Below are 144,179 nucleotides of genomic sequence, written 5' to 3'. Positions count from 1 at the left end.
CGAAAGGAGTAGATATTTTGTGTTTTACGCATTGCTTCTGCGATTTACGTTTTACTTCTAAGTTTTGCGTTTTGATTAATGAAATGTTGGGGGTGAAAATAAAAGTGTTGGGTTGTAAAAAAATGGGCGAAACGGCTGATGGACCGAAGTTTGGTAAATATTTTGGGCCTCTTTGTGCTTATTGCTATATACACGCCCCTCCATAAAAATAAAATTCGGCCCCCTACGGGAACGAGAACTAGGCCGCCGCACCCCTTGCCTATGCCTTGGGTCTGTCCAGGCTAGGAAAAACGACTTATCATAACAATAATTATTGTCGTTGAAAATAATACAACTTTTTAATATCCATGTAAAAAAGAAAAATTTTGCTAGAAATAACAATTTTTTGCCAACAACTCTTCATGATAAGGTGGAAACCGGCAGCAACAAATAATTTTTTTTTTCTTTCACAATTTTTTTGTTAGAAAAAATAACTTTTTATTGTGAATAGAATATAAATTATAATTTTTTTATGGCACAATATAAATTATTATTAGAATATAAATTATAATTTTTTTATGGCACAATATAAATTATTATTAATTAGCATTACAAAATTCAACCGCTCCACATTTTTAGCAATTGACTGTTCATGTCTCCACTATTGAAATAAATAATCCACTGTGTTTTTTTTTTTTTAAGGAACATGTGATTTTTTTATTGCCACATATTTAGAGATACTTCTCAAAATATTAAATAAATAATTTAAAAGTGAATTAGAAAATTAAAATGGATCACGTATTGAAAACTTCCTCCATCCTAGATAACATTAGTCCCACGCACACATTTTGTTCAATGCTCAATACTCATTTGGTCCTTCAAGAATATAGCCGCTCCAACTCCTTGTGTCTCCTCCGCCGTATACATAATAATCTCTTTTAACACTACGTTCCTCTCAACGTAGCCAGGGGCGGTTCTAAGGCCCGGCGAGCCCAGGCACTCGCCCGGGCTCCGATCCAAATTTTTTGCAATTTCTTATGTAAATCCCATTGAATTTCTTATATAAACCCTTATAAATTGGGCAATTTCTTTAAATTTTTTATTATTTGTTTGCAATTTCTTATGTAAACCTCTATAAATGTATTGCAAATTTTTTTTCGCCCGGGCTTTATAAAAATCCTGGCTCCGCCACTGAACGTAACCTTCAACGTTCTAATATTACCCCAACTTTTCTCTACCATAATCATGGTATCATCAACAAATTGGAGGTAAAAATATGAAGAGAAGAATGAGAACCCACATCATAGCCCATAAAACTATCAGCCTCTACGGAAGTGTGATAGTAAATGAGTTTGAAAACTATATCAATGAAGAGAGAAAATGAAAAAAAAACAAACAAAGAAAGGATCCTAACTCTAAAATTTGTTCGCTTCTACAACTTAAAAAATATAAGTAAAGTGTAAACAAATATAATGGTGAGAATCAAAATCACCAACACAAACTGGATTGGTCTGATGATGTTGACTTAAGACCATAAAATATGTTTCTCATAAGGTTTCATGTTTGATTCTTCTTGATGCTAATTTCGGCAGGTTAATTTGATTTCTTAAAAATCAAAAAACCTCGAATATTAAATTTACTTAGGAGAGGATCTAAATTCCAAATTTATTTGTATAATACACAATGAAAGCCCAATAGGCGTAAGCCTTGTCTACCGTTGTAAGTTTAACAAGCATTTTTTATTGGGTTAAATGGTAATTGCCGCACGTGATTTGAAAGAGTTTTGGTTTATCCCCAGTAAAAAAAAATAGATTTCATTCTTGTCATTATTCTTTATATTTCAACTTTAATCTCATCTAATTGCGCAAATAAGCTCAAGTGGCGTGGTTAGTATAATTAAACTTCATTTTCATTTTTTTCGCTCAATGTGGATAAATTGCAACAATTCATATTAAAAATAATTAAGAAGACATAATTAAAAGAAAACAATTTCCCATTTGTTTTTCCCCTATGAACCCAAATTAAGAATACAAGAGCAATGATTTCAAAAAACCTTCATCAACACTAAAACATCAACAAAACTAAAAAAAAAACATCAATGAAAAAGTAATGAATGAACTTCCAATTATTTAATTTTATATTTATTTCCCTACCTTGTTTTCTAACATAAACCCTAATTTATCCTTGAAGTTATAGAATCAACCATCGCTGGGGCTTTCATTCCAATGCTCAATGCCTCTAAAATCAACAAATCACACCACTAAAGACCTAGATGATGCCATTTCGGCCAGCAATTAGCAGTCGAGTGAAGTTATCAACAAAATCAACCAATGCATGATTGAACAGTTGAGGCTTATGAACACCAAACATGAGAGCTTCAACGCATACATGGTTGATAAGCATGAATCTCTTAAATCATTCATCAATGAAACACTGCAGTTTGTAGGAGTTTTTGCACACCATAACACAACTTTGTTGTCGAATATATCACACTCAACCTCTTCCTTAATACTTCCTAGGTATGAATTAATTATTACCACTACACCTTAAAAACATTGTTCATGTTTCCCTAACCTTAACTTATGTAACGCTTGAGGCTGATGAGGACGCGAAGCGACCACCGGTGCACAAGACATGGCAATGAGCGAATCTTGGTAGCTTTTGGGCAAACTGAATTCACATCAGAATGAGAGGGTTCTTAAGGCCATGCATGTATAAGACTACATGGTTAAGAGAAGACTTATAAGAATTGTTTGGTACTACTTAAACCAATAAGATACATCTTATTTCTGGTAGCACATTCTATAAGAACTCCACAATTAAGCGTGCTTGACTTGAAACAATTTTAGGAGGGACGACCGTATGGGAAGTTTCCTGGAAAACGTGTGAGTGAAGACAAAACACGTTGAAAATACCTGCGTTAGTTTGTGGGGTCAGTCAGCAATACTTAAAGTCGTTTGAGATGTTACAACTTCCTCCACCCAACCTATACCTACGATTTCTTTTCCTCTTACCTTTCCCACCAATATTGTAATTGGATCTTGATTTGTACCCTTTGCCCACTCTCCGGTAAGCCAACATTCGATCTGTGCCATCAAGTTATCCTCCACTACCACATAACCACACAACAGGCGGAACACACAATACTCTCGCCACAAATTATTCCCCTAGCCCTCCGCAACACCCTATCTACCCCAAATGTATGCATAACACTATAATTTTCCCAACACAACCGACAACCAGTTTTTTGAAACCCTAAATTCGAAAGGAGTATTTTTTACGGCACAAATCCTCTAGAGTGGTTGTTTAAGGATGAGCAGTTTTTCACATTTTATAACATCGCTCATGAAAATCCTTTATGTGTGGTATCCTTTTATATGAAAGGAGGTGCCTTTAGAGCATCTCCAATGGGAGGGTCTTAAACATTTAAAACTCGATACCTATTAGATATCCCTATTGGGGAGAAACTTTTCCGGGGTCTCATAAGACCCCAATCGTAAGCGGAACTCACGCTCTTTTAATATTAAAAAATTAAAATATAATGATATAAAATTATTGATAGTTGAAAAGTGGATCATGTTTAAGAAATAATTTGTGTGAGATGCTGTGTTAGAGAGATTAAATGTTTATTAGCTGCTACAAGTGAGGTGTACACGTGAGATCCATTTAAATACTCAAAAATGAATATCTTCACTGTAGATGCTCTTAATCGATAGAAATGGATGTCTCAAAAACCAGTAATCCGGCAACATCATCAACATAATTCTGAATAATAATTTAGATATTTGTTTCACGCACAAGAGTCAAGAGGATCCAAGTCCCTAATGTATAAGACAAAGTAAGAATTGGATTCAAAATTTAGGTTTGGGTCAATTTATGGAAACAGAAAAGGACATGGCATAAGCATAGTTGATCACTTGAATGTGTGATGATGGCTAGCTAGCTACTACAGCGTGATTCTCACGCGAACTTTTATTTATTTATTTAATCTTAGGAATAAATATACATTGACTTTACACTTTTGCATACGCAGACACATTAATTAAAAAAACAATAAAAACACGAAAACGACAATTTAATCAAACTCACGATCGAATCACAACCGTACATTTAATTTTATCATCATTTCTTAGAAATAATAAAGCACCTTCGTTCATTTCATTTCCCCACAAGGAAAAAGAGAACAAAGAAAGAAAAAACGAAAACACAACGAAACTGTTTCGTTTGTTTCGTTTTCGTCGAATTCTTCTTAATCACTGAGTAGTGAAATTCGAAACACAACAACCATGTCTGGTATTGCTCGTGGTCGGCTCACTGAGGAACGGAAATCGTGGCGGAAGAATCATCCTCATGTGAGTACAATCACTGTTTCTACTACTTTGTTGTTTTTTTTTTTTGTTTTGTTGATTTTTTGTTTGTTGTGATTTAGGGTTTTGTTGCGAAACCAGAGACAGCAGCTGATGGTTCTGTGAATTTGATGATTTGGCATTGTACTATTCCTGGAAAAGCTGGGGTTTGTTTTCTTCTTTCATTTTTTGTTGTTGTTGTTGATTTTGAATGAAAATTTTAGTTTTTTTTTTTTTGTGAAATTGATTTTTGTTTGTGCGAAAATTTGGGTATTTCTATGTGTGTTTTAGATTTTTTTACTTGTGTCTGGGGTAGGGTTGGGGGGACACCTATGAAATACTGCCGAAGACGACACTGACACTGATAATAATTTGAGAAAATGTAAGTGGTTGAATGTAACCATATGTGTGTGGTGTCAGACACCTGATACGCCTTCGATCTGAAGTGTCTGTGCTATTTAGGGATATGGATACCTCTTTTTGTTTCATGTGTGTTTGCACAAGTACATGTACTTGTGCAAAAGTATTACTTGCAGTAATTTGCTTTATAAGTTAGTTGGCTGTACATAATGTATTGTATGCATCCATGGGGGTAGCACTTTGGTGCCATTAATGGCACCGTGCCATTAAATCTGGGCCACACAAACACATTGCCATTGCATCTGGGCCACACAACACATCTATCTTGCCATTGCATCTGGGCCACACAACACATCTATCTTGGTGCCATTAATGGCCCAGATTTAATGGCACGGTGCCATTAAGGTCATGTTTGGATAAACAACTTATTTTACAGCTTATAGTATAAGCGCTTATCATATAAGCTATTTCCATAACTCAAGATAAAATAAAGTTAAGCGGTTGTTGTATAATCTATATGTTGTTTTCTTAAATAAGTTGAAAATGGCTTATGAGTATGTCATAAGTGGTTTTCATAAGTTCTCCCAAACAGTGTCAAAAGTGTTTATGTCAGTAGATATGCTTAAATAGGTCAATCCAAACAAGCTCTAAATAATGTTCGTGAGCATTTTGAAACTCCTAAATTTCATAACAAAGGTTTTATACAACAATGATATTTGATATTGTGGAGAATTGTTTTCAAATTTAGGTCGCATTTGCCACCGTTTAGTTACCCCCTGTTCACTATTAATCACCATCATCAGGATATCTTTGTGGGGCCGTTATTCAATATGAATACTTAAAGAGTTTAATTTGCTTACACTTTTAGTGTATAAAGTTTTACACTGTCATCAAATCATAACCAATCAAATGAATGGAAGTAGTTATAAGTTAAACATTTTTAATGATCTGGTGGTTATGATTGATTGATGGTGTAAAACATTTTTACACTTAGAAGAACTTGCTTAAAAATCAAATTCTCTTTTATGATTTCACTACACTAGTTTCTCGCTAAAAAAAATTCTCGTATTTTGCAACTTGCCGACTTATTTTTCATACTTATCACAAATTCTTCACATGTGTTAGTATTAATTGCAAGATGTGAATTTGTTAATAAAATATGAAAATATATATTGGCAATTTTGGTTAAACTCAAGACTTATTGACTCTGACTGTAATAGAAGCAGTTTTTCCTTCTCATTCTTGTACTGGTTGTATTACTATTATGCGTTACTGTCTCTCCTTCGATGTCCTTTTGCCTCTTTACTTATATTAATTATGTTGAAAATTAGACAATACAAGAGACAGTGTGTCAATTGGTTCTAAGGTGTTTTAATGTCTTGAGAATAGAGGGGGGAAAAGAGTGTGCCTGGCTCATTGAAAAAGGAAAACATTAAAAGTTTAACCATCTTGCACTAACCAGCCTTATAGATTAAATGTAGTAAATGTAAAAGGTTTGCTTGCTGTGAAGAGTCGGAGAAACTGACAACCTGTTAGTTTTTTATGTTCTAACCATTTTCCCTGTTAGCATTATATCACCTCGCTCTGCCTGGGATTTTTTTTTGTGGGGGCTTTTACAATTATCAAATGGTGTGTACTTGAAACAGATAGGTATTGCCTAAGGCACATGCCCCGATGCACTAGTCTTACCGAAGTTGCATGCAGTGTTAAATAGCAGTAATAGTGGCACAATAGTGCTATTGCGGAATTTCAGTAAATCGATATTGTTCCAGTGTCAAATGGCGGTGCTATAGCATTATTGAGTTGCAAAATTTGAATAAACTGCTATTTTCTGTGATTGACAACACTGGATTCAGTGCCCCAATCCTTTGAGCCCTTTGACTATACTGGGTCAATTGAAATCAACATTTAATTATCCACTAAGAAATTAGAAATTGACAATACTTAGATGCAGTGCCATATGCTCTATTCTTGTTGATCCTCTCACAAAGAAGCAGTTTCTTTCTTATTAATAAAAACAGTCTTTCAAAATTATTGTTTGACAGTTATATACTATCTCTTTATTAGAGAACAGTCGGAACAATGTTATAATAGTATGCCTAAATTTGTCCATTTGAGATTTCTTGTTTTTTTTTTTTGGACAAAAGTGGACTGTGCCACCAAAATCAGGTTTGGTAGGATAGGGAATTGAGTAAAAAATAGTTGATTTGCGATAGTATATTACATTCAAAATATTTAATAAAACTCAAATTTTGGATTATGAAATTCAGAACATGAAGTCGTAGAAATGTCATAAATGCCTCAACAACTAAGATTCATAGCAGGGAAATAGTTGCTTTCAATTCTAGCAAACAGTAAGTGCGGCTAACAGTAACAGAGAATTATGTTCTCTTGTATACAAAACAGAGCAGGGTGAGAGAGAGTTCATGCACAAAAAGCAACAGATTGTTGTGAAGAGATCTCTGTTCTCATGTATCCAAAACAGAGCAAAACTCAACGTGAATGAGGGAGTCCGTGTGAGACAAGAAGTTGGACGGTTTTCCACAAATAAATGTGATTAGTGGATAAGAAACAAACCGTCGCAGCTAGTGAAGTGTTCAAAATTTGTTTTTTAGGGTTTTCTAATCCTAAAAGGCGTGTTTATGGAATCAGATCACAGGCCCGACCCACAAATCCAGCTCTAAGAAATCCAAAAACGGAAGTGACAGAATCGCAAGATTCCACCGTTTTTATGGTTTTGCGCCGCGATCCCACCCATGCCCACCAGATTGCAATTCTGTCCATGCACGGACACGCTCAGACCCATCAGGATCGTAGGTTTGCACCGTAGATATTCACGTGATGACTCGCGATTTTGACTACCATGCCAATAAAGAATTATTGGTAAGTTACTAGCAACCTCACTTCCTTGATTCATCCATGTTTACAGCCTCCAACTGCAACACCCAAGTGTACATGGAGGGCAAGCTTTGCTCTTGATGTTGATTTTACACATGGTGGAAGCTGTCCTTGAAGCCTCATCAGGTCTGGTTTTAGAGGTCTCTTTAGGAATATTTATGGTGATTGGATAGGTGGCTTAGTGGGATTCTTTGGTCCCTCCTCTAGTCCTCACGCGGAACTTCATGCTATTCTTCATGGTCTGACTGTTGCTTGGGATTTGGTGTACAAAACTGTCATTTGTTGCGAGATGCAAAGAATGCTATTGCCTGTTTGTCTAATATGATTGAACGTAATAATCTCTATGCTTTTATCCTCCAAAGCATTAGGGACTTGTTTGGCTCTTAATTGGAAGGTGTCCTTATCCGACTCTCAGTGAAGATAATGTTTGTGCTGGCTTCTTGGCCAAGTTGGGTGTTTCTCAAGATGATAAATTGAAGATTTAATGATTTCCCTAATGTTTTTTTTTTTCCTCTTTTTTTCGGTAACATCCCCCTAATGGTTTAAGCAGCTGTTTGATTGCAGATCCATGGGTGTATGTTTCCTGCACTCTTAGTTTCTTGGTTTACCTTTCTTTCTTAGCATTCTACAAAAAAAAAAAAAAATTAGTATTGACACTCCCCATTAATACCACAATTTACAAAATAAACAATATTTGCAAATGAAGTTTTCTGGTATGAATAAAGTATATGTAAACCAGGGCACTTGGCTTGAAGTAACAAACTATTTGTCTAAGTGTTAAATACCAACTTCTTTGGGTTTTTTTATTTACATTTGATAAATGCAAGTTTGTAGAAATTACTTTGAATTTTTACTCATGAACGTTTTGTAATAGAATCACACCTTGTTCTCCGTCTTCGTTGCTAGGATTGAACTTGTAAATTAATTAATCATCTTGTTGAATATTGATCCTCTAATTTACATCATAATAATTTTACGTCATTTGCTGCAGACTGATTGGGAGGGTGGCTACTTCCCACTTACATTACACTTCAGTGAAGACTACCCTAGCAAGCCCCCGAAGTGTAAATTCCCCCAAGGTTTCTTCCACCCCAATGTTTACCCATCAGGAACTGTTTGCTTGTCTATACTCAATGAAGATAGTGTAAGTACATGTTTCTTAATAATTGCTAGACTGCTTAAAAACAGTTCATATAGTATGATTTAACATTCTAAGCAAACTGATTATAGGTTCGTTATTACATGTAGGGGTGGAGACCAGCCATAACAGTGAAGCAAATTCTTGTGGGCATTCAAGATTTGCTTGACCAGCCAAATCCTGCTGATCCTGCCCAGACAGAAGGCTATCATCTGTTTATCCAGGTAATTGATAAATGAATTCTTTTGGGCATCCAAAACCCACTTTGACAAGCAACCAGACCGGTTTTTATCTGGTTTAGAATCAAGGCACTGTAGGTCGACATGGTAATATACTTTCAAAGTGTTCATTCATGTACTGGTCTTGTTTCCCGATGATTGTTGATATTAGGATTGTTGTTACTCACATTCTTCAATAGTCTTTGAAAATGGTGCATTGTGAATAATAGGTGCTGAGACCTTGTGATCTGATATGAAACATTTTACAGCTACCTCTTTATTTCTAGGTAGGTTAATGGGGATTTAAATTTCTTATTACCGCGAAATAATCTTTGCAACGTAATACTTTTTGCAGGATACCACAGAGTATAAGAGAAGGGTCCGGCTACAGGCAAAGCAGTACCCAAGTATTGTCTAGTGCTATTATCAACATAATCAAGAATCTGTTGTTAGTATGGTAGATGTTTGCTCTTTCATTCTGTCAAAACTGTTTCGTTGTGATCATTGGCTTGCATAAAATGCAGACACCAATGTTTTCACTATTCATGCTTATTTTCAGATCTCGATGAAGTGTTGATATTTAAACAATGTGAAAGTCAACCAATGAATACTTGTTGGTGAGACTCTGCTGTGCCTAATGTTTGTTACTAAATTCCTAAATGATTGGATAATTACTGTAATGAATTATGACTTCTCTCTCAGGAACTTCTCATTTCTGGATGTGTTGTTTCCTTTTTCTATATCAAGCATATACCCCTATTGGCCAGCTATTACTATTTTTTTCAAGCATATACCCCTATTGGCCAGCTATTACTATTTTTTCAAATAACGATCAGTGCGACGTTAATTGATTTCTGGCGAAATGTTTATTGTTTCAGCCCTGTTTTTTTTACACAGGATTTCACAACTGCAAATTGTTTCTTTTATGTTTTTTTCTTGGGCGAAAGCAAAACCAATGATCCTCTAGATGAGTCTGAAAAGAACAGTTTGCAAGTAACGGGATAGAGATGGATCTTCTCACATTAAAATCTAAAATGAGTAGTGTAGAACTTCATAATATCAGTTAACTTCGTAGGGTTTCTTATATATGGAGAGATTAATACTAAATGTTCACATAAGATATTGTGAAGAGAAAAGATCCCTTCTGGATAGAAGTATAATTGGGCGAAGTGAATGAGAAAATTCCTATCAAGGAAGACAATCATTAAAAAGAAGCATTTTGTGGTAACGAGATAAACTTCTATTGCAATACTAAAACATTTAGATGTGCATCCTTTTAATTTACTTACCACTAAGATCAAAGAAAGCGTATTCAATTAAAAGAATAAGAAACGAATATCATAGCATATAACCAAGGGGTTATTCACAAGACCTCAAAAGATAGTTGTTATTCAAACCATAAGGAATTAGTTGCATTATCCCCCCCCCCCCCCCCCCCCCCCCAGCTCTCCCTCCCTCCCCATAGGATCGTATTGAATGCCAAAATTCTCTATCAATAGAGTTTTAACACTGCTGCATTTTCAGTATTGAATTCGAATCCAAATTTCTGGTTATATTCTATGCTGTCATATTAATTATTGAGTTTTTACTTCTTATAAATAAAATTGTTGAGTTGACTTTAGAAGATAAATTAAGAGATTCCAAAGGTTGATGATATTAACAATTGATGCTTTCATATGTTTATAATCTATCATGTCTTTTTATACATAAAAGTTATTTTGACAACTCAAAATTTATATGATATTATATGTTTATACGGTTGTCAATTTGTTTTAAAAGTTATCATATTTTAATTGTTCAAATATCACTCTTCATTTTTATACAACACTTGATAGTAGCTCTTTTTTTTTTTTTTTTTTTTTTTTGACAGAAAGCTAAAATTATTAATTTCACTAAAAATCTTGAATCCTTTGATTATATAGCTTATCGTCCCATAGGTGGGCTGGGCTTGAAATGCTTTGGACCTGTCTTATTCATCAATGTACACCTCTTTTTTCTATCTATTCAAAAAAACCAACCTTTAGATCTTACATACTTAAGAACATTGTTCTTTTGACGCATAATTAAGAACTTCTTAGTTAGAGCTTATATACTTGAGAACATTTTTTTTTACGCATAATTAAGAACTTAGATAAGCATATTTAAGCAATTCTATGATATTTGAGCAATTCTAGTACGAGTTTCTTTTTTAGACTAATTTGATCAAATACTTTAAATTGTATAACTCGATTGAGACTCAAAAATTAAGCTTAGACATTTCAAAGATCAATTTAAGGATTGAATTCTTTCAAAATATGGTCTTCCATACCATATCTATTCATCCCTGAAAATTCGGAGTTCGAACTCGATTCCAGCATATTGCAATGTCCCTGCCAATTAAACTATTCTCGCATGGACGTAAGAGTTAATTGTTTATTACTTGATTTTTCTTAAAAAAAAAAAATCATCTATGAACTAATTTTGCAAAATAGAGCAACAATAACACCGGTATAATACTTTCAAGTCCTTGCTTTTAGGGATGTCAACGGGGCGGAGTGGGAGGATGGAGTACTCTCTGACTCCCTGTCTTCACCATCCAAAATGCTCCCTATTCCCGTCCCCACACTCAATTCTATATATAATTCATTAGTTTTATGGTCGTATTTCAATCTTGATGAGATTATTGCAAAAAAAAAAAATTCAGAGCGTCAGGGTTAAGTTGGTTTTCATGTCTGTACAAAACTGCGGCTAGCTAATGTTTATCAATCTCAAAGCAACTATAACTTTGAAATATAGAAGCTAAATGTGACTTTGAGATAAACGCTTAAGTTTATTTTCAACTTCAAAACAAACAACCACTATAAAATTTTGATTATTGCATTGGTAATAGTATCACGGCGTGCGCCCTAATTCTTTCCAATAGTGAGTGGCAACTCTCTATAGACTATAATCATCTTCTCCTAGTAAAGCAACTTGTATGTACTAAATAGGAATGATTAAATAATCGTATTGAAGCATGCATGTTTTGCCTACCCTATGCACAAGGTCAAAGCCATGCTTATGTTTATGGCAAATGCTATCTTGTCGAGAATGGGTTTGTGGCGAAAGTTGCTAGTTCAATTAATAACCTCTAGAACGCATGTTAGATCATGGATGTTTATATTTAGATTCACATTTGTAAAGAGGTAAAAGTGAGTTTAGAGACTAAATTAACTTTCATTTATGTTAAAATATTTTTTAGTATAAAAATAATTTTGCCAACATAATGAATTCTAGTTGATTTGGAACTCTTGGTTTTAAAGACAATTCTTAATCTCAAATTTATCTTCAAATCGGTTTTATATTAAAATATTAAATATTAATAATGATATGAAAGTTGTGTTTTTTATTTTATTTTTGCTATTAGTTTAGTGACAAACACATACTAGAATAAAGGGGAGGAGAAATGTAGTGACCCAATTCCACATAAAATATTATTATAGTCAAACTACTTGACATAAAACAAGATTGATATAAATTCAGTAATTTAAAACGAGTTTAATTACTATATTATCTTAGTGTATAATTATTTTACACATGCATTTAATGATGTGTTGTCACATCAATTAATGAATACTATAACTGATCATATGTTTTCATATTCATTAATTGACGTATAACACATTATTTAATACATATGTAAAATAATTGTACACCGATAAGTATAATAATTAAACTTCAATTATAGTTATCGCCATTGTAGAATCGCCATTGTAGTAGAACAATGTATAGAATTAGAATCCTACACATTAGTAGAATAGAGACGGGTACAAGTACAAAGTAATTGATCTTAAAAAAAAAAAAGTACAAAGTAATTGAGTTTATGATTTTTAGGTTATGTTTATTAGAAGGGTTAATTATGTTTTTGGTCCCTACAAAATTGCGACCTTGTAAGTTTAGTCCTTACTTAATTTTAATAGCATTTTTAATCCCTACAAAAAAAAAATTTACTTATAATTTTAGTCCCTACTAAAATAAATTTTGTTTAATTATCCTTAAACTCTTAAATTTTTTAACGATTCTTTTTATACAAGTTTAGAATACTATGAAAGGTTCATTTGCTAAAATCTATAATTTTTTAACATGAAATAAATTAAATATGAATTTTTTAAAACGACAAAAGTTTAAGATATAAGTAACAAAAATATGGACGTAGAAATCAAATTTTTGCGATATTTTTTTCGGAGGACCTTTTAATAACGTTCTTAACACGTCTGTAAAAAATTGTTGAAAAACTTAAGAGTTTAAGCATAAATTAAACAAATTTGGATTGAGTAAGGACTAATATTGAGTGCAGAAATTTTTTGTAGGGATTAAAAATGCTATTAAAATTAAGTAAGGACTAAACTTACAAGGTCGCAATTTTGTAGGGACCAAAAACATAATTAACCTTTATTAGAATACACACATGGTGCTAGTATAGAAATGTGGAGATGCATGTTGAGGACATTCTATTTGATCGATTTAGGTTTTAGCCAGCGGCGAAGCTAGCACAGTTTTTACGAGGGGGTCAAATATAAAGAAATAAAATATATTTTAAAATTTAATATGTTAAACTTTATTAATAAGTAAAAAAAATGACAATAATTTTTACTTATATTTAATGAAACGACAACGAAGAAAATAAAATCTAACAATAATTATTTATAAAAGTTGTACTCTATGAAGTTTTAACAAATCAAATTTATATATAAGGAACGGGCCACTTCCTTGCAGAATGTTGTGTGTTCGATTCCCTCTGCCGATGTGAGGGCAGTGTTGGTGGGTGATCTGTAAGTACCTCTATAAGTGTCCTTTGGGCCCGGAGGCGTGCCCTGACCCTGGTGGTGACCGGAGCCGAACCCACCTAAACTTTTTGCAACAAAAAAAAAAATCAAATTTATATATAATTGACACTAAACTAAATAGATTAACGGGGGTGTATTGGATTCAGATTTCAAGAGATTTTAAAAGACTTTTTAATTATAAAAAAGTTTTGGGGTATTCAATCAAGACTTTTATAAAATATAAATAAATCTTGTGGTATTCAATTAAGACAATCATGATTCTTTTTTCAATGCAATGAAATCCGTTGGTATTCAATTGAGATTTTTCATTACTTATAAAATGTCTATTGATATTCAAAAATACATAGATTTTAATGGATTCTTTTATAGAGTGGATTTTATGAGACTTTTTAGTTAAAAATATAAACAAAATACTCATTTAACAATCTCACAAGAACTTGCAGGACTTTGTGAGACTTTCACAATTTTCATTTCGTGTTGTCCAACGAGATTCATTTTCTTATTGACTTCCAGGGCACAGAAGGTTGTTTGTTACTTTATTCTGGGGGTATAAACCTTCCCTTCTACGTAATCGAAATCATGCTGGTGGCTTCTTGTTCAATTTATTAGTTTTACGTCAAGCTTTTTTTTTTTTTTTTTTTAAAAGACCATATTGAATACTTGGCTTCAAATTTTGATTAGTTCTGCGTCAAGCTTTATTTTTTCATATGTATAAAACCATTATATTGAATACTTGGCTTCAAATTTTGTAAGAACCATGAATATAATACAGTAATACACAGTGTTGAAAAATATAAAAACATCACAATAATTCTCAACACGTAAGCATCTAGAAAATACACAATTGCCTTCTTATTATAAATCCTTTGAAATCTTGATAGTCTTTTAAAATCTTATGATACAAATCCTTTGAAATCCATATGATAAATCTTGATAGTCTTTTAAAATCTTAAAAGTCATGGAAATCTTGCAGAGTCTTTTAAAATCCACTAGACTTTTTCATGCAAAAATTGTCTTTTAAAATCCTAATCCAATTCAACCCCCTAAAAATAGTTTTTAAAAAAATCATATCTCTTTAAACCAACAAAATTATTTAGAGTGGCCAAATAATATATTAATGGGGTAGTTACGTTCAAAACTATATTAATTATGCAAGGTTTATTTTTGGGGAATTAGTCACTTTAGTCCCTGAATGGGAGATGATTCATCATTTTAGTCCTTGAATGAAGAGAAATTGCAAAACAGTCCCTGCATGGTCAATTTCAGGGACTAAAGTGACTAACTGAGTCTACATTCAGGGACTAAATTGACTAACGAAGTTTGCATTCAGGGACTAAATTGACTAACAAAGTCTACATTCAGGGACTATTTTACAATTTATCTGCATTCAGGGACTAAAGTGACTAATCCCTTCCGATTCAGGGACTAAAGTGACTAATTCCCCTTTATTTTTCTTTGGCTACCCCATCCATGTAAAGGGATTCGCCCCTGGTTTTAGCAGTCCCTCCCTGCCGTCTGCCACTAATAAGGACATTTTCCAAATAAAGAGATCATGTGTCAGAGGAAACTAAATTAGTATAATAAGCAATTCAGATTAGTCCCTTCCTTATTTTGATATTGTTCGTAATCTCAGATCCAAGACCACTTATTATGATTTTCCTTAAATTCATTATGTCCACTTGCAATAAATAGACTAACTTTCCCATTGTTTTAATCAAATAATAATGGATCACGATTAACATCAAGGAGACAAAAACCCATAACCAAAAAAAAAAAAAAAAGACAAAAACCCATAATCATAGCGATCGAAGTGCCTATTATTTCTTTCCCCAAACAAATCAATGCATTTGATGAAAAACAAATTGAGTAATAGAAAGTGGGAGAGTAAAAAACTTGATGACTAGTCTAAGATGTGATTGTCTCAGTTAAGTACCGTATTTTCTATTTTTTAAGGTGAATCATATAATTTTGGAATAAGGAAATTTAAGTGAGTTGGACTCTAAAAAGTTCGCCAGAATTATGAAAGGTTTGATAAACACCTATTAGAATGAACAATCACATATGCTTGTTTCTGCTCCGGGTTGGGTCGAGACCTAATCCTCGGATTCAAATGTCCATTAACTAAAATAATTCCGCCTTTATATAATCATCCACTTATTATGATTTTCCACTTGTATGGTTTCTTTTTCTTATTGCAGGTGAAGGCCTAAATGGTTTAGTTTAATCACTATGATTATTATCCCTACAAGATGATATGAACTATTGTATGAAAAACCAACGGTGAAACATTGATATCATAAAGTAAACGACTAAAAAGAAAGGTAAGAAAGGGTGTTTTGTTATGTTGATCTATGTTCTGTTATTTTATTTTGATCTCTGTTCTGTTCCAATCCAATAGGAAATAGCTATGGCAATTAGTTCACAACCATCATCATCATCTAATGTTGTTGATTCCAATGCTCAATTTGTTGCTTCCTCGGTTGAGCTATTCAAACCATCCCTTCCTGACATAGGATGGAAATGTAACAGTTTAAGGGACAAGACTAATACGAAGAATGTTACATGTGATTATTGTTTGGTAGAGTCTAATGGTGGAAAGTATATGGCCAAACAACATCAAATAGGAGTAGCATGGAATGTTAGATCTTGCAAAAATACATCGGAGGAGGTGAAATTGATTTTGACTTCGCATGAAGAAAGTGGATTGGCGAAGGTGAAATCTGTTTCATATGAGGTTCATGAAGATGGTGATGAGACATCACTACTTCAAGAAATATTAAGGATGGTAAATGGGAAAAGTGCAAGGACTGAAGTAGGGAGTATTTCGGCTGCCAAGAAGGGTAATAAGAAAGGCCCATTGGATAAATTGTTCTATCAAAGACTGGAGGTAACATTGGAAAAAGGAAACCAAACAAATATGAAAGATGGTTTTAGTAAGAGAGCAAGAGAAACGACTATCCAATATAGATCTCGTTTTTTTTACCTAAATGGAATTACGTTCAACATTGCAAAATAAAAAAGTTTCAAATTGATGGTTGATGAAATTGGTCGATGTGGTCCTATTTTGAAGCCTCTTTCCTATCATGAGTTGAGAAATCCATGTCTTAACAAAGAGTTGGAAAATACAAATGAAATGTTGAAGACAAACAAGGAAGAATCAACAAAATATGGTTGTTTATTGATGTCTGATGGTTGGACCGATACAAATGTAAGAACATTAATTAATTTTTTAGTCAACTCTCCGGCATGTACTAAGTTTGTTAAGAGTATTGATGCTTCGACAGAACGAAAAGAGAACAAGGAATTTTTCACCTTTTGGATAAATTTGTTGAGGAGGTTGGCGAAAGCAATATTGTGCAACTGATTACCGACAACATAACCAATCATGTTTTAGTCGGGAAGGTTTTCTACTTCCTTCAATTACTTTATGCCAAACATTGCATGTATGTAGTGTCTTTAAATGTCTTCAAAAATATTTTGTTATATGCAAACTTCTTCAAGAGACGAGATCGAATATCTTTTGGACTCCATGTGCTGCACACTGTATATATTTAATGCTAGAAGAGATTGAAAAGATTCGAAAAAGTAAAAAGGTTTATATGACAAGGAATTAGTCTTGTGGGTTTCATCTATAACCATTCATGGGTTTTGAATTTGTTGAGGGAGAAAAATGGAAGTGAGTTGATTAGACACGAAGTCACAAGGTTTGCCACAAACTTGTTGCACAACCTAAAATAAAAAATTAGAACCACGTTCACTTCTCACGAATGGTCGGACATAAAGGTAAGTAAGGAAGCCAAGGGCAGGAAGGCAACTATTATTGTTCTTCAAGTCTCATTTGGGAGGAAGTTATTCATGCTCTTAAAACTGTGGGACCTCTTATAAAATACCTAGGCTTATTGATGAGGAAAAATCCATGCAATGGGTTTCATATATCAAACAATAATGGATGCAAATGAATTTAAGAAAAACTTCGATGACAATGAAAACAAGTACAAAGCAATCCTTGAAATTATTGACAGAGGGTGGAGTATTCGGCTACATCATCAACTGCACGCAACTGGATATTATCTAAATCCAAAGTACTTTCTATAACAATTCACAAATGGAGAATGACAAGATGATGTTGGAGGGGCTTTACACATGCATTAGAAAGCTTCTTCTTCTTCTTCTTCTTCTTCTTCTTCTTCTTCTTCTTCTTCTTCTTCTTCTTCTTCTTCTTCTTCTTCTTAAGCGGAGGATACAAAATTTGTTAAGCGGAGGATGAAGAAAAATAGGATGAAAAGGAAGAGATTGAAGAGAAAGAGGATAAGGAAGAACACATGCATAACTTTAGTGATGGTGGAAGTAATGATGACGATTTTCATGATTATTGAACTTTAATTTAGTGTTTAGTACTTTTAGGAATCTGGGCTCAAATTAATGTTTAGTACTTTTGTTACTTTAAGCTTTAGAGGCTTAAAATGTTGGTTTCTTTGAATTTTATTAGTATTTTTTGCAAGTATGTTCTTATGTTTTGCTTAAGAATTGTGGCTTTTATTTCAAATTATGAATACTTCATGAATTTTGAGTAATGTTTAAGGTATTTTAGTATTTCTTTTTCAACAATATAATACTTTAATATTAAATATATAGTGTCCACGCCACCAAAATAGTGCCTGCTACGCGCCCCACTCACGCTCCGCATCAATTTTTGGGGTCCCGCGTCGTGCCACATTTCTTTTTTGACAACAGAGGTCTAAACAAATGGTTAAACATGGAATCGTTCCTAGATTGTGTACAATCTTGAAATTGTTATGTTTAATTTATGATGTTGTTGTTCTTGTAGAGTTTGATTTGATGACGATTTTTTTTTTCTTTCAATTTTTTGTGTTCTGGACAAGGTTTGGATTACATAATGCGAATCTTGGCAAACCCTCCAAAGCAAAAGTTTTAACACAGTCTGAAAAGGTTTCAAAATATATTATTTGAAACAATCGGGACAGATTTTGGTTTATATATCTAAACCATTCCAGAATGTGGACAATGACGTTTACATGCAATGTTTGGACGGTTTGTGATGCGTTTATTATGTTTTGGTCGTGTAAAACGTTTCGTTTTATTGTAGTTACAATCTAGGATAGTTTTGTGATTATAAATAGTTTTGCATTCTTCTCCACTTTCATGGTAAATCCCCTCTTCACTTTTCTCTCTTAATTTTCATTCATGAGTAAATTATGATACTGTTGTCATTGTTGATCATTGATCTCATACGGTCATACCCAAAATTGTTGGGCACTTTTTATGTGGATGATACAATGATCAACAGAAACATCATATCAATTATAACTTGAATTCTCAGTTTTAATAGACTTCAAATTATAAAATCTAAAACTAAAAAAAAAAATCGAATTATATAATCCAAAGGATGATATTTTAGAAAAGGGAAATGTTAACGAGTGCTCCCGGGGCACTCTTTAAGACTTTTAAAAGGTAATTTTTTTTGATTTTTTTTGTAATCAATACATTGAAAATTGAAACATTTACCTTTTTTTATGGAATAATTTCTCATTTTAGAATGCTTAAAGAGTGTCCCGGATGCAGTCGTTAACAAAACCCTTTAAAAAATTTAAAGAGTACAAGAACTAATAGAGTGGAAAAGAAAATTCTCTTAATAATAATGCAATTGGCAATGGGTCATATGCAATTGAATTGACTTGATAGGCATGAGTGCATGACTTTGACATACCCAACATCTTCTCTTTCTTAAAACCAAACCCAACGTCCCAAAAAGAAAAAATGAAAGAATAAGGCGTGGAGAGCACGCAAAGGTTTAGGAGAGTGGTATAGTAAAAAAGAGTGATGAATAAATACGAGGTACAGCGTAGCATTGGTATTGGACGCTTGGTGAACTAAAGAGGCAAAGGTGGCCCTCTTCCCGTACTCTTGGATTGGACTTTTTTGGAAAGTTTTTCCTTTTACTACCATTATTCTCATTTCCTTTTCTTATCCCAAAATTTAGGGCTGGACAAGATTTGCCTAATCGACCCAAACCGGCCGACCCAAAAGGCCCGTAGACAAGCGGGTGGGTCCATTCGGGTTGTACGGGTCATTCGGGTTGAAGAAAACGGTTAAGGGCAAGTAAATTCGGTCGGTCTCGGATGGGTTAATTCCACCCATCGAAACCCATAAGCAACCGATAACATAGATCTATTTGTTTTTTTTCCTAGTGTTTAGCAGGTTAGCTTTAATATAAAATCCCTTTTTTTATCTCATTTCTCAACAACCCTTTCTCTCTCTAGAAACACACTTCCACTTCTCTCTACCCAAATCCTTTCTTCTTCTCTCGTCCTCTCTTCTTCATCTTCTTCCTCTTTTCTATCCTACTTAGATTAGACTCTTTTCATGTTCATAGTTTCATAGCCAACGCTTAAAAGTTCTTCACAGATCTTCTTCAACTTCCAATACCATTGTTTGTTGGTGAACTGGATCTTGATAGTGTGTGAAAGATACATGCAATTGATTTGTTATTCAAGCTTCTATCACCATTGATTTGTTATTCACTCAAAGCTAGCATCTCTGATCTTCTTTTGAAGCTCCACATCTTGAAGCACTAATTTGTTTTCATATCTCCATCACCATTTATTTTTTATTTTGTTTTGTAAATAGTTAATTGTTTTTTGTATCTAAGATTTTCATTGGTTTATTAAGGATGTAATTGTGAAGTTATGGAAAGGTTGTCCTTTGTACTGCATGAAATGTAGTTGTGATTTGTGAAGTTATGAGAATGTTGTTCTATGTTCTGTTCTGTATGAAATATGCGAAAAAGTTGAATTTTTTGCAGCTGAATTTTTTTAATCTTTTGTTCTTTTGCGTTCGAAGCCCACATCCAAACCGTTCCAACCCACCCGAACAACCGACAAACCGAATTAACCGAAACCGATCAAACCGAGTGCAGAAAATGGACGGTGATGGGTATGATTTTCTCACCCGTCGGTCACCTCGGATTGGGAATTTTCACCCGAAAACCGTCCGAGGCCGACCGATGTCCACCGCTACCAAAATTACCCAAAACTCTATGGCTCCCTCTTTTTCTTTTCTCATGTTTTTGTTTTTGTTCACACCACAATTCATCCAGCGTCACAAATAAGTTATGCAATTTTCACACCACAATGCTCTTCGTAGTAAATTTCACGATTCGATCGTTAATATAAACAAAAATTTATATTTAAGATTTATTCAATAAATAATGTATATAGTTTTTATTATAGATCATATACATCATTTATTAAATGAATATAAAATGTGTATTTTTTATTATGAGAATGCTAACCAGTGTTCTAAGGGCATTAGTTAAACATCCAAAACAAGCAAGTTTGTATGAAAAGTTGTGTAATTATTACTTAGTCAAAAGTAACATTTTATATTTTTAAAACAAATTTTTCTATTTGTAAAATCCTTAACCATTGCTGCGATGACAACAATCCTTTTTATTATAATAGTGTTCGGAGGTTGTAAGTGTCTTCGTGACTATTTTTTTATATTAAATTACTTGTCCATTTTATAATAGGAAAATGTTAACATGTGCTATAAAGACACATTATGTCTTGGAAATTGTGCTAATTTGGTTCTAAAAAAGTTTAAAATTAATGTTTTTTTATTAAATATTTACCATTTATGACCCTTTATAATATTAATACAACATTTATTATTCTTTTCCATCAACATATCCTTATTTATTTCATTTCAATCATTTAACTACTCTACTAACTATAATTAATAATAGTGTTTTAGTAAATGAAACACATTTTACCATCAAAATCAAACACAACTAATCATTTTCTTAAGAGTTATGCTAACTTGTGCCCTTAAGGAGCTTAAAATGGAAATTAAAAATAAATTTTATATTGAAAATATAACTTTTGCAACTTTTAAGACATTGAATGCACAAGTTCCAAGAAAAACCTTCTACATTTGGTTTCTTAACTTATGCTCAAAGGCACAAGTTAGCATTTCCATTTTCTTAATAACCGTGTAAAACTCAAAATGAACATCTAAGTTGAGACGGATGGCGTATTTAACTAATAATCAATCAATCTTTTTTTAGAGGAATCATTAAATATCTTATCTACTCAATAACATTTAGATGAGATGATAATGAATCTCTTTCAACTTATTTAGAGATTTGAGTTCAAATTCAACTAAATACAGTAAAGTTAAATTTTTTGAAGAGAGTTTTGTCATCAATTGTAGTTCTATTCGACTTAACGCCTTAGTCTTTATATTGTGTAATAGATGTACATTAAAAAAATATCTTATCTCTTTTTCCGAAAATACCCTCCTAATCACCCTTAATTATTTTCCTCATTTGACCCTCGTAGATACCCCACATGGTAAAACGTAGTCACAATCCCAAAAAGATAAAAATGCTTGGAGATGTGAATAATTAAAAGAAGTGGCTTTTGTAAGAGTATTCATAGAATGATTAACGATTAGAAGAAGCTAAATTTTGAGTGATTCTAATTACCTATCTTTTGAAATTCGTTGCACTGTCTATATCCATTACTAGGTAATTAGAGAGAGAGAAAAGAAAAAAAAGACAAACACATATCTGCAAGCAAGATGCTAGCTTTTCGATTTGGTTAACGTGGGAAAGTTGTCTAAGAAAGAGATGGTTCTTACTTTGTTTCCAAAAAATTTCCCAACTTATATATTTATCTCTCTGACCCTCTTACTAATAAATAGAAACAAAAACATTATAAGAAAGCAGTAAAAAACAAATAAGTGAATTGAGTGTATGAATAAAATATTAAAAAAAAAGGACATATTTGATGAGAATTCAATTCAATTCAATTTAGAGAGAGAAAAAAGAATGAAATTATGATGAGTCATTGAAAATGAAAAGAGGGACTTAAAAGCGATGACACGAGTCTTTTTTAACTTGGCTAAAATTTTGGATCTGAATCAAACTTTAGGCATGCAATAACTTTAATCAGTGCCCCGGGGACACCAGTTAACAAGACCCTAAAATAAAGGACATATTTGATGAGAATTCAATTCAATTCAATTCAATTTAGAGAGAGAAAAAAGAATGAAATTATGATGAGTCATCGAAAATGAAAAGAGAGATCTAAAAGCGATGACACGAGTCTTTTTTAACTTAGCCAAAATTTTGGATCTGAATCAAACTTTAGGCATGCAATAACTTTAAAACTTTTCTGAAGAGTTTGTCGTTGGTTTGAATCCTACAAGACTCGAGTGATTAGTCTATGCAGTTACACGCGGAGAATATCGACTTACACCAAAATAAACCAGGAGAGAGAGAAAACAACATAAGTGGTTGGAGAGAGAGAGAGAGAGAGAGAGAGAGAGTGAATGGTGTTAAGGTGAAGTTGAGATGCTTTCGGCTAACATTGCTGAAACTGGCCTCGTCTATGCTGTATTGGGCAGTTGAAGAAAACAAAGATCTTTATTACTCCCTCCGTCCCGGTTTAATTGACCTACTTTGGTTTTTCACACAGATTAAGAAAAGTGTATAAATAAAGGGGAAAGTGGAATATATTGTATTGGGAATGATAAAAGTAGTATTATTTAGTGTTATATTGTATTGGAAATGATGAAAGTTGTATTGAAAATTGAAATGAGTCAGTTATTTTGGGACACTTTTTTTTAGAAAATAGGTCAGTTATTCCGGGACGGAGGGAGTACATCTTTTACTACATTTTTGCAACACCTACCTCTTCACTGGTCCTAGGTTTGATTTTTTCTTCTACTCAATTCCCATCATCACACTCAACCTCTTTCACTTGACAACTACTCTTTCAAACAAACAACACAAAACCCAAAATTCTTAACCAACCAAAATCACCTTCTTTTACCTTTCAAAACCAAAGAACCAAAGAAACAAAGTTTTGGTTCTTTTATGAAAGAGTTTTGTGTTATTATTATTATCATTACTATCATCTAGTTTTGCAAAAAAAAATGTGGGATCTTAATGGTTCACCTTTTAAGAGAAAAGAAGATCATGAAAAATCTGAAGGATGTTCTTCACTCAAAGATGGAGATGAAGATAAAGCAAAAAGGGTTGGTGGATCTGTTTCAAATTCAAGCTCTTCAGCTATAGTAATAGAAGAAGATTCAGAAGAAGACAATAGCAACAAAGACATGATGATGATGATGAAGAAAAGAAACAGTAAGATATTTGGTTTCTCAGTAACTCAAGAAGAAGAAGAAGAAAATGCCTTAGACAGTGAAAATTGTCCTGTGACAAGACAGTTTTTTCCTATGGATCAAGAGTCTGATGATATGGTTATAGCATCTTCATGTGGTGGAAATGGAACATCTTCATCTTCTTCTAGTTTTCCTCGTGCTCATTGGGTAGGTGTGAAATTTTGTCAATCAGAAACACTTGGAGGTGGAAAATCAGTAGAACTTTCTTCTTCATCTTCTTCACAACCTATGAAGAAAAGTAGAAGAGGACCAAGGTCAAGAAGTTCACAATATAGAGGAGTTACTTTTTACAGAAGAACAGGTCGATGGGAATCACATATATGGTTAGTTCTTAGTTTTTTTTACTTTTTTTTTCCTTACCTTAAAAATGTAAACCTTAAAAAAAATTGATTCTTTTTTTGGTTCTTTTTTTGTGTCTCTCATAATTGCAGGGATTGTGGAAAACAAGTGTATCTTGGTAAGTATCATATCATCATATCATAAAAATAATTTAGAATAATTGTTGTATTATTTTGGTTAAATTTTTTTTGCTTCTTTTGTGGCTGGATATGATTTGGTAGAGACAAGAGTTAAGATTTTTTGGTGACTGAATAGATTGTTTTGTCTGGATAAATTTGTATAGGTGGATTTGACACAGCACATGCAGCTGCTCGGTGAGTGAAATAATAATAATATATACATAATTTTATTTAATTTCAGTTATGGGGAATGTGAGATTTAAATTCATATACTTTGTGTAGTGCATATGATAGAGCAGCTATTAAGTTTAGAGGAGTTGAAGCTGACATAAACTTTAACATTGAAGATTATGAAGAAGATTTAAAGCAGGTGATGATGATCAAATATTGATCTTATCTTAAAATTTTGAATTTTCTTTGTTGAAATTGAATTAATTTTTTTGGTTGAATGCATTTTAATAGATGACTAATTTGACAAAAGAAGAGTTTGTACATGTACTTCGTCGACAAAGCACTGGTTTTCCAAGAGGAAGCTCTAAATATAGAGGTGTTACATTGCACAAATGTGGAAGATGGGAGGCAAGAATGGGACAATTTTTAGGAAAAAAGTATGTCATATTTTTTTATCATCAATTTTTTTTTTTATGATATGATTAATTAATTATGATTTTCATTCACTAGGTACGTTTATCTGGGCTTGTTTGACACTGAGGTTGAAGCTGCAAGGTACTACCTTTGCTTACGTTGTCTATTTTGTTATAACATGATTAATTTTAGGTTTATTTTTTTAATAAAATAGATGTCATTTTTTACTATAGGGCTTATGACAAAGCAGCAATAAAATGCAATGGTAAAGAGGCCGTCACCAATTTTGATCCAAGCATATATGACAACGAGCTTAATAATTCTGGTATATTTTGTTATGGACTCATGAAATTATAGTATATGATTAATTAATTAATTTTTTTTCTAATACTAGAAGTTTGATTAGTTTTATTATTACTCACATTATGTATATGCAGCAGAACCAGCAAGTAATGGTGGTGATCACAATTTGGATTTAAGTTTGGGAAATTCAAGTTCAAAGCCTATCAATAACACTCAAGCAAATCATGCATCTGATCAATCTAATTGGCAGCATGGGGGAAACAAGCCTAAGGTGTAATAATAATTTTTTTTTTTTGACAAAAGGTGTAATAATATTATTTAAAAGAATTAAGTATTTATTTATTTACTCATCTGTTTACATTTGTTCAATTTCCTAATATTTAAACATTTTTTGTCTTTGTTGATATTTTATTCAGCTTGTGAATATACTCCCCAAACCATATAATAGACCAAACAACATTGAAGCATATGGAAGGGACTTGCATGGAGAGAGTGAAGCATTGAGGATGCTAAGTCAAACTCACCTTCATTCTTCATCATCAAATGAAATGCATAGATATGCTCCTTTTAGAGATCAGTCACAAATGCTTCAAAGTTTTGCACATACTCACCCACCAAATTTTCATGTGGGTACTCTCTTTATTTGTTTTACCTCATGCATAATAGTAAAAAATCATGAAACACCCACTTTTATTGTCAATATAAATATTAGCATGATTTTAAATTGTGGTCGCAGTTGCAATTATGCTGTCATTCTAAATATTGCAAAAAATATATATATACATAAATACGATAGCAATTGTAGTTGCAATATGGTTGCTGAGACTTCAAAATTCTTTACATTGTGGTCGTAACTGCAGTTATATGAAGTAATTTAAAACCATGATTTTGTACCATAACCATGGTTTTAAATTGCAGTCCGCAACTACAAGACAAAAGATTTGAGGTCTCCACAACAGAATTACAATCACAATTTCATCCGCATCATCTACATTTTTCTGTAGTTTTTTCAAAAATATAAAGGTTCACTGCGTAACCGCGACTGCAACTGCCATTTAAAACCATGATTGCAATTCCATATTCAAAATTTCTTCTTGTTTAAGTGCTTATTTATGTAAGTACATTTTTTTTTGGTCAATGTAGTTTCCCAGCAGCAGCTATGGAAGCCGAGTTGGAAGTGATCTTTCATTATCAACAAGCAATCATCATCAACAACAACAATGGCAATCAGGGCCACATTATTTAGCAACTGCTGCTGCAGCATCATCAGGATTCCCACCTCAAATTAGACCACCCTCTTCTTCTCAAGCTTGGCAGCACATAAATGGCCTCCGCAATCTCATGAGACCCTCTTGATCCCTATTTAACCGTTTTACATTCAAATAAACATAGTTGCTACTTACCTAAAATTTTCCCTTATTTTCTTAATTTTATTAGTTTATAAAAATTTGAATGCAATGTTAGAAGGGATAGCAAGAGGAAAAACAAAAAATCTAAATTGGGAACTCGTTAGTCTTAGTTTGGATGAGTCAAACTAACAAACGGACTATATCTACAATTAGATATTATGGTTTCTGACTAAATTTTCTGTGTTGTTATATAACTATGATTTCTTGCTTTTCTGTATTATTGGTATTTATGATTCATTTTCTTAATTTGGAAATTTATTGCTATCACACACACTCATGGTTGTCAATTTGTTCCTTATTTTCTTTAGATTGGGATTGGTCTTGAAAATTTTGTTTACTAGTAAAAGAAAAGATGCTACATAGCTTTCTTCCTTACAAGACTTGTTTAATCCTTCACACAAATCTAGTTTTTCTTTTTTTGGTTTTAATCCTCGACCGCAACAATAAGATGGTCTGATAATCTAGAGTTTTATCGAGAGATAAATAAAGTGATTGTTTTAATTGAGATTTAAACTTGCATAAATTTATCCAAAGTATAATGAAAAAAAATATATAATAATCAAGTAGTGATTATTTATTTATGAAGGATGAAATCAGTATCACTATATTTAAAGTGGAGGCAGGGAAAAATGAGAGATGCAAAATGGGTTTATTTTCTGATGGTCTTGGAAATATGATGAGATGGTGATGAGTAGTCTCAATCAACGGTGTCCTTTGAATCAGTTCTCTAGACTAAAAGCAGTCAGACAAAGTCATTATGATGAGAGGGACTTATCATTGTTCGTCTAAAGCTTCAAAAGGACACTGATAAATTGAGTGAGAGAAAGAAAAAGGATGTCACAAAAGGGTATAAATTGTGAAGAGAGAATTATCTCTTTAACCCTCCATGTCAGAGTTTATTAACTTCTACTAGGAGAGAACCGAAACGTAGGATACTTTATTACAGTGTTAATTACTACTAGAAGCAAAATCAGGTTTTCAATTTTAATTCATAGTAGTAATAAGAGAAAGAGTTGTCCCATGATTTGGTAAGGAATAATGTACAATATATGCTGGGATCGGAGTTTGAACCCCGAACATCCTATTTATTCATTTTTAAGGTGAATTACTTTAGCCACTAGGCTATTTGACAAAAAAAAAAAGTAATAAGAGAAAGAGTTTGTTGGATTTTTGGGTACTTAAATAGGTCACATGTATACACACCACTCATTTATAATTTTTTAATAGTAATATTTAATAAACACTCAATTCCTCTAACTTAGTATCACAAACTTTTTAAATGAGATTCATTCTATATCAATTTTTAATGTTAAAAAGATGTGGGTCCCACTTAAGATTATGGGTCTTAAGTGAGACCCTGAGTCCTATGAGACTCCCAAAAATTTTCTCCTATTAGGTATCAGGTCTTAAATGGTTAAAACCTCACCATTGAAGATGGTCTTAAGGAGTGTCCTTGCGACACTTTTTAACAAGATTTTTCTTTTAGAAAAATGTTAACGAATGCTCCGTTAAGAATTATAGATAGTACAGTAAATATTTATAAAAATACATGTAATCAATGTTCGATAAAAAGTTAAAAAGAAGTTCTGTTTTTAGAAAGGATACATTCAACATCTTCAAACTTTATAATTTTCCCCGTATATTTATCTTATGCAATTTACACTTTTTTTTTAAAAAAATCCACAAACTAAAAAACATTACATATACACCAACAAATTTGGGTGGTAAAATAATTATTTCTCTTTGGTACATGTATGCTTTTGGTTGGGTTCAACGGTTCTAGACTTGTAAGTTTGGGAGGAAGAATGATTCTGACTTGTTAATGAATCAGATCCTATATTTGATTGATAAATTATTTAGTTAAGGAGTATCTTTTTTTTTTTTTGAAGGAAAGGAGTATCTTTTGTTAGTTGCAAATATAATATTGTACTAAGCATTAAATTAATAATCCAACCTGCATTTGTTTTTTTTAGAATGACATGAATCTGTAAATAATGCTAAAAAAACAATTAAAAGCATGCATGCTTTGATCATCACCAGCGTCATCCTAGATATTTCGAAAAAGTGTGGCTGATTCAGTAGTTATAAATAAATTCGATAGTACAAGTTCGTTGTACTGAGTTATTAGTTATACTACCAAAATGGAAAAAACAAAATAAAATAAAAGAAGACAAGACAATGGCTTGATAACTAATACTCCCTCCGTCCCGTTTTATCTGAGTCAGTTTAGTTTTTCACACAGATTAAGAAAAATGTATAAATAAAGGGGAAAGTGGAATATATTGTATTGGGAATGATGAAAGTAGTATTAATTAGAGTTATATTGTATTGAAAACGATGAAAGTTGTATTGAAAATTGAAATGGCTTAGTTATTTTGGGACATTTTTTTTTAAAAAAATGGGTCATATATATTCCGGGACCGAGGGAGTAACTATGTTAACAAAACTATACCTACTTCTCCTAAAAAAAAAACTATACCTACTTCAAAGTTTGAAAAGGTTTCATATATGGTATGTTGGGTTGATGTTTAAAAAAATATTGTTCAAAATTAAGGACTAATGATAGATCCCCCTTCTTCATATACTCAAGAATCACACTTCTTAAACGTCGATGATCGCTCATTCGATTATGATTCGACGATCTAAATTTAAACTCCGTATTTCAAATTATAACACTTAAGTAAAATTTTCCATGATTGTGTTCACGGAGAGATGCATAACATTTATTTTGTGGGGGCAAAACTTATTCATAAATTTGTAACACTAAAAATAAAGTATATCATCTTTTTTAAATATGAATATGCACCATGATTCATAACTCTTCTATGCAAGTTCTGTAAAAAAAAAAAAGTATTCTATGCAAGTTATGATTTTCTCATTTTTAACCCTCTCATATTAAAAAAAATAAAAACAAAAAATTTAATTAACAGAGAAGAGAGACAAAATGATACCTGCTTCTAATAAAATTGATTTGTTTATTCTTAAAAGAAAATTGATTTGTTTAGGAGGATTTATATTGTGCCTAAATAAAATTAACATGTTAATGAAATAATGATTTGTTTTTATGAAATGGAGTTTTCGGAGTACTAGAGCTCACAAAAGTAGCTCTTTGATTTAAAAAAAAGACCAAAAGTAGCTCTTGGATTATTTTTTTAACAAAGAATATATTCAAAATTTATGTACTTTTAAGAATTTGAATACACAACTTTTAAAATAAAATTATTACATGTAATTCTTTAACACGTGTTCTTTATAGTACACATTTTCCTTAATTTAGAGAATTAGGTTGTACTAAAACCATTTAGTTTGTCAGTTAATGTACGGTAGAAGTAGAAGTTCACTTTGTTTAGATGTATATGTACGGTTCGATCAAACGAGAGTAAGCTAATGAATATCAAAATTGGCTCATATCATGAGAGACACTTTAGCAAGAAGAGAATGAATGTTGGTCCAAAAATTTTACCATGGTCCTAAATTCTACGTAAAGGAAGGAAGAGAACAAAAATTGGAGTACAAAGTGAGACTTTGAATATTAGTGTTAGGTTAGAAAAGCTTTCCCTCACCTTAGATTTCTTTTTCCTTTAATTTGCATTGTATATATGAGACACTGCAAGTGCAACGTCAGAGACGCTTCTTTCTTTTTCTCAGTTTATCTCTCTCTCTCTCTCTCCCGTATCCCTTTTTATTTTGCGTGGTAAGTTAATTTAAGGCAAAGATTTAGAAAGAAAGTAAAAAACATAAAAAATCATGGTGCATTAACGCAAAGAGTAAGACAACCTTGGTACCTAAAGTGAAAAAAAAATTGGAAATCTATCTAATAAAGTCATCTAGCAATGAATTGGGTCGAGACCACTTTTTGTTACCCTTCAAGATGGGTGTTTCCATATATGGAATGAAAATTGCTTTTTTGACAATGAATACTTCCTATTGACAAAAGTAAATGATGTTTTTACCCCCAGCGGCAGTTAACAACCGTTGGTCTAAGCGCCAGCAATTAACAACCGTTGGCTTTCAGCGGCAGTTAACTGTCGTTGTGTTCGTGATATGTTCAAGTCAGTAGCCATAATCCAGACACTCACTCCATCATCACCATCACCATCTTTCTCTCAAATTTTCACTCTCTCTAAAAAAACTCTACCAAATCATCCAAAATTTCTTCCACTAAATCACAAGTAAGTTATCACTTATGTTGTTGTCATACATTTTAGTTAGTATATGTGTTTATATGTTTATAATTTTAGTTGTTGTTTAATTATTAAATTTTGAATTTTTGTTTTTAATATAGTTATGTTGTAGATCTGAAATGTTATTAACATATATTATGAATACATGTTATAATGACTTAAATTTATAATTTTTTTTTTTGAATTTTATAAATTTTTTAGGGTTTGAATATTTGTTTTTAATATAGTTATGTTGTAGATCTGAAATGCTATTAACATATATTATGAATACATGTTATAATGAAGTTATATTGCTTGAATTTATAATTTTTTTCGAATTTTATAATTTTTTTAGGGTTTGTTTAGGATTTTTAGGGTTTATGTCAAATTTTCACTACAAGTGTTTGAATGAGTTTTTCATTGATTATTTTTAATTTCTAATTGTGTAGATTTGAAGCAATGGTCGGGTGGGTCGACGTTCATGCAGAATTCAGCGGTGGAAAACCTCAGAGGTTGAAGGTTCGGTGCCTTGATGTAACGTTAAGAGGTCTCAAGGATCAACTGAATGAATTCAACCAAGGAGTCAACCCCAGAGACACAAGGAAGGTGCAAAACGTTCGGTATAAACGTCCAAAGCTCGACGAGGGGAGAGTATCATTCACTTGGGTGGAGTTAAAGAACGACGAAAACGTGACGAGCATGTTTTGGGAGCACAACATGTTCCAGTGGATCGATATGCGGGTAACGTTGCTGAGATCAACTGAAGATATCATCAACAACTTGATTCTGCAAGAAGATCGTCATTAGTTAGGGTAAGGTGCATTCCAACTATAACAATTGTCATACCTCTGAAATGGGGTAATTCAAACTTGCCAAACGGCGAGGACTCAAGCATTTCGCTCGGCATTCATGTTTTTCCTTTGAAAAGATTAAATTTTTGTTAGGCTGGTTTAGATGAAGGTATTAAGTGTCAAGGAATGGACCTCATTTCGTTGGCACTTGAATACCATCATCTAAAGCAAGCCTAACAAAAATTTATTCTTTTCAAAGGAAAACATGAATGCCGGGTGAAAAGCTTGAGTCCTGTTGTTTGGCGAGTTTGAATTTACTCCATTTCAGAGGTAAGACAATTGTTGTAGTTGAAATGCACATTTCAACTAACAATTGTCTTACTCTGGATGGGGCAATTCAAACTTGTTAATCGGCATAACTCCAACATACGATAAACTTCTTGAATGCTGGTATTCAAGTGTCAAGGAATGGACCTCATTCTTTTGGCGCTTGAATACCATCATTCAAGATGTTGATCGTATGTTGGAGTCTTGCTGCTTAGCCAGTTTGAATTTGCCCCATTCAGGGGCAAGACAATTGTTGCAGTTGGAAGGTACATTCCGGAATGTAATGTGATAATTATCTTATTTATTCACTTTTCGAATTTATTTATTCATTACGGAATTTTAATTATTTGAATTCACGTTAGATTTAATTAGTTTTTATTCAAATACGCAATTTTAATTATTTGAATTTACGTTAGATTTAATTAGTTTTTATTCAAATATGCAATTTTAATTATTTGAATCCACGTTAGATTTAATTAGTTTTTATTCAAATTCACGTTAGATTTCTTTAATACACATTTTTTATTTGAATTTTTGTATTTCATATAAATAAATGCAAATAAAAACTAAAATAAAGGAACAAAAGTAATAGATATAAAATCACATTTTATTAATATAATAATACATTTACAATGCGGTAGAACTAAATCTGCTTCGTCGTACCAATAACATCAAAAATAACATCTTCGTCGTACATTTATTCCTTAATAGGTGAAGTCATCTTCGTCGTACATTTATTCCTTAATAGGTGAATTCATCTTCTGGATACTCTTCTCCAAGATACTCATACAAGACAACACCAAGATGACCCAAAATTGTTCCTCACTTTTCCACTCTTGTTGTTTAATAATACATTTAACTCTAAAGACAAAAAAGCACAAACCATAAACCCTAAATCCTTAATAGGTGGAGTCATCTTTATTACTCTTTTCCAAGATACTTGTTGTGAAAGTGACTCAAAATTGGAGTTTGGAGGCCAAAATTGATGTTTGCTGAAAGTACAAATCGGTGGCCGATTTGGAAAATCGGTGGCCGATTTTGGCTGCCTTTTGGGAGGTTTTCTGTTCGGGAAAAATCGGTGGCCGATTTGGAAAATCGGTGGCCGATTTCGCGTGCTGTTATTTTTCAGAAACGTATTTTTGGGCCAGATTTGTTACAATTTTATGGGAGTTTCTTTTACTATAAATATAGGCCTTGTATCAGACTATTTTGAGAGAGAGAGAGAGAGATAGAGGGGGCTGAAACAAGGGTTTAGAAATCAAACTAGGGTTTGTATAGAGTTTGTCTCTTGGCAACAAACTAGGGTTTGAAGGTTGATTCACCTTGGGAAACACTATTAGGATTGAGTCTCTTGGTTACGGGAAGAGGCTGGGATTTGGGTAGAATTAGGCGGGAGACTTATTCTTGTAACCCATTGAAATCTCTTTTGTAACGTTACTCATCATATAGTGGAACGGAGGGCTGCTCTCTCCCCCAGACTAGGTCAATTTGGACCGAACTGGGTAAACAGATTCTTTTGTGTTCTCTCTGCTTTTCTCTCGCTGTTTTTCTACTTTTGCTTGTTTAATTGCAATTCACTTTGATATTGGTTGCTTAATTATCCCTTGCTCCACACATCAAGTTTGTTATTGGTGTGTTTTTTCATCGAATCAGCAACAATTGGCGCCCACCGTGGGGCAAAGGTCAAAGGATAATCAAGTATCATGGGTTCAAAGTGGGATATTGAGAAGTTTACCGGAGATAACGATTTTGGGTTATGGAAGGTAAAGATGGAAGCGGTCTTAATACAGCAGAAGTGTGAGAAAGCTTTGAAGGGTGAAGGTTCGTTACCGGTCACCATGACACGAGCGGAGAAGACCGAGATGGTGGACAAGGCCAGGAGTGCCATTGTCTTGTGCCTCGGAGATAAAGTTTTGAGAGAAGTAGCAAAGGAACCAACCGCGGCATCGATGTGGGCAAAGTTGGAATCTTTGTATATGACAAAGTCTTTGGCTCATCGGCAATTCCTAAAGCAACAACTCTACTCATTCAAGATGGTGGAGTCAAAGGCCATCATGGAGCAACTTACGGAGTTCAACAAAATCCTTGATGACTTGGAGAATATTGAGGTGAATCTTGAGGATGAAGATAAAGCTATACTCTTGTTGTGTGCTCTACCTAGATCTTTTGAATCGTTTAAAGATACCATGCTCTATGGAAAAGAAGGCACTGTTACCTTGGAAGAAGTTCAAGCAGCTTTGAGAACCAAGGAGTTGACTAAGTCGAAGGACTTGAGAGTTGATGAAAACGGGGAAGGCCTAAGTGTTTCAAGAGGGAATGGTGGAGGTAGAGGTAACCGAGGAAAGAGTAGTAACAAGACAAAGTTTAAATGCTTTAAGTGTAACAAGATGGGTCACTTCAAGAAGGATTGTCCGAAGATTAATGGTAATTCCGTACAAATTGTCTCTGAGGGTTATGAGGATGCAGGTGCTTTGATGGTGTGCTGTTTGGAGGATGAAGGTGATGTTTCTCACCTTGGGGGTGATGCCTGGTAGAGCGGTGATCGTCTGGAGAGACGTTAAACACTCAACATCAGCCTGGAGAGGCGGTGGTAAGAATACTCATGATCTACCGGTTGAGGTGGAGGTTCAAGGAAGACATAGTGGGATGTACTCATTTGCTAGTTGAGAGGTTGGAAGCTCAGCTTTAGGTGGAGTTGAACACACCGGGAGTGGTACGACTATGGAGGACCTTGGGTGCTATGCTCTAGTGGTGAGCAAGGGTTTTCTTCATGAAGACGGAAGGCATTCCGGAGGTTGAAGAATGTATAGCACGGCTTGTGGAATTACCCTAAAAGTCCAAGGGTGATTGGATGCAAGGTGATCTTCAAGGAAGCGGGAGATGTCTCGTATTGAAGAGGTATGGTGTAGTCTTGTAGAACTACCTGAAATTCCTAGTGTAGTTTGGATACAAGGATCTTCGAGAAGGCGGAAGACATTCCGATGGCTGAAGAGGTTAAGGTGTGTACTTGTGGAACTACCTAAAATTCCTTGAGTAGTTTGAACACAAGGATCTTCAAAGGGGCGGAAGGCATTCCGATGATTGAAGAGATTAGGGTGCAAACTTGTGGAGCTACTTGGTGTAGTGGGAAGCAAGGGAAAGAGCAGCAAGGTGTTGATGTTAAATGGGCATCATCACTAATTTGGAGTCAAGGTGGAGATTGTTGTGAAAGTGACTCAAAATTGGAGTTTGGAGGCCAAAATTGATGTTTGCTGAAAGTACAAATCGGTGGCCGATTTGGAAAATCGGTGGCCGATTTTGGCTGCCTTTTGGGAGGTTTTCTGTTCGGGAAAAATCGGTGGCCGATTTGGAAAATCGGTGGCCGATTTCGCGTGCTGTTATTTTTCAGAAACGTATTTTTGGGCCAGATTTGTTACAATTTTATGGGAGTTTCTTTTACTATAAATATAGGCCTTGTATCAGACTATTTTGAGAGAGAGAGAGAGATAGAGGGGGCTGAAACAAGGGTTTAGAAATCAAACTAGGGTTTGTATAGAGTTTGTCTCTTGGCAACAAACTAGGGTTTGAAGGTTGATTCACCTTGGGAAACACTATTAGGATTGAGTCTCTTGGTTACGGGAAGAGGCTGGGATTTGGGTAGAATTAGGCGGGAGACTTATTCTTGTAACCCATTGAAATCTCTTTTGTAACGTTACTCATCATATAGTGGAACGGAGGGCTGCTCTCTCCCCCAGACTAGGTCAATTTGGACCGAACTGGGTAAACAGATTCTTTTGTGTTCTCTCTGCTTTTCTCTCGCTGTTTTTCTACTTTTGCTTGTTTAATTGCAATTCACTTTGATATTGGTTGCTTAATTATCCCTTGCTCCACACATCAAGTTTGTTATTGGTGTGTTTTTTCATCGAATCAGCAACAATACTCATACAAGACAACACTAAGATGACCCAAAATTGTTTCTCACATTTGCACTCTTGTTGTTTAATAATACATTTAACTACCGCTTGGGTTAAAACAAAGGCAAAAAACCACAAACCATAAACCCTAAACCCTAAATCCTGAGGTAAAACCAATTCAAAGAAACCTCTTGAAATTTTCAATGAAAGGCGAATGATGACAAACCAACATTTTGTAGAAGAAAGAGTAAGAATGAGAGTAAAGAGGAGAGAATGATAGGAAATGAGAGTAAGGAGGAGAGTGTGTGAGGAAATGAGAGAATGTGAGGAAATATGAGGGTTTTTATAGGGAAAAATGTAGAAAAAATAGGTTGAATGTTGAAAAAATAGGTTGAATGAATGATGGAAAAAGAGGTTGAATGATGGAAAAAGAGGTTGAATATAGAAAAAATAGATTGAATGTTGAAAATGTTGAAAAAATAGGTTGAATGTAGAAAAAATAGGTTGAATGAATGATGAAAAAAGAGGTTGAATGATGAAAATGACGGTGCATCCTAGAACACAAGTAGCGACAGTTAACTGCCGTTGGTGGCCAGCGGTTATTAACTGCCGGCGCTTTACCCAACGGTTGTTAACTGCCGCTGGAGGCATTTTAGTATTTTACTTGTGTCAATATGAAATTTTCATTCTCAGAAAAGCAATTTTCATATGGAATTTCTTGAACGGTTGGTAAATTATTGATGATAGGGTCTACTTCAATTTTATTATATAAATAATTTTTGATAAATAGTACTCCTTCCGTCCCGGAATATCTGAGCCAGTTTGGTTTTTCACACAGATTAAGAAAAATGTATAAATAAAGGGGAAAGTTGAATATATTGAATTGAGAATGATGAAAGTAGTATTAATTAGAGTTATATTGTATTGGGAATGATGAAAATTGTATTGAAAATTGAAATGACTCAGTTATTTTGGGACACTTTTTTTTAATAAATGGGTCAGATATTCCGGGACGGTGGGAATACTATATTTTTCTTGATAAATTGATGAGTGGTGTATGTCTTTTTTAATCTTTAACCCTAGATTCCTTTGAAAAAAAGCCCCGCCCAAAGTTGGGTCAAAAAAAAGTAAAATTTACTAAAAAATTGTTATAGTTAGAATTCGAGTCATATATGTTTGTTGTTGTAGTTTAATTGTTTATTTGACGATATAATATAATATTGATTATTATAATTATGATAATACATATAATTATGATAATACATCTTGCGGTCATACAAAAGAGAAATGATATTTAGACAACCATTTTTTGATAATTTTGGGACAACTTTCTCTCTCATACTCACATGATGTTGTTATCGTCTCTCTTCCTTTTTCTCTCTCCATTGTTTTTGACCAATAAGAAGTGAGAAAAACAAGATTGTCAACAAAGTTGTCATTAAATGGATGTCAAAATATCATTACTCCATACAAAATTGGGTAATTGTGATTGTGATTGAGATTAGAACTTAGATGTTATTGGTCTTATCCGTATGGTATAACTTTATTTCAAATCAAGTATGAATGTGTGTTGGCATTAAGATGATAAGTAGACATAAGAATATGATAAATCCCTTTTATAAAAGAGAAATGATATTTGAACAACCATTTTTTACAACTTTTGTAACAACTTTCTCTCTCATATTTACATTATCTTTTTACTTTCTCTCTTTATTGCTTTGGTTTTTGTGCCACTACCTCATTTCCTTTGTAAAATTTTGGTTATCACAAAAGTTGTCACATATATGGATGTTCAAATAACACAACTCTTGATAAAATAACCATCAGTACGCCATGTTTATAGATCCATTTGTCTATAACAGTATTGTGCAAAGCAACATTAGCAAGCAGCAAAAACACCCACTCCTCCTCCCAAGCAAAGAGTATTCTTCTCTACCTCCAACCCCCATCAAATGATTTTTTAACTGAATAAACCAACAAATTAGTCCTCACTTTGTAAAAAACTCTTAAATAAGTCCATGATTTTATGAATATATCAAAAAATCCTTTAACTCTTTTAAACCCTTACATTAGTTTCTATATTTAACTACCTACTTTCAATTCAGTCATCATATTTTAACAACTTAATTAACGCCAATTAGTCCCTAAATTTATATATCCACTTACTCTCAGTTTAGTACCTATCGTAATCTTTGAAGGACTAATATGACTAAAACTCAAAAGAGTCGTAGACATCTTTAAAATATTCATAAAGTTTAGAACCTATTGAAAAACAACTTACAAAGTCAGTGACTAAATTAATTGTTTACTATTTTTCAATTTCTCCATCAAAAGTCGTTTTAGTCCCCAATGATCGGTTTTTGTTTTTACTTTTACAACATATTTATACTTTTTACTGCTTAATTGATCAAATTAATGAATTGCATTTTACTACTTATTCTCCTTCTCCTACTCCTTTTTTGTTTTTGTCGTTGCTATTATTATTATTATTATTATTATTATTATTATTATTATTATTATTATTATTATTATTATTTCCTCTGTTCTCTCAATATAATTAATATTAAATAAAAAAAAGTAATTGTGAATTATGTTACAAAAATATCTTTCATTAACAGTGTAGAAAATATAAATCAAATTATTATAGAAAAAAGATTGTCAAAAAAAAAATTGGAAAAAAAATGCATAATTGAAAAATAAGTATCAATAATTCTTTCCCTAAAAAAAAGTATCAATAATTCTTGTAAAAAAAGTATTAATAACTCTTTGATATAAAATGCCATGTAATTTGAGATAATTTTTTGTTGTTAGAATGACAATAGTCTAAGAAAAGGCAGTATTGTTATGGAAAGTCACAATCTATTTTTCTTTTTCTTTTGGGTAACGAGGACCGACCGGTTAGTTACGCAAGTTCTTTTAAAGGCAAATGAAAATAATGTCTCTCAATACAAAAGAAGTTTATAATCAATAATATTTGTATTTATTTGACATTTTTGAAACCATGAACCTAGCTAGCTAGCACGAGGGAAGCTAGAGCACTTCTATGGGACTGAATGACTGATATGAGACCACCAAATAGAGACAATACTGTTTATGGCCATGCTTGTTGAAGTTGCTAGATTTCAACAGGAAACGCTATGATGTGCCCAATTTAAGGTAAACACAATAAAATAATACTCCATCCGATCCTTATTATAAGAAACAGTTGACTTTTTTGGTTCATAGAATAATTAATGTATCTTGTTATAAATATAGACTAGATACATCACTTACACAATGAACCTAAAAAGTCAACTTTTTCTTATAATAAGGACCGGAGGGAGTATTTGTGTATAGGCTGAATCGTGAACTATATCGTTTTCTTTAAGATGTTCTCTGACATTATTCAAATTATGTTCGTAAGACTGATAATCAACCACAGCGTTCTTTGGATAAAACAACTGAGACAAATTGTATCGATTTCATACCACACCATAGAAATATTGTTTTAGAATTACACCCTCAATATGACTATTACGACCACTCTTATTATGGTTGGAGACTAGTTGAAACCGAAAGGGATAAAAATGAGAGAAGAAATAACTGCTTGAAAATTTAAAATTAACGAGGGGGAAAAGAGCAAGAATTATCAAAAAACTAAGAGAATTTCTTTGATGTGTAGAATGAGTTATGCATAGTCTTCTATTTATAGAGGGACATCACAACCATTTAAGGAGGAACCACAACTCAGTTAGGTGAAACTTGAGAGGAGGAACCAATTCGGTTGAGCGAAACTTAGGGAAGGAGGAACCAACTCGGCCGAGTCAAGTAACACAAAAAACTAATGAAAGCGGATAGGAACATAAAAACATGGGCAAAAATACGGGAAGAGACATACACAAAAATAAATAATTTTTCTTTTCATTTTCCGTGTACTAAAAAGCATCATTTAACCAAGCCCAGTTGAGTGGTGGTGTCGTTATATGCTTTCACCCTGTTCACAAAATTGGGTACTTAAAAAGGGCAATTTATGCCAAGCCAATTGGGTACTTAAAAGGCAATTTATGCCAAGCCGAATGGTGGTAGTACCGTTATATGCTTTCACCCTGTTCATAAAATTGAATACACCCTGAAGGCATACCCTTAAAATCCACTTCTAGTCTAGTATATAAACACTAATAGTTGGTGCTAATTTTTCAATGCGGTCCGGACTCCGGACATCGACAATTATCAATTCACACATCCGTTCAAAATCTTAAGATTTGATGTTTACTCTTCAATTTCCCACCAATTCCGGCTAAGGTTCCAACACGATTTAGTTCTCCTCATAAAAATTAACCTAGTTTCGCTGCTATATCTTATCAAGTAATCATACACTACTTGTGGATGGTGAACACACGTAAAAGGTAAAGAAAATCAACTTTTCTCAAAGCAAGCAAAGTCCTGATTTGGTTAATATGTTGAACAAGGTCCATTCCAATGTTGGTTCGATGTTAATGTGGTTGGACTTTGTGGTGCAATTTTATTTCTTTTTATGGAGCCAGTGTGTTCAACACAAACTCCAATCTTAAGTCACCTACCTTCAGTGACGGATCCAGAAATTTTAATAAGTGGGGTCAAAGTTATATCATAAAAATTTATATAAAACTATACAAACGTGTAAGCGTGCAAAATTTATATAGGTTATGTTTATAATTACTCTAAAATGTTGATTTTTTAAGATATTTTTCTATTTCTAGCCGAGTATCAAAAATATAACCCTAATTAATTATTTTTTCAACCACCAACATCAATCATAGAGCCTTTTTCAACAAATATAAGAATACTTTAAAATATAATAGTAGTTTTATGACCTTGCTAACGATACGCTCTTAGAGAATTAGTTAAATATTTCATAAAAGAAAAAAAATTCTTAAAAATAAGCGTTATTTTTGTCGATATAATAATTACAACAACTTTTTATAAAAACTTACTTCTTTTAATGTATTATCTAGTGCTCTTAGAATACTCATTAAGATCCTTCTTAGTTTTGTAATTTTTTATAGCGTTATAAATGAACTATCTGAAGACAATAATACTGTATAAGTAGGGTCAAACGACATAAATATCAAATTTCAGGTTAAACATACAATATGCAAGTGGTGGCAATTGGGGTCGGTTGACCCCATTGCCCCCACATTGCATCCGTGCCTGCCTACCTTTTTTAACTATTGCACTACCATTTTCATTTTGCAATATTCATTGCGTGTTTGGATTACTGTATTATTTTTTTGGATTGGAAATACTGTGGTTTTGATAAAAGTTTCACTTTAGAAATTTTTAAAATCAGTTACACTAGTTACTTCAAAAAAAATAAAAATCAGTTACACTAGTATAATTTTATGAGTTGATTTTGTGTGACCATATGGTGTTAGTTAAATAGTGAGAATTTGATCTTATAATTTTAAGAGACAAAATTTCAAGGCTTAAATATGAAAATGGTCCCTGCAAATATTAGGCGTTTTGGTTTTGGTCCCTATAAAAATATTTTTTTGGTTTTAGTCCCTGCAAATATAGAATATTTGGTTTTGGTCCTTGGTATTTTGTTTTAATCCTTGTAAAATCATTTCATATTGAAATTGGTCCCTCTAATATTCATTTCAGTCCTCATTTTGAGGGACTAAAATCAAATATTCTACATATTACAAGGACTAAATTCAATATGAATCAATTTTACAAGGACTAAAACAAAATACCAAGGACCAAAACTAAATTTTTTATATTTGCAGGGACTAAAACCAAAAAAATATTTTTACAGGGACTAAAACCAAAATGTCAGAATTTGCAGGGACTATTTTCATATTTAAGCCAAATTTCAATTTCATGTGAAACGATTATAAAATAGTCATTGCACCCACTTTAATTAATAATAATTTTTACTTTCATCAATTTTCTCTTTCCTTTTCTTCTATTTTTTTACAAAAACTAGTTACAAACCGGTGCTTCGCACGGGGTGTATTGCTTTTTTTCGGATAATTTTGTTGGCAAACACATATTTGTTAATACACTTTAAAAGTAAACTGATTCGAAATTGGAAGACACGAATGACTACAATCAGAGTAAACAGGGTTAGCTCTTTGTTGAGGAGTCAAATCACCACTATAAACTGAAGGGTGTGCATCTTTTCTAATAGATATTTTTTACCTCAATAAGAGATATCTTCCTAAGTCCTGACCAAAAAAAAAATATATCTTCCTAAGTTTAAAAATATTTGTACATATTTTTTAGTTTATATCATGTGATTCGTGTCTAGTGAAATCAAGTTATTGGACCAAAGTAACATTCATTCAACAACAAAAAGATTATCGTAAAAACTTCCTTCAACTGAATGAAATTCTTTGTACTATTATTAAGTATAAACATTAGGTATGCGATAGCATACATAAGTTACATGGAGCAAGTTACTACTGCTAAATATATGGTCTACATTTTTTACGGTTACAATATACAGGAGTCCTAGAAGTAGAACCTTAGCAAGTCCTCACATGACAAGGAAAAACCAAATTCAAGAAAAACAAAACTCAAACCTCACAGAAAATCAACATATTATGAAAGCCATACATACTAACTCATTTGCACCGACAATTTTTACACATAATAAATTCTCTTTCTTCAAATTTAGTTTGGACTTTTCTTGTCCAAATGGTAGAAAATGTTTTATCATTGCTCCAAATCCTTAGCTTAAGTAACTCATAAACAATCGTTCCAACCAAAAATCCAAGAGCAGCACTTGATCCAACCAATGAAACAGCAGTACAAATAAGTGCCACAAAATAATCTTCTTTACTATTCATATCCCTAGCACACATAGCTAATTCAATACCAGCAAACAAAAGCAACACACCTAAAATCAGAACAGGAAATTGTTGTAAAATGTGTGCCTAAGATGTTCCTAAAACCTGCAATCCCAATACCAGTTTTGCAAAACCAAGAAGTGCCACACACCCTCCACTTCTTTCACCAAATTTATGTTGTCCTGCTAGTCCACCAACACCATGACAAGTTGGCACATCACCAAACCAAGAACCAACTAAATTCATTAGTCCAACTGTCACTGAAATTGATGTAACTGAAAATTCCCTTTCAGGGAAAAGATCTGTTGACAATTTACAAACAGCTATCACTGAGTTCAGCATTGACAATGGAAGTTGTGGAATTGCACCTTTAATAAAATCTTTTATCCAATTTTGTTTAGTGAATTTCATTACTTCTATTGAAGATGGTCCAACTTTAATTTCATGTACAACTCCACTTCTTATATACATTTCTCATCCCTATCCTTGGACTGAATAATGTCAGCTTTATAAAATTCCATTTTATACAATTCCATTGTGTCTAAATCCATCAAAATGATCGACATTTGCTTGCGCCTTGTGAATTCAAAAACAATGTGTCCTAGAAGATTATGGAATTGAACAAATAAATAGTCCAATTTAGGAAGAAAAAAACAAACACAGTCTGCTAGCATGATCCAGTATCCAAGATATATGATAAAATGAAGCATAAACAATTGAAAATAAATAAGACTCACAAGAGGATTTGTAGCTTGAAGAACTTGATTTGTAATCTCAACCTCCCACTCAAAAACAGAAGAGGACACACCGTGGTTCTTCTCAGAAGATTGATGAAGCGGGTCGAATTCAGTTAATTTCTCATTGTGGTTGGTAAGACATCCTTCCATAGGCACAACCTCATCGGTAAAATCAACTTGAACAACATCCATAGATTTGTCCTATTCGGCCAATTTGAATAAAAAACACACACTTCATAAAACATAATATACTTCGATATCTAAATATAACTAAACCAATACAATAAGACAGCCACCTAAGTTACTTAAGTTTGACAGGCACTGATGACACTTACCCTATGTCACAATGACAACTAAGGGAATACAATATGATAGTCACCTTAGATCATATTGACAACATTACACATGAGTTACATATTGAATACTTTGACAGCTCCACATATATTCACATGAATTCAAAAAAAATTAACAACCTTAGATATGATTAGAAACTATAATACATTCAATTTGGTATTGTCAGGTACCCCAAGAAACTTCTTATTCCCTACTTAGCTTGCAGGGCATTGCAATCATTCTTACTTAGTTCCCTCAAGTGAAAGGGTAATTCAAGGAACTATTACTTGTCAAGTGTGCAAGCATCCTGTAAAGAAGTTTGTGGTTTATCAGCCATGGATGATTTAGGCAAGTTGAGTCTTGTGTTACTTTCAAGTTTATCTCTTACTGAGTTTCAGTGTATTATTCAAAAAACAATTAGCGAGCGGCGTTTATGGTCCTTGTTAAAAAGAACCAGCGATCTTCTTAAAATAATGTACAATCACCTTTTCATAGTCCTTGTTAGCAAATGCAGTTGCAAGAATCACCTGAAACCAAGATGATGTTTTTTAGGAGGTTATTATTTATGAACTAATAGAAGCCGAGAGAGTAATGAATCACATCTCACCTGCCCGGCAACAGCCAGACCATCCGTAAGAAGGGACACTGCCAACCAAACCTGCAGACAGACTTGAAATGCAGACATGGATGTTGCTCCGTGGTGTGCAGCTAACGATGCAGCCAGTGTCACGCAGAATGTTACCGCAATGACTCTCATGAATAATAGAAAACCTGCAAGACAATAATGAAACGGGAAGGACAATCAATGGAACTACCAATTTGAACGAAAAAGGAGTAGCACGAAGGAAATTTCTAAGAATTAAATAGTTCTTTGTTTATAAATAAACAAACAAATAAATTGGAAGAATACTACCTTTCCATCAGGGAGCTCAGCCCTATAAACAGATCCAAGAGTGCCTTCCCCGATTCGATTTTCTTGGGAAAAGCTATTTGTATATTGCTGCAGTGACACGACAGTATATATTTTAACAGAACTTGTCATAACTTGTCTTTCAGTTGCTTCGGTAGTTGCAGCCGGATTGACGATGACCTTCTCACCAGGAATGCTCGGCAGAGAATGTGGTGGTGGTTGAAGGAGTGAAGGTTACACATATAAGGAGAGGTCTGATGCATAAAATAGAATACTTATTCTAATAGTTACAGAAGCTAACAACTATTATTTCTTCAATTTATCTTAGAACCTCAATTCGTAAACACATAAACCATACTCAGCGATAGACACTAAAAGACTACCACTTTACATCACATTTCCATTACAACTAACCTTTTCTGGTTCATGACATGCTTGTGTGACATTTACTAATTGGTTTAAACACACATATATAATATATGATGAATGAGAAGAAGATAATTTGTTTCACTGAAATAACTTTTACATATGATTTCCTTCATGTCTGTTGCATGTGGGTTTGGAAATAACCATTAGTTTTAAGTAAATTTGAACTAAATATTTTGCGGAACCAACCTCTGAATTAATGTGCTGCTCAATTTATCAATCAGATGAAGTCCAATAGAACATCAATATGCCTTTCCAAAGGCAAAAGAAGAAAAAAATTGCTTCACAATTAACTTTTTGTTTAAATAATAACCTCTAATGCAGAACACACAGAAAATGAATGTTACAAACATGGATCTGCGGGTTTAGCTGCTTTAACAACTACTTAGAACTTTCTCATAGAACTCTATATGCTTCTCTGACAGAAAACAAACAAATAGAGAAAAGAAGTCATTGTGTTGCATATAGTAAGTGGCAATAGAACTTAAATCTAATTTGCAAGTCAAATTTGATAATCTCTATCACTCTTATGAAACATTGTTGTTTTCTTTTAAATTATCTTCTACATGTTCTCTGTGATTTCTTGCAGGGGATACATGATTTATATACACAAAAAGTGCAAGCACATAAGCATACCTGAGTCATATTTAGAGCAAAAACCATAGCAATATTTCTAGCATCCAATTTGTTATACTCCTCTTCAACTACAACATCAGCCATAAGATCAACAGCCCAATTAAGCAAAGCTGATTCAACTGGTTTCAGCTGCTTCACAAGCTTAACAAATTCTTCTTCAGTGTGCATTCAAGAACTTCCTCAGGTGAAAGTCCATCTAACACTCCTGAAGGAAGTTCCCTAAACCATGCTTTAATTAAGCCAGCCAAGCAATGTACATCAATGTCAATTGGCACAATGCCACTATTCAATTGCTCCTTCAAATGTTCCTCTTCACCGTTTTCTAGATTTATACAAAATATTCCTTCAGCCTGAAAATTCATTAATTAAAAAGTGATAAAAGCAGGAAAAAAATTATAGTTGGTTCACATAATCTGGAAAACTGACATATCATAAATTTTGTACTTACCTTTAGTCCTCCTCTGTGAGTATAACCTCTCCTGCATCAGTAACAGAATAGTGGGGACACTATTTCCTTTTGAATCATAAGAACATTGCGTTGATTCTACTCAGACACCAAACACACTAACACTGCAGTTATTCATGATCACAAATCACATCAGAATATGGATAAACATTAGTAAAAATAATGATTTAATTGCTTTTGGAAAATTTTAATTATAAAACGGCTTGCATTTTATGAAAAAGTAAACACAAAACAAAAGCATAAGAAAATATTAAGATGAACTTTTCAAATCCTACATTACAGTTGGCCAAACTTTCCACATCCCCTTGAACGCCCAGTCTTTTGATCCCACATAACTCTTGCATCTCTAAAACCATCAAAAAGATAAAGTTAGTGAGCCATGCCAAGTCACCAACAAAGTTGTTTAGTATGCAATGCACCATTATCACATATATGGAAGCACAAGACTAAAGGCCTGGGACTATCTATCTTAATTTGCATACACTAATTAAAACTCAATTTTGGATTTAGGTGAATGGTTCAATGCAGATCCTGAGGCAATCATGGCACAATCCCTCCAAACTGGTGGAGGACCAAATGTCTCAGATGCATACACATTAATGGACTTCCATGGCCATTGTATAATTGTTCTGCAAAAGGTATCAAGTTCTAATCAATATATCTTCCGTATAACTGTATGAATGATATAAGTTTCAATTTTCACTGTCATCTAAAGTTTTAGGATCCATCAACCAATGCCATTAAAAATCAATCAAAGTTTTGGATAAGGAATCACAAATCTACGTCTCATCCAAAAAAATTAGATTCATCAACCAAATTCATTAAAAATCAATCAAACTTTCAAGTCTACACAAAGAAAACTCATTTAAGTATCCAACAAACATTTCTACGCAAAGAAAACTTATCATCAACAAACCCAGCAAATCACTAATTTTAAACCTCACCAACAAACACATAAAACTTATCACCTGTTCAGTCCACAAAGAAAAAACTTTTCATATCATAAATTGGTAACACAAAGTAAAATGTGTGCAACTCAACCATGGCGAAGAATTTTATAACGTAAAGAAAGATTTAACATCCATACCAAAAGCGGCACACAACATAAATAAATTACATAAAAAAATATATATTGCCTGGTTGCCCACCTGCACTATTATGGGAGGCCTTAAAATTGTCATGGTTGTTGAACATTCCAAAGGCTAGACTACATCCCAGGAGCGAACCGGCAATGCTTCCATGCACAGTTTTGGCAAGAACAAAAGTCCCTTCATCGTCCCGAAGACAAATACCAACACCGGTGCGATTATAGGGGATAGAAAAAGCTGCATCAACGTTACATTTGAATCGACCACTCGCAGGGGGCTGCCACTTGATCTGATGCGGTTCAACAATAACAGATGCTGCAGGAACATAAGCTGAACTGTCATCAGCAGCAGGCTGTTGCTGCAGACCCTGTGGTGCAAGCTGCACAAATGAATCATGTAAGTAAAATAAAATTGTAAAACACGAAGGCAAAAACATAAATGAAACCTGATAATCTATATCCATTTTTCCCATTTTTGGTTGCATACATACTTTTTCGAAACCTCACAATGCCCTTGAAGATAATGCTCTAAAGGCCACTCGTATATCATCTCATTCATCAAATACTTGTCCAATTAGACAAAAAGATACTAAAATATATTTATTACAATATATAATACAACTTGGTCTCACCAGTTTTCTCAGGAGTGGCATTTTTTGTTTTCTTAGAAACTGGAGTTTTTGAAGCAGATTCATTGGGCCTCTTCTTTCCCTGGTCCACCTTCAAAATAGAATGACAAGTTTGTCTCAAATCACAGTAATAACGATAATAATTATAACAAATGAAATAACATCATGATAGCAATGTGTCATTACCTTCTTCACAGGAGTCTCTTCCTCGTCATCTTCATCACTCTCATCTTCATCTTGACTATCACTATCAGCATTCTCCATCTACAATTATCAAGATTAAAACAATATTAATAAAATGTTGAGCTCAGACATGCATAATCAAGACTTATATTTACTGAAGATGAGAAGGAAATCTGCCTAAGCTAAGAACACTATATGATAACCCCCTAGCACTTTTAACAAATTTATCTCATTTCAACTTCGTATATATTAGATTGAAGGACATGATGGCTTCAAAAAATGGACAACTTATAGCAACATGCAACTAAACAAAACATTGATCGAATACCTCATCATCAGAGCTTCCAATTTCATCACCAGATTCATCAAAATCTTCATCTTTCACATCCTTTGGATCAACAACCTTCACATGTTTTGCAGGTGCAACATTTTTAGCATCAGCTTTTTTAGGTTCAGAAACCTTCAATTTTCATGTCTGAAAGTTTATTAAGCCAGTTACTCTTACCAAATTACTAAGCTACTAAATTATTGCAGCACACCAAGAATTTCAATACAGATTAGAGCACAGAAAATGAGACTTCTAATTTTAGTCCCATTCAACACATAAACAGATGTGTTAAACATAAAATCATTTATGCTACTCCTTGACCTCCAGAAAGCACTCTTCTCCTAAAAAGTCTTGCTAAGATTAGATTCACTTCATGATTATTTTTTCTGCATTTCATTATACATTCTTTATTACATCAACCAAGTGTTCTAACATGAATAAGTGCAACATGATCAGACTCATTATGAGTTTAGTAAATTCATGAATGAATGCAATGTAACTGTAGATAGAAACTATGCACAATTGCCTAATTTCAGGAATATGCAGATCAACTAAAAGTTGAATCAAAGTATGCACATATGCAGAAATATTACAGAACATTGAAACCAAGACTAAAGCAACATCCTGTATCACACCACATATCAAATTTTACCAGATCAGATACACAATTGCCTTACTTCCACTGGATGAAGTTTTTATTCATGAATATTAACTGATTCATGTTCCACCAGATTTTGCAGCAACTCCAACAAAAATCTTCAACCTGAAAATTAAAATAAGAAAACATCTTAACCAATGTTCTTATTTCATTTCTAATCATTAACACTAATACTAATAACAAACATTCAAAACTAAACCTGTCAAGATTTATTAAAATAACAAATAAGCAAATTTATTATATACATAATAAATTTATATTGCAACTACTACTAATATAATACATTAATCTACTTAGTTGTTCATCAAACAACTATTAAATACTACAAGTTTATTATCATACATTAGCTTTCTATACAATGCAGGGCATTGTGTTCACTTACCTCATTTGAGATTCTCTTCTAGATTAAGTTTCATAATCACAATCAACTTCTACACTAATCACAAGTTCTGATATAAATTTATCAAATGACTTGTATTCATAAAGTTCTACCAAACCAGTCCTAAAATTCAGTTTACAATAGTCAGAGCTCAACTTCGTCTTTTTAATTAAAATATAAAACGACGTCCAAATTGAGTAAATGAACATTCCCTGGAAAGCTTAGAATGTATAGTTTATAAATATGATTTTATCTTTGGTGTTTAACAATCTAATTCATACAGTTTTATCAAAGAACTTGCATATATACAGAAACAGGGCAGAAACTTTAACTCAACTTGAAACCTGAATTGCTCATACTTTACTCAATGTAATTCAACGATTCTTGAGCCTATTCTATAAATATTTTTGTCTACTTTGCAATGGTTCAAGTTTCACTCTCAAATGATCTTTGTATAAAAAACTATGCTCAATTTACTAACAGGGTATCCAATCTGCAAATTGCAGAATTTTACTTTCTCTTACTCAATTGATTCTACTTTTACATTTTTTAATCTAAAACATTATTATCATGATATAACAGTATAAAAGTAACATTCACAAATAAGATTAGCACGAACATCCATGCCAAATTCAACCATATTTTTCAGCACATTAACATTTGTTCTTATTCTTAGAATCATAGGTGTACAAAACATCAAAGGAACATAATAAAGTAACATAATTTGGTAACTTAGGTGCTGTAAAAATAAATTATATGAAATCTTACAAAATTCTCGAACAAGAGACCAACCAAGACCAACTTGTTCATATAATCTCCTAAAGGCCTGCAGTAAAAATAGAATTTCATACTGGAACATTCACCAGTGAAACACAAAATTAGGGCACAAAACTAATTCAAAATCAAATTAAATTCATATCAAACATAACCCTAATGAAATTCAACAACAATTTCACACCACAAGTGAAATAAATATAAGTATGTGAATTATAATTCAACAGTGAACCACAAAATTAGGGCATAAAAAATACCAAAATCAAAATTTCAAAATCAAATTATAGCATGACTCACTTTGATAACACAATTAGGAACTCATGCATAGCTTTGTAATGATTCTTGAAGGTTTGAAAAATTTGGAGAAGATGGTGAATAGTGAGAAGAGGAGGCCGCATCTTCTTTTCTTTCTCCATCGCTTCCCTTCTTTTCCTTCTTCTCCTCCCTCGACCCTCTCTGTCTCAATTCTGTTTCTGTTTTTTTTTCTTTTCTCTATCAACAACTCATATATATATAGGCAAGGGCATCTCCAATAATTAATTTACCATAATACCCCCAATAAGGGTAAAATGGTAATTTCTACGGACATTCATTTTCATATTAGGTATAGATTGATTTTATTCCATTCTGTTGCAACCAGTTTGAAGAACGAGTTGCACTTGAGTCAAAAAGAGAAGAAGATCAGAGTTGCACTTATTTGTTTTATGCTAATTATATAGATAGATACCCTATGCTTTTAAATTTCTATCTAGACCAAAGCAAGAACCCAGTTTTGACAAAAAAAGACGAAGCTAGAATCGCAAATTCAGCCTAGACTAGATACTAGATTGGCACAATCCTGAAGATCTTTAAGACTACAAATATTGACAAAAGAAGAATGAATATTTCATTTTTTTCCAACTAATCTAATGGTTATAAATTCTTAAAAGAGAATAATTGGAGTGTAGGAGATTCGAACATTAATCTCTGCATATATTATACAATGTTTCTATTAACTGAGTTAATCTCGCAGGGACAAGAACAAATATTTCATATTATACGTAACTCTTTAATTTAATGTAATAACGACTTTTAGTTATGTTTTCTTGTTGTAATGTACCATATATTCTCTTAAGGAGAATAAATGGAGTCTCCCGAGTTCGAGTTTCAACTCCTACATATATTATGCAATGTTTGTACCAACTTGTTTTTTATATTATTGGTCTATTAGGTCTATGTTTATTTTATAAAAAATGTCTTTGCCTAATTAGTCCTAAATGGCACGGACTAGAACCAAAAAGTGGGTGTATAATACTTTTTTTTTAATTGCTCAAAAATAAAATACTTTTTTTTAAAGAAAAATTAGAAGTGTTATTCCATCAGTTTGATTCACACACCCCAATTACGTTGACATATCGATTGTCAATCAACCGTCAATTATTTGCAACACCTCTAAGTATTCAATATGAAAAAGAAAAAACAAGACGAGTGGCCTAAACCAAACCCATCAAAACAAAGTTAATGAAACCGATAATTAGACAAGCCAAACTTATTTATAAAAACTCTCTCAAAAAAAAAAACTTATTTATAAAAAAAGGCTTCTCTAAAACAATAGTGCACTTGATCCCACCAAATTGCACGTTTGCTAGCCTATAAGCACAAACATTCTCTTCCCTATAAAGTTTATAATAAGTTGAAGGCGGTTTTTTCATTTAGTTTGAAGTTGTCATGAAACAAGATTAAGATTTAAGAAGGCTTGGACTGTTAGAAGAGAATCACGTTTAAAGCACATATTAGTTCAATCCTTAGGATGAGCAAATTCAATGAAGAATATAGCATCACTAATTTCAGCATGTAGGAAAGTGGCTATGCCAATATTACCAAAAAAAAGTTTCAAAATGGTCTCTAAAAATCCCTCCACAAGTTGACACACGATGCTACCCTCTAGAAGCCTCGTCTGAGTTCCATTCGATCCAACGACGAGGAGACATGATCCAACTGACTTGCTTGATAGAAGGAGGGACATGAGTACGACGTTGTGCTGCATATTGAAATGCTTGAGAATTACAAGTTCTTGCATCGATGAAAATATGTGTTCGTTAAAGTGATGAGCGACTTATGAATAAGAAGACTCCTGATATATGTTTAATTTTTTGAGTTTGGCAGCATAGGACGGAAGTTTCCCGGAGTGCCAACCTAGTTGGGATGTCGGTGTTTCCTCCTGATGTATATCCTCACTCCATGCTTAGCGAAAAAAGGTATGGTGTTATGAAATCTCAACTGTTTCTGCATTTCCAAACCCTCCAGAGAATATGAACAATTGCAGGAAAAACAAGGTCAAGTAATTGTGGACTACAACTTCTTTCACAAATAGACAATAGAGAGTCAAAGTTGGATAGGTTGATAGAGAGACCAAACAAAGAAGAAAGTCAATTCCAATGGCCTGAATATATGAGGCTATATCAGGATACATTTGGATAAAAACATGAGGAAGGGTTCAAGAATGATTAATGATAGCATCAACAAGCTTGAGATTCATCAAGGGAGATAGATTGCATTAGAGGCAGGTTTAGGAATTATATCACAAACTTTTATACCAGTCCTTTTATCATTTGAAAAAGATACATAATTACTAGGGATGATAATAGGTTAGGTCGAGCTAGGCTTTGCAAGGCCTAAGCCTGGTCTGTCATATTTTTTTAAAGCCTAAGCCTGGCCTGCGGCCTATCATAGGCCTTCTTTTTAGGCCTGAGTCTGATCTTCTGAAAGCCTGATACGGCCTACTAGCCTGTTTAAAAGCCTATATCTTATGAATATCTTTAAGTAAGCAATGTGATCTAAGTTTAAATGGACTAGCGAACTGATTGTTCAATTAGATTAAACTATCTTTTGATAATTAACACGAGGTTTTAGGGAATTCGACTATATATTGTATCATATTTCTATTCTAGTTTATAATAATACATTTATATATGCAAAAAATTAAGGTATACTAATAGAACTTAAATTATTGAAAAACTTTACAAATTTATATTTTAATTCAAAGTACAAAATATAATATAATGAAATAATATTTTTCATATTACTTAAATAGGCCGGCCTAATAGGCTCAAGAGGCTTTTAAAGAGGCCTGTGGCTTGGCCTTTTAAGCTAAATAGGCTTAAAAAAAAGTCTAGGCCTTCTCTATTTAAGAAAAAAACATGGTCTGACCTGTCGTAGGCTAGGCCGTAGGCCCCTATAGGCCGGCCTGGCCTATTCCCATGAATTCTACTCTTTACCCAAACGGTTCTGCTCATTCCCAAAGTAAAAGTCCAAAATGCCCCTACGCATGTTAACATGCGTTAGTGTATTATGAGCGTATGTTAAGTCACGCTACGTGACTTAACATGCGTTAGTGTAGTATGAACGTGAATTAAGTTACGTACCACTTAGCACTAGCGCAAGTTAACTCACGCTAGTTGGCCGATGAAGAACAAACGTTTTTCCAACTTTGGTCAGCTTTTCAACATTCAATGTACACGTTTTTTATCACTTTCACACGTTTTTTTTGACCACATTTATGTTAAATACAACCTAGGTTCACATTTCTACCTATAAATACCCTCACATACTTCCCATATTCCTCACATTATCTCCTCCCACTCTCTCACTCTAATTCTCTTCTTTCTTTGTTTTTTTTTCTTCAATATTCTCTTTGGGGGTAAAAAGTGATCAAAATTCGTCGGGGTAAAATAGTGAGTAGCCGACTTGGGGAAGTGATCGACCCTTGTGATAATTTTAAATCTGCTTTTTTAACCGCAGAAACTTTTTACCGTGGGTAAAAAGAACTTCTTGTGGGAAAAAAAAAACCAGATTTAAATTTAGCCCAAGGGTTGATGATGTATTTTCCCCAAGAAGGCTGCTCACTATTTTACCCCACGAAGATTGATTACTTTTTACCCCAAAAAGGATAAAATAAGTAGATTTAGTGAATTAGTTCAAAAGTATTGTATGAATAATTGTAATGAATAATTGTAATGTATGCATTATCAATGAAATGAGATGTTGTTATATTTACTTTTATTTATATTTAGTCCATTTGCTTTTATTTATATTTAGTCCATTTGCTTTTATTAATTTAGCCCATTTACTTTTATTTATATTTGTATTTATTTAAAGAATAATATCGAATCAATAATTTAGAATAATGTTAACAAAATAATTTCGGAATAATGTTAATAAAATAATTTAGAATAAAGTTAAGAAAATAATTTAGATTAATGTAAACAAAATAATTTAGAATAAATTTAAAAAATTAATTTAGAATAATGTTAAAAAAATAATTTAGATTAATGTAAACAAAATAATTTCAGAATAATGTTAATAAAATAATTTAGAATAAAGTTAAGAAAATAATTTAGATTAATGTAAACAAAATAATTTAGAATAAAGTTAAAAAATTAATTTAGAATAATGTTAAAAAAATAATTTAGATTAATGTAAACAAAATAATTTCAGAATAATGTTAATAAAATAATTTAGAATAAAGTTAAGAAAATAATTTAGATTAATGTAAAAAAAAATTATAATAAAGTTAATAAATTAATTTAGAATAAATTCCTTAAATGTAACAAAAAAAAAGGCATAATTGAAAATTATTTAGTGCATAGTTTTTATATGCACTAAATGCAGTCAAAAAACAGTAAAAAAAAACGTGTAAAAATCAATAAAACCATGGTTGAATAACCGACCAAAGTCCAAGAAACGTGTTCTTGAGTTGTGACCACCGGCCTAACTAGCGTGAGTTAACTCACGTTAGTGTTAACCTGTGCGTGAGTTAACTCACGCTAGTGTTAATCCTTGGCGTGAGTTAACTCACGCTAGTGTTAATCCTGGGCTCAAGAACACGTTTTTTTTGACTTTGTTCAATGCATTTTAATTGATTTTACACGTTTTTGTTAAGTTTTTACACGTTTTTTGACCCTATTTATGGTAGATATAACCTATGTTACAATCTCCCCCCTATTTAATTGATTTTAATTGATTTGAAGTTGAAGGAATTTTGGAGTTGGGTAATTTGAGAGAAAATTGAGATTTGTGTGTGTTGTTTGATGAAAATGAGGCAGAATGAGGTTCTGCCTGGGCTAATAACATCACGCAACGCAACTTAAGTCACGCAGCGTGACTTAAGTTGCGTTAACATTACAACTAGCGTAAGTTAACTTACGTAACGCATGTTAACATGCGTAGGGGTATATTGGTATTTTACTTTGGGAGTGAGCAAAACTGTTTGGGTAAAGAGCAGGATTCTATTCCCATCCCTAATGATTACCATTCCCCATTTGCACAAGGGAAATGCTAACAAGTGCTCTAAGGGCACTTGTTAAGAAGTCTAAAAAAGAAACTTTGTCTTGGAAATGATGCATTTAGTGCATTAAAACTTTAAAAAGTGACTTTTCTTATATAAAATTTACCAATTATTTATATTTTTGGATCTTTAACAAGTGCCCTAAAAGCACTTGTTAGCAAGACCCTTTGCACAATGCTATTATCATCAATAGTCTGCAACAGAGTCTTCAAAATTTTACTTTGATTTTTGTCTCTCTAAATTCTGTTTTCAATTTTAGTCTCTACTTTATTTATAAAAGTTTGTGTTTCGTTTTTCAAACTACTTTTTTTTTAGGAAACGTTTCAAACTCCTATTAGTCCCTCTAAATTAACTATTTAATCATTATCAATTTATCTATAATTTCAAATTAAAGAATAGTTAAATTAATGATATTTTATAGTCTCGTAAATGATATGTCATAAAAAAATCATTTGGAATACGAAACGTAAAACTGAAAATTGGTATTTAAAGGAACTTAAACATTTTTTTAGAGGAGAGTGCCTAAAAACATATTTACCCTTTTTAACTAAACATTCATTTGATTATATTCTTTAGTTTTTAAATTAATTTCATGGAATTATTTGTTATGTTTGATTTTCAAAATTAAAATAATGACAACAAAGTTTTATAAATTTGTTTTCTAGGAACAAATTTTCAATATATTTTAACATGGTGATGGTGAAGAGTGATGATATTGGTGATAGTGATAGTAACGGTGACTAAGCTATATAAGTGGCAATAATGGAAATGGTGATGAAGGTTGTAGACTTGTAGTAGTGGCAAAAGTAGTGATGATAGTTGCAACAAGCAATGGTGACAACAGCTGGTGGTGGAAGATGATCACATCAACAATAACAGTGGTATGTTAAATAAACCAAAAACAAATAGAATGTATTTTCCATGCCCAACTCTAAAAATAAATTAACAAAACATGTTTTCAAAATAATACTAAAAGCAGATAATCAAACATTTTTAAGTTTCTAAAAACAAAATATTGTTTAAAAAAACAACTATTAGCTACAAACAATAATTATACATACCATTTGTTTTTAGGTTTGCATTGTCCTTTTACATGTATTCAATTTTTAGGTATACTTAAGAAAGTTGCTGGCTTATAGACCCCAAAAAAAATAAAAAAAATCTTACCACCATAGTTTAAGGTAGAAATTCATAATGAACTCATAAATGAGAATCAATTGAAGTGTTAAATTTTTAAACTTCAACAACTGTAGTTATACCATCATTCAGATTAACATTGTTTCGGATTGGGTTTTGTGCGATCACAAACTGCAGGCAGTCACGCAATCAAAGATTCATGACTGTCTGATTGAGATTGAAATGTTCTATCACGTTCAATCTCAACCGGACAGTCATGGATTGCATGACTGCACGCAGTCTACGACCAGAGTTTGGATTCCTTTGTTTCGAATCACTACCATTTGTTTAGGTAAATTAGTGATTATTTTGGATTTTTGAGCTCTTTAAAAGTCCCTCTGAGACCATTTTGACTATGAATCATTGATATTTTCTTTACTCCTATATTTTTGTTAAAACTGGTTTCTTATTCAAGATCTCCCATGAAAAAAAATATACATAATCAAGACTTGCACATTCTTCCTAAAAATATCTTACTTTAGCAATACAAATTTCAAATAATTTAACATCATTATCTCTTCTTTTGTATATCCTTTCCCAGTTTGCAATTTTGCTTCTGCACAAAGTAAACATGTTTTACACAAAGTAAGCTACATATCAAGAATACAATCCCATATTTGGAGTTAACTCATATAATTGTATCCCATAAAAGCATAAGATGCATATTTACCCTATTAGTATAAGCTACATATCAGAGTAAAGCATTAAACCTACAAGTAAAATGTTATATATTGAAACTAAACCTAGAAACATATAGAAGGCACCATAAAATCTTGAATAATTCATCAATTTAGTCCCTAAAATATATAAATATAAGTAGTAGTCTCTAAAGCATATGAAATCCGTCAATTTAATCCCTAAAGTATATAAAAATCAGTCATGTTGGTCCCTAGCATCTTAAATAGCAGGGACTACAGTGAGAAATTTTATATACACTAAATTGGAGAGTGATACTATAGAAACAAAAATGATAGTTTATTCTAACATCTTAATCAAGGTTTTCAAAAAGGGCCACAATGTGAGCTTTGACATCAAGGTTTTTATGTCCGGGCATCTATAGTATGACAGCAACTGAAGCCACATCAGCCGCATTCGACCACAATTCTCCGCAATATCGAAAATCGTGTTGCCAGCGCAATTGTTATCACGTTTTAAAACCTTAAGCGTAATAGTTATAACCCTTAGCATCTTGGTAGCCAATTAGTTCAACTTCAATACCAATGGTGTCATGTTTTTTTTTTTTTCCTTTTCTTTTTGACGCAAACCAATTGTGTCATGTTGGACCCGAAAGCTATGCTTTATATCTTGTGAATATCCACAAAACTGAGACCATTGGTATTCACAATATACATGACAACAACAACAACGCCTTATCCCACTAAGTGGGGTCGGCTACATGGATCAAATGCCGCCATAATGTTCTATCAAAGACCATATTTGGATCCAACTCATTGACCTCTAAATCTTTTCTAATGGTTTCTCTAATAGTTTTCTTAGGTCTTCCTCTACCTCTTTTAACCTGACTCTCCTCCATTTGATCTACTCTTCTTACCACGGCGTCTACGGGTCTTCTCTCTACATGTCCAAACCATCTAAGCCTATTTTCTACCAACTTTTCTACTATAGGTGCTACCCCCACTCTCTCTCTAATGATGTCATTCCTAATCCTATCATGTCTAGTCTTACCACTCATCCAACGCAACATCCTCATCTCCGCTACGCTTACTTTACTCTCGTGTTGGCTCTTAACCGCCCAACACTCCGTACCATACAACATTGCCGGTCTGACTGCTGTCCGATAGAACTTTCCTTTCAGCTTAAGTGGTACTTTCTTATCGCACAAAACACCTGAGGCTCTTCTCCATTTCAACCACCCAGCTTGAATACGATGATGTACATCAGCTTCTATTTCTCCGTCATTTTGTACTATGGACCCAAGATATCTAAACCGTGTAACTTGGGGTATGATATGATCTCCAACTTTCACCTCTAAGGTAGACCCACTTCTCCTTTTACTGAAGTTACATTCCATATATTCCGTCTTGTTTCTACTCAGGCGGAAACCGTACGCTTCTAAGGCTTGCCTCCAAGTCTCTAGCCTCCCGTTTAACTCCTCCCTCGACTCACCAAGCAAGACTACATCATCTGCAAAAAGCATACATCTCGGTGCTAACTCTTGGATGTGTTCCGTCAGTACATCCAAAACTAAAGTAAAAAGATAAGGACTTAGGGTTGACCCTTGGTGCAGTCCTATTGTTATGGGAAAATCTCCGGTATCCCCATCCTGCGTCCTCACACTAGTCGAAGCCCCCTCATACATATCCTGGATAGCTCTAATATAGGCAATCCTCACCCCTTTCTTCTCCAGGGCTTTCCACAAAATCTCTCTAGGTACTCTATCATACGCCTTCTCCAAATCAATGAAAACTAAGTGCAAGTCTTTTTTATCCGTCCGATATCGCTCCATCACGCGTCGAAGTAAGTAGATCGCTTCCATAGTCGACCTCCCAGGCATAAAACCAAATTGGTTATCCGTAACGTGAGTCTCTTTTCTTAGTCTTCGCTCAATTACCCTTTCCCATAACTTCATGGTATGACTCATTAGCTTAATTCCCCTATAATTCGCGCAATCTTGTATATCCCCCTTGTTCTTATAGATTGGAATTAAGGTGCTTCTTCTCCACTCGTCCGGCATTTTCTTCGTCCTCATAATCTCGTTGAAAAGTTTTGTGAGCCACCCAATTCCTCTATCGCCAAGACTTTTCCACACTTCGATAGGTATGTTGTCCGGCCCAACTGCCTTGCCATTACTCATCCTTTTCAACGCTTCTTTCACCTCGTGCTCCTGAATCCGACGATAATAGTTATAGTTTCGGTCCTCCTCTCTGATGTCTAACCTGTTAGAGTCTGGTAAGATCTCATATCCTTCGTTAAATAAGTTGTGGAAATACTTCTTCCATCTATCCTTAATATCTCTCTCTTGCACCAAAACTATACCCTCTTCATCCTTAATACACTTCACTTGGTCCAGGTCTCTTGTCTTTCGTTCTCGTCCCTTCGCAAGCTTGTATATAGATTTCTCCCCCTCCTTGGTACCTAAAGATTGGTATAATCCTTCAAATGCTTGAGTTCTCGCTTCGCTCACCGCGTTCTTAGCCTCTTTCCTAGCTATCTTATATTTATCCCAAGTTTCGGCATTTTTACACTTAGACCAATCTCTAAAACAATCTCTCTTGATCCGAACTTTACTCTGAACACTGTCATTCCACCACCAAGATTCTTTACCCCTAGGTCCAAAACCTCTAGATTCTCCCAATGTCTCTTTTGCCACCTTCTTAATCTCATGAGCCATCCTCTCCCACATATCATTAGCGCTTCCATGTGGTTGCCTGAAACCTCCCTCTAATATCTTGTGTTGGAATATCCTTTGTTTGTCACCCTTTAAATGCCACCACTTGATTCGCGGAGCCCCGCTACGGTCTCTTCTCTTTGCCCTCCTCTTAACCCTTACATCCATCACCATTACTCTATGTTGGGTAGTTAAGCCCTCTCCCGGTATGACTTTACAGTCTAAACAGATCTTCCTGTCTGTTTTCCTAATGAGAAAGAAATCGATCTGAGAACAAGAGGCCCCACTCTTGTAAGTGATGAGATGCTCCTCTCTTTTCCTAAAACACGTATTTGCTATTGTAAGATCAAAAGCCGATGAAAAATCTAAGATGGAATTTCCCTCCGCATTTACCTCCCCGAGACCATACCCCCCATGCACGCCCTCGAAACCTCTCGAAACCCTCCCTACATGCCCATTCAAATCCCCTCCTAGAAAAATCTTTTCTCCTAATGGAATATCCTGAATTAATCCTTCTAGCTCCTCCCAAAACTTTACTTTAAGGTGTTCTTCTAGTCCTACCTGAGGTGCATAAGCGCTAATTACGTTAAAGGTGTCTTGTTCCACTACACACTTTAAGGCTATAATCCGATCTCCTATCCTTTTAACATCCACAATATCTTTCTTCCACTCCTTATCCACAATGATGCCTACCCCATTTCTCGATCTAACTTCGCCCGTGTACCAAAGCTTAAATCCTGAACTATCTAATTCTCTCGCCTTTTTCCTCACCCACTTAGTTTCTTGTAGGCACATAAAGTTAATCCTCCTCCTAGTCATAGTGTCTACTACTTCCATAGATTTACCCGTAAGAGTACCTATATTCCAAGTTCCAAAACGAATCCTACTCTCATGAACTAGCTTCTTTACCCGCACCCGTTCACGAAGATGTGGGAACCCTTGCTTATTTTTCACTACATCCAGGCGGCGATGCAGCGGCCCTTGCTCATTTGACACTGTACTCGAGCCATACAGCGCGTTGCTTCCGGGCAACGACCTAGCATTCACACTATTTCGTATTTGGTCCATGTCATAGAGATTCGACAAAGTTTTACGTTGGCTGTCGAGGCCTAACACAACCCTCTCCATTTTACCCGGGCTTGGGACCGGCCTTGGCAGGATTATTCACAATATACATGAACTAAATTAAAATACCGACGAAAAAAAAGAATGAGGATTTTTATACTGTGAATAGCTCAATTACAGTTATATTAATCAGGCATGGATTCAAAAATTTCAACAGAAACAGACATGAATTATCACAGCGCACATCTATTTGTAATTAATGACAACATAAAAAATGGTAGATCCCTCCTTATATGCTATAGTATTACAGCAAACAAGCAGATCAGTAGAAATACACTGACCTGTCAGTAGTTTCGCTCGTCTTAGGGAGCACAAAATTTTCTTCTGCTGGAAGAGATAAAACCCATAAATCGCATCACTTTCATGAAGTAAAAAATAACACTGCTGTAAACACAAATACAAGGCGTCTTACATTTGTTATCATTTTAGATACAAAGTGCACCCATATCACGTGTCACTGAGTCATATTCACAAGATACTCCAGCTTTTGCAGAAATCCCTTTCTTCGTATCTTTTTTGTTCCTTCTGGAGTCAGTGGCTTGGTTACTGATGCAAAAAAAAAAGAATATAAAACTATGTCAAGAATCAACAAAGTTAGAGAACATTTGGTTAAAAAGAAAAAAACAAAGTTAGTGAACATCGTGACAGTTCCCTAGAAAATAATTGTGACCACTCGGCAGACATTATCTGAATAGTTGAAATTAAAACAGGACTACAAAAGATAAAAAGTCTAAGATGCATACACTAGAAACTTAGCAGATTGTTTCCCCGACGAAGTTCCACAACAAGCTTTGTATTTCTTTTTTGAACCGCACGGGCAGACCCTGTTTCTAGGAATCTTCTGTGGTTAATCCCGATAGAAGGAGCGGCAAGAACAACAAACAAAAATGCCAAAGGAGATCATAATATTAGAACAGTGCCTGTGAAAATATTTATTTTGGATCACTTCCCCAACCCAAAGGAAACTAAACACCAACAAAACCTAAAATCGAAGGGGAAAAAAAAACCTTGTCATTTTGTTGCGATGTGATATTATCATTAGTTTTTGTGGAGCTATTGCTCACTTCAACATTAGTGCTGTGACTGCTCTCCTCTACCATGTTTTCTTTGTGCTTCTCATGACTCTCATTTTCATCGCAACCTGAAGATCCCAGGAATTCGAGATAAGAGTTAGAATATAATGAATAAACATAAACATGAATGAATCATACAAAGATATAATATGCTACACAGAAACAAATTACCAATTATGGACAGTTCAGAAAGTGAAAATTGCGATGACTAGACAATAGACATTACCAGTAGTACTAGCCTGACTAGGAAGGCAATCAGAATTTGAAGAGCACTCTTCTGCTCCTTGTTCTGCTATTAGAAACTCTATTGCAGCATCAACATCTCCATTCACCTGCTCTAGAATCTGCAACAAGGAATTTATACTTATATGTCAAGTTGTTAATATTCACGCAAGACTTGCACACAAACAGAAAGAGGCATGCACTTATATTGCACCTGTTCCACTTTTTCTCTGTTTTCACATCCACTTCCAGCCATAACCACCTTTACCGACCCGGGCTGAAAAGTTTTCTTACTAGCTTCAGCATACGGTTTTCTAGCCCTATCTTTCGGTTGATGTGATGGTGCTGAAAGATCGGCATCAGCCTTTCAAAAACTAGAATTAATCAGGAAATAGCTACTACTCTTGAGTTTTAACTCTTAACATTAATTTGAGAATTAGGAAACAAATGCCAACAAGAACCTTAATAACAATTGACCTTGCAGGTCCATCACAAGGATCATCCTTTAACCGCACACTATTATAATGCTCCCCATCATGATAAGACCTAGAAAAACACCATACCCGAATAAAGCATCAAAATTGATATGCAAGGTCAAGACAATTATTCTGAACTGGTTTTCTATAGAAGCGATTAGTATGCACACCTTAAATGTTATATATATGCACAAATAGGTCTATTGCATTTAGAACAACGTTACTAGTTTCCATCCCTTAAATGATCTTCCTCCGTCTCATAATAATTGTCACTTTTGCATTTTTTTTTTTGTCTCAAAAGAATTGTCACTTTAGAATACCAATGCAACATTCATTATTATTTTCCACTAATATAACCTTATTTATTGAAGTTCATTCCACTTAACTACTCCGCTAACTATAATTAATAGGGTGTTTTAATAAATGATACTAATTTTACCATTAAAATCAACTACACTACATTTTCTTAAAATCTGCGCACAACCAAAATACGACAATTAATTTGAAACGGAGGGAGTAAAATGGTAATATTAGCCTGATAAGAAACTAATAGTTACAAACTACTTGAGCCACATGTTGGTAAGATCTGAAGATTAATAAACAATATGATCTGAATCCTAGGAATTGTCATTAACATAGTTTTCTGTTTATGAATAATAATGAATGGATGTCTGCTCATTGATTTCATCAACATTCCGTCAAAATAACCTAACTAAATTATATCAGCTAATAACAGCTTCCTAGACAAAATTTAATTATTGTTTACCACACTTCATATCAGAATAAACAACATAGACTATTACTCTAGTACTCTCTGCGATTCTATGGTATTGCTTTTAATAGAATACTGCATTTGAAAGCATAGGTCTCCAAATCATAAAATGAAGACCTAGAGTCTTCCAGCAAGTTGAAGATATGAACAATTATTTGCTTGTTCAGTCATAGATTTAGCATATCAAAAAAATCAATATAATGATCAGCCTAAAAAAATAGACAACACGGTGAAATTTCACACAATTGAAGGTCTTAGGATACCGTAGGTAAGTAACATACTTAGGCATAACTACACTCATAATAACAATAGACTCCACAGTACTTACAAATGGACCATGTGAACTTGAGAATCATCGAAATTTCTTATATACCACCGAGGAAACATGTTCTGCATAGGAAAACCAATAAGCGCGTGAATTTCAATTAATTTAAGAGAGCAACAACATGCAAAGTCTATCTAGAAATTTGAGAAGCACTTGGACAAGCACGCTCATGTGTCTTCAATCTTGAAATTCATGATGAAGCATACAAATTTAAAAAACAAAACAAAATTTATGGTACGAAGATGATATGCTACTTAAATATCTCCACTATGGTACACCCCAATCTTCATTCTGGTGTAAGTAGGAATAATCTAATCAATCAACAGTGTATCATATAAAAAGATGTGACATGAGAATACAAGGGGGAGGAATTAAACATGTTCAAGGGCTACTCACCCGATGGATGCATATGTTACTATGTGTTACAAGAGAAGCTGCCTGCAATTCCATATGTCCAGCCCAAGTACCATCATTTTCCATGGTCTGGCAATAATCATCGAATGGGACTTCATCTTCAATAAAGGGCTCAAACATCTCCCGGTTGTCCTGTTAAATGTTAATCACAGCTTCATGAGTCAAGACCATTTATGTACAAGAGTTTTCAGATAAAAAAAAGAGGGAAACTAATATGGTAAGCTTGCATAATAATTGAAACGGGTACATCTAGCAAAATCTGACCAGTTTGCATATTCAAAAAAGTAAACAGACTCAACCAATGGTTACATATAAGAATATCATAGTAAAGATTAGAGTATGTAGGCAATCAGAAATCCTTATGACTGAGCATCTATTTTCTGTTGTTATGCAACCTCTCCTTATATTTAATAGGTTAACTATCAATATACAGTTGATTAAGTAGGTAAAGGTCCTGAATATAATAATCATTTGATTGCCCCAATCAATTTTCTTCCTACAGATTTACGTCAATATAAACTACAGATTTAACTAAAAGTTTCTGGCCATATTTTTTATTTTTTTTACTTTCATGATCAGAAGATTTAAAGATAAGAGGGGCCAATTGATTAATGACGTATTATGGTGCAATTAATTCCATGTGGATCAAAATCATTACAAAAGCAGTTCAGAATCTCAACAAGAAAAGAAAAGGAAAGAAAAATTTGTTTCCAAAACATCATACCAATATGTGTTTGACCACCATGCTGCGGTACTTTTGATGTTCCCCCTCATTACCTTCCAACTGATCAGCAAGGGCTCTGGATAACAATACAACAATACATATGTTAAAACTATAAATGATGCTTTTCACACGAAGTTCAATGTGACACTCATGCAAGAAGGGAAAAGGGGTAGGGCATAGAGATCTAAATCTAAATTAACAACTGATAATGAGGTCACGTAGGTAATTATTGTGGAAGTGCAAATGCCTAATATGCAATGAAACATCTATTTGCTGAAAAATAATAATACTCTACTAGACATGATACAAATAATAGTAATTGCCGATGGATGTGAAGCATTAAAGCAGACCTGAAGAAACAATTACCGTCTGCTGTCACTTCGACAATGCGAAGGCCTAGAGCATCCACCTGACTCCGAAATTGAGCAGTATCAACCTGTTTTCCCTGCTTCTTGTTCTGTCACAAAATAAATGACCGATCAGAAATGGCCGAGTATACAAACTACATTTGTCATTCCTATAAGCATTACAAAACTTAAAATTGTGTTCGTTACTTACAAAATTGATATAGAAGGTATCATCCATCGTTCTTAATTTTCAAATATTTTACATTAATACCAGATACAATTAGATATCTTAATACTATCAATCGTGGCATTTTGAAATAGTTTATATTGACAGGTTTGTTTAGATTGACTTATTTTAGCTTATCTACTGACATAAGTTTTGAGAGACTGTCTGAGAAAACTTATTAAAACAGTTCACAACATGTTCGCCAAGACAGTTTTTGAAAACGGCTTATAGCTTATACGAAAACAATTTAAATTTATTTTATCCTATGCTATAGAAATAAATTTATAATCAATGAAGATTGAATGCAGATAGAAAATTGAAAAATAAAATAAAAAACTTAAAACAAAATTTGAAGAAGGTGAAGGATAAAATACTTGTGGGTTTTGTGGCTTCTTCTGAGGTGGTTTCTTGTGTTGCTTCGGTTTAGCCATGTTGATGTTCTAAATCGGAAAAAGAAAGACAGATTTTCGTTTAAAACGTCGGTTGTAGAGGGAAGACAGACGCAACTGAAATAGAACAACCGGGAGCCTACCAACTTACTTAGGTGTTGCCAGCCCATGGGCTTCGCAAACATAGCTCAAAAATGGGTTTTATCAAAAAAAGAAAAAGAAAAAAAAAAAATACTTTTTCCATTCCTTTGTTAAATATATGTTCGGTAAAAAAAAAAAATGCTGAAGAGTGTCCTTGAGGCATTGAGGGAAGGGGAGGAGAGGGATTTTAACGAAGGGGAGGGGATGAGAGATATTTTAATTAAAAATGTGTTTGGTTCGTAAGCGGAGGGGAGAGATTTTAAAATTATTTTACTGTTTTGCTCTTAATTAAATAAAGATAATAAAATAACGAAACAATAACGATGTAATCGATAACAACATAAATAGAAACAATTGACTTTTTAGGTTCATTGAATAATTAATGTATCTCGCTATAAAGATAGACTAGATACATCACTTACACAATGAACCTAAAAAGTCAATTGTTTTTATAATAAGGACCGGAGGGAGTATGGCTTATGGCGATAAGATATTTTGATAGATCGTAACTTTAGATATAAATATGAGGTATAACCTATAAAATTGGGAACGTCTAAGTTTAGTCTTTACTTAATTTTAATAGGTTTTTTAGTCCCTACACAAAAAATTACCTCTAATTTTAGTCCCTGTTACAACAAAGTTTGTTTAATTATCCTTAAACTCTTAAATTTTTGTACGATTTTTTTGAGACAAGTTTAGAATAGTATGAAAAGTTCATTAACTAAAATTTAGAATTTTTTAACATGAAATAAATTAAATATGAATTTTTAAAATGACAAAAGTTAAAGATAAAATTAATAAAATCTGGACGTAGAAATCAAATTTTGGGACAATTTTTTGCAGAGGAACTTTTAGTAATGTTCTTAACACGTCTGCAAAAAATTGTTCAAAAACTCAAGAGTTTAAGCATAAATTAAACAAATTTGAATTGAGGAGGGACGACTAATACTGAGTGCAGAAATTTTTCTTAGGGATTAAAAGAACTATTAAAATTAAGTAAGGACTAAACTTAAAAGGTCTCAATTTTATAGAGACCAAAAACATATTTAACATTAAAAAAATTTATTTAATTAATGTTTAGTTTATTTCGATTAAGATAAAGAGGTAAAATTATAAGAGATTTTTTGAGTCTCGTAATTGGAATGAGTACAATATAAAGGTAAAATTGTGAGGAAAAAATGATAAGTTATACATTGTAAACTACTTGAATTAGTTTGTAAAAAAATGTTATAAATTAGTAAAAATAAACTATAAACTTGTGAAGAAATAACAATTATCAAATAAGTTTTTTTTTTTTTTTTTTTTATCGTAGGAGCTTATAATTATTATTTTCTAGTTGGCAACTAACCGGCCAAAGAAAATATGGTCTGACTCTACCACCATCACACAACGCCATATGTTACAACATAGGACCATATGCACCCTAGAGGTGTCTTGGCAGAAATGATAAGATCATTGTGGGGTTTTCAATTGATTATACAACAACTTATCAAACTAAAGGAAAACATAATTTAAGCCTCTATCAAACTCGTAACCCCTTGAAAGGTATGTAAAACACCAACTAAAAAAGAAAAAAAAAATCAATCGAAACCTGAGGGGACAATAACTCCCACCCTAGCCACCTATAAATATTAAATACTATCCAATGCCGGAAGAACCATGTCACATGTAACAAACAAGTGACCATCTAACTCTAACGCCAAACCATAAAAAGATACCACTCAAATCCGCTATCACCCTCGTTCTAAAGAGATTAAGAAATGTTGGAATCCTATCATGGAAAAGTTTCCACAAGAAGACACTGGTCTTTAATGGGACCCAAGACCTCAAAACCTTAGCCAAGAATTGAAATCCTGCTCTTTACCCAAATGGTTTTGCTCATTCCTAAAGTAAATGTCCAAAATACCCTTACGCATGTTAACTCACGCTAGTGTTAAATTTGCGTGAGTTAACTCACGCTGCGTGACTTAAGTCACGTAGAAAAAACACACTAAAACTCAGCGTGAGTTAACTCACGCTGGTTTTGTTTCATCCATATTCCAACTTTTTCACATGTTATGTGGCTAGGAAAATGTGTGATGGTTATTGATTCCACTAAAAAGTAGTGGTGGGATATGTTTCAACTATTCAAACATGTGTGTGGCTAGGAAAATGTGTGATGGTTATTGTTTCATCCATTGTGTAGCTGTTGGAATATGTGTGTGGCTATGAATATGTGTAGCTAGGAAAACATGTATGTTTCAACTATTCAAACATGTGTGTGGCTAGGAATATGTTTAGCTGTTGGAATAACGCTCACAAAATGTTGCCAGCACATTTGTTTGAATAGTTGTCACCGTTTTCCTATGGCATATGTGTAGTGTTGGCATATGACATATGTTCTCAGCAAACTATAAGGTTCAGTGTGAATTTTAGGGGAAAGGAAACGAGCGTGAGTTAACTCACACTGAGTTTCAATGTGTTTTTTTGGCGTGACTTAAGTCACGTAGCGTGAGTTAACTCACACAAAGTGTGTTAACTCACGTTTCCATTTACACTAACGTGAGTTAACATGCGTAGGGGTATTTTAGACATTTACTTTGGGAATGAGCAAAATCGTTTGGGTAAAGAGCAGGATTCCAAAAATTGAATCTCATTCAAATGAGTACCCCTATCACCCAGAGGCCCATGAGACATGATCGAATAAGCCAAACTAATCAAGTATACCTTGTTTGAGTCATGTCTCCATGACCAAGACTACGGTACAGTGGAAATATCAACTTCATTGAGGGACGAGACTAGGCGAACTAACAAACCCTGCTCCAAAATAAGCAATTCTCTCATCCACTTGAGATCACATATTCATTCATTTCCCATAAACTATCATATACCAATCACCCAACCGCACTCTCAGTGACCAAAAAGTATCTTTGGAACAGGATCCTAAGAGGAATTTCCCCCACCCTTCCATAAGGATGTAGAAAGGTCAATAACAACTTTAGAGAACCAATATGAGGTGGAATCCATCCACAAAGGATATACAATACTAAAACCCTAAGAACGACCCCAAGATGAGACAAGGTGGAACTAGTTCCATACCTAGCGGTAAAAATGTTCCTCTAGAGGCTTGTCTCACCTACAATGGTCCTCTATCGCCACTTGTTCAAGAGGGCATGATTGGCGTGCCTCATATCACTCACTTGAAGCCCTTCATTCCTCTCAGGCTTTTACACATCCTCCTTACTTACATAGGATAATTTCGTACCACCCTAAGCCCCCAACCCCACATAAAATGCCTCTGAAGACTAACTATCCATTTATAGACTTTAACCGTCATTTTATGAAGAACAAGAAGAAAAAGGGAATGAAATTGAGAATAAAGTTCAACAATGACCACTCTAACTTCAAGACTCACAAATCTTTTATTCCACAAGCCTAACTTCTTAGAGATGAGATTGATCATCGGTTGGCAAGTCATCTCTCTACAAGGATTGGCCTCAAGAGCAAGGCCGAGATACTTAAAAGAAAGCGTCACCACTCTACAAATATGAACTATAAGCTATCCGTTATAAGGTTATTCCAATTAAGAAACCTGAAAATTTACTAGCATGGATCAAATTTGCTAATAGAAAATATTTGGAAGACCATTGTTTAAAGAATGAATTTAGAGGAACTGAAAATAAAAAATGATATACTTATAAGAAAAAAAATTATTTAGTGCAAAAAAAATTATATATATATATTTTTTAAAACCAAGGACACATGTTTCAAAGTATTAAGCCTAAAGGGAAAATTAGAATATAATTTCTACCTACAACAAAAATAAGAAAAGGTAAATAGTCAAAATTTGATTATATTATTTCCAATTATTAGAATATAAAATATTTATTATATAAATTATTAGTACATTGTATATTAGTTAGAGATAAATGATGGATGAGTTATGAACTTGAGCCTCAATTATCTCTAACTAATACTCCATACAATATACCAATAATGTATCTAATGAATATTTTATATTTTAATAGTAATGTTGTACTATAAATATAGGCTTTTGCACACACTTTTATTATTCAGAAAGCTAACGGTACAAGATAAAAGTCAATCATTCGAGCTGTAAGGAAGAGGATCTTTATCCGCCTATTGTTCTCTATAATGTATGTTTTTCTATTGTTTTATAATGATATTTGATGCCATGATTGAGGTTCCAAGATGAACCCTTTCTTATTTGTTGGATTCAATTAATAAAGTTTTTTATTCAATGTATGATTCAAGTGTTTGATTTAATTTGTATATGTTCGTTTCTATACCATATCTTAGATGGAGCATATTAGGATTGACAACCCTAATTCTATTTGAACCAGACAATAGTAAATTGCATATTTCTAAATTAAATTCTTTGAATTGAATCTAAGTATGAATTTAGGGCTATGATTTAAGGGAATGCCACAATTGTAACTGGTTGAATTGTGGTGATATTAAAAATAAAACTTCAACTGATTCATCACGATGTCATGTTCTACTTTCTTAAATCAAAAGACAGGTAAAAAACTAATAATCAACGAGTTAATTCCAACAAAGAGAGAAGGGGGATTCAAGAATTCTCTAATCACTGTTATACTTATGAATCACAAATCCTAATCTCGCATTAGACGGGACAATTAACACCCTCCAAAACAACTTCATGTTTTCTTAATTCTTTACTTCTAATAAATTCTTCTAACTACTGAGTTGAACGACAATTCCTATAAAGACAATAACTAACTACTTTATTACTTGAGTAAGATTTGGTGCACTTGCCAACTCATAAATATACACCATTAATGGCCTAATTACCATTTTAGTTAATTTTATTTTAGTGGATTTGGTTTATACCCTACCACCCTTGATTTCTTTTTCTATTATGAATAATATTTGTTGAGGTGTTACTGACGGTACATTGTAGTGCGAACATTGTGGGATGTCAATGTATCATATTAATAAAATAAAATAAATACTTACATATGTTGAACCCACTATAATTTTCCACACTTGCTAACGGTATATTCTATTATGCAAATGTTTAATTTTTTTAAATAAACAATTATTCATTTTTTATCAAATTTTTGCAAGAATGAAAATTCCTCATATTTTATTACAAATTTATCAAACTTTTTTCACCCCAAGCATAAGATTATTTGCATTGATGAACCATGTGCGTTTATCAATCCTCTATCTATTCTGTCAAGATTAAGAGACCAAATAATCTGTTGTTTTTGGATTTCCAAACTGTTAAATTTGGATTTCCAAATTCTGTTATCTACCGAAGTTGTTACTAGGTTGAGTCACGACCAGGTCGCTCTCTTTAAGACGTTTCGTGGCACTACCCAAAGTTGTGCAAGGTAGACTATCAACCACGCCGCCTCCAGGATAAAACAAGCCCAGCTACAACTGTTCGATTAACTACTGCACTGTAGAAAAATCGTTCGAGAATTACACCCTCAAAATATGGCTCAATCGTTTGATCGAAGCCACTCGATACGGTACGTAACCGCTCTATTCGAAACCGTTCAAATTAATATGGTATTATTACCATTCTATTATGGTGCTGAGACCACTCAAATATGGTGTTACCACCATTCTAACTTCTCCAAAACATGAATATGGCACTACGACCACTCAAATATGGTGATACCACCATTTCTCTTTAAAATAATATATATATACTGTTAAGATCATTCTTTAATATGATCTTAATAGTACTCTATATTCCGAAGAATCATATATTATCGAAGGGACTATGAACTTAAGACCAAGGGACTATGGTCTTAAGAACACTCTTAATACCGAAGGGACAGAAAGGAGTAGAAGCAGAAGAAACTTGTTAAAAACAAGTCGGAGGGAGAAGAGAGGAAAAAACACAGGAAGCATCGACTGTGAATTTTCGGTGTAAAGAATCAAATGGGGCGAGCTCTCCTTTTATAGGGAGAGTTTGTAACAAAAAACGAGTGACTTGGGGATTAAGTCTGCTTAATCCTTAAGCAAACGCGTTTTGTTTCTTAATTGGATATATCCGGAAGTTTCTGGATATGCTTTTGGATCGGGTCGGATCGTAACAAATTTATTTGTTACGCGTAGCGCTTACGGATAATGATTAAATTAATTAATTAATTAATTTAACATTTTCAAGTGACAAAAAAAATATATATCAATTTTTTTTTTAAGCGTTCACCCGTTCACAAAATTGGGTACCCCAAGGGCACACCCTTGGAGGTCACTTTTCCCATATATAAACACTTACTAGTTGGGGTGACCCTTCAATGTGGGACATTTTTAAGTCACACCCACACACTAGTTTTTTCATAGTGTTTTTCTTTCCAATTTTCTTCACTAGAATTAACTAGTGTTCCAACAATCCCCCACTTGACTTCAAAATGGTTTCGAGAAATAACGTAAAACGTTTCCATAAGATTTGCTAATATACAAAGGTGTCGCCAACAACTTGAACCTTAGCATAGTGGAAGGTATTCCGATTTAACAAGAGTTGCTTACAGCATTGAACTCTATCTCAGACATAGAATCCACACACAAACCTTTTCATAGGTGTATTCTAAAAGCCCGTGCGTTTTAAGGCCCTGCACGTGTATCCCGGTTTTAACGAATGCTCTAGGAATTCTGCCTCGAAATTCCATAGGACTGGCCTAAGTTCCACATTCGTATAGGTGAGTCTATCAAGGGTACTCCTGTAGCTGTGTACCCCACTCAACATAGAGTATAGATCTCATTAAGAGTTACTATTACCTCATCCTTCTTTCGCTGCAGGATCATGCTCTCTATATTCTTTCTCTCATAGCATGTTCTACCACTTCATGACTTGTTTTTACCCATTGAACCTATTTCTTGGGATCTCCAGTCATGTAGGTCGGGTTACCATCACTTGTGGGCTATAGGCATTAGTCCCATCCTACTGGATGTTTCTTGGACTTTCTCTCTATTAAGTCCTTTCGTCAAATGATCAGCTAAGTTTTCATTCGTACGTACAAAATCAACTCTAACCGCTCCATTTAGAGATACACTCTCTAATCGTGCTATGTTTTCGCCTTATCTGTCGTCTCTTACCATTGTAATAACGATTCTTAATCTTTGCAATAGCCGCGGTACTATCGCAATGAATTAACACAGCCGGTAACGGTTTCTCCCATGAAGGGATTTCAGCTAGCAAGAATCTTAGCCAACTTGCTTCTTCACTAGTTTTCTCTAGTGTTCTCATCTCAGATTCATTACATAGTGGACTGAGTCAATATCATTTGTTTTAACAAACAACTCCTCTAGTGATGCTCAATGTGCAAACATTAGTCGCTAAATATTCATCTGAAAGACGTTCTATTTTTATATCTTGTACCATTTAGGTTCAATATGTTACTCCTAGTGAAGTAATCTTAGAGTCATAGTCTTCTCATGACTCTTTCTATAGCATGGCAATGCTTCTAATCTGTCTACTAGTAAACTTGCACAAGAGTTTCACGACATCGACAATGTCGGATCTAATACATTCATTGGCATACCTAAGTGCTGCCAATGATGCTCGTATATTCTGTTTTTCTAATTCCATCTCAAGTGTTCTTACACTTGGATCATAATATGTGATTGCAAGTTTACATTTCTTTAAGATCTTCTCAACTTTGTGAGAATTATCAAAAAAGTTATCTTTTCTGATCTAGTAATCTTGAAACCAAGAATTACTTCAATTTTTTGTTTAGGTCTTTCTTATCAATGTTGTTGATAAACAATGATTTCACATAATTCATAACATGAATCTTTTAATAAAAAATGAGCAAGTCGTCTTCATAGAGATATATGATCGTGCAAATATTATTTGTCACTTTCATTCACTTTATACTCATTCGATAACATTAGAATGTCAAATTTTTCATGCCATTCCTCAGGAGTTTATTTTAGACCTCACAAAGAATTATCTAACTTACAGACTTTGTTTTCTTGTCCATGAATTGCAAAATTTTTCAGGTTGTTCCATATAGACTTGTTCTTCTAGTTCACCATAAAAAGGCAACTTTCACATCCTTTTGGAGTACAATCGAGTTATAAATGGCGGCTAAAGGGACTAGTACTCTTATGGATATGATTTTCGTGACTGGTGAATGAATGTCGAAGAAGTCTATATTTTTCTCTTTATCTAAAACCTTTGACTACAAGGAAAGCCTTGTATTCATCAACCGTACCATCAGGTTTTAGTTCATTTTATTTCAAAAATCCAAATACAACCGATTGGTTTTGCAACTATGAGACAAGTCAACTAAGTTTCATGTTTTGTTAGACTCTGGAAAATCCATTTCATCGTTTATTGTTTCTTGCCATAATTCAGCATCCATTAAGGATATAGCTTTTTAAGGCTTAATGGATCTTCTTCCATTGTATAAACCAAGTTCATACTCTTTAGCAATTTTAGCTTTCTTACCTCCTTGAGGTTCTATAACATCTCGTACGATGTTTTCATAACTGTTTCATAACTATTTCTGATAACATGAATGTGATCAGATTTAGTACCCCCACTAGTTCTTAATTTTTAAAAGGGAAATTTAATTTGCCCCCACTAATGTCGTGCTCCCATTAGAGCCCCCACTAGTGGCCCCACTATTCTTTAGTTAAAGGGGTATATATTTACATAGAATTCGACATCTTTTAAATTCTATGATCACTTTAACATTTAGGTCATAAAACCTATATGTTTCGTTATTTATCGCATACCCGATGAATACATATTCATAGGCTCTACTAGTGAGTTCAACTCTCTTGGGGTCCAGGATCTAAATATAGTCCAGACAATCCCAAGTTCAAAAAATAAGACAAGTTGGATTGTCTTTTCTTCAAAAATTTCTTAATTAGAATTTTTGTTCTTAGACTTGGGTACTCTATAAATTTCAATTTTCGTTATAAAAATTGAACATTCAAGCTCATCAATTTTATTTTCCAAAATTCACAGTCATCAATAAATATGATAAAAATATCATTTTATCATTTCTAATTTATGTGTCTTCAAATTAACACATATCATAATTTATTATGTTTAGAGATTCAATTCTCTAAATTCTGATTTATATGAACTTTTGGTTCATATATCTTGACTGCAATAAATATAATTGTCTAATTATATAACGTTGGAATTAAGTCCAAGTTACTCAAAAATTAAACTTGTTCATGATCAATTTTGATATGTCAAATATTAAAATCACACAACTAATAAAATAGAAGGAGAATTTAATTTTTAACATACCATCAAAGTGCAGTCTTTTCCCACAAGAATGCATGGTACACAAATCTTTCTTTAAGTCTGAGTTAACTCAGTCTTATTCAATAGAAATCTGAAATTCAGATTCTTTCTTATTTTTATATGAAATATTTGAAACAAATTTCTCATATAATTTCTAATTCAACAAAACCTTTTTCAATTTGATCCATTCATTGATTTTTCAATGTTCATATTTTGTACAGGAACCATTATGATGGTTAAATTGTCTTCTTGTTCGACGGTACATCCCAAACTATTCATTAAAGAGGCTCTGTTGAGAACATGACCGATCAACTTTAACAATTTATTTCTTATCATGATGATGATTATATAATAAGAATTTCATGTTACTGATTCATAAGGAAAAACAACACGTAAGCATGTGTTATTAATTTTCATCCTGAAATTTTTTGAGTTAATCAAGACAAAACCGCAACCTCACGTTATTTTTCTTTTTCAGTCCAAACATTTTCTTATGTTTCACAAACTCGTCTGTTTTATCATTATCAATGATAATCTTAAACTTTTTAGTGTTGTTGTTATATCAACAACAAACACTTCATCGTTTCGGTCGAAATATGTAATTCTTATAGCTTGATTTATCCATAATTTATTTAGGGACAATTTAATCTCAATAAGTAACATCTCCGGTAGACATAGCATATCGAAACGTCTTAAAATTGTTGTTTTTGGATTTCCAAACTGTTAAATTTGGATTTCCAAATTCTGTTATCTACCGAAGTTGTTACTAGGTTGAGTCACGACCAGGTCGCTCTCTTTAAGACGTTTCGTGGCACTACCCAAAGTTGTGCAAGGTAGACTATCAACCACGCCGCCTCCAGGATAAAACAAGCCCAGCTACAACTGTTCGATTAACTACTGCACTGTAGAAAAATCGTTCGAGAATTACACCCTCAAAATATGGCTCAATCGTTTGATCGAAGCCACTCGATACGGTACGTAACCGCTCTATTCGAAACCGTTCAAATTAATATGGTATTATTACCATTCTATTATGGTGCTGAGACCACTCAAATATGGTGTTACCACCATTCTAACTTCTCCAAAACATGAATATGGCACTACGACCACTCAAATATGGTGATACCACCATTTCTCTTTAAAATAATATATATATACTGTTAAGATCATTCTTTAATATGATCTTAATAGTACTCTATATTCCGAAGAATCATATATTATCGAAGGGACTATGAACTTAAGACCAAGGGACTATGGTCTTAAGAACACTCTTAATACCGAAGGGATAGAAAGGAGTAGAAGCAGAAGAAACTTGTTAAAAACAAGTCGGAGGGAGAAGAGAGGAAAAAACACAGGAAGCATCGACTGTGAATTTTCGGTGTAAAGAATCAAATGGGGCGAGCTCTCCTTTTATAGGGAGAGTTTGTAACAAAAAACGAGTGACTTGGGGATTAAGTCTGCTTAATCCTTAAGCAAACGCGTTTTGTTTCTTAATTGGATATATCCGGAAGTTTCTGGATATGCTTTTGGATCGGGTCGGATCGTAACAAATTTATTTGTTACGCGTAGCGCTTACGGATAATGATTAAATTAATTAATTAATTAATTTAACATTTTCAAGTGACAAAAAAAATATATATCAATTTTTTTTTTTAAGCGTTCACCCGTTCACAAAATTGGGTACCCCAAGGGCACACCCTTGGAGGTCACTTTTCCCATATATAAACACTTACTAGTTGGGGTGACCCTTCAATGTGGGACATTTTTAAGTCACACCCACACACTAGTTTTTTCATAGTGTTTTTCTTTCCAATTTTCTTCACTAGAATTAACTAGTGTTCCAACATAATCTAATGTAGCAACATGCATCACTCAACAAGTCTTTCATTACTTTCAAGCATCTCAACCACCTGGCTCATATTAGGCCTAATATCCCTATCTTCCTCCACACACTCCAAAGCAACTTTAGCCAAAATTTCCATCTTAATTAAATCACAATTATTCACTATTGAAGGATCCATAATTTCTTCCACCCAACATGAACTCTTCTTTTTCTCTCTTACCCAAGTTACCAACCTTCCATTGTATGCCACTTCCCCATCAACTCCTTCTATATTCATCATTGTTGAACTTTTTCCAGTTATCATCTCCAACAAAACAATCCCATAACTATAAACATCCACTTTAGATGTTATTGGTAAATTGAAAACCCATTCAGGAGCCATATATCCTCTTGTTCCTCTAATCATTGAGAATTTTGAATTGCTATTGACATTGTTTCTATTTCTCAGCTTAGACAATCCAAAGTCTGCTAACTTAGGTTGATAGTTAGAATCAAGAAGTATATTTTGAGGTTTTATATCACAATGCAAAATCCACTCCAAACATTCTTCATGTAGATAAGCTAGGACTCTAGCTGTTCCTAAAGCAATATCATACCTTTTACTCCAATCAAGCATGTTAGTTTTAGATGAAAGATTTTCAGCTAAAGAGTCATTCTTCATGTACTCATATACCAAAATTCTATGCTTACCTTCAACACAATATCCCCACATTTCAATCAAGTTCATGTGGTTAAGCCTTCCGATGATGCTTACTTCAGCAAGAAACTCTCCTTCTCCTTGTTTAGCTTCATTCAATCTCTTTATTGCTGCTTGTCTTTGATCTGGTAGTGTACCTATGTATACAACCCCTCCTCCACCTCTTCCAATCTCATTACTGAAATTCTTGGTTGCCACCTTCAACTCTGAGTAACTATATCTTCTGAATCCCAATAATGTATGATGATAGCTATTTTGATCTGAAGTAGCTTTTTTCTTGGTCTTGAATAAAAAAAGAAAAACCAAGAAAAAGCAAACTAATTCAAAACAACCAACTGCAATTGAAAGCCAAAGGAAAAACTTCACCATATGGTTTGTTGGTTTTCTGGCATAGTCTTTATGAAGTTGCACCAAACAAACATGGTCTTTTACACTTATAGACTCTTCTTTAGTGAAGTTATTACCTTTTGGAAGTCTCAAGTAAGTTGTTCCTCGAAAACTTGGTGAATGCCTCCCATTCAACAAATTTAGCTTTGTATAGCATTTGAAGATGCCTTGGTCCCTTTCAAATGTGTATTGGAATCCTTTGCAGTCACAATCTTGTAAACATAAACTCTCACAATTTTTGTAGGTACTATTTTCAACAAAATTAATGTCATAACCATAAAGCTCAAAACCTGGTAATTTTAAAAAGGTAGAATGACTTCTATTGCAAGTAAAATCAAACATAGGCTCACAACCATAAGACCAATCATTATGGTTCTTCACTTTATACCCTGGCAAACAAGAACACTTTTTACCCTTTTTTGAATGATAGCTACAAGTGCTATTTTCACCACAAATTCCATGAATGGTGCATGTATCATATATGACTTGCCATGAAACATACCAATTTTCTAACAAACTTTTTCGACTGTAAACACGAATATTACCATCTGAATCCATGGTTAATCTTCTTTGCATAACCGTACCGTAATCATATGTGGAAAAAATGTAATTATCAGATGAAATAAACTTTCCATGAGAATCCAACAAAGCAATTCTACTACTATTATAATTGAACCTTCCAGCTTCCCAACTTAGCAACCAAGGTGGTGGCCAATATGTGCTTGAAACATCAGGACCATCATATTCTAGACGAATAATATTATTATCATCAAAAAACAGCTTATAGAAGCCAGAAGAATGATTACTGTGACTTCTTGAAGAAACAAGTTTTGTGTATCTAGTGAGAGGTTGATTAGGAAGGAGAGTATTTGTTGGAAAATCATAGCTTTGCCACAAGATCGTAGTACCTTGAAGCTCACGTAACACAAGATTGCCATCTTCTTTTAGATACAACTCTAGTGGAGTGTTTGATTGTGTGTTTGAAGACCAAATGTTGTTTTGACCGGCATCAAGCAAAATGATATTACCCGTGTTGAAGAGGGAAAGCTTTGAGAGCTTACCTGTTTGAATATGTTAGTTAATTGTTTGTTGTTGCAATTGCAATGTAATTAGCTATATAGCATAGAGTACATATATATAATGAAAATATACGTGATGTCCAAGTGCAAATTCGTTTTTTGATTCAACATGTATGTATTTTTTATTTGGGTAAAAATGTCTAGTGTATATTTAAAAAAGAAAGAAACATAAGAACAAAAGAATGTTCTAAGGGACCACACGTTGCTTCCTGTAAAATGTCACAGGTTTGGATTTTCCGATAGTTGCCTTAGGCATAATGCTTGACGTAGGTCTTTGTGGTGGGATCTTGTGGAAATTTTGAACTAAGGAGTATGGGTCGTCCCTAAAGGAGTATTATATAAATTATGAAAGAGATGAGGTTTAAAATTCGATTTTTACTAGTAATAATTAATGCCCCTCTCTATTTCGTGGGGCTAGATTTATTTGTCCATACTCCTCAACATTTTGATAACATTATCAATATCAATTTTTTCTTCTCCTCTCTTAATTAACTTAGCCATCACCATTTTCCCCCTCTTCTTTATACATGAGAGAGTGATTTATGGTCAATTTTGGCATATGAAATCTCCAAATTGTATTTTTTTGTTCCTCTTTTACTTAAATGAGTGATTTTTAGAAATGAATTCTTTCAATTTCTCATAATTGTTTTTTTGAACAAGCTCTCACAATTGTTATATCTAAATCATTATAATGTGAGAGAGAAAAATAGATATAAAATTATAAAGAAAAGATGACATTGATTTTGTGGTTAAGATGTAACAATTGAGAAAAATTGAAACAATTTCAATGGAGAGAATCCACTTCCTTTTTCATCTCATATGTTATTTGAGTTGTGTGTGGTTCTTAATAAAATGATTCGTTTTTCTATTTTTATTGATGAAATGAATTTCATTGAAACACCTTTGTTAATGAAACAAATGAAATACCTTTTTTTTTTAAAAAATGTGGAGAGTAATGATATCTAACAGTATGTGGACAAATAAATTAATTTTTTAAATAAAAATAAACATTATTCATCCATTTAAATTGATAGTGTACATCCATACATCATATAAATTTAAAGTTGCTAAAAGCAAAAACGACAATTTTATGAACAAACTCGCAACATTCAAGTTAATAACATAAAACAACAAAATGCATAAACTTATAAGTATAACTATTATCAAGTGCCCAAAATACTCATGCCTTCGGATTCGTAATGTTGATGATGCCAAAATCATAATTGGATTTGCGCTCTATCGAAACAATTCTTTTAAGTTGAGTCAAATGAACATCGTCTCAAGATGGAAAATCAAAACAAAGATTGCACTAAAACAACATAATTACACATTAAAAAAATAAAATACAAAAGAAAAGTTATATATATATATATATATATATATATATATATATATATATATATATATATATATATCACGGAAGTGAATTCTCTACATTGAAATTGTCTAAATTTTTTTCAATTGTTACATCTCAACCACAAGCTCAATATCATCTTTTCTTTATAACTGTTATGTGGTATTAATTATTTAGAGTCAAATAAATCATGTGTTCCTCTAAATTAGATGTTTGAAGTCTAATTTTTTTCTTCAATTGTTACATCTCAACCGCAAATTCAATATCATCTTTTTTTTTCAAAAAAAACTCAATATGATCTTTTCTTTATAACAAGTTAGTTCTTTTTGTTATTCCTTTTTTAATAAAGAATGTGTTTAGAAGGTTAGCCACATAAACATCTGAAGACTAAAAGGAATAAATTATTAAAAAAAGAACTAAACTTGTTAGTTTTCACAAACATTATTTTCTTTTCAATGAGTTACGGACATTAAATATAAAAGACTAAAATATGTATTTGATCTATTATTCATGTTATGTTTTTATTTTTTAGTTTCAATAATATACTTTTGGTAGCAAGGGTTTCAAATATAACATTTTTTCTACCAAAAGTATATTATTGAAACTCTAACCCCTTTTTCTCTTTCTCATATTTCTCTCTTTCTACACTATAAAAGTGTAAAAAATATAATTTCTTCTCCGGTCGTTTGTTTCTTTTTGAAATATTTTATTGTTGTTCCTTATTTTTCTTGTGGCCGGCCTGTCGCTGGCTCCGAATCAACTTCATTTGAATAGAAAAAAACAGTACCTTGGTTACCGTACAAACAGACACGTTAATCATATATAGAGACCAAGAGCATCAATGCATGGAAGGTACCTAGCTCAATATGGTACGCTGATTTTTTAATATGTTTCCACTTTCTGCTATTCTTTTAAGAGCCACTTCTTGTTATTTTAGCTAGGTGTGATAGTGGTCACAGCATAGGGTATCTGCGATCTGAAAAGTAAGTAAGACGATCACAGGGTCTTACTTGGGTTCTAGACAAATTAAGACAATTACGGGGTTTTTCTTGGGTTCCCAATCTAAGAAGGAGGATATTGTCATGTTTGTTAAGAATAATCTTGTGTTTGAGGAAAATGGTGTAACGGTGGAACCTGTATTTCAGTTGATGCAAAACAAAATATTGACGAGTTTCCGTTCATGTTGAAGCTTCGCATGTTGATTTTAGTGTGTCCTAACTTGGTGACAATGAAGATACATGGAAAGTCAAAGACGACATGGTTAATTGGGTACGTCGACAAGAAAATAGGCAGAGATTTGCTATTTTTATAGTAAGATCCAATTTAAAGAGATCAATGTTACAAATAGGTTGTGAAAGGAGTGGTGATTACGAAGTACCCAAGAAGAAAGTGAAGCAAGGAACCACGTGCTCAAGAAAACGTGGGCAGTTCATGTTATGTAAATAGGGAAACAAAGGAATGATGATTGACTATTCTTAATGGAGTTCAAAACCATAAGATGATGTCAAAGTTAGAAGGACATATTATTGCGGGAAGATTAATAGGGGAAGATAGGAAGCTCGTTGGTGATTTGACCAAGAGTTTGGTGCATCCAAAGAATATTCTGAAGAAATTGAAGGAAAAAGAAAAGAGTGTCTAACGCATATAAAGAAAATGTACAATGAACGTCAAAGAATAAAAAAGGCAAACAGAGGTGACAAGTCAGGGATGGAACGTCCGGTCGCAAAGTTGAAGGAGCATAAATATGTTTATTTTCATCAGAAAAAATCTGTGACTATTATGGTTCAGGAAATATTTTGGGCTCGTTCAAAATCTATTAAGCTGTTTAACAATTTTCCAATTGTTTTGATCATGAACTCCACATATAAAGCCAACATGTACATAATGCCATTGTTTGAGATAGTTTGGGACACCTCAACCGATATGATATATTCTATTGCTTTTGCTTTTATGATGTTTAAGAAAGAGGATAACTTCACTTGGGTTTTACAGATGTTCTTTCATCTTCTTAATTCAAAGGAAAATATGCCAAAGATAATTTGATGAATGTCGTAACAACTATTTTCCCTAAAACTACCGGATTACTTTGTCATTTTCATGTTGGTAAAAATGCTAAAGCTAAACGCATCACATACTACATAGTCAAACCTAAGGTTGTGAAAATGGATGAGAAAGATAAGGAAGTCAAAGAGGCGAAGGTTGGTAAGATAGTTAAAAATATGTTTAGAGCATGTAAAAATGTGGTTGAGTCTCCTTCAAAAGAATCATATGCTGATGTTGTAGAGAAATTCTGTAATGTTTGTAAAAAATTCCCAAAGTTCCTTACCTCTGTTGAAACTACCATATTGAATATTGTTAAGGAAAAAATAGTGACGACATGGACAGACTGTGTCTTGCATCTTGGTTGTAGAACCACCAACAAAGTTGAAGGAGATCATGAAAAATTGAAAAAATATTTGAGTAATAGTGTGGACATTTGACTACATCGGGAGGCAATACATGATATGTTAGAGGGATAGTTAACTGAGATGTATGTATCCTTTGGGATGAGTTGTACTATCTTTGAATACAGATACAAAGAAAACATTTTGTAAGCTGAGTTGGAGGGTTGTGTTTCTAGAGCTGATTGAGCTTTATTTTTGAGGAAGCAAAACACTCAAGGAAAGTGGCATGGATAAGAAAAAGTGTGGTTGTGTAATAAGGACATCATATGAGTTATCTTGTGCATGTATTAATGCTATGAAGATCCGTCACAAGAGGCCTATTCGATTAGATGAAATAAACCCTCACTGACAAAGGTTATGTATGGATGAAGAAGAAGGCGAAGATGGTTTTTCTGTCATGGATGAGTGAAATGGTATGCAGAAATGTCTCAAAAAGTCCCTTACAAAATGAAACTAGACATCAAGGAGGTTACGCGTCAGTTAGCATTTCGAGAGATTACAATGTTGACTCAACCACCAAGAAATGTACAAACCAAAGGGGCAAAAAAAAAAAAGAGTGCGATCTATACCAAAAGAGGCATCGACTAGTTGAATTCCATCTTTGTGGGAGTATGCTGATTCACAATTTTCCAATAGTCAATCGTCACCAACAAAGTCATCATTTCCTAAAAGGAAAGATGTTCGTGTTGGAAATCCATCACGCTCTCCGGTTTCAACACCTAGTCGGGTTCCAAAGTTTATTCTGGTTCCAACGCCTATTGATCATATGCCAAAATTCATGAAACCATTTATTGAAAAAATTGTGGATGTTAAAGGCGATGGAAATTGTGGATTTTGGGTTATGGGTGAGCACATGAGTTTGACTGAAGAAGGTCATCCTATGCTTTGCATAGCATTCCTTACAGAGGTGAAAGAACTTATGAGTGACTATATGCAGGTATTTGGGAGTGAGGAGCTTTTCAACTATATGTTGAATGGTTTATACCCTCCCTAAAATTGTAGTGGAATGACTTTCAAAGATGAGTGATTGACATTTCCGAAAATGGGTCACATTGTTGCAACTTGTTACAATAGGGTTTTAGTTGAGTTGATAAATCATAAAATCAATATTTCTAAGACTTTTTTTTCCTTCCCAATTAGAGGTAGTCCACCACCTAACCCAAATCCACATCATGTGTCTTGCCTTAATCCCCAAACATTTTTTTTTAAAGATTGTTGTCCAATACCTCCACCGTCAAAGGAGTGGAAGCAACACGATAGGGGTGAGGCTGAGACATGGGAAGATACTTTTTTGGATAGACAAACTTGGTTATGAGACCTCATGGGTATTGAAAAATGAGAGAAACAACCGAAAAAAGAATCAAATGAATTCAATCCAATTTTGTGCGATATTTCTCATAAAGCAAAAGAATAATTTGAAGTTATTGAAGAAGATGAAGATGATTCAATTTCACTAGATATCATATGACACTTTTTTCGGTGTTCATCCTTTTTTGGTCGATAATACATCGACATATTTTTTGTGGTCGATAATGTAACACCATTTTTTGTGTGGCCAATATATAAATAATTTTATATAAATTATATAAATATATAACTTTTATTTGGTGGACAAAGCACCGACAATTTATATGATTATTATTGCATTATAATTTATATAAATATATGTCTTTGTTTGATCAACAATTTACTTTAACTTTCATTTCGTTTTATTTTGATATTAGTTATTCTATCTACACCTGTCAAGTGAAACATGCCTGAAGATGGAAAAGTTGAAACTCATGTCTGATACTCCATTTTCAAGTTGAACGATTAAGGTTTTATTTAACCTCCACCGACAAATTAGATGAAGACACAATTTAACAAATACTTTGTCCATCTTGCTGAAAATAAAACTATATCTCATGTATTTGTGCAGGTACCATACATAGATCTGGAGGCATATAAAAATGAAGATCTCTTTAAAACCGTTACTTATTCTCAGGCTATTCATAATGTTGACAATGTAGCATCCATGTCTAAGCCGATGATTGAAAATAATAAGCTACATTTTTTTGTTCGTTCAAATTGCGATTATCCAAATTGTCATTAGAGATTTGATGTCATTTTCTGAAGTTTTAAGTTTTTTTATGTATTGTTGTGTAATCTGTTGTCAAAAACTCGTAATGTTGGGCTTTTGTTGAATTTCAACCAGCCGTGTATTGTTAATGTAATGTGAAATTGGTGTTGTGTTATTGAATTATGAATGATTATCTAATGGTGTTGCTTATGTTCGAGTATTGTTGGTGAATTTGTTGTACTACTTATGTAATTGTGTTTATGAGTTATAAGTGTTGAAACATGCCTATTTGTGTTGACATTACAAGTGTTGTTGTCTGGATATCAGAGCGCAACGACAGTATACTGCTGCTGACACAATGCTAGTTAACTGCAGTTTGCTTCCCATTGGAAATTAATTGTTGTTGGAGATAGTAACATAATTTTGAGGTATGGAGAACAATTCTTGAAGTTTAAAGAGAAATTTCCTAGATCAAAAGTTTGTTTTTTCAAATAAAAAAATAATTTTGCTAACTAATGTCCTAAAGACATTGATTAAGGAATCCATTAATAAAAACTTTGTTTTAAAAATATAATTTTTTCCTTTTTTTTTGGGTACATATAAATTTTTACTTTTATCTTAACAATAATGACAATTTTTTTATGCAAACTTATTTATTTTACTACTTTAATTAATGCCCCAGGGCAAGCGTTAGTATAACCCTAACAAATAATACTTTTTCCACTTCCTTATTAAATATGTTCGGTAAAAAAAAAATAACGGATAGTTTATAGTGGATGATTTGTTGAGCGTATATCAGATAATTGATAAGCTATTTGATAGCTTATAATAGATAAGTTATTTGATTGAATTTAATGGTCGAAATATATCATATAAATATGAAATGACTATTTTTAATTTATTTTAATTAAAATAACAAATGTAAAATTGAGAGGAAAAAAATGATAAGTTGTACGTTTAGTTATAAAGCACTTGAATGAACTTATCAAAAAACACTATAAATTAGTAAAAATAGTCTATAGTATAAACTCATGAGAAAATAATGCTTATCAAAAGGTATATTTTAGTTACATGAGCTTATAATTTATTTTAATAGCAAAGATAAACATAAAGGCTAAAACAAGTCACAAGTACAAGGCATACTTAAATTCAGCAATGGAGAGAAAACAACTAAAGTAACTAGGTGCGCATGAAGGAGTTTTTTTTTTTTTTTTTTTGTTGATAAAAACACAATGAATACATCACACTCAAAGCCAAATCTCCGAAGCCAACAGAAGAAACTCATGACCACCAACTAACCACCTCAACACCCAACGAGCTCCTATCACAACATGGAGAAGAAGGAGGAAAAAAAAAAAAATCGTGCCTACAATGTAGGGCGACCGAAAGGAGACAACCAACCAATCAAAGATGGTCTGACTCGTCACCATCACAGAATAAAGGAAAATCTTGTATGGACACAATCGAAAATCAATATCATTTAGACACTCTCACATTAAATGAGTAAAATTTCAGAAAAAATATTTAATCACACCAATTGGCATCATTCAATTTTATTTTCTTTATTTTTTATTTTTGGTTTTGTGTGTGTCCAAATATATTTATTTGGGTTTGTATCCAAATAAACATACCTCACACAATAATATATGTTCCAACATAGGACTTGAATTTTTGGCATAAAAAAATTATTTTGATCTACTTCATGACAGTAACTCCCTAGATGATACAATCAAAAGATCTTTCAATGCTTAAGTATAAATAATCAAAAGATCTTTCAATGCTTTTAAGTATTATAAATGACACATAGAATACAAGATAAAAATTATAAAGTTCAGTCAAGACAAAAATATAGGAAAAAAATTATCATAAAAAAATCAACTCTTACATATGTATTGAACACACTTTCATTTGCTAACGATATATTATATTATAAAATGTTTAAATTAAACAATTACCCTTGACCAAGAAAAATCAAACAATTACCCATTTTTATTCTTACTAGCGAATAGATGGACACTAATGTGTCCTTCCGTCTATCCATTTTTATATTGTGTTTAACTGGATACAAAAAGAGATATCGATTTTCATATATACTATTATAAATATTAAACTAATCCACCGAAATTGACACCGGAGAAAATCGAATACTCTGAAGAGGAACACACTCCAATAACCCAATCTAACACCACCGGACCAACCCAAGGGTTAAAAAAAAAATTTTGGTTAATAAAAATAACGAATTTCTTATGGTTTCAAATTGCTCCTATTTTAGTTGAGTAGTTCCTATTATAATAAAATTTAATATTTTTTTAATTAACAGTTTAAATAATATTATAAAACGAATTAAATAGTAAATAAAATAGTTTAAATGAAGGGTAAATTCGGAATAGGGAAAAATTCAACCCAAAAAACTGTATTCCTTTTATATATTGTTATAGATGAATTTTAAAATTTACAAATGCTTTTTTTTTTTAAAGAAAAATTTACAAATACTAATAAATTTGATACATTCATAAATGTCACATTGAAACTTTTTAAAAATTAAACTTGCGCAACAGGCGAGGTCATATAATATGCTAAAGGAAAATGCTATTTATCTAGAAAAATAGCATCAAGAATTTTTCAAGACACATGTGGCAAGTTTTAATTGCATGATTATTAGCATAGGTAAACCATGTAGGTTTATCAAGATCAAGAGACCAAATAATCTAATGTAGCAAACATACATCACTCATCAAGTCTTACTTTCAAGCATCTCAACCACCTGACTCATATTAGGCCTAATATCCCCATCTTCCTCTACACATTCCAAAGCAACTCTAGCCAAAATTTCCATCTTACTTAAATCACAATTATTCAACATTGCATGATCCATAATTTCTTCCACCCAACATGCACTCCTCTTTTTCTCTCTTACCCAAGTTACCAACCTTCCATTATATGCCACTTCTCCATCAACTCCTTCTACATTCATAATTGTTGATTTTTTCCAGTTATCATCTCCAACAAAACAATCCCATAACTATAAACATCCACTTTAGATGTTATTGGTAAATTGAAAACCCATTCAGGAGCCATATATCCTCTTGTTCCTCTAATCATTGAGAATTTTGAATTGCTATTGACATTGTTTCTATTTCTCAGCTTAGACAATCCAAAGTCTGCTAACTTAGGTTGATAGTTAGAATCAAGAAGTATATTTTGAGGTTTTATATCACAATGCAAAATCCACTCCAAACATTCTTCATGTAGATAAGCTAGGACTCTAGCTGTTCCTAAAGCAATATCATACCTTTTACTCCAATCAAGCATGTTAGTTTTAGATGAAAGATTTTCAGCTAAAGAGTCATTCTTCATATACTCATATACCAAAATTCTATGCTTACCTTCAACACAATATCCCCACATTTCAATCAAGTTCATGTGGTTAAGCCTTCCAATGATGCTTACTTCAGCAAGAAACTCTCCTTCTCCTTGTTTAGCTTCATTCAATCTCTTTATTGATGCTTGTCTTTGATCTGGTAGTGTACCTATGTATACAACCCCTCCTCCACCTCTTCCAATCTCATTACTAAAATTCTTGGTTGCCACCTTCAACTCTGAGTAACTATATCTTCTGAATCCCAATAATGTATGATGATAGCTATTTTGATCTGAAGTAGCTTTTTTCTTGGTCTTGAATAAAAAAACAAAAACCACAAAAAAGAAAATTGATCCAAAACAACCAACTACAATTGAAAGCCACAGGAAAAATTTCACCATATGGTTTGCTGGTTTTTTGGCATAGTCTTTGTGAAGTTGCACCAAACAAACATGGTCTTCTACACTCATAGACTCTTCTTTGGTGAAGTTATTACCTTTTGGAAGTCTCAAGTAAATTGTTCCTATAAAACTCGGTGAATGCATCCCATTTAACAATTGTAGCTTTCTAAAGCATTTGAAGATGCCTTGGTCCCCTTCATATGTGTATTGAAATCCTTTACAGTTACAATCTTGTAAACATAAACTCTCACAATTTTTGTAGGTAATATTTTCAACAAAATTAATGTCATAACCATAAAAATCGAAACCTTGTAATTTTAGAAAGGTAGAATGATTTCTATTGCAAGTAAAATCGAATATAGGTTCACAACCATAAGACCAATCATTATGGTCTTCTTACCCTTTTTTGGATGATAGCGGCAAGTGCTATTTTCACCATAAATTCTATGAATGGCGCAAGTATCATATATCACTTGCCATGAAACATACCAATTTTCGGACAAGTTTTTTCAACTGTAAACACGAATATTACCATCAGAATCCATGGTTAATCTTCTTTGCATAACCATACCATAATCATATGTGGAAAAAATGTAATTATCAGATGAAATAAACTTTCCAATAGAATCCATCAAAGCAATTCTACTACTTTTATAATTGAACCTTCCAGCTTCCCAGATTGACAAATAAGGTGGTGGCCAGTATGTGCTTGAAACATCAAGACCATCATATTTGAGAAGAATAATATTGTTATCATCAAAGAGCAACTTATAGAAGCCAGAAGAATGATTACTCTGACTTATTGAAGAAACAAGTTTTGTGTATCTAGTAAGAGGTTGATTAGGAAGGAGAGTATTTGTTGGAAAATCATAGCTTTGCCACAAGATCTCAGTTCCTTGAAGCTCACGTAACACAAGATTGCCATCTTCTTTTAGATACACCTCTAGTGGAGTGTTCGATTCTGTGTTTGAAGACCAAATGTTGTTTTGACCGGCATCAAACAAAAGGATATTACCTGTGTTTAAGAGGGAAAGCTTTGAGAGCTTACCTGTTTAAGATTAGGAGGAGACAATGAGAACATTAGATGAGATGCAATTAGATTGCTAGAATCATAGTATTGTTTGTTATTGATAGACACAATATCAAGATTGTAGTATTAGGTCATACCATAGTCACATAATTTTGAAGTATGCCTACCCAATTTTGGATATATAGGGTATACTTTGTTGGTAGGATTGAGTTTCATATGCTACAATTCTAATTTCTCTAGAATTTCAAATTACTCCATCCAAACTATAAGTAATTTTTTTTTTGGTAATCCACGGTAATTCAGGTCTTTAACTACTTCCTATTAAAAAGCAAAGATCTATAACTATTAATAGATAGATGTCTCAAGATATCCCTACGGCTTAGACCATTTAAATCCTCTATGAGATTAATCATTAAGTTGATGACAAAAACATCTTTTGTTCTTATTAGGACTAAGCGACGCTAGACATTGAACCCGGAATCTTTTCCTTGGAGAGTGTGATATTGCCAACTCTCCCATCACCATCTTTGTCACTATAACCAAATTATACTAAGCAATTGTAGAATACTATAAAATTTGCATAAATTTTAACATTACCATTTACAGGGTTGTCACGGTTTGCTATCCAAACAATAGTGGCGGGGTTGTGAGTGTGAGGCTGCAGTTCAGTGAACCATATTCCAAAGGAAAAAGCATTTTCACCAACTTGAAAGAAGCCAGCTGAGAACGTTCCATTTGAAGAGACAATTACATCTTCTGCATGTTTCTCTACTGAAAGAGAGGAGCCTTTGTTCAATGATGATAATGAAGATGAACATTGGAAGGGAAATAGCAAGTATGCTAGGAAAAAATATGAAATTGTGAAAGCCATGTTAATTAACTGTTTGTTGTTGCAATTGCAATGTAATTAGCTATATAGCATAGAGTACATATATATAATGAATATATACGTGATGTCCAAGTGTGAATTCGTTTTTTTTAATTTTAAAAAAGGGGTGTGAATTCGTTTTTTGATTGAACAATATGTATTTTTTATTTGGGTAAAAATGTCTGGTGTGTATATTTAAAAAAAAAAAAGAAATGTTCCAAGCTAGGGCCACACGTTGCTTCCTGTAAAATGTCATATAGGTTGGTCTCCTAAGGTCTTTGTGGTGTGAAATCTTGCACTAAGGACTTTTGGGGTCGTCCCTAAGGTCTTTGTGGTGGGCTGCTGTGGAAATCTTGCCCTAAGAACTATGGGGTCGTCCCTAAAGGAGTATTATACAACACACGGGTAACTTATATAACAATAATAAAAATCAAAATTTTAATAACAAATAATGTCATTTAGTTTGATTTTAATTTTATGTATAATTTTAAAATGCGTGCACCTCAGGAAAGATAAAAAAAAATACCTTCCATTTTATGACTTACACTTATTTTAAAAAATGTTATTTAGTTTAATTTGGGTTTTATAGAATAAAAAGAGTATACTTATGTTACTAATGATTTATTTACCTAATTAAAAATTCAACATCATTTTATTTTATTTTTCATTTTTATTACTTGTATGAAAAAAAAAGATACGTGGTCAAATTAAGAAAATGTATACTTTCTACTTTAATGATAAATTGTCATTTTTTTATTGAATAATGTTAGTAACACACGCTTTTCAACACACTTATTTTTTTATTTTTTAATCAATTAATTATCCATAATTGGGGCACTAAATTAGAATAATGATATGAAATATGAATAATTTAATAGACAGATTTTTTGCTCTTATATATTAACACTCAAACGTCATATTATTTTATCCGAATTTATGTGTATCCTTTCTTACTAATTCTCAATCTCTAATCTCTCTGTCTCAATTCTATTAGCACAAGATCGCAAGTCATTGACTTTTGACAGCAACCAAAATCATAAGTGTCAGTGTCATATAGATATAATAGTCTCTTTTAAGATAAGATTCCAAGAGATCTATTTATTTATTAAATAATCATACAATTCATTTTTATAGATATAATAGTAAAAAATCAAACGATTTCTTCGAGGAGGAGGAAGAAGAAGCCACTTTATAGTGGTTTATGAACATAAACATTGAATTATGATCCATGTGTGCTATTGTGTAAAACGTGCTATCTTTTGTTACTAAATTCTCAAGTGTCGAGTGTAGACTTTGGAGCATGAATCCTAGTTTAGAGCCACTTGGTTCACATTTCAAAGATCCATACTCGTGTTCTTTTTGCACAATGTCAAATGAAAATGTGCAATAATCTTCATGTTCATTTATTTTAGGTTAAATTGCACTTTTGGCCCCTAAATTTCACAAACTTGCGATTTTGGCCCCCTAAATTTGAAAATTGCATTTTCTCCCCTTCAAGTTTCACCCCCTTTGCAAAACCCTTATCCCCCTTGATTTTGACTCTATCAAAACTGATGCGACACATTTTTTAATTAAAAAAATTGACACCTATAATTTTTTTAATCAATCTGAATTTAAAATAATTAAGGGTTAAATATGTTTTTGGTTCCTATAAATATACCAACTTTTTGTTTTAGTACCTCTAAAATTTTCCTTCAACTTTTAGTCCCTACCAAATTTTCAATCACTACTTTTGGTCCCTATTTTTAATTTAATTTTTGTATTTTTTAATGAAATTGTGCAAAAATGTGTAGAATATTGTAAAAACAATTCTAAAAAAAAAATTAGAATTTTTTAACAAAACATAAATTAAATATGAATTTTTAACCATCAAAAATATAAAAATTCATATTAAATTCATGTTTTGTTAAAAAATTCTAATTTTTTTGGGAGAGATTCTTATAATATTATGAATTTTTCTGCAAACTTTTATTCAAAAATATGAATTCTACATATGAGTTTATTTTAAAAGAGGGACCAAAAGTGAAGATGGAAAATTTTCTAGGGACTAAAAGTTGAAGAAAAATTTTAGAGGGACTAAAACGAAAAGTTGACATATTTATAGGGACCAAAAACATATTTAACCCAATAATTAATATTATTTTAAAATAACAAAACATAAATTAAAATTAAAAAAAATCTTATGTTCTTAATCCATCTCCAATTGCTGAAATACTCATTTTAGTTTCAACCATTAAAGTTAAACTGCACACCCATAATTAATTTAACAAATTCCTTTTATTCTTTTTACAAAATAACAATGCCTCTTTTTTCTTCTTTTTCTTTTGATAAACAAGCGCTGGTTTTTCCTCTGCAAATTTTTTTCTCCTTCAAGATTCAATCTAAATAAGGAAAAAATGAAAAGAAAACAAAAAACACAACCAAATGAAATGATTAACAAGAGACCCAATAATATAAAGAAACCATTATTCTCAAAATGCATCGTTTCGCTATCATTCTTCTTGTTTCGAACCAAACACTCATCTTCTCCGACGAATCTCCGGCGACCGTCACCGACTGAACTCCGATCTTAAAAAATGCGCCACATCAGCTTTTATCGAGTCAAAATCAAGGGGGGCCAGGGTTTTGTAAAGGGGGTGAAACTTGAGGGGGAAAAAGTGCAATTTTCAAACTTGGGGGCCTAAAATCGCAAGTTTATGGAACTTGGGGGGTCAAAAGTGCATTTTAGCCTTTATTTTATCCTTGTTAATTTTTTTTTTTTTTAAAGGAACACCATCTCATGATTCGCCCAAGGCACTCAAATTCAAAGGACCGACCCTGTTCGTAACAATATGCATCTGTTGAGCTTACTAAAATTGGTCTCAAATATTCTTCTTTGACACAAACCTTTCTTCTTTGTGCACTTTCGTCTGGACTGGGTCAGGTCAAGAGCAAAAACTCACAAAGCTTTCTGCTATATTTTTACATATTTTTTCTAATAATATTGTCTTGATGTTTTGATGCAGTCATTCATGTTTCTCCTGGCATTGGTTCAACCATTGCTCAAGGTACGTCAAGCAAAACAAATGTTGCTTTTGCCATAGGATCTATCTATTGGTTATCATATTTGTGTGTCTTAGTTCATGTGTTTCTTGTCGATAAAGTAATGAAGTCTAAAGCACATTGAAATATTGACATTAAGCAAACTTTGATGCTAAATTTGAGTTAACTAAAGGAGGTAAATTGTCTTGACACAATTTGATAACCAGTACACTCTCCGGTCATTAATATAAACAAAAATTTACATTTTGCATTCATTCAATTAATGATGTATATAGTCTTTATTATAGACCACATACATCATTTAATGAATGAATCTAAAATGTTAACTTTTGCTTATATTAGTGACCGGAGGGTGTAGCCTTTATGCATAACATAGATATACTCCCTCCGGTCCTAAATATAAGCAAATTTGACTTTTTACATTCATTCAATTAATGATGTATGTGGTCCATAATATGAACCACATACATCATTAATTGAATAAACCTAAAAAGTGAAATTTGCTTATATTTAGGACCGGAGGGAGTACATCTGTGTAGCTTTGATTATTGTCATTTGTCAATCTTTGAAATTTGGTGAATGATACAGGAACCGTTTTTATGATATAGGAATCTGTGCTATCAAGTAACTAGTCTTGGAAAATAGGGACTATTGATAATTCTGGAAATGATATCTATGTGTCTTAATTATCCAGGGAAATTGGACAATTGTCGTGTGTTTTATTGAACTTTTAATATTCATTCATAGTCCCACTTTTATTATTTTGCAAATGCATCTTATAGTTTTTTTTTTTTTTTATTTTGATGGAAAAGTATATTATACTCCATCCGTCCCTTAATGTAACCCTCCTTTGTATTTTTCACTTTTCTTAAGAAAAATTGTCAGTGTAATTAATGTGTCTGTTTTGTATATTAATATTACCAAATTATCCTTTATTTGAATGTGTATTAAATTTGACTATTCATATTTCAAGACAAGTTAATAGTATTAATCAGGGGTATGTTTAGGAAAAAAGTAATAAATGCATTTAGTAATTTGAAAAGGGGGTTACATTTAGGGACAAAAATAAAATCAAATAGGTGGTTACATTAAGGGACGGAGGGAGTATATTTGAACATTTGTTTGAATCTTATTATGCATCAATGAGTTGAAATTATTTGTTGTGGAAATATCAAATTTTGATCTTTTAAAGTTTTTTTTTTTTTGGTTTTCCTGGCGATTCCAAACCATGTGAACTTGACAATTCATCAAAGTTTAATTTCTTATACATAGACATGGCAACAATACCCGTCCCCATGGGTACCCGCCCAAACCCACCCCGATTTGACGGGTTTTCCCCGCTTTGACTGGGTTTGGGTATGGGTTTGGGTTTTCCCCGATTTCAAAACACGGGTATGGGACGGGTAATGAGGTTATATGTACCCACCCCGAACCCATACCTATACCCGTCCCAAATGTAAAAAATTATTATTTTTCTACCTTTTTTATATAAATAGAAACACAATCCTAGATCATGTTATGTTATTTGGTTTAATAATTCCCATGTTATAAAAATTGCCTTTGATTTTTAAAGGAGCAACCAAATCATTATGTTAAGGAAATGTTAAAGGGAGCATAATGCTTTACAAAATTGCCATTGAGGTTGAAAAAAAAATTATTAAAAAATAATTCACTACGGGGATGGGGATGGGGATGGGATCCCCGAACCCGTCGGAGACGGGGATGGGGTTCGATTTCTCATCCCCGTTGGGTATGGGTAGGGTAACGGGTAAGTATATGAGAATAGGGTATGGGGATGGGGAAGGTAAAACTCGTCCCCACCCCGCCCCATTGCCATGCCTACTTATACATCATCGAGGAAACATGTTCTGCGTAAGAATTATTAAAAAAAAATATTCTGCATAAGAAAACCTATAAGGATGCAACGGATGAAAGCAACAAAAATATTTTTGATTTGGCCTAACTAAATTTACAAGAATGTCAAAATTGTTAAGTCAGATATCATGACAGAAGTCTGAACCCCGACTCTTCTAGTTATTATCATTTTATCTATCTAAAAAAATGATTTGATCCAAATTTTACCCATTTGAGAGGAGGGCACCACCAACCCAACTATTGAGATTTGGTATCCATACGTTTTAGATGTTCAATCATCGATTTTGTGTTCTTTTAGTCTGCACATGACATCTAAACCCAATAATCTTCATTGGTCAATAATTTTGAGTTTAAGTATTTTATTTGAAGAACCATTTTAAGACAACAGTTAAAAATATTCATGGCTATGTGAGTATTGATATGGAAACCAAATCAAGTAAAAAATGATTGAACTTGCTAAAATGATTTTGTATAAAAAGATGTCTATTAGCTTGTCTCAAAATAGTTGTCAGAGGGCTTCTCGACGCTGGTGGGTTGGGGGTGGTCTTTGTGTGTCGGCGATCTTTTTGGTTGTGTGTTGTCGGATTTTTGATGCCGGCGAGTTGCTTGTTCACGTGGTATCCGACGGGTTTGATTTGGCTTTTGTTTTCTGTTCGTTTTTCTGTGTTGTTGTTTTGTTGAGGTGGCGGTGGCTCTGTGTTGCTCTGTTGCTGCCGTTCCTTTTGTTTTGTTTGTTTACAGGAAGATGAAGCTGGTGGAGGTTTGATCCGGATCTTGGTTGTTGTGAATCTTCAATCTGGATTTTCTAGATTTAAGATTTGGTTACATAAAGTTCTGTTCATCTGTGTGGATTTGATTCAACAGATGTTGCTCGAAAGAGTTTGGTACGTAGTCGCTCCGTGTTGGCTTAGTAGTCATTAATCGTACCTTCAGAACTATTTCATCCGTCACGACTGTGCTGTAGGTGGACTGTATCCGTCGTTTGTTCATTGATTTGGACTTCGTCTGGATTGATTTGGCCCGAAAGGGCGCTTTGGCTTGCTGATGTTTTTAGGGAGCTGATGGACCTTTGATCGTTTCTGTGTTGGCAAACGATTCATACGCCTACCTCGATACTCTAAGCATTCACTCTGCGTTTTTTTTGCAGTTCGGTTTCGTATCCATACGTGGGTTCGCTGTGATGTCCGTAGTAGCGTTGTTTAGAGTTTTCGTTACCACATGTGTATTGATTGTTGTATCACCCGTCAGGGTTTGTATTGTGGTTATCTGGGTCAGGTTCATGTCCCTCAGTCTTGTACTTTCTTTTTTTTTAATTTAATTTCTATTTGCTTAAAAAAAAATAATTGTCAATATATCATTTCTTTTGAAGATTATATGTATGAGATTTGAGTGCCAAAAAAGTAATGTGGTGTGTAAAATTATTCTCTCGAATATAAGTAAGGAAAATTATAGGAGGGAAGTCTGAGTGGAAACAACCTGGGCACATCACATCCCTTTGTTAGTTGAATACAGTACTACTATTTGATCTCCTAACTACCAAATATATGACTCAGATTTGGTCCATTAGTCAACTTTATTGATCAATTGTAATAATCACAATTATTGATGAAGTTAAGATAATGATAAAACCTTTTTTTTTTTTTTATTAAAACTAATAAAATATAAAAGACAGGAGAGGCCTGAACCAATACAACAGAAATACATAAAGTAAGATAATGATAAAACTTTGACAGAAGGATGGCAAGCGTAAAGCCAAAGACTTAAGTTATGAAGCAGACCATCTTAGTTGACTCTTTATGTATGCCCCATTATTCTAAAGAACCAATTGTTTATTCTTGTTGATAAACCAAACCCTTTTTAAATTTTATGTTAACCATGTACGATGTCACGAGAATATTAACATTGGATTTTTTCAATTAACTTAATACATTTGAGTGGGATTTACTATAGCATTGAGTAGCACAATGCTTACATAATATTTTCTTATTTATTAGAGAATTAACTATTACTTGTACTTTTTTTTTGAAGGAACTATTACTTGTACTTGTGATTTGGATTTGGTTAAACATATACTCCATCCGTTTCAAAATACATGTCCATTTTAGAGAAATTACACGTACCAAGGAATCAAATAAATGTTGTCATTTTTGATGCAATTCTTTGTGTTTTTTCTATAATACCCTTACTCATCTATTATTTCATTCTATTATTTCTCTCTCTATAATAAATATCTAAGGGTATTATTGATAAAACAATAATTAATGTTGCATTGAAACTTGAAAGGGACAAGTAAAGAGAAACAAAATTATTCTCCAAAATGGACAAGTATTGTGAAACGGAGGGAGTATGTCCTAACGAATTTTGATATTGTTTAGTCATAAGTGCGGTACGTGAATTGGGATGGCTGAGGAAAAGGATACTCACCCTTTGAACCTTTTGAGAACTCAATTCCATTTATCCACCTCTTCATCCGATTACTATTATTAACAAAAAAAATATATTTTAGATTTATTGAATAACAATGTATTTAGTCTATCTTGTCAAAAAAAAAATGTATTTAGTTTATATATAAACCGCATATATTAGTTATTCAATAAATCTAAAAAAAATGTTTTTTTGCTTATAATAATGATCAGAAAGAATGTTTGCTAACATACTCATTAGCTTTCGCAATGCTTGCTCTTCCCTACCAAACGAGGTCCCAATGCTAAAGACCTTCTTCTCAACGTGTCAATTCACTCACTTTGCAATTCTTTTGAAGAGACGAAGAGGATAGTCTAGGTAAAATTTTTATTTGAAGTAAAGTATAATTTATTTAGTAGATGTAGTTTTATTAGGTGGTGTGATATTTGAATTTTAAGTGAATCAAAATTGGCGTGATTTTATCTAAGAATGTTGTCTCTCTCTTAGAATACTTTTCATCTTTATCTTGGTAAAAAAACATCGGAAATGGTTAATCCTTATTTAACATATTATAATTTGAAAAATTTGACAGTTCCGAAATGAGATTATTTTTTCCTCGAAGAATCCAGAGGTGGAAGAGATCATGGAAGCCATCAAATACTTTTCTTGGAGGTGGTTTTTTGCTATGAAAAAAATAGGCATTGCATGTATTTTGAATGGTTTTTGAACTCTCTCATTTATCTTAACTATTGATTGAGAGTTTGTTTTTTCGCGGGTCAATTCAATACCTCTTATACTTTGTCCGATTTATGGGTTAAATACTCTTTATACCTCTCTCCTATTTCTTATAAAATTTTCAAGTTAAAAAAAAAAGTCACAACTCTTGATCCCGCAAAATGCCAAATAAAAAGTATTTAACATTTGAAATTTGAACTATTTCATAGTTCTTAATAGGTGGGAGATTTATGTCAAAAAAAAAAAGAAAAAGTAGAGGGGTTGTGTGTGTATGGTCACAATGTCTAACTTAATAATTTAAATATTTAGTAGTTGAACTATTATTTGTTCGGTTGTCCGATAACATTTTACTCAATACATGTTTTTCAATCATTAAAATTTTATTGATAACGGTTCAATCCAACATCAAAGTGAGCGAACTCTACACAACTTTTATAAAGGGTTGCAAAAAACGGATGCAATCATTTGTTTGTAAGTTAGACAAAACATCATACAAATGTATTATTACACCAAAAGTTCCAAAAGGCTTAGGGCTACACCTAGCCGTGGAATGCAACAACTAAACCGAAGACACCTAGATACACCATGATAGGTTGGTCTCATCTATTAAAGGGAAGGCAAAAAGCTCTTAATACCTAACACTATAACCCAGGATGCAGCCATTTACAAAAGATAAATCTATAATTCACCATCCTTCAAATCATGATACTTGGGTACTGAAGCATCCAAACATCACCCATACTATGACAAATCAACACAGGCAAACAAGAATCATATGATACACTATAGGGGTGTGCAAATGGTTTATCCAAACTGAACCAAACTAGATTTATGGATACAATTTGGATCAAAAAACTACTTTCACAAAATAAATGGATTTTTTTAAAACCGGTTTGATACAGTTCAGTCCAGTTCAGAACCGGTTCATGCTACCTGAACCGGTTTTTGTCCTGAACCAGTTTTTGTCCTGAACTGGATTTTTTACCTGAACCTGATTTTTTCACCTGAACCGTTTTTTTTTTACCTGAACCGTTTTTTTACCCTCTCATTTCATTTTCATTTCAACTTACCAAAAACAATTTCAACCGCTCTCTCTTCTCTTCTATTCATTTCAATGATGTTTTAGCTCTTTTTACAGTAATGAGGACAGTGATAAGCCAAAAAGGGAAAACAACACTGAGAGTAACACCAACACTCAGGTAAAAAGAGCTAAATCAGTTTGGTATAATTCTGATACCTCTTCCACCGACACAGGTAAACTCGCCGGCACCGTCGACTCCTACGACCGTCACGTTTTCCTCTACTACAAAAACCACCTCTCCTGGCCACCACGCGTCGAAGCTTCCGACGACCATCCTCTTCCCAAACTCGTCGCCGACACGTCTCAAGGTTCGTTTCTTTCTCTCTCTCTTTCTATCAATTTCGATACTGACATTAATACTGATTTTGTTTGATTTGAATTTTGTAGACGAAAATCACTGTGTGTGAAGCGAGTGAGGAAGATGGATTCTCCGACGGTGACGTTTTGATTTTCCCGGATTTGGGTATTCAGGGAAGGTTCACGGTGGTTGAGAAGAGTTCACGGTGGCTGAGAAAGGTTCACGACGGCTGTGAGAAAGGTTCACGCGAGAAGGGTTTAGATCTGAAATGGGTAACCGACCCGTTTTAATCTGGTTTAAAATGATCCAGTTTTAACCGACCCGTTTTAAGCTGGGCTTTTCTAATTTGGTTCACCATATTTTCAGTTTGGGTCAGCTGATCCAGTTTCTATGCACACCCCTAATACACTATATGCATAATTCACCAACACCAAAAAGTTTTCTAAAGAGCTTTTATTTTAAAAATAAGCTTGGCGATACGTAACTTAAGAATAGTGGGTTAGTTGCTGTGATGAAACAAGTAACAACCCTATGACACCAACGAGCTTAAATTTATCTTATTTTATTTATTGTCTATTTATGATAAAAATAAATACATATGATAGTTTAGTACTCCCTCCGTCCCGGAATATCTGACCCATTTTCTAAAAAAAAGTGTCCCAAAATAACTGAGTCATTTCAATTTTCAATACAACTTTCATCATTCTCAATACAATATAACACTAAATAATACTACTTTTATCATTCCCAATACAATATATTCCACTTTCCCCTTTATTTATACATTTTTCTTAATCTGTGTGAAATGAGCCAAGGAGTCAAATAAATTGGGACGGAGGGAGTAGGATACACTAAAATGCAGAATTTTTTTTATTATTAAATAGTAAAATTTATATGAGTTGGACTTTAAGTTGAATCAAGACAAACTTCAAAGATCAGTCAATATCTAAACCACGACTTTACTGATCCAACCAACATTTACTTAAGGTGGTCGATCGTTAAAGAGATTCTCACGCAACAATGAAAGTTGAATCCACGACTTTATAGATCGAGACAACATTTACAGGTACTAGTAGTACAACTAGTAACATACCCGTGCATCCGCACGGGTACTGGTTGGTCGTGGATGATTTTTTGTAGTTAGAACTTGACAATATGCATTTGTTAACATTTTAAATTTAGACCATTTAAAGGTTAATTATTATTAACTTTGAAAAGTATAGAAAATAGATTAAAAAAAGTTGTATTAAAAAACCAATTGTTTAAAAAATGAAAAAAAAAATGTATATAAAAGTTTAAACAATAATGTTATATTCTTTCAAAAAAAAATGTTATATGTCCCTGTGAGGTTAGCTCAGTTGGTAAGGTCCAGGGTTCGAATCCCGGACACCACCAAAAAAACAATAATGATATCAACTTATATAAATTTTCTCCAAAAAACAATATCGACTTATTAGATTATGTTTGCCAAATTTAAAATAAGGGAGATAAGGAAATTTGTATAATAATTAATTATAAATTTTAAGAAGTGGCAACTTGTAATGTTCATAACAATTGTTTCTTTTGTCAAAAAAAAAAAAACAATTATTTCTAAATTTTTATCACCGGAGACTTAGCTCGTGTATAATAATTATTTTAAAGTTTTTATCAATGTCAACATGTCCCGTGTATAATAATCCGGGGTTCGAATCCCGGACACCACCAAAAAAATAATAATGATATCAACTTATATAATTTTTCTCCAAAAAACAATATCGACTTATTAGATTTAGGAATATGTTTGCCAAATTTAAAATAAGGTAGATAAGGAAATTTGTATAATAATTAATTATAAATTTTAAGAAGTGTCAACTTGTAATGTTTATAACAATTATTTCTTTTGTCAAAAAAAAAAAACAATTATTTCCATATTTTTATCACCGGAGACTTAGCTCGTGTATAATAATTATTTTAAATTTTTTATCAATGTCAACATGTCATGTGTATAATAATCCGGGGTTCGAATCCCGGACACCACCAAAAAAACAATAATGATATCAACTTATATAATTTTTCTCCAAAAAACAATATCGACTTATTAGATTTTGGAATATGTTTGCCAATTTTAAAATAAGGGAGATAAGGAAATTTGTATAATAATTAATTATAAATTTTAAGAAGTGGCAACTTGTAATGTTTATAACAATTATTTCTTTTGTCAAAAAAAACAATTATTTCCAAATTTTTATCACCGGAGACTTAGCTCTTGTATAATAATTATTTTAAATTTTTTATCAATGTCAACATGTCCCGTATATAATAATCCGGGGTTCGAATCCCGGACACCACCAAAAAAACAATAATGATATCAACTTATATAATTTTTCTCCAAAAAACAATATCGACTTATTAGATTTTGGAATATGTTTGCCAAATTTAAAATAAGGGAGATAAGGAAATTTGTATAATAATTAATTATAAATTTTAAGAAGTGGCAACATGTAATGTTTATAACAATTATTTCTTTTGTCAAAAAAAACAATTATTTCCAAATTTTTATCACCGGAGACTTAGCTCGTGTATAATAATTATTTTAAATTTTTTATCAATGTCAACATGTCCCATGTATAATAATCTGGGGTTCGAATCCCGGACACCACCAAAAAAACAATAATGATATCAACTTATATAATTTTTCTCCAAAAAACAATATCGACTTATTAGATTTTGGAATATGTTTGCCAAATTTAAAATAAGGGAGATAAGGAAATTTGTATAATAATTAATTATAAATTTTAAGAAGTGGCAACATGTAATGTTTATAACAATTATTTCTTTTGTCAAAAAAAACAATTATTTCCAAATTTTTATCACCGGAGACTTAGCTCGTGTATAATAATTATTTTAAATTTTTTATCAATGTCAACATGTCCCATGTATAATAATCTGGGGTTCGAATCCCGGACACCACCAAAAAAACAATAATGATATCAACTTATATAATTTTTCTCCAAAAAACAATATCGACTTATTAGATTTTGGAATATGTTTGCCAATTTTAAAATAAGGGAGATAAGGAAATTTGTATAATAATTAATTATAAATTTTAAGAAGTGGCAACCTGTAATGTTTATAACAATTATTTCCAAATTTTTATCACCGGAGACTTAGCTCATGTATAATAATTATTTTAAATTTTTTATCAATGTCAACATGTCCCATGTATAATAATCTAGGGTTCGAATCCCGGACACCACTAAAAAAACAATAATGATATCAACTTATATAATTTTTCTCCAAAAAACAATATCGACTTATTAGATTTTGGAATATGTTTGTCAAATTTAAAATAAGGGAGATAAGGATCGAATCCCGGACACCACCAAAAAAACAATAATGATATCAACTTATATAATTTTTCTCCAAAAAACAATATCGACTTATTAGATTTTGGAATATGTTTGCCAAATTTAAAATAAGGGAGATAAGGAAATTTGTATAATAATTAATTATAAATTTTAAGAAGTGGCAACTTGTAATGTTTATAACAATTATTTTTTTGTCAAAAAAAAACAATTATTTCCAAATTTTTATCGCCGGAGACTTAGCTCGTGTATAATAATTATTTTCAACTTTTTATCAATGTCAACATGTCCCGTGTATAATTATCCGGGGTTCGAATCCCGGACACCACCAAAAAAACAATAATGATATCAACTTATATAATTTTTCTCCAAAAACCAATATCGACTTATTAGATTTTGGAATATGTTTGCCAAATTTAAAATAAGGGAGATAATGAAATTTGTATAATAATTAATTATAAATTTTAAGAAGTGGCAACTTGTAATGTTTATAACAATTATTTCTTTTGTCAAAAAAAACAAATTTACTTCCAAATTTTTATCACCGGAGACTTAGCTCGTGTATAATAATTATTTTAAATTTTTTGTCAATGTCAACATGTCCCGTGTATAATAATCCGGGGTTCAAATCCCGGACACCACCAAAAAAATAATAATGATATCAACTTATATAATTTTTCTCCAAAAAAAATATCGACTTATTAGATTTGGAATATGTTTGCCAAATTTAAAATATGGGAGATAATGAAATTTGTATAATAATTAATTATAAATTTTAAGAAGTGGCAACTTTTTTTTTTTTGAATAAAGAAAGTGGCAACTTGTAATGTTTATAACAATTATTTCCAAATTTTTATCACCGGAGACTTAGCTCGTGTGGTTTTTTTTTTTTTTGAGGGATTATACACACGTGTGGTTTCTTTTTTGACAATTTTTTGAATAAGTGGGGTGTCCGGGGTTCACACGTGTGGTTGTGAACTAAAAAAACACAATTGTAAAAAATAAAATTACTTAATTTATACACATGTTCGATAATTATTTGATATCTTTAAAGAATTAGGCAATATGATAGTCTAAATAGTTTAAACATTTTAGCATGAACAATATTTTTAAATGACAGCTTGTCATGTAGATCAAGATTAGTTTGGTCAATGACAACTTATCTTTTTTTTTTCCTTCTTAAAAATGTTTTTGGATCTATGTTTCTTCTTCATCATCTTCTTAATTTAAAGAACAATAATGTTATTTTTTTTGTACAATTTGTTAAATATATTATCAATATATTTAAAGAAGTAGGTTGAGACCTTAATATGTGTCTTTCTAAGTGTCTTTCTAGTGTTTCATTGAGACCTTATTCCTTGTCTAGTCCATACCCGAAGATTATCGATTTCCTGAGAAAATTTGAGTTTCTTGTGTTGCTAATAGTTTATTACCGTTCATTGCAGATACTATGGTTGACTCTGAACTTTATTTCAACAAAATTCTGATCGACCCTCTCGTTTTGTCTCTCATCTTGCTTAGACATTATGGTTTAAAATCACCATTCTTTTTTGGTGGTAATGACACGAATTTAAGTTCGGTTAATGCTATTGTAAGTTCTCCTCTTTCCTTTTCTCTCTTTTGTACCTACCATGTGTTTTTTGGTCTGAAGTTTAATTGAAATCTAAAACAAAGTTCCTTCGACACATTATACCACAAAAATATAATTATCACCACTCAATTTTTTGGTAAGAAATCACAACTCAGATTATACCAAAAAAATTAATTTTCACCACTTTATTTTTTGTCAGAAATTAAAACTCTTTTATTCATTTAATATATGGAAATGATAAAAAGAAAGTTTGGTCATCGCACATCAGATTTCTCAACTACTCTCACGGGATGTATGTCATAACATTTAACCACACATCAATAACAAATCAACTATTAATTTATTATTTATTCAGTACTAATTCAACACTGATTTGATTTCTCTTGTGTACCATATACCTAGTTTGTTGGTTTCTTTGAAATAAATAAGTTGATCTCTTAAGACCTTTTATTGCAAATTCAGTGGCCTTTATCATCCATGGTATGAGTAATTTCATGGACGAAAATTCAAATGACATATAGAACTTTTAATAATATTTCAAAATACCCTCGACTTTTGTCAAAAGTTTATCAATTAAGCAACTCGTTGTGTGACAAAACACAAAGATAAAGATTTAATTGAGAAAATTTTGATAAAAATTATTTTTGAAATATTAATAAAATCCTGAGAATGACTTACAAAGACATAAATTAAATTGGAAATTTATTCTTTATTTAGAGGTCAATAAGTTAGATCCAAATATGGTTTTTGATAGAACACTATGACGTCATTTGATCTATGTAGCCGACCCCACTTAGTGGAATAAAATTTAGTTGTTGTTGTATTCATTATTTAATTGTCCCATTAAAAAATATTAATTAATTATAAATTTGTTTTAATGCTAGTTTAAAAATTTTGTTCCACACAACACGTGCCTACCACCCCACTTCAAATCTCTACACATTCTATTCACTTTCTCAAATCCTCACACGTCTCTCTCTAGTTTTTAATTTTTTTTATTTAATTTTATTTAATAAATTTTTTATTTTTAACATATCAGATCTTTTTCTTCTCCATTTCATTTCAATCGTCCCTCCCACTCTCTCTCCCCATCCGTATCTTTTTCTCCTCCACCATGAACCACCGTCAACGCAACTTCTGACCAGATCTACATCTTTCCGGCGACCTTTACTAATTTTTTTTTACATATTATTCATCACCTCATTCTCCTCTATCTTTCTATCAAATTAGATTTTCAAAAGGAAATAGCTTGAGAATTTCTCATTTTTAAAAATGAGGTTTCCGGCCAACATTTGGATGCACCACCACCACAACTATACTAATCTCTCCATTCTTTATAAAACACCCTTTTTTATTTCACCGATTTTGCTGCCACCGTGAGCCTCCAATGTAAAAAATCAAACTGATACTTTACTTACTCTTAACATCCACAACAAAACCCACAAAAATTAAGGACGGAGCAACTGTTTTTGGAGACAACAGCAATAGCTTCATCAAACATGCAACAAATTCAGAAGATGAAATTTGATGCGATTTTCTTGTATCTTCAAGAGATGTAAGAATATTATTTTGTAGATTTATTAATCTGTTTTAGGATTTTATTTAGATCTATTACTACTGGTATTCTTTTGTTAATACTTTTACCGAATCTTTGATAAAGAACCTTTTATATTGCAAATTCCTTGAAATGAAAACTATTGTTTAAGAACTAAGTAGGTTTGTTTACATGATAGAAAAAACAGATTTTTTTTTAATTTCATGTGTAAACTGTATTTAATATTTTTTTTCTATCATTTAATTGATTTATGTGGATAGTAAAAACAGATTTTAACTTATTAATGAAAAAATAAATGATTCATTTTAAATTTTGTTATTTATTATTATGTTTATATTTTTTTTCTTTCAAATGAGTATGTATGTATACCCAGATTTCATTTGGTATTTTTTTTTTCAAATAAAAAATAATAATTTTAACAAATATTTTACAGAAAATAATAATTATAATTTTTACTTCATTTTGTTTCTATGTTTAAAATCACCATTGTTTGTACTGGTGATGACATAGATTTATATCTCTGATAATGTTATTGTAAGTTCAAAAGCCTTTCCTTCTTCATCTCTCTTTTGCAAACACATTGTGTTTTTTGGTCTGACATTGAATTGAAATTGCATACAAATCAACTATTTATTTCTATTTTTCTACCAAACCAAATTCATCTCCCTCATCAATGACAAATCAAATATTTATTTATCAACTCATTCCATTCCATGTTTCTATCAATTCAAATTCTCAAAAAAAAAAAAATAGTTAACTTGTAAATTTTGTTTTCAAGCCATTGTGGTCTATTTGTATGCACCACAACTAAACTCTTTTCTTATATATCTCTGTTTTTCATAACAATTATAATCACACAAAAAACATATCATATTGAAACTCTCATAATCAAACTATTTCCTCATCATTTACTTAGGAATGTCTTTCTTTGTAGTTTTCTGGAGGGACAACAACATCATTCGAGTTTCCTGGACAAATAACATTTGTTATGAGATATGCAAATATAATATCAACAAAAAGGTAAAGTAACCATTTTCCTCATCATTTATTTATTCTTGTAGTTTGTTCTCTTTTATGTTCAATTTAGTTTCTAAATTCTTTTCAAATATTTTTGTAGAATTTTGAAAATGAAGTTGAAGAAAAATAGAAGCTTGTTTTACTTCTACCTAAGAAAAAAAATATGGTGGTATTATTTTTTTTGAAGTTGAAATACTTTCATTCTATACTAACAGAATCAGTACAGAGCAAGTGAAAAATTTGGTATGGTAGTTTGTTAAAGATGATATGAAAAAAATAGAAAAATAATGGAGAATGCATATGTGTAGATAAAGAATTGGTGTTATTGTCTTTTACTTACCTTTGTCCTTGTCGGTTCATCACCACATATATACTACATCTATTGAAGAAAAAACACATTGAAAAATTTAGATAAAAGATTATCGTTTATGTAGTATATGTGTGGTGATGAACCTAAGAAAAAAAACATGGTTGTTTGTTAAAGATGATATGAACAACATTAAAAAAAAAAAAAATGATGAATGCATGTGTAGATAAAAAATTGGTGTTATTTGTACTTTACTTATCCTTGTCCTTGTGTATTGAAGAAGAAAAAGAATTGAAAAAGTTACATAAAAGATGATTTGTAAGTAGTATGTGTGGGGTGACGAACCTAAGCAAAAGAAAAAAAACATGGTAGTTTGTTAAAGATGATATGAACAGAATCAAAACAATATAAAATCACACAAGAATATACTAATCAAACTCTTCTCGGTTTTCCTTTATCTTGTATTTAAGCATCCCTTTTTTTGCAGTTTGTTAAAGTGATAAGAACATCATTCAACTTTCCTGCAAAATTTAATATTTTTCAATTTTATTAGCAACATAAAAGACACTGATACATAATGTCCACAAAATCAAACTCTCATAATCAAACTATTTTCGAACTCTCTCCCGTTGTTTCCTCATCATTTATTTAGGCATGTCTTTTTTTGTAGTTTCTTGGAGGGACAACATCATTCGGGTTTCCTGCAAAAAAAAAACATTTGTTGCAGAAGAACTTCATTTGAAGATGAAATGTGCAAATAATGAATATGAAAATAAAGGTACGGTAACTCTCTTCCCCATCATTTATTTATGCTTGTTGTTTGTTAATCAATTGATCTGGATTTCTTTTTCCTTACAAATGAAATTATAATGTATTTTACCGAAGTATAGATGTTATTTTGTGTTGGAGTGTTTATAGTTGAAGAAAAATAAAAGCTTGTTTTACATGTAAGGAAGAATGAAAATATATATAAGATTATCCTTTATGAATAATATGTGTGCTGATGAACCTAAGCAAGAAAAAGTAAGAAATAACATGGTAGTAGTATGTTAAAGATGATATGAACTAAAAAAATAATAATGAAGAATGCATGTGTAGGTCAAAAAATCGGTTATTGTCTTTTACTTACCTGTTTCCTTCTTCTTGAGTTGGAGTGTTTACTTGCATCTTTTTTCCTTCTAGATTCTCTTCAAATCTTTTTGTACAATTTTGATATTGAAGTTGAAGAAAAACAAAAGCTTCTTTTACATGTAAGGAAGAATGAAAATATGTATAAGATTATCATTTATGTGTAATATGTGTGCTAATGAACCTAAGCAAGAAAATGTAAGAAATAACATGGTAGTATGTTAAAGATGATATGAACAAAAAAAAAAATAATAATGAAGAATGCATATGTGTAGGCAAAAAAATTGGTGTTATTGTCTTTTACTTACCCGTTTCCTTCTTCTTTGTTGTGCAGAGATGTATATCTTTCAAGCTATCTGCAAAAAAAAATTATTAGATATTGAAGTTTACAATTACAAAAGAGGGAGGAAAATGAAAGCAAAAAGGAAGGAGTCAAATGCAATTTGAAATGAAAGAGATGCAGAGAGAGAAAGAAACTGAAAAAGAGATAAATAGTGTGAAGAAAGATTGAAATTTGTGGGAAACTTATGTTTGAGCAAAATAAATTTGAATTTCAAATTTGAGAGCCAAAATAAATTTGACAGCCAAGCATTATTCCAATCTGTAAATATTGGTAACCGTGCAAACTTGTAACCACATATCCTCTCAAAGTGGATTTGTTTTGTAAAAGGCAAATATTTAGTTACTTCTCAAGGAAAAGGTGTTGTAAAAGGCAAACAAACTGAATTGCTGCAAACAGAAATGATTTGGTTGCAAAAAGCAAATTTAGGACAACATTTACCCTCAAATTGGACACGTGTCAAACATTAATTAAAGGTCAAAATTGAGTTTTCACCAGCATAGGAGATTCTTATATTAAGAGAGGATATTAATTTCATACTGTAGCCCTGTGGGTAAGCTGCAACTTTGAGGAAGGGATGCTGTGTCATTGAGAGACATAAATCTGAATATTTTATAATTTCCATTAAAATACTCTCTCCCTTCCTCTTTTCTCGTGTTATTATGCAAGAATCGCAGATCCAATAAAACAGCCAAGCCGACACTTACTATCACCACCCTTTTTTACAACTTTTTACACCTCTCTCTGTTCTCACCAACAACACACTCACTCCGTCATTTTCTCTTGACTCCCACTCTTCACTTTCCCATCTTTTCACTTCTTTCCCTTTTCCCTTTCTCTCACCAAACACACACTCTCTCTGTTGTTGTTGCTCAGTTCTCTTCATACAGTGAGTGTCAGATCAAACCAAACATCATTTACATTTTCATCTCAACTCACTCTTGATGTTTTAACACTTTCTTCACAACATTTTAACAAGTTTCTTACTTCATCATGCACAACCTTAATCTCAAATTTCATTAGAGGTGAGAACCTTCCATTTTCTTTCTATTTTTTTTTTAAATTTCCTTTCATACATAAAAGACATTGCATAACTTTATGTTAGTACTATACTTATAATGGAAAAAATTGAAATAAAACTTTTTTTCTCGTTATTTTCGGCTCTATTTGAATTAGTTGTTGACTGTTATGCATTTTTTTATTTTATTTTAGTGTGAACCGGGTATCTTCTGCGGTTCTACTTGGCTCGAGAGATTAGTCTCTGCATTGTTTTAGATGTTTTTATGAAATGGGAAATTGCTATTGATTTATTTTTCTGAAATATTAAATTTTATTTTGTTTTTTTATCTTTTTTTGTGGTAGCAATTTTATTGTTGAACCTGAACACTATATGAGTAAATAACAAAATTGATGATTTGTTTTTTCTGAGGTTAATAATTTTGTTATGATTATTATTATAGTTACATTCTTCTTAGCATTATGGATCAAAAACCGTGGCCTTGGAGGAAAAAGTCATCAGAAAAGACAATAGTAACTGCTGAAAAAGCCAATCTCACTTCAAAAGAAAATGGAGAGGTAAATAAGTTAGTTGTTCTTTTAGTATCAATTTATTTATATTATGAATCTCACTTTTATATAGTTTTATCATTTTCCAATTATTATGGTATGTTGTAAGTTTATATCATTATATCATGATGATTACGTTGGATGCTTGTAACCATCCTTTTTATTCATTTATTTATCTTACTTATTTTAGAGATACTTCATCAATTAATAGCGTCTTATACATTATTAGTAAGTGTGATTTTATAGAACCAAGAAGATTCTTTCATTTTTTTTTCTTAGGCCCTTTGTGCTGAATTAATTAGATCATAAAATGTACGAAAGAATTTTTGCTGTACTACTTGTGATAAAAATAATGGGTATGTTGTTTGGTTTGATTTTCCGTGTTTTAGGTACACGCGCTTCTTGCTGATAAAGAAGAATTGGAGAAAGACTTCAAAGAATTAGAAAATAAGCTTGCTTCGGCACTTTCTGAGTGTAATTCTAAAGACGAGCTGGTAAAGAAACAAACTAAAATTGCGCAAGAAGCAGTGGCAGGTAACATACGTGCATGTCTCTGTGTTTTCGTTTATTGTTCGCCTTGTAAACTTGGACATGAAAATAAGCAAATAACCACTTATGGCTGAAGTATTTTTGGAGTTCTTTTAACGGTCTGTGTTAAAATCTTGCTTTGAAGGTTTGGAAAAAGCAAAAGTTGAAGTGTTGTCGGCGAAGCAAGGTCTGGATGAAGCTTTGCGGGACCGATTGGTTTATGAAGAAAGAGTAGCCCATTTGGATGGAGCTCTGAAGGAATGTATGCAGCAGTTACGATTTGTTCGAGAAGAACAAGGGCAAAGGATTCATGATGCTGTGATGAAGGCTTCAAAGGAATTTGAAAAAGAGTGCATGGTTTGGGAGGATCAGTTATCAGTGACAAGTAAAAGGCTGGCAAAAGTTGAGACTGAAAATTCTCATCTTAATACATCTATTTTTCAAAGAGAAAAATTGATTGAGGATCTGAAAAAACAATTGACTCAAGCTGAGGCAGATCATAGTGCATTGATGATTAGATTAGAGTCCATTGAGAAAGATAATGCTTCTCTGACATATGAGGTCCGAGTACTTGAAAAGGAGTTGGAGATCCGAAATGAAGAGAGAGAATTTGGCCGTCGGACAGCTGATGTTTCTCACAAACATCACTTAGAGAATGTTAAAAAAATTGCCAAGTTAGAATCAGAATGTCAGAGATTGCGCCTTCTGGTTCGGAAACGGTTACCAGGTCCTGGTTCCCTGGCAAAAATGAAAAATGAAGTTGAAATGTTAGGACGAGATTCCCTTGAAATAAGAAGGAACAAGTTAAACTCAACTAGTTCAATGGTTGAATCTTCACTTGACAGTTCTCCTGGGACTCCCAATAGAAGAATCGATACTTTGACAGAGCAGCTGTATGCCGTCGAAGAAGAAAACAAAGCCTTAAAAGATTCCCTAAGTAGGAAAATGAATGAGCTCCAATTCTCAAGAGTAATGCTTTCTCGCACAGCTTCAAAACTTTTGCAACTCGAGTCGCATAATGAAGAATCATCTAAAGGTCAAGTTGCTGTGGAGCAGCTTAGAAGTAACCTTTGCGAGTTCTCTTTGGCATCAATGTCTGATATTGGCAGTGATGACAAGGTTAGCTGTGCTGACTCCTCGGCTTCTGCATTGATTTCAGATTCGGAGCACTTCAGAAGTGGAAAACAAAAGGAATCATGGTCCTGCAGAAGCATTGGAGCTTCAGACATAAATCTCATGGATGACTTTGTTGAAATGGAAAAATTAGCAGTGGTCTCTGTTGAGAAAGACACTGAAATCTCTGGTGCTTCTTTGAAAGAAGTTGATGAGATCAATGGCTTCTCAGAAACTAGGAAAAATGAGACTACCCCTGATCACATTTCGGACATCTCAACATCAAATAAAAAAGTATCTTCCCTTGATGAACTAAAGGATAACATTCCCAGTTGGCTTCAGGATGTAGTAAAAATGATCCTGGAACAAAACCATGTCACTCACAAAAATCCTGATGATATACTCGAGAATATTAGAGTAGCTTTGAGGAATCTGAATAATCTAGATCCGTGCGTCTTTGGTTCCGACAAAGTCTCTGGTCATATTGAAGGATCTGATCCTTCAAATAACTCTTTGGTGGTAGTTCCATCCAGTGATGTAAATATTACTGACCTCTCACCAATAAAGAGAACCAAACAGCAAGCTCACGAAGACCTGAGTAAGTCAATAGGAAAGATAATTGAGCTTATTGAAAGAATCAACTTGCCTGCCGTGGATTGTGATAATTCAGATCCCTTATGCACAAGTGATGAGACTGTACCCTCAGTAAATAATTCAGGAATGCCAACGGGCTACATGGTCCGTGTTTTCCAATGGAAAACATCTGAACTCAGCAACGTTTTGCAGCAATTTCTACATGTGTGTTATGATTTACTGAATGGCAAGGTTGATCATGAAAAATTTGCTGAAGAACTAACAACAGCTTTGGATTGGATAATGAATCACTGTTTTTCACTTCAGGATGTTTCTTGTATGAAGGATGCCATCAAGAAACAATTTGATTGGGATGAGACACGAAGCGAAAGTGAAGCAGAGTTTGGGATGATAGGTCATTTTGCAGGGGAAGATAAGTTGCATCATCCCGCAGAACAGTTTCCATGTTTTCCTCAAGTAACTACTTCAAATGGTCATGATTTTCAGAGTCAGAGTCGAGAGATGTATTCTGATGAGGAAGAAGAAATTAAAAATATTAAAGGAAAATTGATCAATGCTGAATCTCAAAAGGAAACATTGGAAGGGCGGCTTCAATCAGCTACTGATAGGATTGAGTCCTTAACGGATCAACTTTTGGAATCAGAGAAAACTATTGACAGCTCAAGACTAGAGTTACAATCCTTAAAAGAATCTTATGGAATACTTGAGGATCAAATAAAAAATCACACAGTTATGAAATCAGATCTTGATGCACAGCATAAAGGGGCGGAATTAAAAGAGGTCGGTCTCAAGGTTTTGGAATTAGAAGTGGAACTAGAGAACAAGAACCACAGTTGTGAAGAATTAGAGACCAGATGTCTGGAATTGCAACTCCAGCTTGAAAGGTAAGTCCTATCTTCAAATATTTGTTTCAATGCATTTTTTTTTTTAATATTTAACTTTTAATTTCTAATTGAGGATTTGTTGCATATCCAATTAATGTTCTCAGCATGCCAAAGGAGGGCTCAAACCATGATATTAACCAGAAAGACAAGCCATTGCGAACTGTAAGTTTATCTCAATCTATTCCTTTTTCTCAATGACTCATAGTAAGACTGCTAGTTCCTATGTTAAACTCTGGAATATTTAATCAAGATGAAGCATGATTCTTCCCTATACAAAAGTTACATCTCGATAGCATTCAGTTTTCTCTGTTTTATAAATTACAAATTAGGGATCCCAATTTGGAGTAAGCATTGAACGATATATCATTCGAATAAATCTCTGAAACATACAATGTACGGCATTGATATTGCCGCACCATGATTTGGTTCCTTCTGGTAGATGATTGGAATTAAACATACCTACAGGCTACTGCCTTGGTTCTTCGATATTATGTGATATTTTGCGCTTCAAAGTTCAAACTAATTTGAATAGAAGGCAAATATAAACTTATCAGAGAGATATGTTAATGCTTTGTTGGTGGGAAAAACTAATATTACTTGTATACTATCTATAACTTCCAACTTTCAAGGTAACAAAAACTTACAGGTAATTCCTAATTGAAATAGTCTTGGCGCAAGTTGGTTTCCACGGTAATATGACTCTCACTGTTCGTCTACATAGAAGCTCCTAGAGGCAGCTTCAGAATTAAAGCGCGCCCATTTTGTTTTCACTGTGAAAACAAACATGCATTTAATTAGTTTCCATCTAGGTATCAATTTTTATTGCAGCGTCTTCCTATTTTTGTTATCTTCTGATTAGAAAGTTAACTCCTCTAATATGCCCGAAACAAGAAACTGTTAGATATGTGACTAGTAGAACACTTTATTTCTCTTCCAGTATAATTGTAAATGATGGTCGACTGATATGGTTTAGAAAGTGGTACAAATAATTGAAATCGAAGCCCCTAATTCAGGTTTGATGTTTGGAGATTGGCAATCGACAAGTTAGGGAAAATAATGAACCACTTATCTCCATGTGTATGATTGACTAAAAATAAATAAATAAAACAATTCCAATGTTGTCAAATTGAATTATGAGTTGGTTTTTCATGTTGGTATTGTACTGAAGAGTGTTGCTAAATCCTACAGGACTTGGAGATAACAGCCGCTTCAGAAAAGTTGGCAGAGTGTCAAGAAACCATCCTTAATCTTGGGAAGCAGCTGAGGTCATTGGCTCCACCAAAGGATGCATCCCTTTTTGACAATGTTATTGCAGCACAGCCTATCAGTACCACATCCACCACCACCACCATCACAACAACAAAAACGAATCCTATCCCTGCTCCCCTGAAAGTTATGAAAAAGAATCGATCTTTACTCGATCAGATGCTATCTGAAGATGATACTAAATCCAAGGTTTCCAAAGTAAGTGACCGTGACTCCGATCTCACCACCATTCCAGGCATTATACAACCTCTGGAGAAGATTTTATCTTTGAATGAATTTAAAGCTCCAGATGACAGTGTTACTGCTAATGATTTGGCCATTGTAACTACTAAGAAACCGGCCATTGTACCTACTAAGAAACTGGGAAGCGGAAGTTTGTGGAAGAAGTTATTATGGAAAAAGAAGAAAAGTACCAACATGAAAACATCCCTTCCCCTGAACACTTGAAAGTCTCATTCGTAAAATAAATTGCAGTGTAGTTCAATACGTACTTACTGAAGAAAGAAAATTTTATTTCTTTCCTGTATTTTTTATTGAAGAGGCTTGTCTGGTCTTCTTGTGTGTTTTGATCTTCTGTGTATACGCCTTAAAACTAACAACCGAAACCTATCATTGTTGTTATGATACACTCCCTCTCCTCCGTACTCTTGGTATAACACTTTTTCATTTATACCATTTGCTCGCGCTTGTAAGGAGTTTATTCACCTGCAAGGTGGTGAATTCAACTTCGTTGTTAGCGTTCGCCTAGTCTTGAGGCCTGCTCCGACCTTGGTGAATTTACTTAAACTTTTCTTCTATATAAAAGAAAGTAACTAAATGATATAAAAAGTCAAATATATTTGGACTAAATTAATAAGACAAAATTTGAATAGAATAAAAAGAAAAACTATATAAAATACATTTAAATATCAAAAGAAACAAAGGAAACAATTCATTTGTAAAATGGGGCCTAAAGGGAGGTGTGGTTGTCGAATGAATTAATATCAACCGAGAAAATTTAATCTATGTTATATTATTTTTAAAATAAAAAATATAGTAATCATATGCATTAATTTATCTTTCTCTAAAAAACTATTCATGACAATGACATGGTTCTAGACAGGAAACACGTAAATGATCCAAATCACATTAGAATGAGAGTGATCCACGAGACTATATAGTTGAAGGAGAGCTTATAAGGATTGATTGGCACTATCTATACCAATAAGTTTCATATTCTTTTCGGTAGTCCAGAACAAAATAACTCCACAGTTAAGCGTATTTGACCTAAAACACTTTTTGAATGGGTGACATTCTGAGAAGTTTTCTAAAATACATGTTAGTGAGGACAAAACATGCGCAAAAGATTAGTGTTGGTTTGCGGGCTCAATTAGCAATCCTGAAAGTGTTATGAGGTATTACAAATGGTATTAAAGTAGACTTATTCCAATACGATGTGGTTCAAGGACGAACCAAATGAAAATTGGTGGGCATGTGACACCTGAGGCAGACAATGGCATAGAGTGATCACGATGAGCATGACCGTACAATGAGCAGCTCCTAACATGCTTCTAGATAGGGAACACATGAATGAGTCAAATTATATTAAAATGAAAGGGATCCTTATGTCTTGTAGGTGTAATCATATGGTTGAAGGAGAACTTATAAGGATTGATGCTACCTACACCAATAACTAAAGACAAAATAGTTTAAAAAAACTAATATTGGTTTATGGAGTTAATCAACAATCCTGAAACAGGTGATACAACCTCCGTTAAAAAATATAACATCTAGTCGAGACTTTCAATTGTTAATTTTTATAGGATCTTTTCAAGATTTTAATTTATAAATTCACAAGAAGGATAAACATGTAAAACAAAATAAATTTATTAATTATCAACAAATTTAAGTAATACAATCTACTTTTTAATATCAAGATAACAAATTATTATTTTCTTACTTTTAGTACTATCTTTGAGCAAGCTGCTTTTAATACTTTATTCACTATATTTTTCTATCATACTTTAAATCATTACTAGTATTATCTTTTTTTTTTGGTGGTGGCCGGGGTTTGAACCCCAGATCTTGCAAATATTATGCATTGTCTATACCAACTGAGCTAAGCTCACGTGGACATTACTAGTATTATCTAACTTCATCTATTTCTCTTCCTACGATAAATAATTAAATATAATTAAGTAATATTGTATTGAATTTTAAAAATGATAATTAAATGAAAACAAAATATTTTTGCAAGTGTAACGATTAAAATTAAACGAAGTACTAACAAGTACTCTAATGTATTACTAAAAAAAAGTACTCTAATGTCATTTGATAAAAAGTCTAATGAGAAAACTTTATCTTAAAAATTATTCATCATTATATTGAAACTTTAAGTGTCATGCTAACGAGTGTTTCTGAGGCACTGAGACACTAGTGAAGCTAAAATAAGAAATTTTAAATCAATAAAGACACTTTTTAAGCTTTTAATGTCATTGACTACTCAACTTTCAATGCAAATATTACTATATTTGATTTCTTAACCAGTACTCCGGGAGCACTGTTTAGCATTTTCCAAACTTTAAAAATTGATTTTGATTTAAATAAACTCATCAATTATTTTTATTTTTGCATTCTTAACAAGTGCACCTATAACACTTGTTAGCATAACCCTAAAATTAAAAGGGTCATGTTAACTTGTCCCCTTAGGACACATGTTAAACAATCTAAAAGTATAAACTTTTTATTAAATTCTGTGTATTCAATTATTAAAAGTAAAAAAATTAAATTTAAATGCATTAATTAAAACAAAAAAATTTCACTTTTGACTCATTAACTTGTGTCTTAAATACGCAACGACACAAGTTAGCATTTTCCAAATTAAAAAGAAACGGAGGGAGTAAATTGTTTTTTGAAAATTTAATGAAATTTATTGTGCATTCGTGTACAAGTTTGGAAACATTGGCAAAATCCATTAACTATCATTTAAAGCTTTAAATGATGTCACCATTGCTGCATTAATTAAACGCTTGACATCGTCGCCATTAAAGCTTGAATATCACCATTAAACCTTTAAAAGTTTCAAATGATGTAATCATCGATGCAGCATTAAAATCTTGAAATAATGACACCATTAAGGCTTGAGAACAACTTCAGCACATTTTTAGCTAACTAGTGTGATAGATAGCCCTAAAATTTTTCCCAAATACTCCCACTTTTTGGAATAGTGTTCAGGCGATTGGTTTTATTGGTGCCTCTGGCAGCAACACTACAAATGCAAGTGTGAATGGATGATGAAAGAGCTTTCGGACGAAAGTGTAAGGTGTCTGCAAGTGTTTAAACAAAATTTATAACAAAAGTGAGGAGCAATAAAAAACGAATATATATATATATATATATATATATATATATGAGGAGGGATCAAATTATGCCGCTTAAAAGTTACATCAATGTTACACCGTGTTCATTATCATTTTACTCGATGCATATTTTTTAAATTTGACTGTTGGATTATAAGTTTATATCACATAGATCATTCACGTAAATTTTTACAGAAATCTAAAATCATTTGGTATGTTATTGAGATACAACAAGTTTAACAGTGTTATATAAAAGTGCATAAACCGTTCATTTTATGTATCTCAATAACATATGAAACGGGTTTAGATTTTTGAAAAAATTTACGTGAATGATCTATGTGATATAAACTTACAATCCAACGGTAAAATTTAAAAAATATGCATCGAGTAAAATGATATTGAACGGTGTACCATTGGTGTAACTTTTAAGCGGTGTAATTTGATCCGTCCTCTATATATATGTAAATTATTTTTTGAAGGGATATGATTATATAAATGGAACTCCATGCGTATTTTAGTCGAATATTTTCTTAGAGAAATTTACTCTCAACAATCCATTCTTTTTTTCAAAATTATCTTTAAATTCACACCATAATTAAATGAAACTCTAACTAACTACAAAATTTTGGTAGACATTTTTTTGTTACAAATTTCCTTAAGAACATAATTCTTTTTTCCATTTAAAACATACAAATAAATTGTGAAGATGAAATTCAGATAAAATTTCGATAATATAAGTATTATAAAAATGAAACAAATTAAATTAAATAAATTAAAATAAATAAATTGAATATTTTTTGAAGAAAGAAAAATAAATAAATTTAATGTAATATTGCTTAAAAGGTGCCACATTAGCAACATTTATAGCAATCGTTTTGTCGTGTAGCAAGTGTGAGTTAGAAGTCCAACATCAATTAGAAAAGTGGAGGTTGAACACTTTATAATTGAGATGACCCATAAACTCATTTGAAAAAAAATATGTGGTGCCTTTCTCATTTGTGTGGTTGCTATTTCCTAATGTGGATGATCCATTGGGCTCCCCTTGTGACCCAACAGTGGTATCAGAGTCGTGGTTCGATGAAAGGTTCGAGTGACTCCTTGTATCGAAAGTTTTATTGACATGGTGTTAATGCGAAGGGTTCCACTGATGCTTAGCTAGCAACGACACTACAAGTGCAAGTGTGCCGGATGAAAGAGCTTCTACTTGAGGGGTGAACATGATCAAATTGATGGACTTTTTTTTTTCTTTCAAATTGATGGACTCAAACTTTAGGGGAGATATTGTTGTGTAAACAAGTGTGAGTTAGAAGTCTCACGTCATTAGAAAAGTGGAGGTTGAACATTTTATAAATGAGAGGACTCATAAACTCATTGCCTTAAAATTATGGATAAAATGTGTAGCGTCTCTTTCACTAGTGTGATTGCTCTTGCCTAATATGATCAGGGACAGATACATCTTGTTGCATTTGTGGGCTTGTGCCCACACAAAAATTTTAAAAACACTTTTTTTTATTATAATAATGTATAATAGTTGACATTTTAACCACATTGCCCACACTAATCATAAATTATTTCTCTCTTAATCCACACCTATCGTCATATATCTCAAATATTTTCTTGATAATATGAATATTATCAAGAATCGGATGCGAAATCGAGTGGAAGATAATCAGTTAAATGATTGTTTAATTATCTACAGAGAAAAATATTTTTATTGATATTGAAAATGATAAAATCATTCAAAATTTTCATAATATAAAAAATCGTAGAGGACAATTTTATATAAGATGCCCCCACTATTCAAAAATCATGGATCCGTCACTGAATATGATGGTCCCGTGATTTCCCTGACCCAAATGTTTAATGTAAGATTATTTATATTTCTATATAATATAGATAAACATGGGTACATGGATACAATTAGTTTAACTTTATTAATCTTTATAAACACTAAAAGTTAGTCAACAGTTAAATCTGATAAATAAATATGCTTTGTCGATTAATTATATTAATTTTTTGACCAAAATAAATATTATAAAAAAATTCAAAATTGCAAAAGTGATTGGTCCAAATTTAGACCAAAAAGTATTAATAATAGTAGATATGAAAACAAAACAAAATAAATATGTCAATTTTTTTTCAAATATTCTTATATATTTTAAGACCAAAATAAAAACCGAAGGTCTGCTTTCATAAATTTTCAAATCAATACTCCCTCCGTTTCAAAATGAGTGTCGCTTTAGATGTTTGCACACATATTAAGAAATGCAATGATTAAGAGAAAAAGAATGGTTATTTTACCAAATTATCCTTATTAACTATTGGTTAGTTTTAAAAGTAATACTTTGGAAGTAGTGTGCAGGGTATTAATTGGAGGATACAATTGAAAAGAAAAAGTTATTATTGCATTGGAAACTGAAAGCGACACTCATTTTGAAACAAATTTTTTTGGCTAAAGCGACACTCATTTTGAAACGGAGGGAGTAGTAGATATGTTATAAATAGATTCCTTACCAAGAAGACAACTTTGCTGACTTGAAAGTTTTAAAAACATCTATAAAAGTAGTCTCTACCTCCACTTCCCCACATCACTAGAGAGTAGAACCTCTCATTATTCAAATATGGCATCCGTAAAACTCATATCAACCACTACAATTCAATCACCAAGTCACATTAACACCAACATAAAAAAAATCCATTTGACTCCATGGGACCTCTCATCCCTCCAAGTTGAAATGAACCAAAAAGGACTTCTCTTTCATAATCCCAAAAACCCAAAAGACACCTCAAACCAAATCCAACACCTCAAAAACACCCTTTCATCAACTCTTGTTTTCTTCCCACCCCTCACCGGTCGTCTCATCATTGAACATCAAGAAGAAGAAGACGGCGACAACAACAACACAACCTCATGTTGCATCCTTTGTAACAATCTAGGTGCGTTATTTATCCATGCAATAGCTGAAAACACAAGTGTCTCTGATATTCTTAAACCAAACTATGTTCCTTCCATTGTTCGCTCTTTTTTTCCGTTTAATAAAGTAAAAAACTACGAAGGCACATCAAAACCATTGCTTGCAGTTCAAGTTACTGAGCTTGTTGATGGCATTTTCATTGGCTTTTCAATCAATCATGTTGTTGTCGATGGTAAGTCGTTTTGGCATTTCATCAATTCATGGTCTGAAATCTCACGTGGTTTTGATCGACCATCGAAGCTTCCAACACTTAATCGTTGGTTTCTCGATGACTCAATTGAAATTCCTATAAAATTTCCATTCACAAAGGAGGAAAATAAAGAAAGTACTGAAGCTGAAACTGATGAAAACTCTATTCCACCTGAGAGGATTTTCCATTTCACAAAGGAGAAAATTACGAAACTGAAATCAAAAGCTAACGAAGAGGCCAATACAAACAAAATATCTTCTTTACAAGCACTTTTAACTCACCTTTGGCAAGCTGTGATTCGTGGTCAGAATATCGATCCGGAAGAAGAAATCATGTATTGTTTAGTCATTGATGTTAGAGGCAGAATTATTCCACCTTTGCCCGAGAATTACTTCGGAAATGCCTTGCAGGTTGGTGGTGTGAAAGTGAAAGCAAGGGAATTACTTGCTGAAGGAGCGTTTGGAAAAGTTGCTTTTGAGATGAATAAGATGATAGCTTCACATTGTGATGATACTGTGAGGAGAAACTATGAAAGTTGGGTGAAAAATCCAAGGTTGTTTCAAGGTAGGCTTAGTAGTGTTAAGGCTTTGGCAACTAGTAGTTCTCCAAGGTTTGATGTTTATGGTAACGACTTTGGTTGGGGTAAGCCTGTTGCTGTTAGAAGTGGGGGTGCAAATAAAAGTGATGGAACGATAACTATGTTTAGTGGGGCAGAAGAAGGTAGTATTGATGTTGAAGTTTGTCTTTCTTATGATATTTTGGAGGCTATGGGAAATGACCCTCAATTTATACATATCTTTTAATTAGTTTATGTTAATGTGAGTTCTGTATCTGTATGTTATGTAAATATTATGAATAATTATGAATAATTAGTTTAGGTCTTTCAGATTTAGCTCAGTTATTTGTTAATCACATGTATATTGAAAGGTTTTGAACCGTTTCATGTTAAGTTTGTGATGGGAATAAAACTTTTAGCACTATGCCTTCTCTTACTACTTTTTGAACCGTTTCATGTTATTATTTTTAGAAAAAGAAAAGCATTTGCTCTTGCTAAAAAATGAATCAGAACTTTTTATTAGACTCTGAACAAGAATTTATCCGCAAACGGTCTCTTAAGTGATTATATAATGAATATGTGACATGAAATACAGGACAATGGGACATTTTAACAAAAAATGAAGGCACGTATTACTACATCATATGTTTGAAGGAAAATTTGAAAGAGAGAACAACATTGATTGTTTCCTACTCCCTATCATCCTAGAACCCTAACAATAACAGTGTTGAAAACACTTCTATTGAGGAACAAAACCTGTGACGAATTTTGGTATGTACTGCATTCGTCATCAATTGCGATGAAAATCAGTCCCATACACTGTCGTAATCCTGTAAAAACCCACAATTTTGCGATTTCACTCACCCCTACCAACCAGGATCGTGAGTAGAATCCTTAGTTGAGTCAAATCCTTGCGTAATCACATGAAAACGTGAGATCAACGTGAAATTGAGCGATCCCATATGATTTTTACGATCATGACTTGGAGTCATTTTAGTTTAAGTTTTGTGACTAAGTTGTTTTTATGTTTAAGATTTGAGACTTTAAGTTGTTTAAGATTTGAAACTTCAAGTCTTTTAAATTTAAGATTTGAGACTTGTTTGTTTTATGTTATGTTTAAGATATGAAACTTTGAGTAATATATATATTTAGTATGAGTTAGGATCTGTTGACACCTGGTGTCAATGAATTTGTTGACACCAAATCTCAGCCTTCTATTTTTTTAATCTAAAGGCTCTTAATTGTTTATTAAGTTTACTCATATGGTCTTTTCTCACTTGATCCCCACCCTTGATCCCCACCCGTTTTTTGCTGATCTTCTTTAACCTAACTAAAAATGAAAGTATTCTCCTCCTCACTGATCTCAATCATCAAACACAACATAGTTCTTGAATTTATTTCCCTCTCGATAATGAGAATTGGCAGCAATTCAATTTAAAATTTCCCCCTTCACGAATTCATAATAAAAATTGATTTAATCCAATTCATTTTTCATGATACTACATGGGAGTATTCAACCATTGGTTAAACAACTAAAATTCCATCAATAGAAGCAAACTCATCCAAAATACTCATATATTCACTACCGTCCTATTCAATTGGGATCCTTATCACAAATTTTGCAAAAATTGCCTTAATATATTGGGATTCATAGAATAAATTTATACCAAGAGGGAAAGATATGCAAACAGGAATTATATCAACGGTGTTTTTTTTTTTTTTAGACAAAAGGAGAAATATAATTAATAAATAAAAAGAAAGATACAGAGCTGAGGGGACGTTGGACCTGACCCAGAATCAACCCAATGGGTAATATATCGTGATAAAACATTAAAGTGAAACAACCCTAATCAATCCTAACAAATCGAACACTCATCACGGGCGCAACCCAGCAAACTCGCGTACGAGCTCGAAACCAGGTTACAAAAAAGATGACGAGTGATCATCCGTATATCAACGGTGTTTACGTGTGGTAAAGCATAGAAAATTTCCCAGAAGAAAATGAGGAGTATCACATGCTGCCATGTTTTTCAATTAGAGTTTTTCGATGATTGTTTTTCTTATATATTTTGTTGTGCAAGATTGAAAAGGAATAAAAAGAAAACAAGAGTGAACATTCAGTGAGAAAGGCACATGTGAGTTAATTTAGTAAACAATTATAAACCTTTGATTTTAAAAAATAGACGGTTGAGATTTGGTGTCAATGAATTCGTTGATACCGGGTGTCAACGGATCCTGACTGTATTATTTTTGTTATGGTAGGAACCTTCAATATTTATTACGATTTTATGTTTTACGATCTTGCTATCTCTTGTCAATCCTACAAAATTAATTAAGTAGAATCATGTGATATTGATTATGATCTTATGTTTTATGATCAACTAAATACTCTCGCATCACAAGCTGGTGAGGGAAAACTTTGCCAAGATCCAATATAGTAGCCTTCGTAAATTTTTTTTTTTATAAAAAAATCAGTTTTTTAAAAAAAAATTATAGTCAATTACCCTGTAACGTGGCATGACTTTTTTGATCATATGACAGTGCCACGTGACAGTTAACAGTCATGTCAGCATGTTGGATGGAGGAAATTAACGGAAAGGGTATTTGACTGACGTTCGACAATTTCAGGGGGATTTTGAAGTTTTGCAAAATTCAAGGGGTTTTGACGAAAGCTACAATTTCAGAGGGTAATTGACCATTTACTCAATATAAAATATTATTTCTCATACATGAGAATATGAGATGCACGGGTGTAGTACTCTATTAAAAAGAATATTCGACCAACCATCTTGATGAGAATATGAGATGCACGGGTGTAGTACTCTATTAAAAAGAATATTCGACCAACCATCTTGACCAAAAAGAGTAGAAGTAAGTTGGTCTTGTTCTTGGTCCCTTCACCGGTGTCTCATCAAAGCTGCTTATTCATGGATTCCATCACAGTGATCTCAACTAGTACAATCCAAGCACCAATTGACAACAATAATCTCAACTCAAGAAGTGATTATCAAATAATCGATTTAACACCATGGGATCTCCAATTTCTCCTAGTTGAAACCATCCAAAAAGGCCTTCTTTTCCATCAATCCATTCCAAACCAAAACCAAATCCACCATTTGAAACAAACACTTTCCACAACACTCTCCTATTTTCCACCCTTAACAGGCCGTCTTATAATCACCCAACACAACGTAGCCACAAACAACAACAACAACACATCATGTTCCATCATTTGCAACAACCTTGGTGCTCTCTTCGTCCACGCAAAAGCGGAAAACACAACTGTATCAGACATCCTTAAACCAAACTATGTTCCTTCTATAGTTCACTCATTTTTCCCACTTAACGGAGTTAAAAACTACGAAGCCACTTCACAACCTATTCTAGCAGTCCAAGTAACGGAGTTAGCTAATGGCATCTTCATAGGTTTGACTCTCAACCACGTTGTTTGTGATGGCAAGATGTTTTGGCATTTCGTCAATACTTGGTCACAAATCTCAAAAAACTCTCACAAAATAACCAAACTCCCTTCATTCAAACGTTGGTTCCCAAATGACATTGAACTTCCAATACGATTCCCTTTCATAAAATCAGAAGCACAAAGTAGAAAACCGCCACATGACTTACCTGAAAGAATTTTCCATTTCACAAAGGAGAAAATCGCGGAACTGAAATCAAAAGCAAATGAAGAAACCAAAACAGAGAATGTTCAAATCAAAATATCTTCGCTTCAAGCGCTGTTATCTCATGTATGGCGATGTGTTGTTCGAAGCAAAAAACTCGACCCAGAAGAAGATTTTCGTTACGTTTTAGTTATAGGTGTTAGACCAAGGATGATTCCTCCGCTTGACGAGGATTATTTTGGAAATGCAGGGATCATTGGCAGTGTCACAATGAAAGCAGGGGAGATTCTGGAATGTGGGATTGGAAAATGTTCATTGGAGATGAACAAGATGATTATGTTACGTTCTGATGAGAAAATAAGGGATGATTATGAGTGTTGGTTGAGAATGCCGAAGTTGTTTGGGATTAATAGTTTGGCAGGTGCTAATTCATTGGCTACGAGTAGTTCTCCGAGGTTTGATGTTTATGGTAATGATTTTGGTTGGGGGAAACCGGTAGGGGTTCGAAGTGGGAGTGCAAATAAAAGTAATGGGAAGATTACTGTGTTTGCAGGAGCTGAAGAAGGTAGCATTGATATTGAAGTTTGTCTTTCTTTTGAGATATTGGAGGCTTTGGGAAATGATGCTGAGTTCATGGTTCCTAGTTCTAAGTAATGTGACTGGTATTTTTTCTGGCTATTTACAATTTTTCTGGTCTGAAATTGTTTAGGATATGCTTGGGTGAACAATATTTAAGGATATGCCACTTTGCTGCTTCAATTATTTGGTTACTACTTGTTTGTACTAGTTTGTTCAATATTGTATTTAAAAGCTTCTACTGAAGTAATATGTTCGAGAACTTCTTCCCAATTACAATTTTTAATCTATCTTTGCTACTTAAATGTAATGTATATCGATGATGGTAAGTAAGATAGAAATCCATTGAATAAATGAAAATATAAGCAGTTGAGCTACTTATTAGGAATCTATATCCAAGAAATCTATTGAATAAATCAAGATGAATGAATGAAATAGTTCAATAAATGCATGTAAATACATGTATATTTGAATGCAGGGAATCCGGATCGGTGTATGTCACGTTCTCTTATCTATGATTTATATTTTTCTAAATAATACAGTGTCTTCATTCTCTAAGTTTAGATTATGTAGTTTTGTATTTGGTTTTGTTAGAAATTAATACAATTTCTTGTACAATAAGTTTTGAAGTTTGAACATGACCAGCTTTTTTATGCATGGTATCATCTTTGTCTCAACTACTAAAGGAATCTCCAAGCTATAAAATTTAAAAGTTATCACCATAATGCAGTATTGAGACAAGAAAATTAGATATCTAATTTTCTTTAACTTTTTATCCTCGCTTTTAAAGCGTTCTTAGTCGCAATTCTGTCCTGCAGCACGCGCCAGGTGAAGACCACAAATTTCGACAGAACCGAGCATCTTCGTAATAAATTGAAAGCTTTAACCAACTCAGCTGAGACCGATTCCTGTGAAACAGATTTTTGCAGCAGCTTATATGTCGATTTAACATAAAACCCTGCTGCGGAATCATGTATGATGTATCCCTTCCCAATTGTCTGTCATCCCTGCCTGCACAACTGTCCCTGCAATGATAGATTCTAATTCAGCAGCTGATCCTTCAGTTCCAGTGCCAAATCCACATGTCGCCTACGCGCTACCTAGTTTCGGACACTGTTGCTTGCCTGTTCTCCTTAATAGAGTAAATTCTTGGAAACCTGTCCTGCAAAATTGAATTTCCAGCCCATCTATGAGACCAAAACAATGCCGTCTCACCATTGCCAATCCTACGAACCACCGAATTAGAGAACATATTAGTGCTGGCTGGGTGAGCAGAGTCAATTAACTTCAAATCATGCCACCAAATTGAATCCATGCTACTTGATGTAATTGAATAAAGAAGATAATGTATATGAATGATGGTAAGTGAAAAAAATCTATTGAACAAATGTAAGTAAAAGCAGTTGAGGTAGGAATCAAGAGAGGTGAAATGGGATGAAATCATTTAAAGATATTGAGAATTGAGGGTAGAATTCAAGATAAATTATAATAAAATTGATGATGAAGAGATTGAGAAGTGAGGCAACCTGTTTGTTTGTTAGGTCTTTACGAACCACCAAATTAGAGAACATATTAGTGCAGGCTGGGTGTCACATAAGTTTTTTTATATTTCTTTATATAGTTTCCGTGTGACCGGGCTACCTTTTTATAAGTTTTCAAAAAATAGTTGTTCAAATAACCCACCTCTTTTAAGAGAATGAGATGAACCGGTTAGTTATAGTATTCACACAAGTTACACGCGTGTATTATTATTTTATAAACCTACAAGTTTTTTTTTTTTGAAAGGAGTATACACCTAAAAGTATTAACCAAGAAAAAAAGTATACACCAACATGAATCTATATTAATCCAAGATAGTTGGTTCATTTCCTTCCATTGTCTCTTTCAGCTATCCACACCATACACGTTACATTAACACTATCATATGGGTTCCATCAAAGTGATCTCCACCAGTACCATTCAAGCACCCATCCACAACAACAGTCATAGCTCATCAGATTATCAGAAAATTGAATTAACACCATGGGATCTCCAATAAACCATCTTAAACAAACACTTTCTGCCACTCACAACTTCTTTCCACCCTTCGCTGGTCGTCTTGTAATAACAGAAGACGATGAACATAACAACGCCACATGTTCCATCATTTGCAACAACCTTGGTGCCCTCTTCGTCCATGCCACATCACAAAACACAACTGCCGCGGACATCCTTCAATCCAACTATACACCTCCAATTGTCCACTCATTTTTTCCACTTAACCGCGTTAAAAACCATGAAGCTGCGTCACAACCAACTCTAGGAGTCCAGGTAACGGAGTTAAGTGATGACGTCTTGATTGGCTTCACATGCAACCACGTTGTTGGAGACGGCAAGTCGTTTTGGCATTTCGTTAATTCTTGGTCCCAAAATCTCAAAAGGTTCCCACAAAATATCAAAACTCCCTTCATTTCAACGTTGGTTCCCAAATGATATTTAAATTCCAATACACTTCCATTTCACAAAAACAGAATCACAAAACCAAGGCTCCTCAGAAGAAAGCTTAGAATCCAAGTTAGCTGAAAGAATCTTCCATTTCACAAAAGAGAAAATCGCGGAACTAAAATCAAAAGCAAACGTCGAAGCTGGAACAGAGAAAACTAAAATAACTTCATTTCAAGCGCTATTATCTCACATTTGGCGTTCCGTTGTTCGTTGCAAAAAACTTGATCCAAAAGAAGATGTTTCTTATGTGTTGTTTATAGGTGTTAGACCAAGGTTGTGAGGATTATTTCGGAGAGGATGTTCCTTTGGAAGAGGATTATTTTGGAAACAGTGTGGTGGTTAATGTCGTGAGGATGAAAGCCAGGGAGGTTCTAGATTGTGGAATAGGAAAAGTTACTTTGGAGATAAACACTATGATTTCATTACATTCTGATGAGAAAATAAGGAACCATTTACATCTTTTTTCCTTTATCAAAATTCTGTTTAGAACAAAATAACTGTTTGTTAACAACCCGTTTTTTTAATTTATAAAATAAAAATAGTAATCAAAATCTAAAACCAAATACCCAATCAAACTGCCTTAGTTCAGCTATGCCACACATTACCGTTCTAATTGGTCCAAGAGATTAGTCTATTCAGTTGCGTGTAGAGGATATCCGGTAAAAAAAACTGCCTTAATCCATTTTTTTACTGTTGGAACATGTGTGGAAATTGATTAAAAAAGACTAAACACAAATTCCCATGTTGGGTAGAACTAGTGTTGTGTGAATTGAAAAACGTGGAAGTCCCACATCGGATGGAACACACACATTAGTAGTGTTTATATAGTGGGGGTGTACCTCTAATTAATGGGGGTACATAAGCACTAGAGAAAAATATATATTGATATATATTTTATTATTTGGAAATGATAAATTAAATAATTAATTTAATCATTATTAGAAAGTGCTTTCTTAGTCCCCAAGTTTTGCTAAAATATTTTGGTACATAATATGATATATTTTTGTACTGAATTTAATATATTTTAGTACTCAATTAAGATATTTTTGTACTAGATCTAATATGTGAATTACTTAATCGCAAAGTAATATGTTACTTGTTCCCAAAGTTTCTCATATTACTTGTTCCCAAAGTTTCTCACTTATTAGTTGTGAATTTTCTCTATAAATAGAGAGCTCACAGTGCATTCCACACACCGAAAAGAATTTCATTGAGTTGTCGGGAATTCTTTTCTTCTCTTCTCCCTCCGACTTGTGTTAACAAGTTTCTTCTGCTTCTACTCCTTTCTGTCCCTTTCGGTTTCAAATAGAGCGGTTGCGTACCGTATCGAGTGGCTTCGATCAATCGATTGAACCATATTTTAAGAGTGTTCTTAAGACCATAGTCCCTTCTTCGGTTTAATGTCCCTTCGGAATTAAGAGTGGTCTTAAGTTCATAGTCCCTTTCGATAATATAAGTCCCTTCGGAATAAAGAGTACTATTAAGATCATAGTCCCTTTCGTAATAATAATGTCCCGTCGGAATTATGAATGATCTTAACAGTATATAAATTATTTAAATATTTTTCTATTTGAGGAGAAATGGTGTTATCACCATATTTTGAGTGGTCGTAGTACCATATTGAAAGTTTGGAGAACTTAAAAGTTAGAATGGTGGAAACACCATATTTGAGTGGTCTTAGCACCATATAGAATGGTAATAATACCATATTAAATTGGTTTCAGTATTAATGAGTGGTCTTAGTACCATATTTGAAGGTGTAATTCTCGAACGGTTTTCTACGGTGCAGTAGTTAACCGCACAGTTGTAGCTGGACTTGTTTTATCCTGGAGGCGGCGTGGTTGATAGTCTACCTTGCACAATTTTGGGTAGTGCCACGAAACGTCTTAAAGAGAGCGACCTGGTCGTGACTCAACCTAGTAACAACTTCAGTAGATAATAGAATTTGGAAATCCAAATACAATAGTTTGGAAATTCAAAAACAACAATTTTAAGACGTTTTGAACTGTCATGTCTACCGAAGAAGTTACTTATTAAGGTTCAGTTGTCCCTAAATACTACAAGGATAAATCAAGCTACAGAAATACATCTTCTGACTGAAAATATGAAGTGCTTGTTGTTTGAAACAACAACACTATGAAATCCACGTATACCTTTTATTTGTAAAGTGTGGATTTAATTGGTGGATAGAAAATTGTCCCTCGGCAGATCCGTATAGTTTGGTGTATTTTGCATAACATAATGCTAGTTTAATCCTCTTTACTTGATAGAAGGGTTAATTGTTCCTCTGCTTGTTATTTATGCAATCAACACCATGAAACTAGTAACCACTTTGGTTATGAAATATAAATCGGTTTGCTTCATGTCACCTCTTGGAGTAGCTACAGAATGATCTAATTATAATCAAAGCCTATTTATTGAACGTTATGTATCGTGGAACAAAAAGGAAGGTCTTTACTATTTATATGAAAAATGAGAACATTGAACAGTTAAGGAAAGGACCAACTTAAAAAGGTTTTTTATAAGCTAGAAATTATATGAAAAATTTGTTCCAAATGTTTCGAAAGAATCTGAATTTCAGATTTCTATTGAATAAGACTGAGTTGACTCAGACTTAAAGAGAGACTTGTGTACCATGCATTCTTGTGGAAAAAGATTGCACTTTGATGGTATGATCAAAATTAAATTCTCCTTCTATTTTATTAGCTGTGTGATTTTAATATTTGACATGTCAAAAATTTATCATATGAACAAGCTTTTAATTTTAAATTTGAGTAACTTGGATTTAATTCCAACGTTATAATTAGACAATTTTATTTATTGCAGTCAAGAAATATGAACCAAAAGTTCATATAAATCAGAATTTAGAGAATATGAATCTCTAAACATAAATTATGATATGTGTGAATTTGATGACACATAAATTAGAAATGATAAAATGATGTTTTTATCATATTTATTGATGACTGTGAATTTTGGAAAATAAAATTGACATGCTTGAATGTTCAATTTTTATAACGAAAATTGAAATTTATAGAGTACCCAAGTCTATGAACAAAAATTCTAATTAAGAAATTTTTGAAGAAAAGACAACCTAACTTGTCTTTTTTTTTGAACTTGGGATTGTCCGGACTATATTTGGCTTCTGGACCCCGAGAGTTGAACTCACTAGTAGAGCCTATGAATGTGTATACATTGGGTATGTTATAAATAACGAAGCATATAGGTTTTAGGACCTAAATGTTAAAGTGATCATAGAATAAAAAGATGCTGATTTCTATGAAGTAAGTACCCCTGTAAATTAAAGAATAGTGGGGGCACTAGCGGGGGTAAGCTAAATTCCCCTCTAAAAGTTAAGAACTAGTGGGGGCACTAGATCTAATCACATTCATGTAATTAGAAATAGTTATGAAAACATCATACGAGATGTTATAGAACCTCAAGGAGGTAAGAAAGCTAAAAATGCTAAAGAGTATGAACTTGGTTTATACATTGGAAGAAGATTCATTAAGTCTTAAAGAAGTTATATCCTCATTGGATTCTGAATTATGGCAAAAAGCAATAAACGATGAAATGAATCTTCTAGAGTCTAACAAAACATGACACTTGGTTGACTTGTCTCATAGTTGCAAAATCAATCGGTTGTATTTGGATTTTGGAAAAAGAAACTAAAACCTCACGGGACGGTTGATGAATACAAGGCTCTCCTTGTAGTCAAAGGTTTTAGACAAAGAGAAAAATATAGACTTCTTCGACATTCATTCACCAGTCACGAAAATCATATCCATAAGAGTACTAGTCCCTTTAGCCGCCGTTCATAACTCGATAGTACTCCAAATGGATGTGAAAGTTGCCTTTTTTTTTTATGGTGAACTAGAAGAAGAAATCTATATGAAACAACCTGAAAGTTTTGCGATTCATGGACAAGAAAACAAAGTCTGTAAGTTAGATAATTCTTTGTATGGTCTAAAATAAACTCCTGAGGAATGGCATGAAAAATTTGACATTCTAATGTTATCGAATGAGTATAAAGTGAATGAAAGTGACAAATAATATTTGCACGATCATATGTCTCTATGAAGACGACTTGCTCATATTTGATTTAAAGATTCATGTTATGGATTATGTGAAATCATTGTTTATCAATAACATTGATAAGAAAGACCAAGACAAAGTTGAAGTAATTCTTGGTTTCAAGATTACTAGATCAGAAAAGAGAATTTTTTTGATAAATCTCACAAAGTTGAGAAGTTCTTAAGGAAATATTATTATTTCGCCGGAAACTTGCAATCATATATTATGATCCAAGTGTAAGAACACTTGAGATGGAGTTAGAAAAACAGAATATGTGAGCATTATTGACAGTACTTAGGTATGTCACTGAATGTATTAGACCCGACATTGCCGATGTCGTAAAACTCTTGTGCAAGTTTACTAGTAGACGGATGAGAAGCATTGCCATGCTATAGAAAGAGTCATGAGGTGCCTTAAGAAGACTATGACTCTAGGATTACTTCACTAGGAGTAACCTATTGTACTTAAATGGTACAAGATATAAAATAGAACATCTTTTAGATGAATATTTAGCGACTGGTGTTTGCACATTGAGCATCACTAGAGGAGTTGTTTGTTAAAACAAATGATATTGACTCAATCCACTATGGAATGAATCTGAGATGAGAACACTAGAGAAAACTAGTGGAGAAGCAAGTTGACAAGATGCTTGCTAGTTGAAATCCCTTAGTGGATAAAACCGGTTCCAGAAGTGTTAATTTATTGTGATAGTCTGCAGCTATTACAAAATTGAGAATCGTTACCACAATGGTAAGAGGCGATTATTAAGGTACGAACACATAGAGAAATAGAGAGCTAGCTACTCTCAAAAGGAACGGTTAAAGTAGATCATGTACGTACTGATAAAGAATTAGTTAATCCTTTGACGAAAGGAATTACTAAAAAGAAAGTCCTAAACACATCCAATAGGATGGGACTAATGCCCAAAGGTCACAAGTGATGGTAACCCGACCTACATGACTGGAGATCCCAAGAAATAGGTTCAATGGGTAATAACAAGTCACAAGTGATAGAACATGCTATGATAAAAGTAAGAAAGCATGATTCCTGCAGCGATAGAAGGATGAGATAATAGAAACTCTTAATGAGATCTATACTCTATTTGGAGTGGAGTACATAGCTACAGGAGTACTCTTGATAGACTCACCTATATGAATGTGGAACTAAGGGCCGGTTCCTATGGGATTCGGGGCAGAATACCTAGAGCGTTCGTTAAAACCGGGATACACGTGCAAGGCCATAAACGCACGGGCTTTTAGAATACACCTTATGAAAAGGTTTGTGTGTGGGTTCTATGTCTGAGATAGAGTTCAATGCTGTAAGCAACTCTTGTTAATCAGAATTTTACTCGCTATGCAAAGGTACAAGTTGTAGGCGACACCTTTGTTTACTAGCAAATCTTATGTAGACATTTTTGACGTTATTTCTGAAACCATTTTTTAAATTCAAGTGGGGGATTGTTGGAACATGTGTGGAAATTGAGTAAAAAAGACTAAACACAAATTCCCATGTTGGGTAGAACTAGTGTTGTGTGAATTGAAAAACGTGGAAGTCCCACATCGGATGGAACACACACATTAGTAGTGTTTATATAGTGGGGGTGTACCTCTAATTAATGGGGGTACATAAGCACTAGAGAAAAATATATATTGATATATATTTTATTATTTGGAAATGATAAATTAAATAATTAATTTAATCATTATTAGAAAGTGCTTTCTTAGTCCCCAAGTTTTGCTAAAATATTTTGGTACATAATATGATATATTTTTGTACTGAATTTAATATATTTTAGTACTCAATTAAGATATTTTTGTACTAGATCTAATATGTGAATTACTTAATCGCAAAGTAATATGTTACTTGTTCCCAAAGTTTCTCATATTACTTGTTCCCAAAGTTTCTCACTTATTAGTTGTGAATTTTCTCTATAAATAGAGAGCTCACAGTGCATTCCACACACCGAAAAGAATTTCATTGAGTTGTCGGGAATTCTTTTCTTCTCTTCTCCCTCCGACTTGTGTTAACAAGTTTCTTCTGCTTCTACTCCTTTCTGTCCCTTTCGGTTTCAAATAAAGCGGTTGCGTACCGTATCGAGTGGCTTCGATCAATCGATTGAACCATATTTTAAGAGTGTTCTTAAGACCATAGTCCCTTCTTCGGTTTAATGTCCCTTCGGAATTAAGAGTGGTCTTAAGTTCATAGTCCCTTTCGATAATATAAGTCCCTTCGGAATAAAGAGTACTATTAAGATCATAGTCCCTTTCGTAATAATAATGTCCCGTCGGAATTATGAATGATCTTAACAGTATATAAATTATTTAAATATTTTTCTATTTGAGGAGAAATGGTGGTATCACCATATTTTGAGTGGTCGTAGTACCATATTGAAAGTTTGGAGAACTTAAAAGTTAGAATGGTGGAAACACCATATTTGAGTGGTCTTAGCACCATATAGAATGGTAATAATACCATATTAAATTGGTTTCAGTATTAATGAGTGGTCTTAGTACCATATTTGAAGGTGTAATTCTCGAACGGTTTTCTACGGTGCAGTAGTTAACCGCACAGTTGTAGCTGGGCTTCTTTTATCCTGGAGGCGGCGTGGTTGATAGTCTACCTTGCACAATTTTGGGTAGTGCCACGAAACGTCTTAAAGAGAACGACCTGGTCGTGACTCAACCTAGTAACAACTTCGGTAGATAATAGAATTTGGAAATCCAAATACAATAGTTTGGAAATTCAAAAACAACATTTACACATTGGAAAAACAATTTTTTTTTTCTTCTACAAAAGCAAAATCAACTCATTTCATTAATAATAACGGTTTCAATACAAGATGGTATATGATCACGATTTTGGAAACTAGCCTAAGATAATGACTCTCTAGTTAACAAATGAACATCATTATTTGTTTGTCGCGTAATGAAACTCATCTTAAAGTCATCGAGGAAAAACAATCTTTCTTAAGTTCATATTGAACTATAGGCTAAAAAAAAAGGCTGGCCAGCTCTCGAATAACTTCAACCATAACAAACATTTTGTGTATTATGTGAGTGGTTCTGCAGCATTATTTCTTGTCTATCTGACACCTTTGATGTATAAATGCTGAGGTAGCTTAATTGGTTTTAGTTAAAGGAAAAGGAGTTGGAGGTCATCGATTAAAACACGGATGAAGAAGTAAATATTAGTCTAACAATAAACTACTCTCTTCGATCATATTTATAAGCAAGTATTTTTTTTTTTTAAGTTTGTTGAACATCTTATGCAGGTTCGGCCCTCTGCAAGTGCAACAAAACCCTTGACACAAGGCCTCCAACTTAGAGGAGCTTAAAAAAAATGTACCTTTGAACAAAATCCGTCACTAAATGCAGGGGCGATTCTATGGCTACCTCAAAGAAGAAAAAAATTTGAATAAATAGGTATATTTTTATATTAAGCTGCCCCTAATAATATATATTTGGCTACCTCAAATTTGATTTTAAGTGAAATAATTTTTTTGTTTGATTTTATTTACTTTTCAAGCTCATGATTATCTAATCCAGTCCTTTAGGAACCAGAGGATGAACACAATATATTCTTTGAATGACAATGACAATATGACAACAATCACAATCTATCACTTCCTATCAATTTTTTTATCACCATTGGCCGAAAAAGATTTAACACACTCTATTAATTCTTTATTATTGTAAAAAAAACCTTTTATTAACACTTTTTTAACTAAAAAAATAAGTAATTAGTAAATTATAATTCTTTATAATCTGTTATTGTTGCCGTAAGTGTATTTTATAAAGTACATTTTATATACGTATTAGTTATTGTGAATTTTTTTTTTCTTACGATTAAATTTACCATTAGTTTTTAAAAAGTATTTTATTTTTCTTTATATATGGCCACCTCATAAAAATACTGTTAGCTTCGCCGCTGACTAAATGTCATTTTGCCGTAGGTAAAAAGTCTGCTAGACAACAATTTTTCTGTTAATTATATATTATTCATAGGTATCTATTTTTCTATAGGTAAAATCATATTTGAATCATTGTTCATATATTTAACTACAACTTAGTTGTCTGTCACCATAAGTGGTGTTAATTTGTTTTTTCAATTCTTTTTAAATGAAATTAACAAGATTATAACAGTTTTCCGAATCGTCGGGGACGACCCTGAACTTATACATGGGGACTATAATAGAGTTTAAATGCATCAATTATTTAATAAATCTGTAAAATGAATAATTACTAACATTTGTAGTGAGGATCTATAAATTTTGAATAGTGGGAGCACCATCTATATAAACTAGTAGGTGTGTGCGCTCTGTGTTTTGTAATCTCTACTTGCTTGTGTTTTGTTTTTATTTGAATGAATAAACCATCAATTTAGTCTATAAATTATCGTTCATTTTTCAATTTAGTCTATAAACTACGTAAATATAATATTAGTCCTTAATTTATATGAAATTCGTCAATTTAGTCAATAAAGTACATAAAAATTCATCAATTTAGTCACTAACATCTCAATAACAGAGATTAAATTGACAGATATTATATATTTTAGAGACAACTTATTATACTTGTATAATTTAGAGACTAAATTTGAAAAAATAGTGATATTTTAGAGACCAAATTGTTGATTTAATTTGTTCTTTATTTGAATATGATTTATTTATATTTGGAAGCAACTTGTAGAATTTAATTTGTTCTTCGTTATAGTATCAAAACTAAAACATTTCCATCAATATTTTTCAAAGTTTGATAGTTTTATCATTTTCTTTTTACAACTAGAATATTTAAAAAAAACAATTCCCCCACTGACTTTCCCAACCTCCCAGCTGTCCCCCTAACCTAGGACTCCAAGACCCATCACTATCACCCCCCTCATCTGAACCGACAAACCTTCATCCCATTTCCTTTACTTTCTTTTCCTTTAACTTCTTTTCTCAATTTGAGTTTCCAATTTTATTCATGATAATTTCTGGATGAATTGATACAGGAGACGAGACCCTATATAAAAACACCACCGTCCACAAAAGTCACAAAACCAAGATTAACCTTTCAAGACCTAACGCGAGGGAAACGAGTGCATTACATGCACTAAAACTGGAAACAAGTACATGCACTAAAATTCCCTCAAAAAAAAAAAGTGCATGCACTAAAATAGGAAACTAGTACATATGCACTACAAATTAACCATTCCAGACCTAACACGAGAGACACGAGTATGTTACATATGCACTGCTAATTAACCTTGAAAGTCCCAACTCTCAAGATATATATCCTCTCAACCGATCTCATGTCGAACGACATTTAACTGTCAGTGTAATGGGAGCTTGAGAGCAATCACTGAGTACCTAAGAGATCGTCAACAAAAAGACCGGCGATATGTACGAAGGATATACTCTATATTATATTGCAAGAGGATAGGGCAGAAGAAAGGTTAATTTATAGTGCATAGCAGCTCCGTCTCACAACTCAGAAGTACTCACAAAATTGTCTTCTGCCAATTATTATCACCATACAAGCTAACTAATTAATACTAACTAATTAATTATTTACGATTCTAAATTAAATTAAATTCGGAATGATTAAGATATGATAAATCCACAAGTAAGTTAAAATATATGCAGATAATTATAACACAGACAAATAGTGACGGCCAAACCTGCACTTGTGAAAGTGATAAAACCAATTCACGGATGTGTTTTTTTTTTTTTTGAAAACTCGGTATCCGATCCAATTCACTGATGTGTTTATCCACGATCCTGTTGGAAACAAATGATAAAATGTATAGAATAAAAAATAAATAAATTTCAACTAAATAAACATATTATATATATAGCCATAATAATGCAGTGCAATCGAATAACTAAGAACTACAATTAACATTATGTTATCACAGCATGCATCCATAAAACATACCAACCGCATTTTAACTTTAGATGTTTGACCATCAAAGTTGGAAATGATGCAACTTCTCATATCATATACCAGCTATGTGTGTACGTTACATGCACTAAAATTGAAAACGAGTACATCATGCATGCATACAAATTAAAACTTTCAAGACCCTCTAAAAAAAATTAACCTTTGAAGACCTAACACGAGGGAAACGAGTATAGTACATGTACTACAAATTAAATTAACCTTTCACAACCCAAGATATATAAGAATGTATGAAGGATATCTATATAGTCTATATTATATTGCTTATCTCATCACATTTCTTATTTTATTCATTCGCCTGATTCACTCAACACCATGGCAGGCATTCTACTTATCTCGACTACTACAATCCGAGCAACAAAACATGGTGATGACAACTCAACTCACAAAATTATCGATTTAGCACCATGGGATCTCAAATATCTTAAAATGGCACCAATCCAAAAAGGTCTTCTTTTCCATAAACCCAAAACAAACCAAATCGACCATCTTAAACAAACACTTTCCAACACTCTCAACTTCTTTCCACCACTCGCTGGTCGTCTTGTAATAACACAACACGACGAACCTAACAACGCCTCATGTTCCATCATTTGCAACAACGCTGGTGCATTGTTTGTCCACGCCACAGCTGAACACACTACCATTGCCGACATCTTTCAACCAAAGTATGTTCCTCCTATTGTTTCCTCATTATTCTTACTCAACGAAGTGCAAAACTATGAAGGCACATCACAACCATTACTTGCAGTACAAGTAACAGAGTTAATCGACGGTATCTTCATTGGTTTTGCAATTAACCATGTGGGTGTAGACGCCAAATCATTTTGGCATTTCATCAACTCTTGGGCTGAAATCGCACAAGGTTTCAATAAGCCAACAAAAATCCCTTCTTTCGAACGTTGGTTTCCAAACAACATTAATCGTCCCATACAGTTTCCTTTCACAAAGGAAGCACAAAAGCAGCCTTTCACAAATGAAGCACAAAATCAACAATGTGAAGTTTCGTCTCATCGAATCTTCCACTTTACTAAGGAACAAATTCTGCAACTCAAATCAAAAGCTAATGCAGAAATTGGTAGTAGTAGTACTAGTAGTGATAAAATAATAACAATATCGTCATTGCAAGCACTTTTAAGTCACCTTTGGCGTTTAATTATAAGTAAACAAAATCTTACACCAGAAGAAAGGTCTGCTTTCGTGTTACCCGTAGATTGTAGGACAAGAATGTGTCCAAAGTTAGAAGAGAATTTTTTTGGAAGTGGAATCGGAGCAACTGGATATGTAATAATGCAAGTAGGGAAATTAATGGAAAGTGGGATTGGTAAAATTGCAATGGAAATGAACAAGGAGATTTCATCAAAATCTCATCATGAAAAGGTAGTGAGTAATTATGAGTCTTGGTTGAAAACCCCGTCTATATCGGAACCAGGTAGATCATCAAGTAATTTGTTGATAGCAAGCAGTTCACCGCGGTTCAATTATTACGGTAATGACTTTGGTTGGGGTAAGCCTATTGCAGTTAGAAATGGTGTTGGATTTAAAAGAAATATTGGTAGAGTTATTGTGCTTGGTGGTGCAGAAGAAGGTAGTATTGATATTCAAGTTTGTCTTCCTTATGATATTTTGGAGGCTATGGGAAATGATCATCTCTCCATGGATGCTATCACTGTCTAATACATGCAGATCGGTTCTTAGTTTCATCAATAAGGCTATTGGAACACAAAAATTTGACAACAATGCAACCCATAGGTATTTTACTACTGTATTTATACGATGAACCGTACTTATGAAGGAGGATTTTCTACCACAATAATGCATAAGGTTGACCACTTTTTTAACATAAATCTCATTAACCACTTTAAAAATTTCATTAACCGCAAAAATGAAAGGCATTAACTATTTGTTTTACATAAATATATGTACTCTTTTCATTTTTATAAAATTATGTAAAATAAATACATGGTTAATGTCTTGTATTTGTGTGGATAATGACGTAGTTAAAGTGGTTAATAAAATTTATGTTAAAAAATTAGTTAACATGGTACATTTTTGTGGTTAATGATGACACAAAAATGAAAGGCATTAACTACGTCAATTTTTGTGTTACAAAAAACCTCCTCTAAATTTTTTTTATAAAATAATTGACAAAAAAAAATATTGTTCATCAAATCTAGTGAACAACATATGTTGTAGTATTTGTTGTCCAATATTTTGTTCCAGTGTCACAACTCTAGTTTTATCTCTCTATGTTAGTTCTTTTGGCTGGAGTCATATTGTTATAGTGTAAGCCCTCGAGGCTAATAATTTTATTAGAACTTGATATTTTGTATCGAATGATTATTTATTAATAATCAAGACATTTATTTATTATGTTTATGTTTCAAAATAATAAAATCCCTAAAATAATTAGGTATCGTGAGACCTCATTGAACATAACGACATTATTCTTAAAATACTTGTAGTCAAGTTTAATTGTGAAGCGGGATAACATTAAAGCATAGAGACTATTATTTAGGTAGAGTCATATCTCATTGATTAAAGCATAAGGACACAATCATGAATAATTTTTGAGAAGTTGTAAAAAAATGTTGCAAAATAGTCTAGACTAAAAAATTGTGAATCTACCAAATTTGTCTTTACTTAAACTTCATTCATATTTGAATTAACCAATATTAGAAGATTAAAAATTCATTCAGATTTGCAACTCCAAATATGTTCTCATACAAATATTTGAAATTTGATTTCATATTAAAAATGAACTATTCAACTATGCAACACAATTTCAATTACATACTAACTAAAACGATTAATAGTTTCCATGCATCCAATAAAGCCTTTTTGTAAATGTAAAAAGAGAAATGGTAATAAGCCTTCATTTTCGCACCAAGTAGTGCACATCTATAACCCTTACTAAGGTTTCATCACCATGAGCTGACCACAAGGTTTTTTACTTTTGAAGAAACTGCAACAAATTTGAAAACATCAAAGAAATGAACTTATATGAATATATCATGTCATGTGCTTATATGCTTTAATTTCACCTCCATGTTTAAACCATAGTAACATAATTCGTCCAAAAGGCAAAGAACCGCGTACCAATTCGTGAGTACCGAATTCGGGTACTTCAGCGTATTGGGTACGCATGAATTCACGTCGAATTCGCGGAAACAAAAGAACAATGAGTACCGGCAAAAACGAACACCGTGAGAGTGAGTGGGGGAACCATGAGTTGAGGACGGAGTGAGAAGAACACGAACAAAGAGTAGAGAGTGAGAAACTTGGTAGAAGAAATTAGGTCTGGCACTATAGTAGCGGCTGTTTCATGTTTGATCAGATGAGGAAGATGATAAAACTAGGGTTATTGTGGAAATTGGGCTTTTCTCTTGTTGGACCATTTTTTTATATTGGACTTTGCTGCATTTGGCCCAAAGAATTGTGAATTGCTAACTCTGCAGAAAATAATAATATAAGTATGACCTAGTGATTTCTTTAAGAAGTAAACTCTTTTCTTTTTTAACTAAACTACTTTTTTTTTTTATCAAATCTATAAATATATTTTTTGTGTTTAAAAATTCTAGTTAAAAAAAATACTTTTCTTATTTTTTTTTATAGCTCACTATATTTATTTAGGTATTATTAGTACTACGAACCGAAGCGTACCGAAGTTGTATACTCCTATATGTACCGAATTCTTCTCATGTCACGTACCGCGAACCCGTACTCGTACCGGTACGAACCGCGAATTATGCGACTATGGTTTAAACCATAGAATTCAGTTTACTAATCCAAAACCCAATACAACTAGTAAAGAGACACAAGATACAAACTAGAAGTCCTCAAAAGAAGCCTGTAACCAGAAAATGCCACTTCTGATATGATCCCAAATCAAACCCGAATTTTGCTCTCCACCCAGCAACTTTTGCTCGCACCCTGCAGCCATGCCGAAAATGTCCATGTGCTAGTTAACTTGCGCAAGTGTAAGTTACTGCGCAAGTTAAGTCACGTGGCGCAAGTTAAGTGGCGCAAGGATACTTTTTCAAATTATTTTTATTACCTTATTCAAAATTATTTTGTATATATTAACTTTATTCAAATTATGTTATTTTCTTAACTTTATTAACTTTATTCAAAATTATTTTATTAACTTTATTTTGTTTACATTAATCTAAATTATTTTCTTAATTTTATTCTAAATTATTGATTCGATATTATTCTTTAAATTAATACAAATATAAATAAAGGTAAATACAATACAAATATAAATAAAGGTAAATACAACAAATATAAAACAAAGGAACAAAATTGAGGCATAAATAATCTCTCATTTTATTAATAATTCATAAATTACATTACAATAATTCATATGATAAGTTTGAACTTATTTACTAAATCTACTTATTTTCTCCTTGGGGTAAAAAGTAATCAATCTTCGTGGGGTAAAATAGTGAGCAGCCTTCTTGGGGAAAATACATCATCAACCCTTGGGCTAAATTTAAATCTGTTTTTTTTTACCACAAGAAGTTCTTTTTACCCACGGTAAAAAGTTTCTGCGGTTAAAAAAAACAGGTTTAAAATTATCCCAAGGGTCGATCATTTCCCCAAGTCGGCTACTCACTACTTTACCCCGACGAAAATTGATCACCTTTTACCCCAAAG

At 32.8% G+C, this 144,179-nt stretch overlaps 7 protein-coding genes, 2 long non-coding RNA genes and 6 pseudogenes across 33 annotated transcripts; 9 read left to right on the top strand and 6 right to left on the bottom strand.

Annotated features, from left to right (window-relative positions):
* The first annotated feature begins 4,147 nt into the window (after nt 1-4,147).
* Nucleotides 4,148-9,640, top strand: LOC146901080 (SUMO-conjugating enzyme SCE1). 2 transcript variants are annotated; one of them, XM_085735640.1, is made up of 6 exons: nt 4,148-4,331; nt 4,409-4,492; nt 8,575-8,727; nt 8,832-8,945; nt 9,295-9,396; nt 9,499-9,640. In XM_085735640.1, the coding sequence occupies exons 1-5, from the start codon at nt 4,266-4,268 to the stop codon at nt 9,355-9,357; spliced, it is 480 nt and encodes a 159-aa protein (XP_085591766.1). In that variant the 5' UTR covers nt 4,148-4,265; the 3' UTR covers nt 9,358-9,396; nt 9,499-9,640. The 2 variants fall into 2 exon arrangements, with proteins under 2 accessions (XP_085591766.1, XP_085591765.1); XM_085735639.1 differs by having other exon boundaries at nt 9,295-9,640.
* Nucleotides 9,641-16,151: 6,511 nt separating this feature from the next.
* Nucleotides 16,152-18,011, top strand: LOC146901079 (uncharacterized; annotated as a pseudogene).
* A 5,417-nt stretch (nt 18,012-23,428) lies between these two features.
* LOC146901078 (floral homeotic protein APETALA 2-like) lies at nt 23,429-26,954 on the top strand. Of its 2 annotated transcripts, none has more exons than XM_085732245.1 (10): nt 23,429-24,276; nt 24,385-24,410; nt 24,576-24,606; nt 24,694-24,781; nt 24,874-25,019; nt 25,093-25,137; nt 25,230-25,321; nt 25,437-25,570; nt 25,716-25,925; nt 26,443-26,954. In XM_085732245.1, exons 1-10 carry the CDS (start codon nt 23,705-23,707, stop codon nt 26,653-26,655), a joined length of 1,557 nt encoding a protein of 518 aa, XP_085588371.1. In that variant the 5' UTR covers nt 23,429-23,704; the 3' UTR covers nt 26,656-26,954. The 2 variants fall into 2 exon arrangements, with proteins under 2 accessions (XP_085588371.1, XP_085588370.1); XM_085732244.1 differs by having other exon boundaries at nt 25,434-25,570.
* Nucleotides 26,955-42,225: 15,271 nt separating this feature from the next.
* Nucleotides 42,226-50,724, bottom strand: LOC146901076 (uncharacterized). 15 transcript variants are annotated; one of them, XM_085733710.1, is made up of 15 exons: nt 50,538-50,724; nt 50,235-50,316; nt 49,107-49,192; nt 48,430-48,576; nt 48,105-48,182; nt 47,922-48,009; nt 47,351-47,669; nt 46,478-46,548; nt 46,185-46,306; nt 45,737-46,086; nt 44,678-44,928; nt 44,372-44,535; nt 44,250-44,291; nt 43,432-44,071; nt 42,226-43,295 (listed from the first exon to the last, which is right to left on the bottom strand). In XM_085733710.1, exons 6-9 carry the CDS (start codon nt 47,982-47,984, stop codon nt 46,301-46,303), a joined length of 459 nt encoding a protein of 152 aa, XP_085589836.1. In that variant the 5' UTR covers nt 47,985-48,009; nt 48,105-48,182; nt 48,430-48,576; nt 49,107-49,192; nt 50,235-50,316; nt 50,538-50,724; the 3' UTR covers nt 42,226-43,295; nt 43,432-44,071; nt 44,250-44,291; nt 44,372-44,535; nt 44,678-44,928; nt 45,737-46,086; nt 46,185-46,300. The 15 variants fall into 15 exon arrangements, 14 of the variants coding, with proteins under 14 accessions (XP_085589836.1, XP_085589844.1, XP_085589840.1 ...); XM_085733718.1 differs by having other exon boundaries at nt 48,430-48,504; nt 50,235-50,292; nt 50,538-50,721; XM_085733714.1 differs by having other exon boundaries at nt 43,432-44,291; nt 49,082-49,192.
* Nucleotides 42,306-43,165, bottom strand: LOC146901077 (molybdate transporter 1 pseudogene; annotated as a pseudogene).
* A 6,365-nt stretch (nt 50,725-57,089) lies between the features above and the next one.
* On the bottom strand, nt 57,090-66,360 carry LOC146901075 (SEC-C motif-containing protein / OTU-like cysteine protease family protein). Of its 6 annotated transcripts, none has more exons than XM_085735637.1 (13): nt 66,170-66,360; nt 65,573-65,679; nt 65,223-65,298; nt 64,481-64,630; nt 64,088-64,149; nt 62,973-63,057; nt 62,726-62,875; nt 62,516-62,633; nt 62,224-62,357; nt 61,960-62,136; nt 61,629-61,762; nt 61,498-61,543; nt 57,090-57,298 (listed from the first exon to the last, which is right to left on the bottom strand). In XM_085735637.1, exons 1-10 carry the CDS (start codon nt 66,224-66,226, stop codon nt 62,125-62,127), a joined length of 951 nt encoding a protein of 316 aa, XP_085591763.1. In that variant the 5' UTR covers nt 66,227-66,360; the 3' UTR covers nt 57,090-57,298; nt 61,498-61,543; nt 61,629-61,762; nt 61,960-62,124. The 6 variants fall into 6 exon arrangements, with proteins under 6 accessions (XP_085591763.1, XP_085591759.1, XP_085591760.1 ...); XM_085735633.1 differs by having other exon boundaries at nt 61,960-62,057; XM_085735634.1 differs by having other exon boundaries at nt 61,498-61,540; nt 61,960-62,057.
* Nucleotides 66,361-77,425: 11,065 nt separating this feature from the next.
* Nucleotides 77,426-79,834, bottom strand: LOC146901074 (putative receptor protein kinase ZmPK1). The gene is made up of 2 exons (XM_085737015.1): nt 79,780-79,834; nt 77,426-79,560 (listed from the first exon to the last, which is right to left on the bottom strand). Exons 1-2 carry the CDS (start codon nt 79,832-79,834, stop codon nt 77,441-77,443), a joined length of 2,175 nt encoding a protein of 724 aa, XP_085593141.1. The 3' UTR covers nt 77,426-77,440.
* An 8,209-nt stretch (nt 79,835-88,043) lies between these two features.
* On the bottom strand, nt 88,044-91,152 carry LOC146901073 (putative receptor protein kinase ZmPK1; annotated as a pseudogene). The gene is made up of 2 exons (XR_015023955.1): nt 90,825-91,152; nt 88,044-90,245 (listed from the first exon to the last, which is right to left on the bottom strand). The product of XR_015023955.1 is annotated as a putative receptor protein kinase ZmPK1 (transcript).
* Nucleotides 91,153-106,296: 15,144 nt separating this feature from the next.
* On the top strand, nt 106,297-110,156 carry LOC146901071 (uncharacterized). The gene is made up of 4 exons (XR_015023954.1): nt 106,297-107,019; nt 107,954-108,039; nt 109,014-109,121; nt 109,806-110,156. It is a non-coding gene; the product is annotated as an uncharacterized LOC146901071 (long non-coding RNA).
* Nucleotides 107,677-109,919, bottom strand: LOC146901072 (uncharacterized). The gene is made up of 3 exons (XR_015023953.1): nt 109,780-109,919; nt 109,473-109,584; nt 107,677-109,044 (listed from the first exon to the last, which is right to left on the bottom strand). It is a non-coding gene; the product is annotated as an uncharacterized LOC146901072 (long non-coding RNA).
* A 447-nt stretch (nt 110,157-110,603) lies between the features above and the next one.
* Nucleotides 110,604-116,437, top strand: LOC146901070 (filament-like protein (DUF869)). Its single transcript, XM_085738701.1, has 6 exons — nt 110,604-110,836; nt 111,272-111,386; nt 111,767-111,911; nt 112,051-114,496; nt 114,601-114,658; nt 115,685-116,437. The coding sequence occupies exons 2-6, from the start codon at nt 111,291-111,293 to the stop codon at nt 116,207-116,209; spliced, it is 3,270 nt and encodes a 1,089-aa protein (XP_085594827.1). The 5' UTR covers nt 110,604-110,836; nt 111,272-111,290; the 3' UTR covers nt 116,210-116,437.
* Nucleotides 116,438-121,590: 5,153 nt separating this feature from the next.
* On the top strand, nt 121,591-123,257 carry LOC146901069 (putative acetyltransferase At3g50280 pseudogene; annotated as a pseudogene). Its single transcript, XR_015021529.1, has one exon. The product of XR_015021529.1 is annotated as a putative acetyltransferase At3g50280 pseudogene (transcript).
* A 2,308-nt stretch (nt 123,258-125,565) lies between these two features.
* Nucleotides 125,566-127,293, top strand: LOC146901068 (putative acetyltransferase At3g50280 pseudogene; annotated as a pseudogene). The gene has a single exon (XR_015022116.1). The product of XR_015022116.1 is annotated as a putative acetyltransferase At3g50280 pseudogene (transcript).
* Nucleotides 127,294-127,425: 132 nt separating this feature from the next.
* On the top strand, nt 127,426-130,035 carry LOC146901067 (putative acetyltransferase At3g50280; annotated as a pseudogene).
* A 9,647-nt stretch (nt 130,036-139,682) lies between these two features.
* Nucleotides 139,683-141,893, top strand: LOC146901066 (uncharacterized). Its single transcript, XM_085739402.1, has one exon. The coding sequence runs from the start codon at nt 139,836-139,838 to the stop codon at nt 141,195-141,197; it is 1,362 nt and encodes a 453-aa protein (XP_085595528.1). The 5' UTR covers nt 139,683-139,835; the 3' UTR covers nt 141,198-141,893.
* Nucleotides 141,894-144,179: the final 2,286 nt, after the last annotated feature.

The sequence above is a fragment of the Medicago sativa genome, chromosome 8 (assembly GCF_051527215.1).
Source record: "Medicago sativa cultivar Bolivia chromosome 8, Bolivia_mono, whole genome shotgun sequence".
Classification (NCBI taxonomy): domain Eukaryota; kingdom Viridiplantae; phylum Streptophyta; class Magnoliopsida; order Fabales; family Fabaceae; genus Medicago; species Medicago sativa.
Note: the sequence above shows the minus strand (reverse complement) of the source record. Positions and strands in the feature narration are given on the sequence as shown.

Excerpts from the sequence above, each read along its gene's own strand:
- LOC146901070 (XM_085738701.1), top strand. The coding sequence starts at position 111,291 with ATGGATCAAAAACCGTGGCCTTGGAGGAAAAAGTCATCAGAAAAGACA. Across the intron at positions 111,912-112,050 it reads TGCGCAAGAAGCAGTGGCAG|GTTTGGAAAAAGCAAAAGTT; the intron begins GTAACATACGTG and ends CTTGCTTTGAAG. Across the intron at positions 114,659-115,684 it reads AAGACAAGCCATTGCGAACT|GACTTGGAGATAACAGCCGC; the intron begins GTAAGTTTATCT and ends TAAATCCTACAG.
- LOC146901066 (XM_085739402.1), top strand. The coding sequence starts at position 139,836 with ATGGCAGGCATTCTACTTATCTCGACTACTACAATCCGAGCAACAAAA.
- LOC146901074 (XM_085737015.1), bottom strand. The coding sequence starts at position 79,834 with ATGCCTAAGGCAACTATCGGAAAATCCAAACCTGTGACATTTTACAGG. Across the intron at positions 79,561-79,779 it reads GACATTTTACAGGAAGCAAC|GTAAGCTCTCAAAGCTTTCC; the intron begins GTGTGGTCCCTT and ends ATATTCAAACAG.
- LOC146901078 (XM_085732244.1), top strand. The coding sequence starts at position 23,705 with ATGTGGGATCTTAATGGTTCACCTTTTAAGAGAAAAGAAGATCATGAA. Across the intron at positions 25,138-25,229 it reads ACTGAGGTTGAAGCTGCAAG|GGCTTATGACAAAGCAGCAA; the intron begins GTACTACCTTTG and ends TTTTTACTATAG. Across the intron at positions 25,322-25,433 it reads CAACGAGCTTAATAATTCTG|CAGAACCAGCAAGTAATGGT; the intron begins GTATATTTTGTT and ends ATGTATATGCAG.
- LOC146901075 (XM_085735633.1), bottom strand. The coding sequence starts at position 66,226 with ATGGCTAAACCGAAGCAACACAAGAAACCACCTCAGAAGAAGCCACAA. Across the intron at positions 62,058-62,223 it reads CATCGCAACAAAATGACAAG|AAGATTCCTAGAAACAGGGT; the intron begins GTTTTTTTTTCC and ends GATTAACCACAG. Across the intron at positions 61,763-61,959 it reads CAATCTGCTAAGTTTCTAGT|TAACCAAGCCACTGACTCCA; the intron begins GTATGCATCTTA and ends TTTTTGCATCAG.
- LOC146901076 (XM_085733706.1), bottom strand. The coding sequence starts at position 47,984 with ATGAATCTGCTTCAAAAACTCCAGTTTCTAAGAAAACAAAAAATGCCA. Across the intron at positions 47,670-47,921 it reads TGCCACTCCTGAGAAAACTG|CTTGCACCACAGGGTCTGCA; the intron begins GTGAGACCAAGT and ends TCATTTGTGCAG. Across the intron at positions 46,832-47,350 it reads GGCCTCCCATAATAGTGCAG|AACAATTATACAATGGCCAT; the intron begins GTGGGCAACCAG and ends TACCTTTTGCAG.
- LOC146901080 (XM_085735640.1), top strand. The coding sequence starts at position 4,266 with ATGTCTGGTATTGCTCGTGGTCGGCTCACTGAGGAACGGAAATCGTGG. Across the intron at positions 4,332-4,408 it reads GGCGGAAGAATCATCCTCAT|GGTTTTGTTGCGAAACCAGA; the intron begins GTGAGTACAATC and ends GTTGTGATTTAG. Across the intron at positions 8,946-9,294 it reads GCTATCATCTGTTTATCCAG|GATACCACAGAGTATAAGAG; the intron begins GTAATTGATAAA and ends TACTTTTTGCAG.